General features: G+C 39.4%; 2 protein-coding genes across 2 annotated transcripts; both read right to left on the reverse strand.

Moving 5' to 3' along the window:
- Window positions 1-33,715: 33,715 nt before the first annotated feature.
- Window positions 33,716-41,535, reverse strand: SNTN (sentan, cilia apical structure protein). Its single transcript, XM_007434798.2, has 4 exons — window positions 41,438-41,535; window positions 39,075-39,109; window positions 37,405-37,544; window positions 33,716-34,558 (listed from the first exon to the last, which is right to left on the reverse strand). Exons 1-4 carry the CDS (start codon window positions 41,533-41,535, stop codon window positions 34,400-34,402), a joined length of 432 nt encoding a protein of 143 aa, XP_007434860.1. The 3' UTR covers window positions 33,716-34,399.
- A 9,821-nt stretch (window positions 41,536-51,356) lies between these two features.
- On the reverse strand, window positions 51,357-115,466 carry SYNPR (synaptoporin). Its single transcript, XM_088134796.1, has 5 exons — window positions 115,056-115,466; window positions 80,003-80,127; window positions 59,896-60,091; window positions 54,254-54,445; window positions 51,357-53,478 (listed from the first exon to the last, which is right to left on the reverse strand). Exons 1-5 carry the CDS (start codon window positions 115,077-115,079, stop codon window positions 53,188-53,190), a joined length of 828 nt encoding a protein of 275 aa, XP_087990922.1. The 5' UTR covers window positions 115,080-115,466; the 3' UTR covers window positions 51,357-53,187.
- Between the last annotated feature and the right edge of the window lie 28,713 nt (window positions 115,467-144,179).

Below are 144,179 nucleotides of genomic sequence, written 5' to 3' on the forward strand. Positions count from 1 at the left end.
GCTTGAGCTTCATTATCGATCCTTCCAATGAGCAATCAGGGTTGATTTCCTTTAAGATTGACTGGTTTGACCTCCTAGCAGTCCAGGGGACTCTCAAGAGTCTTCTCCAGCACCACAGTTCAGAGGCATCAATTCTTCGGCGCTCGGCCTTTTTTATGGTCCAGCTCTCACAGCCATACATTACTACTGGAAAAACCATAGCTTTGACTATGCGAATCTTTGTCGGCAAGGTGACGTCTCTGCTTTTTAATATGCTATCTAGGCTTGCCATAGCTTTCCTCCCAAGGAGCAAGCGTCTTTTAATTTCATGGCTGCAGTCTCCGTCTGCGGTGATCTTGGAGCCCAAATAAATGAAGTCTGTTACTGCTTCCATTTCTACCCCTTCTATTTGCCAGGAATTGATGGGTCCAGATGCCATGATCTTAGTTTTTTTAATGTTGAGTTTCAAGCCAGCTTTTGCACTCTCCTCTTTCACCCTCATCAAGAGGCTCTTTAGTTCTTCTTCACTTTCTGCCATTAGGGTGATATCGTCCGCATATCTGAGGTTGTTGATGATTCTCCCTGCAATCTTAATTCCGGCTTGTGATTCTTCCAGCCTGGCATTTCTCATGATGTACTCTGCATATAGGTTAAATAAGCAGGGTGACAGTATACAGCCTTGTCGTACACCTTTCCCTATTTTGAACCAATCGGTTGTTCCATGACCGGTTCTAACTGTTGCTTCTTGTCCCGCATACAGATTTCTCAGGAGACAGGTAAGATGGTCTGGTATTCCCATCTCTTTAAGAATTTGCCACAGTTTGTTGTGATCCACACAATCAAAGGCTTTTGCATAGTCAATGAAGCAGAAGTAGATATTTTTCTGGAACTCTCGTGCTTTCTCCATGATCCAGCGAATGTTGGCGATTTGATCTCTAGTTCCTCTGCCTCTTCGAAACCCAGCTTGTACATCCGGTAGTTCTCGGTTCATGTATTGCTGAAGCCTAGCTTGTAGGATTTTGAGCATAACCTTGCTAGCATGTGAAATGAGTGCAATTGTGCGATAGTTTGAGCATTCTTTGGCGTTGCCCTTCTTTGGAATTGGAACGTAAACTGACCTTTTCCAATCCCGTGGCCACTGTTGCGTTTTCCAAACTTGCTGGCATATTGAGTGCAGCACTTTAACACCATCAACTTTTAGTATTTTAAATAACTCAGCTGGAATCCTGTCATCTCCACTAGCTTTGTTGTTAGCAATGCTTCCTAAGGCCCACTTGACTTCACTCTCTAGGATGTCTGGCTCAAGGTCAGTGATCACACCAGCGTGGACATCAGGGACATTAAGATCTTTCTTGTATAGTCCTTCTGTGTATTCTTGCCACCTCTTCTTAATCTCTTCTGCTTCTGTTAGGTCCCTGCCTTTTTTGTCCTTTATCATGCCCATCTTTGCACTAAACGTTCCTTTCATATCTCCAATTTTCTTGTAGAGATCTCTAGTCTTCCCCATTCTATTGTTTTCCTCAATTTCTTTGCATTGTTCATTTAAGAAGGCCTTCTTATCTCTCCTGGCTATTCTCTGGAAATCTGCATTCAGTTGCTTATATCTTTCCCTTTCACCCTTGCTTTTCGCATTCCTTCTTTCCACAGCTATTTGTAAAGCCTCATCAGACAGCCATTTTGCTTTCTTGCATTTCTTTTTCTTTGGGATGGTTTTAGTTGCTGCCTCCTGTACAATGTTACGGACCTCCGTCCATAGTTCTTCAGGCACTCTGTCTACCAAATCTAATCCTCTAAATCTATTCATCACCTTCACTGTGTACTCACAAGGAATATGATCTAAGTCATACCTGAGTGGTCTAGTGGTTTTCCCTACATTCTTCAATTTAAGCCTAAATTTTGCAGTAAGAAGCTCATGATCTGAGCCACAGTCAGCTCCTGGTCTTGTTTTTGCTGTCTGTATAGAGCTTCTCCATCTTTGGCTGCAAAGTATATAATCAATCTGGTTTCGGTATTGACCATCTGGTGATGTCCATGTGTAGAGTCGTCTCTTGTGTTGTTGGAAAAGAGTGTTTGCTATGACTAGCTTGTTCTCTTGACAGAACTCTATTAGCCTTTGCCCTGCTTCATTTTGTACTCCAAGGCCAAATTTGCCTGTTATTCCGATTACTCCTTGACTTCCTACTTTAGCATTCCAATCCCCTATGATGAAAAGGACATCTTTTTGGTGCTAGTTCTAGAAGGTGTTGTAGGTCTTCATAGAAGCGGTCAACTTCAGCTTCTTCAGCATCAGTGGTTGGGGCATAGACTTGGATGACTGTGATATTGAATGGTTTGCCTTGGATACGCACTGAGATCATTCTGTCGTTTTTGAGGTTGTACCCCATTACTGCCTTTCCCACTCTCTTATTCACTATGAGTGCAACTCCATTTCTTCTAAGGGTTTCTTGCCCACAGTAGTAGATATAATGGTCACCCGAATTAAATTCACCCATTCCCGTCCATTTCAGTTCACTGATTCCCAAGATGTCGACGTTCAATCTTGTCATCTCATGTCTGACCACATCCAGCTTGCCTTGGTTCATAGATCTTACATTCCAGGTACCTATACAATATTGTTCTTTACAGCATCGGACCTTCTTTTCGCTTCCAGATACATCCACAGCTGAACGTCCTTTCGGCTTTGGCCCAGCCGCTTCACTCTTTCTGGAGCTACTTGGAAATGCCCTCCGCTCTTCCCCAGTAGCATATTGGACACCTTCTGACCTGAGGGGCTCATCTTCCGGCATCATATCTTTTAGCCTTTTAACATTGTCCATGGGGTTTTCTTGGCAAGGATACTGGAGTGGGTTGCCATTTCCTTCTCCGGTGGACCACATTTTGTCAGAACTCTCTGTCATGACCTGTCCGTCTTGGGTGGCCCTGCACGGTATAGCTCATGGCTTCACTGAGTTACGCAAGCCCCTTCGCCACGACAAGGCAGTGATCCATGAAGGGGCATAGCTCAACTAGGTGTGGAAAATGAGGGGATTTATCAATACACCGCATTCATGCAATAAAAATGTTCAGCTGTTCAGTGATAGTATATATTGATGGAATCAATAGTAACTAGGGAATGATGGATCTGAAGTGGAAGCAAAGAATTTCACCATAAAATGGAAGATCAAGGCTAGCTGAATTTGCTCAACCTATCACTGATTTTATTGCTTTGATTTATTATTATGCTTATTGAACTAATACTAATTAAAATATACATATGCAGAGACAATCACAGCTTAAAATACAATTTCCATGTTAGTGGACAGAACTCCACTGGCACAAACACAATTTGGGAATTATTGTAATGGTGAAGACACAATTATGGAGTCATGTAGTAGGTGAGGCTGAGGCCCTAACTCTACTGGCCTTTTGGAAGGCTCCAAAGACGTGGCTTTGCCACCTTTCTTGGGGATCCAGATGTGGTATACAGCCTGCTCAATGGTTGTACTGAATGTTATGAATGGTTTACATTCAGCCACTGATTAGGTTTGTGTATTTTAATACGGTTTTTAATCATGGTTCTTAGTATAGTTTTTATTTCGTTGTTTTTTATCTGCATTTTGTTTATTGTTCTTGATGTTTTAAAACTTCTCATGAGCTGCCCAGAGTCACATATGTGAGATGGGTGGCTATATAAATTGAATGGATAAATAAATAAATAAATAAATTTGTTAGGAGACTTGTTTCTTGTTCTCAAGTTGAGGCTATCCTGACTTCTGATTTGAATTAACTTTCCTTCTATGGTATTTTCCTATTTGTAATTAGCTACTTGAATTCTCATGATAATGGTGGGAAAATATGAGAGCCAGTTTGGTCTAGGGGTTAAGGCACCAGGTTAGAATCCAGGAGATTGTGAGTTCTAGTCCTGACTTAGGCATGAAAGCTGGCTGGGTGACTTTGGCCAGTCACTCTCTCTCAGCCCAACTCACCTCCCAGGGTTGTTGTGGGGAAAATAGGAAGAGGAAGGAGTATTAGGTATGTTCACCGCCTTGTTTTTTAAAAATAATAATAATAAAGGCAGGATGAAAAATCTAAAAAAAAATTGATGAAGGTCCCTTTTTTAATTCTTGGATTTATCAATCACTACAGCAATTACTGTAGGAGTCATACTTATTAATCAAGGTAGTCCCATATATGATAAAATAACTTATTCATTTTCTGTTTCAGAAATTGCTGGAGAGAGGAGGTCAAAAAAGCTGTGAGAAACGTACAGTAATCATTGGTAAAAAACCAACCTCAAAAGTAGACACATAACAAAGAGAGAGAAAAAAAACCCCTCTTGTTCTGATCATCAAAACCACTTTAGGAAACTTGAACTGGAAGCTAAAAATTAAATGTGTGGGAAAATTAAGTCTTACCATGACAAAGACAATTGTACAAGGGTGGTATCTGACAAGCCTCCTTAGAAATAGCTGTTCCATAATTATTCATTTCAGTAAGAGAGAAAGACAGAGAAAAGTGGCTCTTCTCCCAGTCAGCTCCGGTCTTCACTGATTTTTCCTGTAACAGACTTTCAGAGAACAAGTTCCCTCTCATTATGCTGTAAACGCATTAATCAAATTACCTGTTAAATACCAAGAACATATTCAAATATGCATTTGTATTGCCTAAAATTGCCTTGTATAAAGTTCTTGAGAAGCTGAAGATCACAATAACAGGGAAGTGTGCCTTTTCTGCTGTGGTGCCTACCCTGTGGAAAGCCCCCCCCCCCCACGAAATATGGATAGCCCCTCCCCTATTGGCCTTTGCAATGGAAATCATGGGGGTGGGGGGTGGGAGCATATTTGTCAAGGGCTAATCGGGCAGCCTATTGAAAAATTTTGTAATGGCTCAGTGGCAGAGACCTTTGTAGACAGAGAGGTGGGGAGCTGATGAGTGAGTAAGAGAAAGCAAACACTGGACTCTCCAAAGATGTAGAAACCCTCCTGACGTTTCTTCTCCTCAGCCCCTTAAGCATGCAGGTCAGGGGTTGACAACAAAAACAGACTCTTTGGAGCCTCAGCAGTCCAAACCAAGAACTAAGATAACTATGGCTGGTGTGGGTCTTCCGGGCTGTGTGGCCGTGTTCTGGAAGTTTTGTTTCCTAACGTTTCGCCAGCACCTGTGACCGGCATCTTCAGAGGGCAGGAGCACAGCCATGAGCAATTCTCTCTGTGCCCCTGCTCCTGTCTGTGCTCCTGCCCTCTGAAGATGCCGGTCACAGATGCTGGTGAAACGTTAGGAAACAAAACTTCCAGAACACGGCCACACAGCCCAGAAGACCCACACCAGTCGTCATATTCCGGCTGTGAAAGCCTTCGACAATACAGCTAAGATAACTCTCAAAATAAAATATATAACCAAGGAAGTTAATGGGTCTGGTGGCAGCAGTTTGGGGCTTGTTGTCCTGCTCTTGCACCAACAGTCTCAATAAGCCTTCCAGCCTTGACTGTGAGTGTATAGGCAGCTCCTTCCTTGGGTAGCCTCTGGCCCCTTCCTTTCCTTTGAGGAAGGCTTTCCAACATGAGGGACCAGCTCTGCCTGGGCAACAGAAGTCTGGGGGAGTCTGTTTCTATAGGCCTGATAAGGATAATTTAGCAGGTGTTTCCTCTGCAGGCTTCTCTTTGTTGTCCTCCAGCATCTGCCGCCTCCCTCAACCTTCTTCTCCACTCCCGCTGCCTGCCCTTTCTTCACAACTGCCTTTATGCTTAGCAAGCAGAGAGTCTCCAGGCACTCCTTGTCTGGTGCTGTGGCTTATTCACAAGGAGGCTGACGTTTTCCCTTCACCACAGGCTCATTTTAAAATTGAGCTTTGTAAAGTGCTAAAGTTGACTTTCGGTGGTGTAGTAAAAGTTTAATATCTTATCCATAGAAACATCTGTTTTCATTATATTTAGTGGCATGTTAAACGAGCAACAGAAGACCAACCTTTAGTGTGCAAGCTTCCATATCATTGCTGCCTTTTTACCCTGTGGTTAAAACTTGAACTTTGATTACAGACTCAGTGGTCAGTCATGAGGCCAAAAGGATACCGTTCCCATGATGGCAGAGTTGGCAGCCAGGCAAGTTTCACAGACACAAAAAGCAGAAAAGCCACCCAAGAACAAATCTATCTATTATCTGAGTTTATTGCATCTCAGTGGGATACTGTAAAGATATTCTTTGCATCTTATAAAAACAACAAAGCAATATCTCAAACAATTCCAATTTGAAAGGTATGGAATTTCTTCTTACTTGCCTACTTTTTGTGGGCTCGGATTGTTTGAATTGTTCTTACATTTCAGAACTCTCAGATGGATTCAGATCAGATTCATGTGTGGCTCAGATGTGAACCTTTCATAGAAACCTTGGATATGAACTCTTCCTTTTGCAGTTTGTCTGAGTGCCTTTCAATCTTACTGAGTTCACACTGCTCTGCATTTTGAATATAGTGTTGGGAGGAGAGAAAAAAAACACTGGCCATATTGACTTGGTAAGATTGAAGGATTCTTGAAAATTCAGTAAAAGGGAAGCAGGAACCTTAGGCCAGGCTTCCTCGACCTGCATTCCTCCAGATTGGGCAACAATTCTCTATGGCTTCTCCTAAGACTAAGGACTGAAGCTACCCTTTAAAAGTTCCTGAAGTCCCACTTGGTTCAAAATGTGATAGCTAGATTTCTGATCTGTATGATACCACACAATGTCCATATTGAAAGACCTGTGGCTTTCTGGGCACAGTTTTGGCTGTTGGTATTAAATCTTTAAATCCCTGGATTACTTGAGGCTTGAGACCTAACCATCTAAAGGATTGTTTCTTTTATTATGAATCTGCCCGAACAGATATGCCAGAGAGGCCCTTTGGAAGATATCCGTGTTAGTAATTGCCTGTTTATTGAGTGTACAGGAGGGAAACTTCTCTGGCATCACTTCCACTCTTCAGCAGGGGCACCACTCTTACTTCCTTAAGAAGTCCAGTTAAAGCACATCTCTTTCACCAGGCCTGAAACGATAGTGGTTTTATTATTATTTCATTTGTTTTATTTTTGTGTTTTATAATGTAAGCCAGCTCTGTAGAAATTGAACAAATCAATCAATCAGTCAGTCAGTCAGTCAGTCAGTCAAAGAATATGCTGGTTGAGAATTCCAGGAACTGTAATTCCAAAATATCTGAAGGGGAAACTCTCATAGATTGTGGGATTAAGATTAGCCTTAGCTAGAAACAGTAGCCAGGAACATTACTAAAGCTTTTAATATCCACTGCACTGAATACGAAGTCCCAGGTGTATAATCTGAAACCCTTACCTATTCGAGACAGGAAGCACAAGATCCTGTTTTAGGGTCATGATAGAGCTGGTTTCAAGGTATATGTAAGCAGTGTATTCCCCATTCTGATTCAGTGATACATGAATGCGTCCTCTCATCCCAAGTTTGCTCATTTAGCTGAAAATATAATGTCAGATGGATAAATGCACATAACTAGTTCAGAGGAGGAAGATGCACCTCAAGAGTACTTTATAGATAAAGAGATCAAATTGGAGAAGAATTTAATGGTCAATTAAGCCACAGTCTCAGTCTAACAGCAATAAATGCAATTCATGCCTTGCAGTCATCATGAGGCAATTAGAGTGCTGCTGTTTGTGAGATGCTGCTCTGTTATATGGCAAAATAGAAGAGGTTGGTAATCAGCCTTTCAAAGCCAACAGGTAATAATTAATAGGCTTATTTTTGAGTTCTCAGTTTTCACTGTTGAAAAAAGGAGAGGACAGCTACTTTAATTCCAAATCAAATCTCTGCAAAATAGCTTTCTTATAGCACTGTTCTCTTCTTACAAGCTGGAAAGGCAAAGACCACTATCAAACTGTGTGACCCACAGAATAATTAATGGAGACATTTATCCTACTGAGAAATTTACAGTAGGTTGTATCCAGTCTCTGGAATGATTGAACTACTAATACAGGCAAACTGTGAATCTATCCAACAATATACATCATTCACTGCTGTTGACTGGGGTGTTTGAATCCCAGAAATGCCATCGTTCTTGTAAACCAGACTCCCCTTTAGTAAGAAACTAATCAATCATACAGAAGTATACAATCCATTAGACTGGGAAGATGTGTTATGCCATCACAGCCTGGATGTTCCAAAGGTACGCTTTGACTTAATTTTTGTAGTGGATCAAATATCAGGATCAAATATCAAACTGATCTACGAGCAAAGTGTTCAGAACAAAGATTCCCCCATAGCCAGATTCATGAATGGATGAGATTTCTGTTTGAGAAAATAAATGTAAGGATGAGTGAAAATAAAAATAGACAGTAAATGAAGGGCCGTGTACTTTCAAGTAACATAAACTAGGAAAAGATGTAACAAAGGAGCAGATAAACAAGTCAGTTATGATAGAAAGCAGAGGCATCTGGAGGGAGTATCAAAAAAGGCAAGATAGGAGGCCCAATCATGTGACTGATGCCCCACCTTCTTCCTACATGTATAAAATGTGTGAAATGCACATTAAAAAGGAGTGAGGCTTTGAGTGAGTGGTTATAAAACCACGATCTTGACTTTTTTGACCCCATGTGCAGATGTCCTTGGTAGAAAATAAAATAAAAAATGGCATTTTTGTTGTGTTCTCAAGTGAATACAAAGTCATTTCTTAAAATAATGTATCAACATAGATTAACTAGCTGTCATCAAGTTCTGAGCCAAAACTGTACTGTGACTGAAGGAAATCAATATTATCATGTGGTGTTAGCACATGAAAATGTATTTACTTGATCTGAAACTCTTCAGTTGACTTAGAACATGAGAGGGTGACATCTTTTACCTGCCCCCTGACTTTATTGGCTATTGCTTGTGGATATGGGGAAATATATCCTTTGATAATAGATTAGGAGAAACCTCAGCATGAAGGAAGCTATTTTTGGAGAATAGTTTTTACCCTGAAAAAGTGAAGAATGAGGGGTGAATGAAGAACAATAAATGCTAAAGATTGACAGTGTATGTGATGGTTGAAGTGGGAGCCAGTAGTTCTCAGACCAAAGATGGTAGTTATGAAAACATATATCAACTACCTGGCTTCAAGACCACTAAGCACCACACCAAGACTCCATTTGTTCATTGGAAAGGCAGAAGGAAAAACAATGGATTTACTACCCAGTTCCTATAATTCATTGGTACACTATCATTGGCAATGGCGGTGAACTGGCTTATATGGACTCATTCTTGTCTGTAATAAAAGTCTGTTCTAGCTGAGCCATGTTTGTGAGACACCTCTCAAGTGCGGTTGAAAAGTCAAGTGAACCCTTGAAGTATCAGGAGGATCATGGTTCACATACAATATGCATGCCTGGTGGATCCAGATAACTCTCTAAATGTGCTTGGGGTATCTCCCATCTTGTCTGTTGACAAGACTGTTGAAGCCCTGGCTGATCTGTTGAATAGGCTGTTGACACTATAATTCTCAAGCTCTTTCCTCTTACACAGTTTAATCAGGATCTTGCTTTGCTGAGGAGCTAAGAGCAATGAAGGGCAATGAACCAAGAGCTGTATATTACTGTATAGAAAGTAATAAGGAGGTTAACATTAAACACAAAAATAGCAGAGATACCTAAGAATTCTAATCATCATTGTTTAGAGCAACTTTACAGCCCAACCTTTTCATCTCTCTAGTAGATCAAAGCCATGATAAGTAGATTTAGAAGTCCAAATCACACTCAGGGCCAGCAGATGCATCTGGCTACTGCACTGAATGCACCATAACCAGATGTATGAAAAAAACTCCTGATATTTTTGAGTTCTGCGTATGTGTTGCGTAGATAGAACTGTTTTGTCCCAGCTGCCTGGAACATTATAATTAAGACTTGCAGGCACAGAGTTACCACAAGGCAGAAATCGTCTTTATTGATCATAAGTTACAACCCTGAAGTGCTTTCTTTTCCAACTATAAAAATGATAATCCCATTGAATTGAAAAAAATTAAAACAACAAAAGAGAGCTGATGTGGAAAACATACAGGGAAATCATACCAGAGCTGGAAAGAATTGTATTCTGTATTATTACTGTGTTGTTATTAATATCTATTTTTATTATTATTATTATTATTATTATTATTATTATTATTATTATTATTATTACTCTCCATCTATGGAAATAAATGAGACAGGGTCAAGTAATGAATAGAAAACTAACTATAAACATTTATGAAATACCTGCATTTAAATTTGATGGCCTGCTATTGGTGACTCAGTTTAAGCACATAGAATTCAATGAAAATCAGATGCCTCTCAGTTTAACCGAAGAACTAAACAGGTTGAACGTTTTTAAAATACATATGAGGGTGCTTGAGAATTCAAACCTTGAAATTCTGAAAGGAGGCACTAGTTAAGCTGTTGGACTGGGGAGACCCAGGCTGATGTCCATCCTCAGCCATGGAAGCTCATGGGCCAGGGACTCTCTCTCTCAGCCCCACCTTTCTCACAGAGTCGCTGATGCCGGGGAGAAATTGTGGTGAAAAGTTGTATGCTCCCTTGAGCTCCTGGAGGAAAGTTGGGATATAACTCTAACAGACAGATAAATAGATAAGATATGTGATATTTAAACACACATCTCACTGTCAATGTTGGCTACATATCAGGGCAGCATTTTTGGGATTCCAAAAGTAAAACTCGGAACTAACCTTTCCTGCTATAGTTGGGATGGCTAAGGGTTTCTATAATTATCACTGAATATAAGGGGAACATGAAGAAGATCTGAGCTGGTTGTCCTTTGGTTTCGTTTGAACAATCCTGCCATTGCAGGGATGGCAACCATGGCAACATGTTTTACTTCAGCAGAGGTCTCTCAGACGCTTGGACCAAGAATTTGCTTTAGAAGCCAGGATCAGACTGCCTTATCACAGCACTTCATGCTCCCCAGGCTTGGTTCTGAATGTATGGGAAGTGTCCATGAAAACACCTGTTCAGCTGAGGACCCCCCATCTCCACTGAGCTCAGACAGACTTGATGCATAGCAGAAATGCATCCAGTCAAGGTAATGAGTGCCATGCTGGGTTACCCTTCCAGTCCAGACATTCATCAGGACCGTTGTATTCTGGGCATGCAGCTTGCTGGGAAGTGCTCAGCAGGCAATAAAAGAGGATTGGCTCAGTCTCCAAGTCACAGGGATCATTACATTAATAAAAAAAAGGGGGGGGGATTACATTCTTTCTCCCCAGAAGGCTGTAAGCATAGGAGTTCATTCATGAATGTTTCAAGTGAGAAGCCATTCATTGTCTTTGAAGCAAGTAACCTTTATGTTTAGTTTGGCATTTTGAGCTTGTTTGACATTTTGATCTTTTCTTGCAAATTAATGTTGCAAGCTTTTCTTCTGGATTTAGAACTCCTTGGAACCTCAGCAGCTGTGGTTTCCCCATGAGACATAAGGTGTGGACCTCCAGATGTTGTCCCCAGCCAGCATAGTCAATAAGGAGGGAAGCTGGGCGTTGGTGGAGCAATAACGTTTGGAAAGCTACACATTGTACATCCAGGAATAAAGCAACCCAGATCATTCCTCCTTGTCAGCATGGTTTCCATTTTCCTACAGCTATTCTGTAACATTGGGCTAGTGAGATAACCTAGAAATCCTCCTTGTGTACTCTCCAGCTTACTGCATGGCACTATACTGTTCTGAATTCCTGGTGCTCATTTTGGGGAAGAGGGGTAGAATATCCTTGGCTTCAGATGCTGGGAAGCGTTTACCTCCAAGCCATGCAGCAGGTTCTGGGGGAGTCTGGGAGTTCATGGCCACCATAAAATAATGCACTTGTCCCAGTATATCTCAAATCCAGTGCATGCAGGCAACCATACTTTATGTCAAGTCTTTATCTCTGAAAACTTATCTGATGATCTGAGATTGGAGGACATGAGATACATCAGTGTCTCGAGGCTATTTCTTCCTATCTAAACCCCAATAATCTGATACTAAATCCCTGCAAATTACAGGTGCTGTTTGCTCAGAAACCACCGGGCAACCATCTTGCTATTTCACGATAATTCTGGATTGGGAGGAGCAGACCTGTGACATGGGGGTCCTCCCAAGGACATTGCTATTGCTAGATAGGCAAGTGAGGCCATAGGAGGGTAGCCTTTGCCCTGCTCTGAAAGGTGCATCAGTTGTGGCCCTTCCTGGAACATGTTGCTCTGGGAACACTTACCCTTGTGCTCATCCCCTCCTGGCTTAAATAGGCAATGTGCTTTACATAAGGCTGTCTCTGAAGACTGCCCAGAAGATGTAGCTGGTACTGGTGGCACCTGCATTCTGGCAGGTGATAGCCGCCACTTTCACCCAGTGCTAGCATTAGCTGTTAATAGGCTTCCAAGAATAATTCCAAGTGTTGGTGTCAATCTAAAAAGCTAGAACCAACATTGACGGATACATCTGTGGCTAAAACAAAGACCCCTCTTCCAACTACCACTCATTTTGAAGTGCAGTGATCAGATCAATGAAGGGTTACTCTTTAGAATAAGAATGAATTGAATGTGATCCTTTGGCATTATGTCTTTCATAGCGTGTTTCTGTACATTATTGATATGTTAAGTGTCTGTAAAAAGAAACGGTGTATTTCTACATTTCCTGTTCCAATTTTCAAGGGAATAAAATGCCAGAAATGGAGACCACTGAAGTTCCTTCCCACTAAATATCTATTGGCAGGCATTCATTATGTTTCACATTTCATGACTAAACTCATACGTTAAGTTCTTCTTAAGAGTAACTTGGGGCATAGCCATTTCTCACGAAGGGGATCATAAGAGGACTGTAACTGTAGTTTGACATCTGTCTGAATTGTGGAAACGATGTGTAAATCATGCCAGCTACATTGTCTGCCAAATAAAGCAAACTAAGGGTGAGCTTTGAATCTGTTTTTGAAATGACCTTCTTGGCCAAATACTATTCCTCCCTGTTCTGAAAAAGAGCAAACTTTAGAAAGTGCCAAGTGGCAAACTGCCCCTTGAATTATCCCAATCCAACTCTTGAAAAAGCCCTGCAACTAAGTCAAAGACAGGGATATTTAGCTGATGACCATTATGGCATTATACAGTCAGCATCTTCTTCTGCATGCAGCCTCCTCATGGCTTCTTTCTTGAGACCAAGCTATTTCCAGCCTAATGTATAAAGTTGGTTTTCAAGCTATCAAGGCACACTTTTTCTGCTTGCTGCTTGTTGAAATAATCCCCACTGGCAGGTGCAGTTGTTGTGCTCCATTCAAAGTGACTCTTCTCTCTTACTGAGCTGAAAAGTCAGGAAGGGTGTTCAGAATCACTCAATATCCTGGCTGTTAGCCATACTCAGGGCTTTGTTCTTCAGATCCAAAGAAGTGCCAGCAGCAAAATAACTTGAATATAATGTGAAGGGAAGGGAATACATTCTCAATAGTGGCAGTGGCAGTTGGCCAGCCAGATCTCATTAAAGGACAGCCTTGAATACCTCTGTTTATTTGCTTGTTAACTTGAGCATAAAATTGGACAAACATATTGCTTAATTGGGCAAAAATAGAATGTTCCAATTTTGGGGAGGGATTATCTGTAAAAGTGCATAATTGGATTTAACTTTTTGAGGCTTCAGCCGTTTGCACAGTTACAAAAACATTCTCTGAGCTGCACTAAAAGGCACGCTGTAGATATTAAAAACTTCCTTAGGCAAGAGGATTAAGATGCATTTAGCCATATAGTCCCCCAGAACCCCTCATTCTGTGGAATCATGATATTCTTGATTTATAGACTGGAGGATGAGAGCAAAATTAACTATTATAAAGGGTTCTAATACATATTTTATTATCAGAAACTATGTATGTCTAAGTGGCCTCTTCCCAGATTATGCTGAGCTGTGGTTCAGCACAGTGTGCGTGAGCTGGAATTAGCTCAGGTAAGATTGGAGCCTCTGTATTCCTTCCTGCAGCTGGGAACTAGAGTTCAAAAGCCTGAGCGTCCCATTCCTCTTGCACTCAACTTCTTGTTGCATCAGAATATGGGCTCCTGAATTATTGGTTAGCTATGGAGCAAACCAGTTTAAGCCTAATCCTTGATTTGAAATTAGTTTGCCTTAAAATTGATCATAATGAGAGGGAAGAAAATCTAGATTTAGACTCAGTAACAATCTGAATTTCAAGAAATCTGACAGCAATAAATTTGGAAAGTCCTCCTAGCTATGCAAGAGAGAGGGAGAGGGAGAGGGAGAGAGAGAGAGAGAGAGAGAGAGAGAGAGAGAGAGAGAATGGGAATGATAGAGGGATCATCAGCCATGCAGCAGGGGGATAAAGCCAGTCAAAGTCTATTTGGTCTAATTCCAGATGAAATAGATTGAGTAAAACTCTGGTTTTTCATGATCTGTAAACATGACCACTACCTGTAGGTATCTTGTCACACTTTCTTAAATGCTTAATATCATTCTTGGCATGACCATTTATGTAAAAGTCCTGATTTATTATATATCTTGTTTCATTCTCTCTGTCTCTCTCTGTCTCTGTCTCTCTCTCTCTCACACACACACACACACACACGCACACACACACACCCACACACAGACACTGGCAATTATGTTGATTGGATTGGTAGTTTGCTGGAAATATCTGATTTGAAGATATGCCAATTGGAAGGAATTCTGTCTGAAAGAGCTGGCCCAAACCTCAAGGGAAACAGAAGGTTAAGTGTGTATTAATAAACCTCATTTCAGCATATTAAGAAGAATTTGAAGAAAGAAATTGGTAGCAATTTGTTCAAGGCACAGGACCAAACATCATTCATCTGCAACACTTCTCATTGCTGTTGAAGGCTCAGTGGTGGGTGGGTGAATGCAGGGGAGTCCTTGGGGGGTCAAAAAAATCAAGATGGCAGTTGCAACCATGTGATTGAAGCCCCACTTCTTTTTGCATGCATTGTGCATCATACATGTAAAAACAGTGCAGGGCTTCAATTGTGGGGCCACCGTTTTGACTTTTCTAACCCCCCTCCCCTGCAGCTGCCTCTGTGTGGGTGCAGGAGATACTTCAGAAGTCATCTAATCCAATCCCCTCATCAGTACAAGATCCACTAGAGCATCTTGAAGATGACCATCCAGCCTCTCTTTGAAAACTCACCGCTTCTTGCTCTGCTAGCTGACAGCTTGTATAGTCAGAAAATTCTCTTGTCCAGTCTGAACTTACTTCCCCGGGCAAAAGAGAATAATGCGGCGGCGCGGACAGTTCTTAATGCCCCTAGGAGGGCACGTATAACACCGCTGTTGCGTGAGCTGCATTGGTTACCAGTTTGCTTCCGGGTCCAGTTCAAGGTGTTGGTCATCACCTTTAAAGCCCTTCATGGCACGGGACCAGGTTATCTGAGGAACCGCCTTGCCCCGGTCATTTCAGCCCGCCCCACTCAGTCCAGCAGAAGGGGCAGGTTGCAGACCCCACCAGTCAAGGAATTTCGATTGGTGGGGTCTAGGCAAAGAGCCTTTTCTGGTGCAGCTCCCGCCCTATGGAACATCCTGCCTCCTGAGACCCGGTGTGCCCCCTCCCTCATGGCCTTCAGGAAAGGAATCAAATCCTGGCTCTGCCAGAAGGCCTGGGGGCCAGAGGGGGGCCTGCACCTGTGGAGATGGCTGGTGGGGTGATGGGTTGTCCCCCCCCCCCCCGCATTTTACAGGTTTTTTAAGGCTAAAATCATAGGAGGTTTTTAGGGCATTTTTAATATATGTTTTTAATTATTTATAGATTTTATCCATGTTTGGAGAGACCTGTGTTTTTTATTCTTTCTTATTATTGTGAACCGCCCAGAGTCACCCGTTGGGGGAGATGGGCGGCATACAAGTCTGAAAATAAAAATAAATAAATAAATAAATCCACCCCCTTTCCTGTGGGGCAACCTTTCAGTTATTTGTTTTTTCTGAAGGCTAAACGTATCCAGATCCTTCAACTGTCACATTCCGGACCCTTTACTATCTTAGTAGCCCTTCTCTGAACTTGTCACTGTCCCTTTTGAACTCTGGTGGTGCCTAGAACTGGGCACAGTAGTTCAAAAGGGGTCTGGTTATGGCACACTGGAGTGGAACAATTACTTCTTGTGTTCTGCAGTTTGCATTGCTCTTAATGCATCTTTAGATAACTCCCATTTTTCCTTCTAGTTAGACTGGCTAACTATCTCTTTCCTGACCCAGCTGAAGGTGTTGGCATTAATAGCTTGAAACTCGGAATGATTTTAGGAGATCCTTAAAGTCTTTTCTCTTAATGGTCTGCACTTGGACAATTTAATGAAACTGCATGTTTTGAATTTTTGTGTGTGGTCTATTAACATTAACACTTTTACTATTTATATTTTTCACAACTTGCATTGTTATTGTTGCATGGATAATATGCCACTTTCCAAGATAGAGATCCTGAAAGCACATAATTCAATAAAACAAGTACAATAAGAATCCTGAGCAATGATGCTCAGGTGAAAACAGAGTCACCAATTTTTCTCCATATCTGCTTGTGTGTAGGCTACTCTTTGGGGGGTAAGGTATGTTAACCAGGCACTTGTTATTTACACAGAACAATGTTTGAGTCCCTTTTCATCTAATCATTAAATGGTAAATTCTCCCAGTTTATTTTAACAGGTTCCTGGTTAGCCCTCAGGCCTGTCGTAGAAAAATTAGCACATGAAACTAATGAGTAAGTACACCACTGCCATTTGAAGCCATAGCCTGTGGATATTAAATGCACTGCAAAAGAGGGACCTAAATACTCTTCTTCAGGAAATCTGTAGTAAAAATCAGCACAGTGACCCGACTCAGGCAATAAACTTGCACACACACTCACACTTTCTTTGGAATGGTAGGGAAATGTATATTGCAAATGTAAAATTAATGTTTTGGGGGGGAAACGTTGGCAACAGTTGGTGCCGCCTTGCACCAATATGCAGTGAGTTCATTGGTTTCCTTCAGTGCAGAACTCTGAACTCTTTCTTTGAAGTTTGCAGAAACAACCCACACTTTGTTTTGGAGGCACAGGCAATAACTCTCAGCAGGATATCGGGTTTTTTCCCCCCTCATCACAGGGAATCTTTATGAACATAACACAAAGTCAGGAACAATAAAGTGGAAAGCCTATCGAGATGCAATGGAAAGAAATATGGAACTTGCAACTATATATTCAGCAATGTGAAATCTTTCTCCTGAAAACAGCATGCCAGTTCAATTCCCTAAAGAATCATAGTTTCTCCAATCATTAAATCCAAAGGCATCCAGAAGCATCATAGCTGTGTTTTTCCCCCCAAGAGTCTTTAGACAGAAAATGAAATCAGATAGTTTTGAGATGAACATTTGAGAATAGATGAAGTTTTTGAAATTAAGGCTTTTAAGAAGTCAGTCCTCTTCCATGGTAACAGATGATGTGATATAATTATATTGTCTTGCTTTCTTAAGCAGCATTCTATAAAGTACAGCAGGAGCAGAAAACTCACACAACGTCATATCATATGTTTGTATTATTAGAATATTGTTAGAATGTTAAAAATAGAGGTCATTGTGGTGAAGGACAATGTAATTGGTATGTTGGTGTTAGGTGGCCTTAGCTGTTAGGACATTTCTCCTAATGTTCTGATTAGTTCCAGTGGTGCCTTCTGAAGCAGTACCAAAACATAAACAAAAACCAAATTAGATAGTGGTATTTGATCTCCTTCTCTTGGGTGCATGGTACATAGAACTTTATATTTCTATGTAATGGTTGAATATGTAATACAGAGTTAAGCAAGCATTTATTTTGATTGCTAAAGGGTTATACTTGGGTATGTTTTGTTTTGCCCCGTCCTTGGTGAGACACCTGTATAGAATGGGATGATCTTTCTCATCATCAATCTAAAAACCTTGGGAACCAGAGGGTCCTTTGAAATGATCTGATGGCCACCTGGCATCAATAAAAACTTTCCTCCTCCCTTCTTTATTATGGCATTTCCAACGTTTGTTGTTGTATGATTTGTCCATCTTGACAATCATGGACAGAGTCATATACCATTTTTACAATATTTTGAACCAATTTTCCCTCAGATTGTGGCTTGCTGTAAATTTTATTTATTTTTCCCACTTTTATTACTTCTTTGAAGTTCTGCATCCATTTTATAATGCAGTTTTTGATTTTGATTTCTCCATGTCATGTTTTAGTAGATTCATCCTAATAAATTATCTTGGTTTCAAATTCTGTCATTTTTCTCAAGATCTCTCCTTCTTCTCTGAGATTGCTTTTTATTTTTCCAGTTATTTGCAAATAGATTAACTATGGTAGTTTCCTATCTTTATTAACCAATTCTTGACATGTCTTTAATCTATTTCTTAAGTCCACATGTATCATGCTGGCATATGAGATCAGATCTTTGTAACTATAATTGTTCTTGAAGTAAAAAACACTTGAGGTGATGCTAGTAGAGAAATTGTTGGATTTATCCTTCCTTTCGAGGGATTCCAAATTTTTAATAAACCTTTTCTTATAATATATACCTTCAGATTCTTTTCTGTTTCTTTATACCATAGATATCTATGAAATCCACTGACTAAGTCTGCTTCTTTCATAGTTGATATTCTGCTGCTAGGAAATGTTATCCATTCTGTTTGATAGACACTTTGCTCTTTAATAGTCTCTAAGATTAGGAAAAGCTAATCCACTTCTCTCTTTTGAGTCCTGCAAAATTTTGAATTGTTTTTTTTCCCACTCCATATAAGTGATTAGAAAAGGAAGTATGTGAACCCAGTGTCCTTAAAGGCACCAACTGTGGTTTGAGCAAGATGGCTATTCCCTCATCTCCCAGAGCTCTCAACCCACTGGAGATCACTGTCTGCTTGTGAGGAGCAGCTGTCTGGAGCACTTGTGGGCAATCTCAAGTCCTCTCCTTGTTTGGAGAGCAATTACAAAGAGCTGGTCTATTCACGGGCTCTTCATTCTGTCATGTCATCAGCTCCACTTTTAGCGGAGCCATCTTCAGTTCACTATTTCTTCCCCAGAAGTCCTATTGTTATGTTATATTCTTCAGCATTCTTGGATTTTTCTTTACTGCCCTCTTATGCTACTATGTTATTTTCTCATAATGCCTTGGAATAAAACCTGAAGTACTCATACTATGTGGTCATTGCTTCCAAAACCAAAAGAACTTGTGACTCAACTCTTCTGGGCTGAAGACAGAGCTATAGACCAACCCTCCTCCATCTTCTGTGTCAGAACTTTTCATAACGGAATGTCATCTGACAGGACCCAGAAGAGCCTTTTCTGCCATGGCACCCACCCTTTGGAACATTATTCACTCAGAGGTCAAACTGGCCTTCCGGAAGGGCCTGAAGACATGGCTGTGCCATCTGGCCCAGGGATCTGGTAGTGGTGGTGTAGAGCCTATAAAGTGGCTGTATTGTTAGCGAAATTGAGTGTGTTCTCCCACTGATTTTTTATGGTTTTAGTAGTTTTCATTTTTTACAATGTTTTTAATGTTTTTAATACTTTGTTGTTGTTGCTATTTTTGTTGTTATGTCTTTGGTTATTTGTTGTATTGTTATGTTTTTAACTTTGTAAGCTGCATATGTGACATTGGTGGCTATATATATTGAACAAATAAATAAATATACTTGGACACTGCTATCATCTCTCTCCTTAATCTTATTTTTTCTATAATAGTTCTTTTTATTGTTCCATATAGGACTTGTTTTCCAGAACTCTCATTAGCCTTGTTTTCCTGCTCTAAACAAAATAAAGAAAAGGAAGAAAAAGGAGAAGGCTGTAAGGTTTGCCCCGTTCGACAGAGAAACTCTCGTGACACGTGTGGTTCACAAAGAAGGTTTACTCATGCGTAACGTAGTAGTCACAAGCAAAGCCAGGACTGGCTTGGTACAATTGCATCACTTGTTATATTCCCCCCTTCCCGCGCTTTTTTCCCGCCCCGCGATCACGTTGCTGCTGCGGATTATCGGCCCCCCAATAATCCCCCTTGATTGTCCATGATGGCAGGTTCGGTCAGGGTCCATTGTCCTTGATGGGCAGTCCCCCCCGGCTTGGGTTGGTCCCTCCCCGTTACGTGCAAGCCCGCGGGTTCTGTGCTGCGTGGCGATCTTGTTTCGCTGCCTGCGGCCCCGTTCATTGCTGGCTCGCGCCGTTATCAGTCTATAGTTAAAGCTTCCGCTGCGGTTTTCCTGTTTGGCTGGGCGCAGGTGGCCCGTTAATTAGCGGCGCTTTCGGTTCCTCTTTTCCTCGCTAGCTACCGCCGGTGGAGTTCGCTGGCTACGAGCTTCCCCGAAGCCCCGTGCTGACCGAACCTGACAAAGGCAATGTGGGACTATACAGTTTGGCAACAGTGATATTATAGCTGTATCTGTCTGAGTGAGATTAAGGAGATTTCCCAAAATCTCAGCAAGAGATTTTTTTGCTTAGCCCTACTGAAATATGCCTTTGCTAGAGGTGACAATGGATGAGCATGCAAGCATATCAAATGAATACTATATGAATGCACAACATGACTTGAGAAAAATAATTGAACTTCAGCCATTTCATAATTTACAGCAACTTCAATGTGTTACATAGCTCAGGATCCATTACACTTCACATTGGGCATACTCCTTACTGGGATTTTCCTGGTGTTTGCTATAAACAATTACACTTAATTATTTTTTAAAAATAAGAATGACATATGAGTAGTTTATACAGAGTTTTTTTTTTTTTTCCTAAGAAGTGTAAAATTAGCAACCAGCACTATAACATTCCTTTCTGAAGAATAATGGTTAACCAGCTCTTGATCTAGAAGTTCCCTGCAGGGAAACTATTAAAGATGTGAAACAAACATTCTCCTAATACAGCAGGGATAGTAAGAATATAAGTCCATATGGTTCTATCTAGGCATCCATCAATAACCAGGTAGCAGTGAAGATGATCAGGAACCTGAAACTAAGTCTTGTGAGGAAAGATTGGGGGAGAGGTATGTTTGACCTTCAGAAAAGATTAGTCGGGGGGGGGGATTGGATTGCATTTGGTTAGTTCCCAGGGGGCTATCGCTCCAAAGAAGTTCAGTATCTGGTTGCTGTCATCCCAGAGAGCAGGCTATGCAGTAATGGTCTTAAATTACAGGAAGGCAGATTCCAGTTGAACGTTAAGAAAAACATCCTTCCTTTAAGAGCGGTAGCTTGGGAACCAGTGACCAAGGGAGGTAGTGGGCTGTTCTGTATTAGATGTGGAATCTAGATGGCTATCTATCAAGGTTTGGATTCCAGCAGTAAGGAGAGCTACGAGTCTATGGTTAAAATGAATGTGAATAAACATCTTTTTCCAGTTTTCGTTCTTGTTTTTGCTTTGTTCCAGATGTGGGTGCACTGCAAAGACAGGAGAAGTGATTAGGATGCTAGCAACTGAACTGAAATAGACATTCTGTTTTGAGTGTTAGAGAAATTGTTCACATCAACTCTGGCATCTTGATGAGCCTTAAATACAGCTCCAAATTTGAACAAAACAACCTTGCTGAATTATCTTGTTCCTTGAGAAAAAATAATAAAGCAGAATGTTTAAAAACTACCAGCTATCAGCGCTTTCATTATCCTCTACCTTCTCCTTCTGCTTCAGAGGAGATCTAGAAATTTGCAATGCCTTTGTGTTTTCAGTACAAATCAAAAATTACAAGTGATTATTTTCTATGTAATTACTAAATGTTTTGTTTGGGGAGGCTATTAACTGAAATGCCAATATTTTCAAAGATCCATTATCAGCCTTACTTTGGAATTACCTCTGTAATTAAAAGCTGGCATGAATACCTGTTCTTAATGAAAGAACTGCTACCAAAGTGAAAGCACATGAACCATGACATCACAATGCACTTGCTTTTGCACATGTGCTGCAACCCTGGATGCAAGTATTGTGATCCCTTCCCCCCAGATTTAAATCTGGACCAAAAAAGTTTCTCATTTCATTTCTTTCCCTTGCTACAGCTAGATTTCTAGCCTCCCTTCTTCTCCTTTCATTATTTGCTTCTATTATTTGAATTTGATTCCTGAACAAAGGAGATAAATTGAAAAGAAGGAATTGGGTGCCCAATTTTATATATAGGATATTGTATTCTCATTTCCTAATAGTGACTTCTCTAATCTTGCGTGCTGATTCCATGAAATACTGGTTCACTTCGCACCTGAGAACTTAGCAATTGTTGCTTTTCACTGAAAGAAACAATATGTATAGAAGGTAGGAAAAATATGAAATTCATGTATGCTTTTACAAAATTGTAGCGTGGTGTTCAATATTCTTAAGAATTATAAACCTAGCAATAGTGCCCTTTTTTCCAAGCCCTCCTTGAAACAAAATGGTCTTTGGATCAGTGACTTTCGATATCTATTCTTTGCTAAGATATTTGTGAAAAACCTCCATCATTTCAAGGGGGGCCCAATTACACTATGCAGATATAGATGCATATAATTACAAAAATCTACTTATTGAGTAATTATTTTCAATACTGATTTATCAAGTGAGTTGAGTGAGGTTAATATGACCGTGAAAAAGGATTCAAATTGCCACATAATATATGGGCAATGTTTATAGGCAAGCAATGAAACAAACGGTCGACAGATTAATGGGTTTTCCATTCTAGCTCCCTGGTTTCTGGGGATAATATTGTTCAATGCCTGTAGAAGACCCCAGATTAGGAACAGCTCAATCATCCTTGTTCAGTTTACTACACATTCAAATTTGTTACTAACTAGAATTCTAGGATAGGTCAGGTCAAACCCAATTGAATGACAGTCCTTATAACCTGAACTTCATTGACCTCCTTTTGCATTCATACAAGGTCCTGGAGACATACAGTACTGTAGTTCAAATAAGTCTGTAGCTAATTAGGCCTGTTCTCTGTGGATGACCAAGTACAGTAAGTTGAAAAGAATTATAGTTCTTACTAGAATCTGGTCACAGAGAGCCAGTTTGGTTTAGTGTAATGTTTCTCAACCTTGGCAACTTTAAGATGGGTGGACTTCAGCTCCCAGAATTTTGGCTGGGGAATTCTGGGAGTTGACGTTCACCCATCTTATAGTTGCCAAGGTTGAGAAACACTGGTTTAATGGTTAAGGCTCCAGGCTAGAAACCAGGAGACGGTGAGTTCTGGTCCCACCTTAGGCATGAAAGCTGGCTGGGTGACTTTGGGCCGGTCACTCTCTCTCAGCCCACAACATCAGACTTGGGCGACAAGCTAGTCAGTCAATTTCTGTTGCAACCAATGGATCGACATTTGGTTGATCTGAAAAAAAAAAGCAGACCCTACGCCTGTGAGAAAAATGCTAGGAAGAAAGAAAGAAACCTAGAATCTTGCCACAAGGTGGAGCATCCTTCATACCTAGATCTGCTACTGCTGCACATTCACTGCTTATATATCTGAAAAGGACAATCTAAATCATTGCCCTCCTGTCAATGGCTGTGAACATCTTGGATGCACATAGTTAGCTATTTTGACATAGAAAATACTGGAGAAAATAAGTATTTGGACCTTCTGATGTTCTTATGGAGAGAATGTAGAATAAATGCGTGTAAGTGTTCTGGCCAGTTGAGAATTGAAATTTAGATGACAAAATTGATTAAAATAAGAACCACTATAGGCAATGTGTGAAATGCTCTGCCATAATTCGAATTCCTGTTTTGAATTGCTATGTGCTCAGTGTTGTGGAAGATGGAGGGGTGGATGTCATAACAGTCAACCTGAAGTAGCATTACAACTTAGCATTTTCTCTTAGACTGATGTAAGACTCCTTTATTCCACCACAGTGCAATTTCTTTCTTTTTAGAAGTAACTCAGTAACATTAATTAGGTTCAGAGTCTCCTTGAGTTTGGAACATGAATATATTTGATTGTCTCTAGGAGCTTTCCTACTGCAATTGTTGGAATGATGAATGAAAAGAGTCCATGAATAATTAGTGTTCTCAGAAACATTCTCTATGATGCAGAATGACTTCCATTCTGTTGAAGTATTTGTGCTAACTATCTATGCCTCAGAGACAGGACCGGTTTTCAACCTTAGAAGAATTGCCAACCTTATGATATTCCATGCTGAAGCTCAACCGCAGCCTCTTCACTCTCATTTGTCACCCACACTGAGAAACCACAGGGCAGAAATGGTGACAGATGAAATATGGTATTGATGGACTGGATAATGCATGCGTAGAAGAAGGGGAGAGAGGAAATGATCTATTGGATGCTGAGAATGGCTGACACAATGGAGTGGATGGTACCCTGTTGTGTGATAAAGCTGTCTACTCCATAATGCTATACAGCCCTAACAAATGCTGGTGCATAATAGCTTTAAAAGGACTCTTGTTGCATCAGAGAATGACATGCTGGATTTGTGCACGATAACACAGAGTTTGGCAGTTTTTGCTTTTTAAATGCCTTCCCTTGTAGGATGGCTCCTTTCCAATCCCACGCATTTAATTTAAATATTACACTTCCAAAGAGACACTTGCCAGTTCCCACAATTACGCTGTCATGTCTGCAGTGCATCATTCCTCCAATGTGACTGCTTCCTCCTAGCATGTCACTAGAAGCCATCAGACTTTTTATATCTTTTTAAAAAATTTAAAGCTCCCTTCCCCTCCAGCTATAGTTCATATTAACCTAATTATTATCATGAGGAGTCCAGGCATTTTGTGTAATTAGTCAGCAGATCCAATTTTTCAGAATTTTCTTTTTGTATTCTGCCTTATTTTCTTATATCCTACATAGCATATCTGCAACATGCATATGCTTGAACACAGAACTGCCTACAGGTATTCATAAATGCCATAGACCAAGAAATAATTAGGGATGGTCCAATGAAACATGTGTTAGGGATACTGTTCATCTGTACTGGGATGCTTATTTTTTTCTAGACTCAAATCGATGCCATTGGCGTCTTATGTTTCTATGTTCCATACTCCCCTCCTGTCCCATTTACAGTACTTGGATCAGGCTCAGGGCTCTTGCTTTACTTCTCTGCACTGTTTAAAACATGAAGGGGGATTATAAAAAAAAACAAGGGTTTATCCATCATTGTCCCATAGTCCAATATTCTCTTTTGTGAGGTCCACCAGGTTACATCACTGTCCTCTGGTGTATGATAAAGACAGAGATTGGTAGAAGAATCTTGGAGGATCAGATCAATATTGTCACATCATCTGTGTGTGAACTCCTGGCCACCTCTCTGGTGGCAAGGAACTGGTGATTTTTCTGACTATGTCCATGATTTTCCTATTGCCAGATTAGATACATCTTTGGTATGAGCTAGCAGGAAATTCATGTAAATATGAAAGAGCAAGACAGAGGATGAGAGTGAGAGAATGAAAAAGGAAAAAAAGAAAGTAGCCTCAGGGAATCATACAACTGGAAGAATATGAGAGCAAATAATAAAACTCTCTTACCCACACAAGGACCATTAAGGCACAAATCACATATTTCATGAGGCAGCCTCATGCTCCAATTTCACAAATCTGTTTTTGTTAAGAGCGAGAGTTTTTGGTGTGCACAGTTTTCGGTACATGTTTCATCGGAGTTCATGCACATGTGTTTGATTCCTCACCACTAAATTAAATCAGAAAGGCTACTAGGGCCAGGGGGCAAGTGTCTGTCTTCCTTGCATGTTCCAAATAGTACTTCTAACCCGCCTGCTTATATACCTGGAAGGCTTAGCAGGGTGGCCCGATCTAGCTAAAAGCTTGCAATTTTAATAAATTTGGTTTTTTAATCATGAAAAGCCAAGGCATTGTAACATTTCTTAGCCTTTTGACTTTGAACTGACCTAAGGGCACTTTCACTTAGCTGGTGGTTTGACCTCCCAGACCCTCAGAAATATTTTCACATCATCTGTGTGTGAACTCCTTGCCACCTCTCTCCCCCCACACACTAATGGTCAATATTCTATGAACCAAGCAGTTGCCCCTCCACAGAAATAGGCATCCAAACAACATGTGTGTGTGCACACACACACACACACAGAGTCATCATTGCCTTCCTGTGCTTGTTTTCCCAACCAGGGCAGAAGGACCCAGTTGCTCAGTTTGAAAAGCATGATAAAATAGAGTGGCACCACGGCAGCTTCACTTCCCTGGGAAGGAAAAGAGAGATGAGAAGCTGGGAAGTGGGACAAATGAACAGTTCTCATCAATGAGAAGCTGCCTTTCAGCTCCAGGATCAGTGCTTCTGAGTTATCTCTGGAGAGTTTCCTCCTGGGCAAGCTGAGCCAAAAGTTAATTCACCCAGTTGCAGAAGAGCTATTGAAAAGTTCTGAGATGGTGAGAACTACAAGGATGGTGCCTATCTTGGATCAATGCGAATGCCACATGTGGTGTCATAAGTCAACTCTAGTTCTTATGTTTTTAAATAAGGCTCCATTACTTGGATACTTGCTCCAAAGTTGTATTCCAAAACATCAAGTTAGGCAGCAGCCCAAACTCTGATCTATTACAAAAGTTTCATCTTCTTTAGGGCTACATTGTGTCACTGTCTCCTACCGCAAGCTTGGAGATGTTGGCGATACCCAGAATGATAGAATTCTTGAACCCAGAGTAATACTCTACTGTGGGAGGACATTCTTGGCAGAGGTCTGCTTCCACTGGCTGAAATCAGGGAAGGCTTGCTTTAAAAAAAAAAAAAATGTTTGGGTACATTCCTTCTTGTATTCCCCAAATCTACTTCTGTGGGGATTTTCTGGATTTTTTGTGCAGAAGAGTGTAGAAGGAAAGGAAAAGAAGTGAAAGTCTCCTTCTGCCCTTCAAGGTGGCCTTTCCATTCAAGGAAGATAACTCAGGATTCAACACAATGTGATACTTGTTTTGTAATGGCTGGCAGAACAATTAAGATATGCCACCAAGTTAACAGGAAGCTGTAGATTCAGATACCTGAAGGATAATGTTTAGTTCATTTTCTAAAATTTTTGCTTTATTCTCCTTTTGTTTTTGAAATTGAAAAAGAAGGGACAGGAGAGATGGCTGGTGAAGATGGCTTTTCAAATTACCCAGGCTTTTTTATCATTTGAATTTGGATTTAACTTCTATGGGCACCTGCTCTGTTTTGTTGCTTTATTTGTTCCATCTGTTTCAATAGTTTTTTTTTAAAAAAAACACCTATGTTTGTTGTTTGGAAAATACTATAATTTAAGGGTGCCTTGCATGAGAACGATTCAAGATCAGGGATTAGCAAACTGATGTCCTCCATATTTTGTGAATTACGGCTTCCACAGATCCTTGCCATTTGCCATGATGGTTTGGTTTGATAGGAGCTTTTGTTCAAAAAATCTGAAGGCAATCAGGAAGTTGCCAGTACCTATTCCAGATCCCTGGCACTTCCAAGAATGGTTGGGAAAACTCTAATCTGATATTTTTGAGTGATTGCCAATTAGTAAACTTTTTCCAATTTTGATCCCTTGGATGTTGTATAAAAATTGTGTTTTATTTTGCACTTTATATACAGTGGTACCTCGGGATACGAACTTAATCCGTTCCGTGACTCTGGTTGCAACTCGAGTTGGTCTCAAGTCGAGGTAAAGTTTCCCATAGGGTTCAATGTAAATCTGGTTAATCCGTTCCGCCCTCCGAATTTGGTCGCAACCCGAGGCGAATTTCCCCATAGGGTTCAATGTAAATCCGGTTAATCCGTTCCGCCCTCCACCCGAATTTGGTCGCAACCCGAGGCAATTTCCTCTTCAGAGCCTGACTCCCGCCAAGCCTGCTCTGCATTTTCTTTGGAGCCATGCTAACACGCACACCAAAAACCTTCACAAAACACCGCAAAACACACCACGAGCCTCACCGAACATCTCCTTGCTACTGCGACCTCGCCCACAGGAAGCCGCGACTGCGTGACAGCAGGGAAAATGGCCGCGGATCCGGTTCGTAAGTAGAGGCAAGTTCATAACCCGAGGTAAAATTTTCCTGCCGAAGCTGGTCGTAACCCGAAATGTTCGTTAGTAGAGGCGTTCGTATCCCGAGGTACCACTGTATTACTTTGTTATGTATAGTTATTTTGCTGTCTTTACTATTTGCACTACAATCTGTTAATTCTATAAGAAAGATCAGTTTTCCACGTACAGTGAATAGAAAAATTCTTTACTTTTATATCTAGAGCATTCATCATTGTTGCACATTGGATGTTGATTGTCATATTTCTATTATAAATATTTTTTTCACATGTACAGGGTGTTTCTTTCTTGTCCTATGGTGCTAGTTGTGATTTGGGATGACTGTGTTCATGATCTTACTTCAGCTTTCCTTTGCTTTACAGACCTGCGAAGGTCATAAATGTGAGGATTGGTCGCAAAGTTACTGTTTCATCACCGTCGTAACTGTGAAAGCTTGCTGTACAAGGCAGCCACTAAAAAAGGCCTACTGCGTGTAAGAAAATATGGTTGCCTACTGTAACAACTTTTTGACTAGAAAGACCTTTGGGATGAACTTCTAACCATGGCATCACTATCCAGCCTTTCACCAATCTTTCTGACACATTTATTTTTAAAATTCTGTTGGGAGCTACTTCAACCCACCTGCTCTGGAAACTTCACATCATCTCATTGATATGCATGAAGATAATTAGCCTTAGGGGAAAATCTGCATACTCTGTAGATGGCTCTTTGTAGACTTATTATGTCTTCTCGTTTGTTTCCCTTGCTCTGCACAATTATAGATGCAAATTCAATCTTGCATTGTGCTTCTATCCACGGAGCTCAGTAAAATTCCAAATGCTGCTAAGTCAGAGTCTGCACAGTTGGGAAAATGGGCATTATCTCCATGATGAATCAAGCTCCCCTCTCTGGATTCACTAGAGACTTTTATATCTGAATATTCTTGAGCTGCCAAGAAGTGTGTGAATAGCTATGAAACCTCCATTAACGTCCAGATATCTGAGATTGCTGGAAAATATAGACATCAACAACCTTTCAAATGATATGCTAATTTTGCATACTTTAATCTGGTTTGATTAACTGTGGAGCTTCTGAGATTTTATTGAAGTTTGCCATGTAACTGAACCCTTCTGCACTGCCATGATGCTTCCATATGAAGGAAGCTGCAGGCAGCCCAACTCTATTCTGATCTGCAGCATATTAGCAGACTTTCCTCTTACACACCTGGTGACTCTTTTAACTGGGGGTAGCGGGGCCAAATGCTGTGAACTTCCGCATGCAAAGCACTGTTATTGAGTTATTTTTGCTTACTGCAGGATATAAATCCAACTGTGGTTAATAATCCCAAGAACAAACTCAGGTGTCATGAGTAGACACAAAGCTCCAGCAGATACATAAACTGTACGCAGGGACTTCACATTTTTTGGCCATTGGTGCAGCAAGATTATTCTCGCCAGTCCTGACATTCTAAAAGTAGCAAAATGTTCTTCTAAAAGTGAAAGGATCCATTCACAAGTCTCTGTTCTTGCCTGAATGCATTTCTAGGTGCTAATCTGTAATCATCCTTGCTTCTTTGCTTTCTTGTTTTAAGGAATAAAAGCTTAATTAAATGGCACGGATAAATGACTCTAGACAGTTGCTGCTCACTCTTGGACTGACTATTACCTCTTGCCCAACTCCTTGTTTTGTGCAAGCTCTGTGACATTCTTTGCTAATTGTCTGGAGAAGCTGTACTGCAAACACATACCATTAAAGGCAAGGTTTTGCAATGCAGATTGTTTACTTCGACACTTGTTCATGATGGATTGAGACTAAGGATGGCAGGTGGCCAGCTTCTCCTCCTTCATGTCACCTGCTTCTGAGAGATCATTCAGGTTCTATGAAAAACAAGCAAAAAGAAACACTTAAGTACATGCCTGAACTTGCACTTCTTCATGGCAGAAATCTCCACCATCCACACATGGAACAAAGAAAGCCAACTTATTCTGACCCCCGACAATACAGCCATGAGATAGCTGGTAGACATGCTCTTCTCACGAAGAACCAACATTATTTGAGACTACGCATTTTAATGAACTGTCTTATCTTCAGATGCCACCCATAATCCAAGAGGAGGCAACCTACTGGCAGCACATCTGGACTTTTCAGAGCATGTGGTGGTTGACCTCCCAATATGGCTAGTACCCATCACCAGAAGGGGAGCCACTGGGACCTTTTGCAGAGCTCAGGAAAAAAAAATCCTGCAACTATATATAATACCAGATTATGCTAGTTTTTGGTTTAATGTGCATTATTAAACAAAACTTTACTTTGTATTATTAGATGAATGAAGTCGGCAGCAAACCCTATAGGCCCCTAGGGAGGAGTCTGGGGGCCCTTTGCTGCCTCCAGGTACCACAATGCCTGCCTCTTTCTGGATCATCAGGAAGCCTTGCTCTTCTAACTTCAGAATAGCTGAGTGAAAAGTTGTACATGGGGAGAGATATTAATAATTACTTCTCAATTTGTACGGAAATGCACATGGTCATTGGGTTCAGTTTCTGATGGTAAGTAAGGCAGGTGGCTGAGGTTAAATGCTGACATTGCAGCAGCACCATCAATGCAATAGTCTCTACTACAAGTAGGTAAAATGTTGAAATGTTCTAACCCCAGAAAGTTCCATTCTGGTTGGAACAGATGTTTTGGAGTTGGAATGTTTGGTACACTTTTAGAATGCATTTTGTCCCCTTGAGTGGCCCTGAATAAAGCAAGGTAGGTCTTACACCCAGTCTGTGTTCTCAGACTGATTATAATTCCCTCTTCTCTTTTTCCCAGTTTTTCCTGATCTCTCAGGGGACTTGGGTAACCTGATGGTTGTAAGCCAGCAGTTTTCAACTGACAGGCTGAGATAAGAATAGCTAGATGCAAAGGGGTGTGTGTGTGTGTGTGTGTGGGTCCATTATCTAGGAATTTTTGGAGACAGAGTTGGGTAAATGTGAAAGGCAATGCCTTGGATCAACACAGTATTCATTCCAGGAAGAGCTGGCTATTAGGCTTCTGATGTGAAGCATAAATGAGAACTACAGGTTGCTGCAGCACAATGATTCTCTTGTCAATGAACTAAATCATTCCTTTAAACTTATATATTTTACTCCTTCATTAGCACCAAAGGTCACCAGTGAATAGGCTAATTTCCTTCCATTTGTCTTTCTTCCTCCCTGAAGAAAATAAGTGTGTGCCAAGGCTAAAGGACCACCCATCCGCCTCCTCTTCTCAAGCAAGAGAGAGAAAATGAAGGGGTTGGAAGCACTGATACCTTCACAAATGTTAGGAGCATTTTTGCAATTAATTATTAGAAGTATTTGTCTCTTAAAATATGGTAATTGCAAAGCATTTTTAGCTTTATACCTGCTCTTTAAGATCTACATGAAAGATCTACCTGCTATGCTCAATCAGTTCAGAGTATCATCAATATGTTGATGATGCTGAGTTATACATCTCCACCATGAGGTTGGTGGGAAATATGATGAAAGTCTTGCCCCAAGTTTGATGGCTTGAGGACAAGATGGAATGAAGCCAAAATAGAACCCTTGCAAGGGAGCAAAATATCTGGCTGTCAGACAGCTTCTGTTCTGAATATGGACTGGATGGCACTTCAGTCCCCTCCTTGAAAGAACAGATCCATGACTTGGAGTTTCTTCTGGACTCACAGCTATTGCTTGATTTGGAAGGGGACCATGGCCAGGAGAGTCTTTGCCCAGCTTCATCTGGTGTTCCAGTTGCAGCCCTATCTGAATTGGGAGGCATTTGTAGCAGTAACTCAAGACTTTATCACATTGCATCTAGACTACTCAGTGTGCTTTATATGGGGCTCCACTTGAAGACTACTTAGACAGTACAATTGATATAAAATGTAGCAGCTTGGTTGCTGGCAGAAAAAAGCTTTCACAGTCATTTTGCTATTACCTCCCAAACATCAGTTTTCCCAGTGCTGCACTGGTTTCCAATCAATTTCTGAGCGCAATTCAAGGTGCTGCCTTTGCCCTATAAAGCCTTTTATAGCTTAACTTGCAGGTATCTCTAGGACTGTCTCTTTTAAGTAGAACCATCCCATCCGGTATGGTCCTCTTGGAAAGGAATGCTGGAGGCTAAGAGTTGGAAGAGGCTGGAGACCACGTTTCTCCACTGCAGTCCATTTGGAATGGCCTTCCTCCAAGGTCTGCTTGGTGCCCACTTTGATGTCCTTCAGGAAGGCCATAAGAAATGCCATTGTCCTGTAGAGCATTTGATATGTGATTATCACCATCAGGATTTAACTTTTATTTAACTGTTTAACTTTTTTTTTACCTATTTGTTGGTTGTCTTGTTTTTATGTGTGAACTGCAAGGAGTCATATTTGAAATAGGGTGGTAGAGACAGTTGTAAATAAATAAACAAACAAATCTCACTGCTCTGCTGCTCATGAGAGTCCATTGCACCCCTTCTTCCTGGTGTTCTCCCTAGAGGGGACTGACCCTGCTACACGGTATGTCGTTTGTAAGAAGCCCCAAAGCAGCAGAAAAGACATCAGAAAGCAGTGCCACCATATTGTATGGCAAGCTCACGCCTTTGGAGTGGCACACAATGTAGCAACCTGTGCAAAAAGGGGTGGGTTTGCATAATAACATGTCATGCTGTGGACTCCACTGACTACTTTGATTCACATTCTGCTGTGATGGGGTGATTCAACTCAAACTTTGATAAACTGAGTCTCCCATCTGAAGATTCTACATGGTCCTAAGAATCAGGGTTCCAAGAGGAGCACATAAGTGAGTTTAAGTTCTACTGTTTACCATTCTAGGTGACTTTAATTATTCTGAGAACCCCAAGGACTCCACAGTTCAGCTCTGAGCTACACATATTCACCTCTATTGGTAGTTCATCTTTTGCACCTGGCTCAGCTTAGGGGCTCTTAAGGTTCTAAAATAAAATAAATAAAATAAAGACTATCTATCTTAAAGTCTGTCCTCCTTGGTATACCAGCTTGTAGCCTAAGTATCTGAATGTCAGAAGAATTTTTTGAAAAAAATTTTTCCGGTAATTTAGGTATTTTCCCCTTACACTTTATTTCTTCATCTTTGCTAGATACTTGTAGCAATCCCAGATGTTTAAGATTAGCTTTTTCATTGTCAGCCCAAAAGAAGCAATAAGGGCAGAAAAAGTCTAATCATGCCAATCCATTATACAGAAGGACATCAAGTGGGATTTCAATTGCAAACCTAAATTCATTCCATTGACTCAATGCTGCCCATCATTTGGATAGAATAGAACTGGCTCCTAAGTGAACGTGCACTTTTTCGTTCCTAGAAAGTATGCATAGGATGACAGCTGCACACTGTAAGTCTGCTTAATTATATTCAGTGGTTTTATTGTGACTGCTAGAGTTTACTTCATAGTAAATGTACTTTGGAGTAGAGTGGCTAAAAGCAGAGCAACTGGAAGCTTCTTTTGGAGCTGAAGATTTGACTTCTGATTAAAATTTTACAGGACTGAAAGATCTATCTATCGTCTGTGATCTCTTGCTCAATAAGGAATTAATCAGGAAGAGTCAAGTCCATGATGATAGAATTTTCCAGTTTTTTTAAAGAAATAATTTTATTAATTCTGGACAATGTTTTAATTACACTAGCTTAACAGAGCCTGGAATAATCAAATCAAAGCTACTAGGAATAACTGATATAACTTTCCTTTAAATTCAGCCATATAAACCAACATTGAATGTCAGCCTCCCAATCCTGAAAGTTTCCTAAAGTTAGTTTTCAAAGTCTGTAGGTAAAATTCCTTAATAAGCCAATTTGAAGCTTGTTCAGAACAGATACCAAGGGTATTGAGCAACCATACTTCAGTATTATGAATTTAGGACTTTCTCAGGTTGAAGTTTCTGACTTAAATTCTTGTCTATACAGCAGCCGAGGGGGGTCAACTATCTCATAATTTATGTGTAAACAAGTTGATTGATATTTAAGGCATAATGCAAGCCAAGCATCCACAGAAAAGAAAATGCAGCTGAACTGAGAGTAAAATAATCATGTGCATCTTCAAATATCTTCCCCATAGCCCTTCCTTGTGTGGGTAGAGAGACATGTTTCCATCAGTCACTGGGTATGGATAAGATTTATTATAATGAGATATCTGGAGCCAAGACAGAGAACTGTCTCTCCCATAGTTTTTATTGTACACTGCTATAGTATTGGCTATGTCTAGACCACAATCTGAATTTTGCAGACAGATTTGTTCATTGCCACTTCATTTAATAATCATATTTCACCTAGCACATCAGTCCACAGAATGTAGTGGCATTTCTTTTCAAAGTTCGTTCTTCCTTGTGTAAAATCACAGACTTGGACTACTAATCTAATTTTGTACATTTGTTGCCCAAAGAGATCCTTGTTCCAGCTTGATTTATTTCTAGCTATTAATAATATCCTAATCAATTATTCTATCTAGAATAATAATGTTCTAACTTCAGTTCTAAAGCACTTAGTTTAAAAATCCAATTTTCCCCTTGGGTCCCCCTTCCCCAACCCAGTTTATTTATTCTCTTCAACATTCTTAATCACTTAGTTTTCCGCACATTTTGAATCTCTTGCCGGAGGTCAGACATCAAGGTAAGGCTAAGCAGATGGACCATGAAATCCTCAAAATCAATTTGGTCATTCTTGTTCTCATCAAGAGCAGAAATTATTTCCTGGTACTTTGGTTTGGTTTCTTGACCCTGTGAAGGAAAATGAATAGTTTTATAGCAAAATATGGACATGGCTTTCATTATTCTTGCTAATGAGAGGAATCTACCCACAAAATATTTTTTTTAGGAAGACTACAGAATCAAGAGGGGAGTGGCCATATTTTCTCATAGCTCACTAATTCAAGATAAGAGTAAACTTATGTATCCTCAGAAAATCCCTTTGCGTGTCCATAATTAAACCCAAAAGCCTCTAATTACACATTATTTCATCAAAGCTCCCAACCTTGGGAGTATCCCAAAGAATATTAATATTGTCAGGGAAAAAACCACGTTAAACACGGGAGGCAGAGACACCATAAAACCAGTCACTTCAAAGTTCTAAAAGCTTTATTAAATGTTAGCTCAATAAGCAAGTAAAATTCAACCAATAGCATACGAGGTACTCACTTAGAATCACATTGCAATGCCCACCATCACGAGCAAGCGGTCAGGTAAGACAGCTTAGCCGTGTGGCCCCAACCCCCTCAGATGCAATCCCTTTTATCCTCAAAAACCACAAACCACAGACGTGACTCCTAGGTTTAGCAACTGATTCGTAACATCCTTGGTGCTAATTTTACCATACTTTCCTGTTCTATTCGTCCCTGTCACGTCTTTTCCCATCAGCAAGTCTGCTTAGTCTTGCAAGTTTACTTATTTCCTGGTATTGCCCTACAGGTCACATTTTAGCTAACTTGGCTTTATTAAATGCAATCAAAACTAACATTAAAACATATAGAAGGCTACTAATAATTTTCCTCTCACAATATCCAGCAAGAATATTAAATCAATCATACTCTGGTTTAAGGTCATTGTCAGTTTCCAAACTGAAAATTAGCCATTGCTTCCTGATATGGAGAAAAGAGGGCAGTCTCATTATTTTTAGATTTCCTGATTTGTTTGTAGATGATGTGAGCAAAAAGCTGCTTGGATGGATGGAAGGTTGTTCATATTTTGAATGCAACTAGTGAGTAACTACTACAAAAAACAATCAAATGGCCGATGTATACAAGTCACAGGTAGAAATAATTTTTATTATTTAAAAAAAGAGAATGGCTGCCATATATCAATAATAGTGCCTTAATAAACAAAACTATAAACAGATTTGACAAAAGAAATGCATTACTTCCATTGAAAATCTAATCTATACTTATTTACATCCAATTTCAATATGAAGCTTTTAGCTCTCAGGCCATGAAACAGCATATAATCACATTAAAATAAAAACAATGAACCAGAGAGCAAAAGTAACAAAAGCAATATAAAACACAAAACAGCAGCTAACACCAAACTGTTCAATGCTGACTCAGCAGTTCTTGAAAAAGCCAAGCCAGGGAGGACTTCGATGGTGCGTTTGTGGGAAGCCATCAGGAAATTCTGGGGCAGGAAGGTAGGCTGAGACATCAAAAAATCATCCCCCATGCCTTCTGAATGAGCCAGGGCTTTACAGCTCCTCAGAAGTCCAACAATGTGGGTGAGAACAGGATATCCAGGGATGAGTTATCCCATAAAAGGGGGCCTTTATTGAGAAGACTTGCCCTCAGAGTACTTGTAGATGGCATATTCCCTCAAAGAAGGGACCTCCAGCAAGTCCCCTCTTCCTAATCTTACTGCGCAGTCAGATTTAATCTGGAGAATGTAGCAATTTAGGTAGCCAGATCCTATGTCAGAAAGGGCTTGAAAGGTGGTAACCAATACTTGAACTGCATCCAGAATATAACTGGCAGCCAATGCACCAAAGTAGTGGTGTTACATAGACAAAGTTCAGTGTGTCTATAATTACATGGGAAGCTCTATGTTAGAGCAGCTAAAATTTAGGAATGATTTTCAAGGATCGCTCCACATGGAGCAAATTGCAATAGTCCAGCCATGAGATGATAAGAGAATTGTATGGTCTTGCCAAGAAAGCAACATGGACATCTCCATGTAATCACCAGGAGTCAAGATCAACTCAAGGGGACATGACCTGGGGGGAACATTAAATGAAGCCATGCCTAAACATTGTTTCAACCTTACTATAAAAGAGGCTACAAAGTGGAGCCTCGCAGTCTGAACACTGAACAGATTTTATCCTGCATACGTATATTCTTCACAAAGCATGGAAGATAAGAAGCAGTATATCTCTCCAGTTCTTTCAGCAAGGATTGGAGATATGAAGTTCTTGGTGCTCTCTGAGCTTGGTTGTTTGCTTGCACATGCTTCACTACCCAACTAGATAACATTATCAGTGCAACGGTGGTAGTTGGGTAATGAAATGTCTGTTAGCAAATAACCAAGGTCAGAGAGCACCAAGAACTTCACAGTTCAATCCTGACCTACAGATATTCTCTTCTATTGGAAATATATTCAGGGGTAAGCTTTGAAGCAATAGTTCAAATGTCTTCTTCCATCACCTAGTTGTCTAGTGGGGCTTTAAGCACTGTATAAGATTGTGTTTTATACAGCATTGCATTAAATGGTCTGGGTAGGGATGAAATTGCCAACACCTCTCACCATTGTTTGTGCCACCTGGGCTGTTAGGTTTTGTAGCTCAGCACCTTCTAGAAGGTCTCCTCTTTTTGAGGAATGAGAAAAAAGGGGACTTGCTGACTTATGATTAAGCAACACAGATAATACTGTCCTTAGCTGCACTCAGTTCACTTTTTCTGTCCTGAATATTATTCTCACGTCCTCACTGGACATGTAGGTATGTATGGAATCTCTCTTCCTCTGTGATGCTTAAAAGGATGTTTTATACAGGAACTTTATTGGTCCAAAGGTTCAATGAAACTTCAGAGAGTGATCCCTTCCAGACATAATTGTTTGATGTTTGAATGAAACAAGAGGTCTATTCTTACCTGTATAAAATGCATAAATTGACTTTGGAACAGCTTTTTAGCTTCAGATTTGCTGAGTTTGCCCTCGGCATCTGCTGCATTATCATAAACCAAGGCTGCTGTAGCCACAGCTTTTTCTAGATCAGAGCTTTTTCCTAGTGCTGACAAGGCAGGGGGGGAGGGGGGAAACAAAAATATATGGAGGATGACAAATCAGTATAAGGCTACAGGAGCTTTCCTCAGGATCAGGGCTGATTCGGTGAATAGCAGGGGGGAGAAAACTAAGAGAAGGCAGGTTTCAGGATCAGAAGTCAGGTCTGAGAGACCATCAACATTGACTTGCCTGGTATCTTGCAATTTCCTGATACAATAATAGTTTTGTTTAATGCTAGAACAGTTCTGAACCCTAAGAGGGGACACTGACGCCTATGTATACATGAAACCAGATTTTAGACTTCAACCCCTTGAATTGCCTCATTATTGCTGAATATGACTCACCAACATCTACAGATTATAGCGGTAAATGTTACACATACCTTTCCTTCTACTCCATATGTAGGTAGGGTATTCTCAGAGTAGAAACTCCTTGTTCTAGGCTCCCTTTGAATCTGTGTATCTATGGATGTGTGTGTGCACGTGCACGTATGGAAGTGGAGAGTTCTTGTGGCTGTGAGTTCTGCCACCTGTGTTCTGGACCCATGCCCTTCCTGGCTGGCCAATGCCTCCTGGGAGGTGGCATGTGGTGGGGTCCAAGTGGTAGTTAATGCCTCTTTGTGGGAAGGGGTGGTTCCACCTGCCTTGAAGGAAGTGGTGGTTTGCCCCTTCTCAAGACGCCATCCTTACACCCAACTGTATTGGATAACTTTTGTCTACTCTCCAACCTTCCTTTTTAGGGAAGGTTATTGAGAGGGTGGTAGCTCAGTTCCAATAGGCCATGGAGGAAGTGGATAATATGGCTCCCTTTCATTCAGGGTTCAAGCCAATTTATAGTACAGAGACAGCATTGGTTGCACTTGTGGATGACCTTTGGAAGGCTCAGGGTGGAGTGGTATGTCCATCCTAACTATGCTGGATCTCTTGGTGGCTATCAACCATGGTTTCCTTCTGGACTGGCTTAGAGGGTTGTTCTGTGGTGGTTCTCCTTCCTCCATGTCTGATTCTAGTGGGTGTTGAGGGGGGGAAATCTAGTTCTTGGCATTTTCCCTCAGGTGTTGGCCAGGATTGGAGATGAGCCCAGCACTAGTGTTTTTGAGATGATAGTGTTATGGCATTTGGTGGTATGTAAGAGTTTTTAAGCCTTGTATATTTTATTATTTGCATATTTGATTGCTAGCTATCCAGGGTTATTTACTCAATATGGGTGGCCATATACTTTTTTCATACACATACACACGCACATACACTAATAATAGAGACATACTGCTTTGTGATGTCTTTGTTGTAATAAGCTAATTGCACTTCTGCCATGGACTTCAGGAGAAGCTGTTCCCATTACTGACTGCACAGCCTGGCATTACACTGGAAAAAGTTTGGAGGAAGAAATCCAATCCCCAGAAGAATTGGCAGAACCTTTCATTTTGGAAGAAGAATGATGTGTGCTTTGTGTAGTGGTGACCAATGTAATTACTAGGTTTAATAGCGTCCCCTAACTAGGGGTGGAGAGAGGAGAAAAATAGCATAGACCACCTTACCCTTTATAGAAGCCAACTGCTTGGAAATTGGAATGCTGGAAATTAAACAGAGAGATGTTGATTCACATATCTCACAGTTATTTTTTCTTAGAAATAGTTTTTTAAATTACTCTCTTTCATGGGGCATGAACACAGTATTAATTACAGTAGGAGGTTTTTAATATTTCTTATACGTATTACTTTAAAAAAGAACGGCCTTCGGTGTTTGGTGGGCAGAAATTATAATAAATAAATACAAAAGACTAATTCAGGCAATCTGATTCCATCACATTGAAAAATGCAAGTTTTCCACTTACTTTATAATGTAAGCATATGTTTTTGTAAGTATGCGTTTATGTAGCATTCCAGCTTCAATTAAGGTCTAAATGACTTACTTGGGGAAGTTCTTTTTTCAGATCCAAATCTATTTCTGACAACAATTCCATGGAATCACTGTACAGGTGGAGAAAATCTCTGTGTAGTGCTTTGCTGAGTATTGTGGGATTTAACAACAAGCAGCACTTCATGGAAATGGGCCTGCTGTCCTCCAGGACAGCGGGGAGAATTTTGGAAAGCTTTGCCTCTACTTGAGATGCTTAGGGTGATATCCAGCTCCAGAAAAACTGTTATTAGGGCCAATCCTACAATTAGGCAGAACCAAGCGCTAAACTGAGAGCAACTCACCTTTCTCCTGAGCCATAGGTTGGCGTGGCCTGCCAATTCAGTGTCTCTTTCTAAGACCACATCAAAGGTATTCTGGCTGCCTGATCCTTTTGCTGCAAAGCAAATTGGTCTTTGGAGCAGCTGATTTCTCTGATGCCTTCAGGGTTGGCTATCATTGCAGTAAAACAGGGATGGGGCTCTTGAGAGCATGTATCAGATCCAGTGCCTTGTTCTGAAGATTCCACAGATTCACAGGGTCGGCCATATTTGCCAAGGTGGGAGATAGTAGCTGGTGTCAAGTATGACACCAATTAAATATAAGAAGGGGCAGATAACCAAGCAACACAAAAACCTGGGAGGCAAGCAAATATATCTTCTTCTGGTTGAATGAAACAAATGTCTCATAGGGTATGAAAGTTGGCTTGTTTAACCATAGTTAGGCTTAACCATTGTTTTGGATTCAGGTTTAAAGCTAAATTGAGATCCACCAGAATCAAATTAGAAGCTTCTAGGTCTTCGTAAGCATGCCAGAGAAGAAAGACCAAGTGAAGGCTAGGTTCAATCTTGTAATGGTGCATCACTATTTATTGTTACCTTTCCACTCTCTGATTTATTATATTTATATCTGGTCCTTATTGTGAAAAAAGTAAGGAAATTTTATTCTTTGATTTCCTTACCACATATTGTCTGTAACTGCAATATGGTTTGAGGGCAGGAATGAGCACCTGAAGTCCCATTTTCACAGCCACTGGAGTGTCCCAAAATCATACGCCAAAATTCATCAGCCAATCATTAATTTTTCATTTACGCTTGGTTTAAGGCAAAAAAAAAAAAGTAAAATGGGTGCCTTAAACCTCTGTTACGTTTAATGTCCCAGTTTTGCATTCAAAACTCTTCCCACTACTAAAAGCACTAAAAAGAGGCTGGAAAATTTCAACCCAATCCCTCTACTGGTGTCACTGGGTCACCATCAAGTGGTGGTTTATCCCTTGGAGACATAAAAATATTAGTTGCATAGGTGAGGGTAGTGGTATGTATCTTGGACAAAACCCAGTCTGAGAGGATGCAGTTAATAAAATGACTGCTCTTCCATGTCCCCTTGTGATCTTTTTCAGCTTCTCTTCTTTAACACTGAATAAATGATCTGGTTTGTTGGAAAAGGTGGCCCAGTGGTCGTGTGAGGTCTGCACTTACATGCAGTCCAGCAGGACCACCCGTGTCAGGACAGCTCACATTTCAAAAGCAAGCATGGGATACAAACATGAAAGAAAAAAAGTAGTAATTGTTGCTTTTTAAAAAAAAATTAAAAAGCTGAAGAGTTCTTCTTCTTTAAAAATTAATATAAACTATAATTAGTTGGGGAACATTCTTAACAATAAGAGCAGATTAACAGTGGGACCGAGTATTTAGGGTTGGTGAGCTCTACTGCACTGGGTGTTAAACAGAAGTTGTGATCTATCTGTTGGGTGTGCTTTAATCTGGATTTCTTTACTGAACAGGGAGTGGAACTGGATGGTTTAAGGGGGCCCTTCCATCTTTTATGATAGCAAATCTTTTTTGACTAAAGTGCTAGAAACCCATAAAATCAGTCTACAAACTCTGAAACCTTGGTCCTTTTCTCTTTTCTCTCGTGCACAAAAACACACAGTGAAAGGATAAATCAAATGGAGAATGAATGTGAGGCTCCCAGGGAGGAAATATTCCTCTTGATTCTCACTTACCGTTTGGATGTTTTCTTTGAAACTTTGGTTGAAGAAACATCCTTTGGATGATTTAGAGAATATGATGTAGTCCCCGTACTAGACGCACAGCCACACATCTTTTCCTACAGCTTGGCCACTAGTGTTTATGATCTCTAAGCAACTGAAGGACTTGCAAACTGGCAAACAGAACCCTTTGTGCTGTGAAGACAGCACAGTCATGGAAATGTTCCTGGTCACTGGGTTGCGGTAAAAAAAATCAGTCTGAAGGGAAATACCAGAAATCCAGAGGAGTTGTGACTTAAGATGTTTGTACATGATGCAGAAAGTGCTTTTAAATCCTTTTTGCATGGTTTATATACATTTCTGAATGCTAATTCAAGATTTCAAAAACAGGAGGAAATGAAATCTAGTGCATTACACTCAATACAGCTACAACATTTGGATTTCATATCTGGACATTCATTACATCCTAAACACATTTGCCTGGGAGGAAGTCCATTAAACTTAAGGAAGGTTGTTTGTTGTGCTTTTAGTCAGTTTTGACTCCTGGTAACTACATGTACAAATCTATGTAGTTTTCCTAGCAGCATTTTTCAGAAGTGGGTTGCCATTGCTTCCTTCCTAGGGCTGGGGGGTGGGGTTGGCCCAAGGTCACCCAGCTGGCTTCATGCCTAAAGCAGGGCTTGAACTCCCAGGCTCCTGGTTTCTAGCCTGGTGCCTTAACCACCACACCAAACTGGCTGTCTCAAAGGAATATATAAAAATTTAAAATGAGCCCTGTGGGATCAGGTTAATGGCCCGTCTAATTCAACATCCTGTACCACTTAACAGCCAACCAGTTGTTTCCAGGAAATCCACAAACATGGACAGGAGAGTGATACCTTTATTTCCACTCTTGTGGCTAGCTGGTTTCCAAAGCTGTGATTCCAGAGGCAGCCAACAGCCATCAAGACTAGTAGCCCAGTTCTCCACGAAGTCATACAATCCTTTTTTTCATACTGCCTTCATTGATGGCCTTCACTGCATTGGATGGCAGCAGAACCCACAATTAGACTATGCACTGTATAAGGAAATCATTCTGAATCTCCTTGCATTGAGTTTTACTGGACCACCTTGAATTTGAACATTGCAAAAACAAAGAACAAAAACAAACAAAAATGAAAATGGTATCTAGCTTCATTTTCCACACCTTACTTACTTTCTTAGTTACTTATTTAAGATTTGTACGGCTGCCCATCTCAAACACATGACTCTGGCCTGCTAACATTATTAAAATATTAAAATAAGAATACACACACACACACACACACACACACACATATACATATATAAAAATAAAAAGGTAGCACCTGGAAACAAATCACAAAACAGTCATTAACAGATATACAATACTTGCCTATATATTATATTCTTCTCCCCTTTCTTGCTGCTGCTGAATTCTCTTAATAACATTGGTGGGGGACCTTGTCTTGGGTTTTTTAAAAATGAATGAGTTGCCACTGTCTATATGTTTGTTGGTAGCTTCAAAGGGTCAGTGAGACAAAACTGATCTTTGTAACAGCCACGTTGATCCTTTTACCATGACAATCATTCTTCTATATGCTTCATTATTTTTCCTTTATAACAGTTTTTGCCATTTTACCAAAAATGGTAAGATAAATAGATGATAATTTCCTTTATTGTCCTCAGATGCCAATCTTAAATTATGTAAATCATTGCATAATTTTGACAGATCAACCACTTTACTTGGTTCTTTAGGAAGCTTGGGGTTAATACTATCTAGACCTGGGCATCTATTAGGTTTAATCTGCCAGTTTAGTTTGCAACTTCATGTCCTAAAAAAAAAAAAAAAGTATTAATCTGCTGCAGCAATTTAGCTTTAACTGAGTCATTGAAGCCTCAGAGTCAAAGTGATCTCCAGATCTTGGACATAGCCTCCAGAGCTCTGCAAAACAACTCACTGAATTATCATATTTCATGTAACAGAAGAAGTTATTAAACATGCGGGAAGTCATTTGGATTTAATTAAGTTTAATATTTGTCCTGGCCCAGCTCACGTCTTCATCCTGGATCTGGTTACTATAAGGTTATAGCAACAGAATCCTATGAGTCTGAATGGGCTTCCCCCCTTTATCTTCGTGAGAACTAGGGAGGGACTTGTCTGAGACGTTTTCTCAGGTTACAGATCTGCCCCGGACTTAGGTTTTTCCTTTTAATCTGACCATTGACTTGGTAGCAGCTCTTTCTCCTGTCCCTCAAGATTTCTTCTTTCCATCACATTGGTCTACTTGCTAATGGTGTGTCCTGCCACTCACATGTTCAGGGACTGTGAGAATGGACTCTGTGTGCATGTGTTGGCTCTGGGGGACCATGGGGTTGTGTTTGGTGGGAAAATGTATGTTTGTGAAAAGGGTTAGACTGCCTGGCTATTGATTTTATATCATCTATATCTGTCTGTCTGTCTGTCTGTCTGTCTGTCTGTCTGTCTGTCTATCTATCTATCTATCTATCTATCTATCTATCTATCTATCTATCTATCTATCATCTATCATCTATTTATCTATCACCTATCTATCTATTTATTATCGACCAACCGACTGACCGACCGACCAACCGACTGACCTACCTACCTACCTACCTACCTACCTACCCAGAGTTGCTGGGAGTCAGATGGCATATAAATTTAATTTGTTGTTGTTGTTGTTATTATTATTATTATTATTTCTATCAATCTATCATTTCTATCTCACATTGCTGAAAATTGGGTCACAGTCAAGGGTGGGTCTGCAAGTTGTAAGCTATCTGTTCTTGAGTGGAAGTCAGAGCAGACACAGATGTTGACAACCTTCATTTTTTCCACTTTTCTGGACTAGTTATTTTTGCAGAATCTAGGAAAAGATGGTCCTTTTCCCCACCCATTTTTAGTGCTGATCTTTCAACACATGTCTCCTCCCATGCTGTAATTGTTCTTAGATTTCTGGTGCCTTCTTTAGGGAAAGCCTATGAAAAGATAGCTTATAATTGCAGTGTCATTGTCAACACGCTTATAATCCATGTTCATTATCCCTTCAATTAATACCCAGAAATTACATCGAAATGGAGCTGCTCTCAGCTTGAAAACAAGAGAAGGTTTTGACATTAAGTGTGAGATGTGGGGTTTTTTCCCCCCATTTGAATCCTGTAACAAAGCATGTGAAGCTTTATATCTGAGTCTGAGTTAGATGGCAAGCTACTGAGAAGGTTGAGTCACTGTCCTAGTTCCAAGTTACTGCTCCCAGCTGACAAATGATCTCTCAGTGATGCATGGCAATTCACTCAGGAAACTTAGGAGGCTAAGAGCTGTGGTTTGTGATGTAACATTGTCAGGGCAGATATTGAACAACTGGTTAAGTACATAGAAAAGGTGTAGCAAGGCTATGTGAACCAGACCAGATATCAGCCCTTCTAGGTAGGCCAGTCTAGGAAATCAAAGTCAGCAGGCCAATATTACTTTCATTATAAGGTTATAGCAACAGAATCCTATGAGTCTGAATGGGCTTCCCCCCTTTATCTTCGTGAGAACTAGGGAGGGACTTGTCTGAGACGTTTTCTCAGGTTACAGATCTGCCCTGGGCTTAGGTTTTTCCTTTTAATCTGACCATTGACTTGGTAGCAGCTCTTTCTCTTGTCCCTCAAGGTCATTCCTTCTTCCCATTACATGGGTCTACTTGCTAATGGTGTGTCCCGCCACTCACATGTTCAGGGACTGTGAGAATGGACTCTGTGTGCATATGTTGGCTCTGGGGGACCATGGGGTTGTGTTTGGTGGGAAAATTTATATTTGTGAAAAGGGTTAGACTGCCTGGCCATTGCTTTTAATGTGCCAAAAAAAAAAAAAAAATCATTTAAAGCCTTCCATCGTATCTATGTCTTCTGTCCCCTACCTTTTTGAGAGAAGTCATGATGTAAGTAGGCTTACATAGGAAAGAAAAAGAAATGCTCAAAACATGACTTTAAAATGGTGGCCAGAGTGGTAACCTGAAGCAGCTCTCTGAATCCTAATTACAGCTTCTCTAATGAATCATTAAAGCATTTCAATTATGAGTTTTGGAAGGTACGTTTGGAACTTTTTCACAAAATATTAAAATACAGCTTGATTCTTTGTGTAATTAAACTCTTTGGTTTCTTTAGCTACGGTAGAGCTTTCCTAATAACTAAAGAAATTATTAATTAGATATATATTTGTACAGTGGAATGGCTGAGTGCCTTGGATGGATGTCTGAAGGTCTTGAACCACCTCTCCCCAAAGCCCTGTGAGTCCTCGTACCCTGGCCCCACTTCCTGACCTGGCAGAAGTGACTTTGGCATTACCTATGCTACCACATATAAGACAGCTCACCCACGTCTTCCCCCTAATATTGATATGTGAGAAACGAAGGTCTTTAACAACTTGCTCTGCCTTTCTAGAGATAGAAAAGGAAAAAAAGCCAAAAGCTAAATAATGCCTAAGTTATATACAGTGTCTGGCTATATAGTGTCAAGACATGCAGTTAGAGGAATCAGTCCTTCCCCTACCCCAAAGATAGATCAATCTTACAAGAGATAAATAAAATCAAACTTTGAGAAAGTGGAAAAGATAAAACACATTTTCGAAAAAGAGGACTACAGAGCTGCTTCGTTTATGGGACAATAGCAGCTTGTGACTTTGGTAGCATGCAAGATATATTTTAAAAATGGTGTTGTACGGTTGTGGCAGCCATATTGATTTTTTTGACCCACCCCTGCAGACACCCTGCTGTTCAGGAGTGGAAGTACAATCTAGAGAAGTTGAATAAAAGAACCATTTTCTGCTAACAACACATGGAAACATTATTTATAAGATTACTTTCTTATAGAATGTTTCAACAACACTTTTTATTCTTTCTGATAAATAGCATCACAATTCTTCTGTGACATTTTAAATGGCTTCTAAAGAAACTGCTTGTTTTTGAAAGGGGAAAGAAATCTGCTTCCTCCTATAGCAGATTAGTGAGCTATTTTATTTTCTTTAGCAAGGGACTGGATTTAAGCATGCAGCTTTATTAAATTATTTTTTGCCTAGAGGCATTTTGATAGGAAAATCAATGAACATATTAAGTATTCAGAATAAATATCCAATAAAGAAATAGTGAAACATCAGCCTATAAAAAGGAAGGGGGAAGTTTTCAACTATATAAAAGTATATCACAAACAAGGGAGAATATTTACTTAAAATGCCAAAGAATAGCAATATCGATGTAGAAAGCTGGGACTATCACCTCCCAACTTTAAAATTGTGAAAGTAGCATGGGGTGAATAAGAAAAGGGATACGAAGTTCTTTGCTAAAAGGGACTGGCTGGGAATTATGGGAGCTATGTAAGGATCATCTGGAAAATAATAAGTTAGGGCAAACTAAATTAGTGTAGAAATTTCTCTAAGATATTGAGAGAGCATTGTATGGAAATTATGAAACGATACATTCAATTGCTTTTCAGCAACATTTACTTATTTTATTTATTTTCAATTTTGCTACTGAAAAGCCATGCTTTAAATCATTTTTCAAAAACTGATCTTGCAGGGGCTAACTAGATCTAGGCCTGGGGGGTAGGGAAGATATATTCCAGAAGGTCAGGGCATCAGTAGAGAACATGGTCATCCATTTCATGGAGTTAAACTCATCTAACAGACGACATAAACAGATATGATTGGAATGTCCTGGGAATTCAGTTAAAAAAGGAGTAATCAACTGGTGACAAGTGTCCCTATAAAAGTGACCATAAAGAAGAACATAGGCTGTGGTTTCTATCACACTCATGCCAGAGGGACTACATCATGCTTCAAAAGGAATTCTTTTATATTTTGCTTCCAAAAGGCAAAAGGCATTAAAACAGGCTAGAGCTCTCCTGAATTAAGGGGTCAGTATTTGGTATAGGTATGAAGATGGTTTGGGAGCTAAAATTTACTTATTTATAAATATATTGCATGGGAGGTGTCAGCCCTTCGAAGTAGTCCAGACAAGAAAACAATACCATGAGTGCTGACACTACCTTTATTCTAAAGTTACAGTAAGAGAATCTTGCAAGTCTGAAAGTACCTCTCTCCTCCCTCACTTTACAGCCCAAAAAACTAGGGAGGGTCCCTTCTGAGATGCTTTCCATGTCTCCACTCCTTTTGTGGGCTGAGATGCCTCTTATCTGACAGTTGCCCTGGCTGCGGCTCTTCCTCCTCACTGAATATACCTGCAGATCATTACAGGAGGGCAGCAGTTTCTGTTTGACCTTCTATGTCTAAAATTCTTTGTCTTAAGGCTAATTTAGCTTGATCCAGCCCGAAAAGATTCACACCTTCTGTTCGGCTCTTCCCCAACTCATCACGTGTCTGTTATGCGTCTTGTCTGTTCTTGCCAAATTCCGTTATTACACTGTCTTCTTCTCTCTTAGCACTTGCCAAATAGAGCTTTTACTGCTTCCCATAGCTTAGAGCCTTGCCATGTCTAAATATGGTTGTGCATAGCACCTTTAGTTAATTGTACTGTTGGAGTTCAAAATATAATAGAATAGTTATATCTGCAATTACAATTATATTGATTCAAAAATTGACACTATGGGGTAAAGCTAGACCTTAAAATCACTTTAAAAAACTGTTCTATGGAAGACTAACTGGATGATAAAGATGAGTTTTTATAATTTTCTATCTTAAAGGTTTAAATATAGTTTCTCTGTTGCCATCCACTGGCTGTATTTACAATTACAACATCTATTGATATCTTGATTTGGAACAGCAGTATTTTCAGCTTCAGGAACACCTAATTATTATAAGTGGTCACTAAATCTTATGAGACTAAAAAGTCTGCCTTTAGTCTTTATAAATATTTGTTATAAATAAATCAGTTTGATATGTAACTTTTAAAGAATGAATGGAACAAAGAATTAAGAGCTCCTCTTTTCCCTAAACAATGGAAAACTGTCTCAACATCTGTATCAAAAATTTCAATAGATCTTATATATAAAAAAATTCCCCTCTCACCCCTATGGGTGGCATGTATCTTCCTCAGTCTCAGGTCCTCTACCAGAGGCCTGGGAGTTTGAGGGCTCTGCGCAGTATCTGAGCTGTTCCTAGCACTGCACTCTTCTGGACATAGAGCTCTGATGTTGTTCCTGAGATCTGTTGGAGCCACTCTCTCAGCTTAGGAGTCACAGCCCCAAGTGCTCCTACCACCACTGGGACCACTTTGGCCTTTACTTTCCACATCCTCTCTAGTTCCTTCTTCAGGCCCTGGTACTTCTCTAGCTTCTCATGCTCCTTCTTCCTGATGTTGCTGTCACTTGGTACTGCTACATCTATCACTACCGCTGTCTTCTGGTCTTTGTCTACTACCACAATGTCTGATTGATTGGCCAGTACCTGCCCGTCTGTCTGGATCTGGAAGTCCCACAAGATCTTAGCCCTGTTATTCTCCACGACTTTCTGTGGAATCTCCCATCTGGACTTGGGGGGGTCTAGCCCATACACTGTGCAGATGTTCCTGAACACAGTGTCAGCTGTTTGGTTGTGCCGTTCAGTATATGCTGTTCCTGCCCGCATCTTACACCCTGCCACTATGTGTTGGACTGTCTCTGAGGCCTCTTTGCACAATCTGCACCTTGGGCCCTGCCCAGTGTGGTAGACCCCTGCTTCTATGGATCTGGTGCTCAGTGCCTGTTCTTGTGCTGCTATGATCAGTGCCTCAGTGTTGTCTTTTAGTCCAGCCCTTTCCAGCCACTGATAGGACTTCCCAGTGTCAGCCACCTCAGCTATCTGTCAATGGTACATCCCATGCAGGGGCTTGTCTTGCCATGGTACTTCCTCCACTTGAACTTGCTCTCATGTCTGCTGCTGCCTCAGGCATTCTCTCAGCAGCTCATCTTTAGGTGCCAATAAATTTTAGACTTATTGGACCTCCATTTTGTTTGTATAGAAAAAGAATAAGTAAACCATTGTGTTATTGGAGATGCAGTGAGAAATTCATTAAAACATATTTTACATTATCTTAAAATTGTTGTATTCTAGGAAGAAATTAATTTGACCTGGAACAGGGTTTAATATTTTTTGAAATTCATATTATTATTAACAATGTACCTATTAAGAGACTGTTCTTCAATGCCAGAAGGACAAATGTACAGAGCCAGTTAGTCAATGGGTCAAAGGCCTGATGTCACATGCCATTTATGAATGAGGGGATTGCAGATGTAGCTTATGTATCGATGATTATATGAAATATGCTAATCCATTATTGACATTGTTTTGTAAAACTCTGTATACATATGGACATTATGAGAAGCCTATATATTTTTGCTTTCTTTTTTCTAAATAAATAAGTAGATAGATAGCTACTGGAAACCTAACAGTTCAGACTGAAAATAGGTAAGATGCAGGTATTATATGTCATTCATCTACTGCAGTGTTTCTCAACCTTGGCCACTTGAAGATGTGTGGACTTCAACTCCCAGAATTCCCCAGCCAGCCACCCTGTATATAGTATATGAGATATTTCAGTTTAGCAAAGGCACCTTTACAATGGCTATTCCACTTATTTTCATTCCTTCATCCAACCACTCTGCCAGACTACAGATATAGGAGGGCAATGAGTCTATCATTCTTCTTTGGGAAATTAATTCTCAGGTGTAAGCTTGCTTGATCCATACCCCATTTTTTCTCCAGTAGCTGAAGGCAGCTTACATAGGGGTTGTCTTTCATTTTTATCCCCACAGAACAAACCTGTGAAACAGGTTGGGCTGAGAGATAATTTAGGACTTATTGCATAATAAAATTCCATACATGAGATTATATATCCTTTGAACATGTTTCAAGATAAATATGAGCAAGAATATATTAATGGCTGTTCAGGAATAAGAATTTTGTATCCCTTTTATACAACTTTTGTGCCCTGCTTGTGAGCCTTGGACATGTTTAGCTTTATTTATTGATTGGATAGTCATCCATGCTGCCTTTCTTCCAGAAGTTCAAAGCAGTTCTCTTCATTTGTTCCCCACAAAAACAACCCTGTGGCTGTACTGACAGTGTCTGGTTCAAGGTCACTCAGTGAGGTCCTGAGGACTGATCTGAACCTGAAACTCTTCAAACCTAGGCTAATACCTGGATCACTTCTCCAGGCTGCTTCTCCAAGTGCCAGTGTGATTCTATGTGTAGTAGGAAAGTGATCATACTGGCTCCATCGGTCTGACTCTGAAGGGCTTTCTCATGTCCTTCTAATGCCCAGAATGAAAAGTTTGCAATTCCCGCCCCCCCCCCAACACACACTCCAATAACACTCTATGCTTTACATCAGGAAAAGGCAACCTGTGACATCCAGATGTTTTGGACCACAATCCCATATACCCCAACCAGCAGCAGAGATTATGCCAACTGTTATCCATCTGGAAAACATCAAATTATAAAGTCCTGATAGAAGTAAACATTTTTGAAGCAACTGTAATGATACCCTACCTATAAATGTCAAATACTTTATATAAAGCAATGCCATTTGCCATCTAGTTTTTCAGTATGCCCATTATCAACAGTAAAATATATGTTCAGTCATTTATAAACTGATTTGTCTTCTTCTTTTCCTGAAATGTCACTGTGCTTCAGTTTGTCTGAATCTCCCATGTTGTTTAACTGGATCCAACAGAAGATATTGATTTACCTCTAATTTTCAGGAAGACCTACTACTTTAAAAATGTGCTTGCCAGTTGAAGCCCTATTTTTCCTGCTAACTGAAACAGAATGCATTCACTGTCGTTCTCTGAGTACGGGTTTCAATGTTGCTTTAGTTTAGTCCTGTGCAACAGCACCATAATTCTTCAAACAGGTTTTGTATGCAATACACTTTATTTATTGAGATCAAATAATTATACCACAATATTAATTTATTCACGGAGCAGCCGTACATTGGTTACAACAATCATATAACTGACTATGCTGCTTTATGCTAAAAGATGCTTTGAACATTTACAGCTCATACAATAATATTATAGACAGAAACACATTTGTTTAGAAATGCAGATGTTCAGTTTTTATGGTGTATTCTTCTGTAGGCTGCAAATAGAATAAGAAAACAGGAGCCTTGTTTGTGTACAGACTCCAGTGTGTATTCAAAGTTGGCAGTTATCAACTGTTTCTCACTCCAGGCATGAGCCATTCAGCCTGATAAATATATGGCAAGGTAGAGATCCAGTTCTTATTCTCCGCTTATTCCTTACAAGAGGTGCACAAGATCACTCAACAGAGATACACATTTGGACTGGTTAGCTAATAAATGCTCAATTTGTGAGACAGCTTCCTTCAAAAAGCAGTCAAGGACCCATCTCACAACAATGAAAGCAAAGTTCAGTCTGCCTTGTGGCAGATATGTTTTTAGCCATGGGAGCTCCCTGTTACGTACCTGGGATCTATCTGTTGCTGGAGTAAAGAGAAGATAAAGCTCCTTATCTAGCAAAAGTTTGATTCTGTTCTCTTGCCATGGTACAAATGGATTTGTTTCATTCAGTCATTGAAAGGAAATAATGTTTCCCCTTGAAATTATTACCTGTAATTTGAGATCAGCTGGATCTCTAAGTTAATCATGCTTCCTGCTAAGAAACAGCTGTGTCTTTTTCATTGTTGAAATCTTATTTTTGACACTTTTTTTCTATTTAGAAATAGCACCAAATCCAACAGTCAGCACAATGTCTGATCTGAACAGAAGCTGAGAAAGAAACATTCCTCAACATCAATGACAAGATAGGAAAAACTTTTCTATAATGTTTTGCAATAGCTGTATAGTTCGTGTTGCACTATCGATATCTGCATCTCTGTTATCCTAATAAAATAAACACCTTTGTAAAGATGTAAACACAGTTACTTGGTCCTTATATTATATCCATTGAGTCACAAAACTTCAACAGAAATATGGGTCTATGGACAAATACTGAACTAAATAAACAGAAAACAATTGAACAGTTATATATTTCAAAATTTCCTTTCAAGGAAAAATATTTTAGTTAGATACAGAATTCAGATTTTGGGTAATTGATCCAACTCTCCAAATAAATAAATTAGTCATATATACATTATCTAAAATGTTATATTAGCAAAACAATTAAATACTGATGGAGAAAAATTCCATGTTCACAGTCATCATATTCTGTTTTGTGAAAAGTATCTGGTTTCATGCACTTAGACACACTGCTAATACTATTCTAATCAAGAAGAATATCAAATAAATGTTTTAATTAGTAAAAATATTGAATTGCATAAACCAGCAGTCAGACAGCAATGGTGAAAACTTAGGAGACAAAATGCATGCTTTGTGCTATATAGAGCAATGTTTAGAAATCATATGAAACTTATTTTGCCTCATCAAAATGCAGAAGAAAAGCTAATGTTAATTTAATTATATTATGCATATGCTGATCTACAGACTGGAGTCTACAAAACATTCTTACTATACATGTACAAAACTACTGTAAGGGTATCTATACCATACGTACAACAATTAATTACTCCATTTCACCACTGTGATGAATGTATCGTCATCGTCATCATCATTATCATTCACGGGGGAGGAACTGCATCATTTACAAACAAGAGCCACAACCCAACTCTTGCAGTTCATATTCACAGACCTTTGAATTAGTTGAAACTCTTCATCACATTAATCTACAAACACTCAGAAATGTGCTGTCTATCACCATGTTTGAACTTTCTACATATAATGATCCATGTAAGGGCTCTCAGAATTCTGCCGTTGCTACATTTGATTAGTAAATGAAGTTGGGCCACTCTGACTGAAGGTCTGTGGTTGCTGGCCAAATTCATCAATTTGGCCATAATTAGTTTGCTGCCCAAAACTGCCTTCCTGCTGGTTATACCCACCACTCGACCCATAGCTATCTTGATTGTAGCCACCTTGGTTATAGCTGCTGGACTGTTTCTCGAGAGTGTCTTGAGGGTACCTTGTACCTGAAGAATGCCAACCAGTCTCCTTAAAAACAAACCAGATATTTCCTGCCCAGAGAATAAAGTTCAAGAATCCAAAGACCTAAACAAGAAGCATAGCATGACATTAATTTTCATTTGTTTTTTTCTCTTTTTTGATTATTCACATGATTGAAATTCCTCTTAAAAAACCCAACAGACAACTTATTAATTAAATATTTTTTTGTCCAGAGAATTTGTGGTTAAAACAAATATGAATCTAACTGACACTCCTGTTTAAGGTAGAGATAGAAAATATAAATGAACAATAATCAACTGAAAACTGTTCATAGCTTTCTTTTAGTAGGTGAGCTACAAAAGCCTAATTGAAAGAAGAGTTTGATTCTTTGATGTTGCATCTGTGGCTTCTCAGTGTTGTTACCAAAGGCAATGAATAATTTTTTTTCTAAAGTAATGTTTTTGCTGTGCAATAAGAAGAAGATATGGTATTAGCTATCAACAGGCTCAGATGATTAAAAGGTCCTTTTTTCCCCCTCCAGATTCTCTATAATAAACAGAATCTGGAGAAATTTATTTCATATTCATGCCACTAGGATAAATGGATTTGGATTGTTAAATATAGCCAGAATGCTCAATTATTATGCTTTAAAATGGCTCTAGTGGCTTACACTATGTGTGTTTAAAGAGTCAACTGCTTAGACTGTTATATCTTATTATCCTTGCAAGAACCTATGAATTAGGTTAAATATGAAATTCATGGTGGATTCCAGTTGAAGGTAGAGAAAAAGAAATGCTGAGTGATCCCACAGGTGGGGACTAGTCGTTTTATTTCAGAACCCCCCCCCCCGCCTTTTCTACGAAATAAAAGGAATACTCACAACTGAAGTATTAAGACTTGACATAACAGGGCTGTACACAGGCAAGCACTTGTTGGCCTGTTGTTTGCAAGCCGACATCAGTAAGAGTACTTCATCTGGGTCAGTGGCAACCTTCACATCAGATAGTCCTTTAGCCCAAGCAGAAGAACCCACAAGCCACATGAATGAAAATACCACTGTCACAATGAAGTCCTACAAAAACCAAATTGAACATTGCAGGTTCATGTTTGATGGGCAGTGAAAAGAATGGAATGACCATTTACATTGGTGCAACATAAACTAATACAAAGGGCCAGAAGAACAGTTCCACTTGGTAGTGTACTCTCAGAATACATGAACCACATGTTTAAAAGTCCACACAACATTGTATCTTCCTACATATGAAAACTTTACATGGGCAATAGCTCCTGGTATGGAAGCTCAATACATGCAAGGCCAGCCCAAACACCAAAATACCTGGTGGGATGACCCAGAGCTTGGACCTAGTTAAATTCTCAGCCAAACAATCTTCAGAGAAAAATGTGTGTTAGCTGTCAGATGGTTACAAACAAACAGTCTCATAACAGATCAGTCAAGACAAGAGACAGGTGGAAACAACCCCTTCCACTCAAAAGAGATTGGCTTCTAGCCTGTACATAACATGGGTGGGGGAAAGAGATAAAATAATTTGAACTTCAGTATGACTATAAATAGGCCTTGCCTACAATACCCAGCAGTCACTGGATTCGTTTTCCATAATGGTTTCTTTAGCTTTTCTGCCATGAAGCTACTTATTAGAAGTTTTCTGCTCTTGAGTTCATTGGTATCCAGTCTAGCTTGCTAGAAGAAGCCCGACTCCTCCTTAATTTTAGTCAGTGGTGTCCTTTAGCATAGTATGTGGAGCAGCTTCTCCAATCTGGTGCTAGATCTGCTAAGTGTACAACTCTCAGCATTCCCAAGATACTATGGCCAAGATCTCTAGAGCAGTGTTTTCCAACCTTGATAACTTTAAGATTAATGGACTTCAACTCCCAGAATTCCCCAGCCAGCATGCTGGCTGGGGAATTCTGGGAGTTGAAGTCCATACATCTTAAAGTTGCCAAGGTTGAGAAATGCTGCTCTAGAGAGTCATAAGTTGATGAACGTGGCTAGAGCAAACATCTTGGATGTGAACCTCCACTAGCTTTCACCAAGAGAAAGGAACATCGAAGCCTGAGTTTTGGTACCATTTACATAACACTGGATACACTGACTGGTAAGTTGCTCTCCAGGATGTCACTGAAGTATTTCTCTCCCAGTCCTATCTGGAGATGTGTAATGGTATGTGAGAAAGACCTTGGGAGACCGGGTGAAGAGATGCTGCCAAGAGAATGGTCAGATAAGAGACAGCACAGCCTGCAGCTGGATAGTGGGTGGGGAAGAGGCTCAGAAGAGACCCTCTCTAGTTTCTTGGGCTGTAAAGGAGACAGAGCTGGGGGAGAATTGTGCTTTCAGGCTTGCAAGACTGATGTCAGCCTTACTAGGCAGACCAGAGAGGAATCACAACCAAACGAGCTAATTCTACTTTATTGTAAACCTACATTGACAAAATCTTGCAAGTCTGAAAGCACAGTTCTCCCCCCTTCTCCTTTACATCCCAAGAAATTAAGGAAGGTCTCTTCTGAGCCTTTTGCCCTGCCCACTATCCAGCTATGGGCTGTGCTGTCTCTTATCTGACCGTTTCCTTGGCAGTGTCTTTTCGCCCTGTCTCCAAGGTCTTTCCCACATACCATTGCAAGATGCCAAGGATTAAACATTAAGGGCCCAGGTTTGGGACAGTTAGATAGCAGCTATAAGATTCACCCCAATGGAGTTAGCTATGGGGACAAAGATGCCAGTGTGGTCCTATTGTCTACTTTAGTGTGTGCAAAGTACATTATATTTTACCGTTTTTTGTATAGTTTCATTTTCCTAAACTAGGTAGGGAATCATGCAGAGCATAACTTCTGGAATCCTTTCTAACCGCTTTACCAGCAATAGCCACAGGAGGCATCTGTATTTCCTTCTGTGTAAAAAACACAAAAAAGTGTTGTGCCTGTGTGCATTTGTATGTGTGTACAGGGAATGGGCACAAACTGTTGTTTTCTGCAGCCCCCCACTGGATCCAGCCCATTTTCAAACTTTACCTCTCTTTGCCATCTTGTCCCCCCACACCAAATTTGGTATAACTCTGCTGTATTTTTGGAGAATTATCCAGTTTCCTTTCCCCACCCCATTAGGTTGGAAACAAGAACAAGTTAAGGGAAGGATGCAAGCCTGCTTTCTGGAAAACTTTCCTCATAATAGCGGATCTGTCCTGGGTCACATGACCAGGAAGGATAGGACTGAAGGATGGGGCAGCTGGTAGTATTCTCAGCCACTACTCAATTGCCACTCATGTAAGATACATTGGGGGAAATTTTAATGGATTTTTTTCTCTGCATGGTCCAGCCAGATCCAGACCATTTTCAAAATTTACCTGTCTTTTGCCCACTTCTCCTGTCACACTAAATTTGATTCCATTCCTGTTCCATTACATTTTCAGCCAGACAGAGTCCTGAGCCTCTTGACATAATTTCATTCCAAGACTCCATTAAGGGGCAATCTCTCTCTCTCTCTCTCTCTCTCTCTCTCTCATCTATCTATCTATCTATCTATCTATCTATCTATCTATCTATCTATCTATCTATCTATCTATCTATCTTTTCTTTGAAAATGACCATGGATAATTAGTTTGCATCCAAAATACTCCCAGTCAAACCCTATATCCAGATTAGAGCAAGGGCACACACCACTCAGTTCAGTTAGTAAAAATATAGCTTGATCGGTAGTTTATTTATTAAAATCAAATCAATTAACTGGTTAATAAAGGATAAAAGGTGGACAAAAGAAAAGGACAGAGAACAATACTGTGGGTAATTAACATAGACACACCCAAAGGGAGTGGCCTTTGGTTATTTCTCCTTTAACCGTTTTATGTACACAATGGCAGAAGCATAGGGATGGAAAGCAGGACACCAGGTGATCCCTCCTCTGTTCTGCATCATGAACGAAGCAATTTGTTGGACTGGGACGAAGTATTCAACAAGTATCCTGGGTGCTATTACCCAGGAGATCAACTTACTTATTCACCAACCCCTCAAAGATCAGAGTATGTAATCCAGACTATGCAAAATATAAAACATTTATATTTCATTGGACTGAATTTTTAAAATTTTATCCTAAATTTAATCTACTCAAGGCTCCCATGTTTAGCATAAGGCAGAAAAGGGCTTTTCCTCTCATCTAGCAGGTTACATTCTTTTCTTTTCTAAATGATAAAAAAAAAAAAAATCCCCAAGGACTGCAGGAGGTATAATGCTAACATTCGTGGAGGATATGGAATCAAAACTGTGGTGGGGTTTTTGCATTCTGAAGTGGAGCATTAAGGCAAATTAAGTGCATTTGCATTTAGTCTTTATTTCATCCAAGAAAGCATACAGCTGAAAATCACCTTATTGCAATCAGTAGTATTATCTTTCTCTCTGTGTAGGAAAAAGGGGAGGGTAAATGCTGCTTCTGCTTTCTTCTGGACACCAAAAAGATGGCAGGGTAGTTGCAAAGATTTTGGGGGTGAAGGGCAGCCTCAGATGAGGCCCGAGGACCAGATTGGAGGTGGGGGGGGGTGTAGTACATTTTCCCATTGATGATATGAGTTATTCTGAGTTCCTTAGAGTTGGGTGAGCTACATAAATAATCTCCCATTTATAGTGCTGATTATCAGTGCAGGCTTCCCCTGAGACTGTACAGAAACAAAAAGCTGATTTTCACAAGGCAGGATAACTCATCTAATTATTTTTTATGGATTGCAGGCAATGAAAATGTCACCATTACAGCTTTTCTACAGTTTACTGCTAGTGTTTATTTTCTACTTGTGGATTAGAAATGCATGATGGCAAAGAGATAAAAATGCAGCAGTGTTAAAAATCTGTCACAACAGAATTATTTTTCCTTGAAAAGAATGGAATCTCAGCAATGGCAAAGAGCAGAAAATAGGGGACTATTGGCTTTCGGTTAGTTGCCATGCATGACATAGAAATGTCTTTCACATATTAAATAGAAGAATATATTTACATGGGTAGCGAATGCTGCCTGTTGAAGGCTCAAATAAAATTGCACCAACATAGATCTGTAAAGTTAAAGACCTTGAAGTTGGTAGCTACAAAACTTGTTTGAATGGAGTTTATATACACTCATCCCCCCCTTTTCAGAAGTAATTAGGATACATCTGCACACCCATAATATTAGCCAAACAGACAAAACTTCAGATTCATTTTAAGGTATTTAAGCCCTCTTGTCCATAAGTGTCCATATGTGTTTACAATGCTGTAAGTCATGGCTATATAAATTATTCTTAGTTGTCTAAACCAAAAATGTCAGGGGACATTTTCTATACACCTGTAGATGTATCTGAATGTGTTTGAGATAAAGCAATTCTATAATAATAAATACAATCATGCCCGTTTTGGTATTATTCACTGCAGCCAGTATTCTCAACTTTGAAAGTAGGGAAATAAATTTGATCAATATTCTTTTAGCTGTTGCCTTTCAGATTTCTGTAATGAGGATGGTCATTAAGACTTGCTTTTAAGCAATACTTTTCCAGAAAACTCCAAAGCTTTCATACTTGTTTATACCATTATGGCTGATCCTAACAAAATTGTTACCTGGTTATGGATTTTGATGTGTGTGTGTGTGTTTTTAATGGAACAACCTAAAAGTTTTTACTTGCTTTTTAAAGGCCAAGAATATTCAAGTCATATGTTTTTCTCTTCCTACCATTTTTCCCGAATGTGCAGGGTGTGTGTTTTTTTTTCTTCAGATCAACCAAATGTTGATCCATTGGTTGCGACAGGAATTAACCAACTGGCTTGTCGCCCGAGCCTGACATCAGGGGGCTGAGAGAGAGAGACTGGCCCAAAGTCGCCCAGCCAGCTTTCATGCCTGAGGTGGGACTAGAACTCACAGTCATCTGGTTTTTACAAGAACTAATTCTTAGATTATTTTCCTGAGTGGGACACAGCAGATTGTAGTTTAAGATCTATGCAAGGAAATCAGTAGCACACTCAGTAAATCTTTGAAAAAAGCTGCATTCCTATTGGTAGAAAGAATTCTGTCTCCTCAGGATCTGTGAAGACATGGGTGCAGCTTCAAAGAAGACAGGATGTTATATCACCCCCTGAAAGTCTCCCATAGTATTGTAATATTTGTATAAAGGGATAAAATAGGAATATTCACTCTTCTTAAATGTTCATAACAAAGGTTTATAAAATCAGTGTATCCGTATGAACTGCTGTCTGTGTAGACACAATTATCACTAATGAAACTTCTCAGATCTTTTTTTATACAAGATCACTGGGCAAACTTTGTTTGCCATCACACTACTTCTGTATGATTCTCAATAGCAGTCTCTCAATAACACTAATTAACACTGAATAACAGTCTCAATAACACTATTAAGGGAGTGTAAAATCTATGTAGGAAGTAGAAAAAAAAATTATGTAAGATGACAATAGAATTCAAACTAACCCAATGGGAGAAATAACTTAGACAGATGCATCAATTAAAAGGACAAAGGTGTTAGTATTGGTTGAACTCACACTTACAATCAAAGGACCCCTGTTGTTTTCACGGTATTTGTTCTGGAAGAAAATGTAAACTACTGTGGCTGCCAAGGAGTAGAGGAAGGCAAAGACGGCAACAGTGACAAAGAATTCCGCAGAAGAAGAAAAGTCGCCTATTAGTGAAAGTTTTTCTCGTTTGCCTTCACAGGTGGGAGCATCAAAATTCACCTGGTACAACCTAACATTAAGAACAAGAAGAGAGTGAGTTGGAATCAGAAAACAGTTTAGTTCTCTGCAAATGACAATGTACTTTCTACAGCTTTGAGGTGCATTCTATGTGCACCTCAAATGACCTTGATATAATGGTGCCCTACCAAATTTTATTAAAGAATTCTGTGGATCGGTATCTAATACTTGCGTACACACAGGAGAGTCAGCTGTTTAACCAACTACATTTCCACAGTACAACATTTTAAAGGCTACTTCAAAGGCCGCACCTCTTTCTAACATTGAATGCAGCCAACCAACTGGGTAGGGTCAGTTTACTAAAGACAATAAATACGCTTCAAGAAAGTTTCAAAACACAAACACTGCCAAATATCTTGCACACCTCCACACGTGGTAATTTGGCTACATATGGCTAGTTGGATCATGGATCGGATAAGTTGGAATACACAATCACACCCAGGCTTATATACAGATAGGGCCCCATTCTAGCAATTAAAGGAGAAGGACAAAGATAGACTAAAATAGAATGATGAAGCTGGGAGAGGCATTTAGGCAATTGTGTTCAAGACAACTTACTGCAGGAATCCTAATTAAAACACCCTCACTTTAACTATTTTGGAATATGCGTGTTTCTTGGTAGTTAAAATTGCTTGTATCTGCTCTGAGTTGACCATCAGAGGAACAGATAGCGTCTTGCATCACAATTTATGAGTTTGAACTTGTGGAGCCCAAGGAAGTGAATGAAGTCCTCTGTAGTCTGGATTCTGCCATTCAATCCATGCTCCTCTTGGCTTCTTTGAATGGCAAGAGCTTGTTCTGTGAGATTATCAGCACCTCTCTGGGGATAGCATAATGCCTCCTGCTTTAAAAAGAGGTGGTGGCATGCCTTCTTCTGAATAGACCTTCCTTGGACATGGGTGTTTTTGACAGCTTTTGCCCAGTTTCCAATCTTTCTTTCCTTGCAAAGATGATGGAGAATGTCGTGGAGATTCTAGACTAAAATTTGAATCCTCTGCAGCCAGGATTAAGGCCTGGTTATGGGCAGAAACAGAACTGGTCACTCTGGTCAAAGATCATCAGGACCTAGATGGGTGAATATGCCCCTTTTGGTTGTATTAGATCTATTAGTAATGTTGGATAGCATTCACCATGGTATTCTTCTGGTCAGCCTGAAGGGTTTGGGAGTTGGGGCACAGTTCTATAGTGGTTCCACTCCATGCTCAGTGGGTGGTTTCAGTCAGTGTTCATGGAGGATGTGCACTCAAACATTTGGGAACTCCAGTATGGGGTGGCTCAAGGCTCAAGGTTTTCCCCCATTAATATGTTAGGGCACGCCAATTTGGCAGCTTAGGGTGAAATGTCATCAATATACTGATGATACCCACTTAGATATCACCACCCTGGGCCAAACCAGATAACGTGTAGAAGACCTGAACTGGTGCCTAGAAGTTATAAGGATCTGGATAGGGTATAACAATCTCACATTAAATCTTATCAAAGCAAAGTTACTAGTCATCCATAGACATCTAGGTGATTTAATATCAGTAGTTCTGGTAGTTTGTTCTTGGGGGGGTTGTGCTTCCCACAAAAGGAGTTGGCTTGAGACGTGGAGATTCTCCTTGATTCTCATCTCTTGCTTAAACGTTAAATGAAAGACATGGTCAAGGAAGCCATGAGGGCAGTGGTATTGCCTCTGAAGGCCATCGACTGGGAGACTAGTGGGCTTCCTTGTGCAGTTGGTTGGCCACTGTGAGGACAGATTGCTGGACTAGACGGGGCAGGGGTCTGATCCAGCAGTGCATTGCTTATGTTCTTATAATATTACATTACATTATTTATATTGAGTTTAATTTTTGTTTTGACTTTATTGTATCCCACCCAAAACTGGCCACAACTGGGCTGAGTTATAAATATTGTAAAGCAAACACAAACAAATAGGTGCCTAGTTTTGGCTTAAACACATCCAATGCCATATTGTCCCTGGGTAATTGATTCCCCTGTCGAATACTCTGACTGCTTTTCCAAACATTCCATTAGAAAATGCTTTTCTGCAACTTAAATCCATTATTTTTTAATTAATTAATTAATTAATTAAATCCTGCACTCTGAAATAATAGCGTAATATCTATTATTTGTGTGGTTGTCTTGAAGACTTCTGAGGCAAATGGATTTGTTTCCATGTTGCATTTGTGCTCCGTTTTATATGCACTTCACTAGATACAAACGCAGTGGCTTAGGTACTTGCATTAGACATTATGAGGAAGTATACAATTTGTGCATGTTGTTACTTCAGCATAATTGCTGTTTGTTATGGATGTTACTGAGCAGACGCTGCAGCCTTTTGGATTTCTTGAGGGAATTTAGGGTTGTTTACACTTCCAAAGCACCATCCCGCTGTTTTCTACAGGAAGTGTAAGCAAGCAAAAAAGTTCTGCAGAAAACACTTCAGTAAGGCTTAGACTCAAAGACACCATATTGTTCTCTAAACCATCATAGCTGAATTAAGCAAAACTCTTTATGACTTAGTATGATGTATGAACCTAGCCAGAAGAGTTCACTAATTTACCACTGGTTCTCCAGAAAAGCAAGAAACAGGAGAGTTCAGCAGGACAAGACTCACCAAATCAGCTACAGATACAGTTCATTAAAGGTACTTATTCTGTCTGTCAGCCTCATATTTTAGGTAACGTATGTTTGGTTCTCAGGACCCTCTGTATCTCTAGATACAGTTGTGTGTGTGTGTGTGCGCGCACATGTTTGTGTGTGTGTGTGTGTAACTTTTTTTTTCTCTTTAATGTTACTATATCCAAGGAGTCAAAACTCCATGAACCTCTTTTGCCATATCAAATGGTACCTTTGCTATTTATTGTCTAATGTTTTTTTAAAAAGATTATTTGTACAGATGGCTTTTTGATTGATTTAAGGAACTGTTCTATCTGGTACACCATTCATGGCTTTCCACTGCTGTGCTTTGTTGCCAATCATCTTGAGAGTGCCACAGAAATGGAAGAAATGAAGTGCAGAGATGATGGATGGATGGATAGATGGATGGATGAATTGATTATGTGCCATGAAGTTAGGGTTGTCTGTTTGCGACCACATAGATCAGTCTTGTCCAAACTTGGCCACTTTAAGATGAGTGGACTTCAACTCCCAGAATTCCCCAGCCAGCCATGCTGGCTGGGGAATTCTGGGAGTTGAAGTCCACTCATCTTAAAGTGGCCAGGTTTGGACAACACTGACACAGATAATACAGAGCTGCAATTAAGAAGTACCACCATTGGTATTACTTCGACGGCTGCCGTTAGTATTGTCTCCCCTGCCTTCTTCCTTCCCTAAGCAAAGTGTAAGTCCATGAAGATTCTTGGCTTTTTAAAATCACCGAAGTCTTAGAAATCAAAGAGCAAATGAAGGATACAGGAGAGAGTCACCCAGCACTTTGGTGACAAAAAGGAGCTGAAGCATAGTAACCCTGAATCATCTGGGAAACATTTTTAGCATCAAGAGTAAGTACTGGGTCGTTCTAAAGGTCACAGGAAATTGCTGCTCTGAATATATAATTTTCTGCTGACATAAAGGCCTATTAAATAAGACTGCTTCCTCCATATGCAGCCCTGTGTAGCTTTCTTTGCTATTACCTCGCTATTAGGTCCATGTGAAATTTCAAACAGCTGTCACTCTAACAACAACCTTATGAATCTGGGTTGATTATTAGGACTGCTATTCTGAGTTGATCCAATTCACTGTTCTGTTCTCTTCAAAAGCTACTGAGTTCAGGGTTGTGAATGTGTAAAATTGACACATAGTTTTATTCAGAAAGCTGAATAAAGTTTGAGAGAAGTGACTGAATTTATTTTACTATAATTTATATGCCACTCAATCTAACAACAAAAAAAAACAAACAGTGCCTAATTAAAAAGAAACCATTATACCCCAAAAAACAGAGCAACAGCTACAACATCCAATCCACAGCAGGATGAACCCCCTCACCACCAATCTGCTCCAAGATTCTCTGGAAAAGCCAGGTTTTAGTGGCTTTCCAAAAAATAGGATAGGATCTAATCTCAGAAGGAATCGTGTTCCAAAGAAGGAGGGCTTATTTCTGTAGTCCCTGAAGATGAAGCTCTTTAGGAGAAGGGACCTAGATAAAGTCCAACTTTCCTAATCTTATTGTGTGGACAGAAGCCAAAATGAGAAGGTTGTCCCATATATATCCAGGTCCTAAGCCATGTAGAACTTTAAAGGTGGCAATCAGCACCTTGAATTACACCCAGAAGGAAACTGGCACACTAAATGAAGATGTGCAAAGGCCTTCCTAGCCATAGCTGCCATTTGCTTTTATCAAGCAGGAATTGAATCCAAGAGAACGCCCAAGTTATGAACAAGTAACACCCAAGTTACGAACAAGTTCTGCATGGGATAGGGCAACCCCTATCCCATGCAGAACTTGGGCATTGTCCAGAGCCACATGTAGAATATCCCTGTTATTGGAAGGCAACCAAGCCTATAACTAATTTCGCTTGCTGAGCTTGTTCACCCCCACCCAGGCTATAATGGCCTCCAGACAGTAAGTTAAAACTTCCACATCTCTGGTTCAGGATTAAGTTTGAGATATACAGCAACATACTGATGACCTCACCCAGCAGTTTTATACAGATATTAAATAGGAAAGAAATGTCAAACCCTGTAGCATTCCATAACAGAGAAGCCTAGGGCATGACCTCTCCCCTCCTACTACCATTGATTGGAACTTCCTTTTCAGGAAAGAGAAGAACCCTGTAAATCAGTGCCTTCCACTCCTAAACCTACAAAGTTGACCCAGTAAGGTACCGGATACAGTAATCTAAATATAAAGTGATCAAATGCCACTGAGAGGTCCAGCAAGATCAGGGCAGTTGCATTTCCACTGTCCCAGTCTTACCATAGGTCATCCACAAGAGCAATCAATGTGGTCATAGTCAATCAGTTCCATAACTATACCTGAAACCTGACTCGAAGGGATCCTGATGGTTGTTTGCAATTATTAACTACTATCTTTTCCCTAAAAAGGAGTGGTTGGAGAATGGACGATAGCTATGCAATATTGCTGGGCCAAATGACAACTTCTTGAGGAGAAGGTACCTCATTGCCTCCTTAAAGGCAGTGGCATCACCCCGTCTCTCTAGAATGAATAAAAAAATGAGGAGCTGAGATGTTCTCAGATCCTGAGAGCTGAGCATTTAATTTATTTAATTTTGTGTGTAGTGAACAGGGGGAAAAAATCTAAATATTTATAAAATTAAACATCAATTTTCCTTAATTGCATTTTAATTAAAGGTACACATGTGTACACATATATACTCATATACAGACCAGGGGTACACATATACAGTATATACATATACAGATCTGGTATAGACAATTCAGTGCTTGAATACACCAGTTTCCTCCTAGACACCTTCCTCAGTCCTAACTGATTATCGTAAAATAATATTTTAATTAAGGAAAACAGGAAGCTGTCATGTGGCAAAGCAAATTACCAGCCATTAGCATTTCTTTAGTGAAATGCTTCTGCCCCACAAAGGTCCTTCTGGGATGGTAAAAAGCATGCTGGGACTGTGTTCATCCCCCAGTAATTGAGTGTTTTGAGAGTGGTCATGTCCTCTCTTTCATAAATAGCCAAATCCCCCGTGGCAACCATTTTGTGATGGTGTCTGCCATAAGATCTCAACATTTCAAATGTGCATGAAAGAAATCAGACTACAGCAGCCCTCCAAATGTCTCAGAATTTTTTTTCTTTTTTGGCCTGGGTGCTTAATGTTGAATGCCTGGATAATTCAATGGAATGTGTTAGATTAAATGAACTATTTGCTTTGAAATGAATAGTAAGTAAGTTATCTAATTGCAGCGGATGGCAGACAACATCCATACAGAGCTATTTTGAGTTAGAATTCCATTCTTCTGGTTATTGCTGTGGGTAGGTCGATTTATCTTACTTTTGCCTTTGTTATAACAAGTTTTGGAACAGTATGGTTTCAAAGCCTGTAATATCAATTTGGGAAGAACTTGTGATGAGGCAAAAGAAAAAAATACTGTTAAACTTGCATCGCACTGGTGTTTCAAGCAACTCAAAGTAATTCAAAGTGGCTTTCATTGTTCCATTGGCACATTTCTTTCTTCACAATAACCTCTGAGGGGCAGAGGGAGAAATGGTGGGATCCTGGGGGCAGGCAATTCTCAGAGATGGCAGGGTCATTGTTTGAGTGGAATTGCAACGTCTAGCCCACAAGATCTTCCCACAGGGCTAGGTTACTGGATCCTCAGAGCTCCAGCTGCTGCTGTTGAATGTCAGGTCTGTCTGTCTAAATCTGTCTATATCCATGATTTGATAGTGGATGATGTGGCAGACCTGGCTTATATTAATGAGACCTGGATAAGACATGTGCCCACCTGGGTTTTGGGTATGGCATCAGCCAAGACTCTGAGGGAGGGAAGATGGGGTGGTAGGATTCTATTACTAGGCTGGTGGTTGAGACCCCAAGGCTACCGATACCTGAGCTTACCACCTGGTGATGTTGAGTCTGGGGTGAAACAGGAGTTCATGGCCACCATAGCAACTACAGACCTGTTCCAAGTCATTGTAGCTATTTAAGATATTTAAGGTGGCCCAGTTCCTGCTGGGGAGGGATGGGCCACAAGACCTTCTGCAAGGTTGCTATGAGGAATATTCTTGTCATCTGGCAGATTACATTACTCAGATTCACTGCATTCCTACTTGGGATGTCTGAGGTAAGATCTTGAAGGTCCATCTGAAAAAAGTTTGTGTCAGCCCCACTAGGTAGAGCAGACTAGAAAATCAACTTCATAGGAACACTAGAATTATACTTTATTGAGATAGGCTCTAATAACAGAATCTTGCAAGTCTGATTGTGTTAGACCTCCTCCTCCTTCTTATAGTTCAGAGAATTAGCGAGGGATCTGCCTGAGTGCTTCCAAATGTTACTTTGCTGTTCTGTTCTTAAAAAAGGCTTCAGCCCCTTTTGCCTAGGCCATGGCTCTTGCATAGTGTAATTCCATCAAGGTTATCTTCTTTACTCTCTACACCCAGTGAATTGGAGAGGAGCCTATCCGAGTCACTTCAGAATACTACTTTGCTTCTCAGGACTTAAAGAATGTTTCAGCCCTCATTGCTTATCTAATGGTTCTTGCGTATTTCTATCAGGGTCATCTCCCTTACTCTCTACAGTTTGTTTCTGTGACTCCTGAGGAAGTGAATAGAGTTCTCCAGTCTCTAAGCTCAGCCCCCTGTTTGTTAGATACAGGTTCCTCCTGGATGGTTTAGGCAACCTGGGAGGTGAGTTATGGTTGGGTCCATGCAGTCCATGCACTTCCTTAAGTGAGGAGGCGGTCCCCTTGGCATTGAAGGAAGCTGTGGTGTACTGTCTTCTCAAGAAGCCATTACTAGACTCAAAGATCCTGGACAATTATCATCCAACCATCCCTTTTTAGGGAAGGTTTTGGAGAGGGTTTTGGGCTTCAGCTTCACAGGACCCTGGAGGAAACATATTATTTGGATCCATTTCAGTCAGGTTTTCAGGCTGGGTTCAGCATAGAGATAACATGGAGGTGGTGTGCCCATCCTGGTGCTCCTTGATCTCCCAGTAGCTTTTGGTCCTGTTGACCACAGTATCCTTTTGGACCAGCCTCAAGGGTTAGGGGTGGGAGGTACTCCTCCTTTCTTTGTGGCTGATTTCAATTGGTGTTGACAGGAAGTGAGAGTCAATGCCTGTAGCTCCTGACTTAGGTGCCATAGATTTTGACAGCCCCCTCCCCTCCTATTTAACATCTGCATGAAACTGTTGTCTGTTTGGGGTTAGGTATCATCAATATGCTAATGATGCCAGGTCATCTCAATCCTGGGCCAGCCAAGCAGTGCCTGGTCCAGTGTTTGGAGGCTGGTCTGAATGGGGAGGAACAGACTCAGGCTCAGTACTAACAAGTTATTTGTGCCCCTCCAATTCCAGGGATATTCCATTGCTAAGAATCAGTGGGGTCACACCTTCCCATTCGAGACTTGTGCGGAATCTGGGAGTCCTCTTGGACTCTCAGCTCTTGCTTGAAGAGCAGGCAGCAGCTGTGGCCCAGAGGTCCTTTGCACAGGTACATCTAGTGTGCCAATTGGACCCTTTCCTTGACCATGAGGACCTTCAAACAATCATTCCTTCCCTGGTCACAATTATATTACTATAATATGCTCTACATGGGGAAACCCTTGAAAACCATCCAAAAGCTACAGCTGGTGCAGAATGTGGCAGTGTGGGCAGTGATCATGGACTTATTATTATGCTCAAGGCACCCCACTGTTTTGCAAGCTGCACTGATTACCAGTTGGCTTCCAGAAACAATTCAAGGTGCTGTTATTGTCTTTAAAGTACTTCATGGCGTGGGGCCTGGTTATCTGAGGTCCTACCTATCTCCAACTGTTTCTGCTCCTCTACTATGATCAAGTAAAGTGGGTGTGTTTAGGTTCCATCCATTAAACAGTGTAGTCTTACGGGACCCAGGATGTGTGCCTTATCTGTTAAGGTCCTTGCCCTCTGGAATGACATCCTCCCAGAGACCCTTAAGGCTCCCACCCTTATGACTTTCAGGAAATCACTAAAAACCTGGCTGTTCTCCAAGGCCCGGGATAGGATGGCTGTGAAGTCACCTTTTGTTAAGTTTGGTTTTACAGTTGGTTGTATTGTTCTTCCGGTCAGCTATGATTTCTTTTCATATGTATTAGTTTTTCTGTTTTATTTGTAAGCTGCCAACGGTCGTTAAAGAATTGGGCAGCCTCAAAATTGGAAAATAAATAAATGTGAGATGAACTTTAGATTCAGTGAAAGGAAACAAGGCATATTGTATAATCTGAAATTTTTAAATGGGACATATAGAGAGAGACAAGAACTTTGAAAGAATTCCGTAAGTATTTTGGTTGCTGTTTTGGATGCTCTTGCTCTGGGGAGTGGATTTGGCTGGTCTTTGGAAGGTTATATTGGGCTTCCACCATCGTATCTGTAAATAAACTCAAGTGTTGCAGCCCAATCCTTTTTTTCCATTTTAGTTTTAGCAAAATAGCTATAAGACACATAGACTCATAGGATTGGAAGGAACCTTGGAGGTCTTCTAGCTCCTCTGCCCAAGGCAGGAATGTGTGTGTGTGTGTCTGTGCACGCATGCACATGTGTGTGCCTTTGAGTCACTCGTTACTCTTGGTGAGTAGGCAAGTCCCTGAAGTTTTCTTGGCAACATTTTTGGAAGTGGCTTGCCCCTGCCTTCTTCCTAGGGTTGAAAGAGAGTGATTGGGCCAAAGTTAACCAGCTGAGTTTGTGCCTAAAGCAGGACTAGAACTCACATCTCCCAGATTCTAGCATGGTGCCTTTAACCACTATATCAAACTAGCTTTCTAAGCTGTTTTATGTCTTAGTTTAAAAAAGAAAAAAAAATGAAAATTGCGAAAAGGGGACTGAGGAGGACGTATGAACCTCACAGGCATTATGTTGCCTATCTTTGATGTAGATGTAAATCAGGCTCTTCTCTGCTCCTATTCCAAATAATTTAAATAATATAATTAATATGCTTGGCTTGGTTCTAAGAAAAATAAAGACAATCCTTATCCATAGTGTGGCTACGGTCACACAGCAGCACTCTCTCTGCCCCCCCTCCCCACTCCCACTTCCCTAAAGTCTGTTAGATATTGTTCTGAACAGAATCAGAGGTTTTTTTACTGGTCTTTAAGGTTTTACATCTCAGTTATGCAAATGCTCTTCATTATGGTCTATTGTCTTCTTATTGAAGAGGGAATCGCTAGCATCTGCCTTTGCAATTTACAAAGCATGGAGACAAAAGTCTGCTTCTTAAGTTGATCATGGTTACTGTGCATATTTGAAAAAGAAGATGGACCAGAGCAGAAAAGAAAAAAAAATATACCTGGCAAATAGCAACTTATAAAGTTACCTTTTTGTAATGTCAGTACAGAAGGTGGATAGACAGTAGAAATAGACTGACCTAAATAACATGGATTTGAATAGAATACTTATCTCTTAATGCACATAGCATAAAGTTCCAGGTTCAGATATATCTTTATGTCAAGCATTGATTGTCACAACTTTGCATCATTTCCTTTCCAACCAAGGTTTCAAAAAATAACATTAAAAATATAGTTAAAAATAAAACGGCCCTCTTCTTTATTTATATATTAAATTTATACAGCTGTCCATCTCACTGCTGTGACTCTGGGCAGCTTACAAAGTTAAAAATAAAAATAAAAATACAAAAACAAAAACAGCCAAAAAATAACCACAAAAATAATTAAAAACATTAAAAATAATAAAACTATTTAAACCATTAAAAAAACATAATCTGCGAGAAAGCACCATTCATTTTGCTAAAAATATAACCGTTTAGCAGGCTCTCCACCAGTGTCATTGGATCCCTAGGCCAGATGGCAAAGCCATGTCTTCAGGATCTTCTGGGAGGCCAGCAAGGTCAGGGCCAATCTCATCTTGGGTGCTGCGATTTGCTTTGTTCTATGTCCCAAAAGAAGGGCAGGGTAGAAAAGATGAATTCACTAATTTGTTTGTCCAACCAGTCAGGGAGATTCAGAAATGGAAACAGCCATCTATCTTCCTATCATCTGATGATCTCCCCGAACCTGCCTAGGGTAATTATGGGAATTACAGTTCCAAACATCTAGGGAACACCAGAGAAGAGAAAATTCGTCTGCTAGATCTGAGAATACAATCTTTGTATTCTATTCTTATTGTATTATAGTATTCCCAGTTTGTATATGGGCTGTCCTTGAAGCTGGTCTAGAAGCTTCAGAGAACATGAAACATTGCAGTTTAGATGCTAAAAAGGTCAGTCTACCAGGAATGTATTATCCAGTTCTGAAGAGCATGATTTTGGTTGCTAATTGGTAGTGGTTGCTGATTTTCTACTGCACTACATCAAAGCTGTTTGTTCTGGCATTATATAAAGCATTATATAAACCTGGATATCTGAGAGAACACCTGTTCCCCTATATGCCTGTCTAAGTAATTGGGGGATACTCTTTTAAGGGTGCTGAATTTACCATGGATTCACTAGACGGTTATCTAGTGTTCTCTACACAATGTTTTAGGGGGACGTGGTGGCGGAGTGGCTTAATGACGCTGAAAGTTGCCGGCCAGAAATGGTTGACACTTCAGTGGTTCGAGCACAGCCTTGGCGTAGCAGAGTGAGCTCCTGCTTCCTCCCCCAGTTCCTGTCAACCCAACAGTTCGAAAACTCACGTGAGTAGAGAAATGGGGACTCTCACTCCGGCGGGAGGAAAAATGCTGGCGGCACCTTGCAAAAGGAGTCGGGAGCAGTTGCAGGTAGCGCGGAAGCCGTGCTTGCCCGAAAAGGGCACCAGGCAACAGAAACCCCGCCTCCTATGCTCGCCAGCTGGGCTCTGCTCTAGGAAGGAGGCACTGGCAAACCATTTCCGAAACACCTTGCCTTGAAAACTGCAAAAAGGACTTGTCCAAAAAGCAGTCACTGCAAAGTCGGTAACGACTGAGTGCAGATTAAAAAAAAACAAAAACAAAACAACATTTTATTGTAATCTTTATACCCTCTGTGGTTCAATCATAGCTGGCACTAAGTTTTGAATATTTTCTACCTAATATGTCTTCTGTTTATTACTGATGTTTGGGTGATTATGTCTTGAGTTTAGGATTCTTAGCTGTTTTTATTACACATACAGTATGTAACTTAATGGAGTTATTTAACAATGAAGAAAGTACTCTGTGCCTGTTATAACAGCAGGGATGGGGAAGCAGCAGCCCCAGACTGATGTAACCCCCAAACTTCTGTTTTGAAAAGGAGCCTGGGGAATCCCTTTCAACCACAACTGTTAAAGAATTTAACAATTTCATTTTGAGGCAGGAAATGCATGAAAACATGTACATCTTAAAACAGATTCAAACCTTTAAAAAGAAATCGACAAACAAAAAATTAAAAATGCTCTCAGAATCCACCCAAATGCAGGAGAAAGCTGACCTCCATGCACTGATGACATGGCTGACCTACTCTGCTTCATTGTCTCATAGACCTTGGTCCTCCCCTCAAATGCTAAAGGTAGCCCCTGGTCACCCAAAGGTTGTCCATCTTTGGTTTGAAGCCCATATTTTCCTTACTAATTCGGTCAAATCTTTCATTGACCCCTGCTTAATCCTATTGTTCATAATTTATAGCAAGTCTTGACTCAAATGAGGTCTGAGTGATCTTTGAAGTAGTAGAAAGCTTTACATGAAGATTATATAAGGCAGTGTTTCTCAGCCTTGGCAACCTGAAGGCGTGTGGACTTCAACTTCCAGAGTTCCCCATTCTGGAATTCTGGGAAGTCCACATGTTTTCAAGTTGCCAAGGTTGAGAAACACTGGTATAAGGAATAATGCAAGCAGCTGTTGATGCCTTATCATTGCCTTCTTCAATATGATGCCCTTTCTCTCCAGATGTAATTGGACAATTTCCATAATCCCCAGCCAACATGGCAAATGCCACATTATCTGAGAATTATGGGGTGGGGGAAGCCCAACTCATCTGGAAAGAGTACATTTGAGACAAGCTATTTGGTCACATCTATTTGATCTGATAATATTGCCAGACCATCTGGCAATCAATGAATTCCAACTCATCCTCTCCTTTCCCCCCAGAGCTATTATGGAGCTGCTCCTTAAGTTTGCTATTTATAGTTCTGCTGCATTTTTTTCTCTTGTTTTTAGTGGAACTTAAAAATAACGCATTTGGTGTATTATGCCTCTTAGGCTACAATTTTAAAAATAATTATTGGAAGAATACATCTCATTGAACAAAGTGAGATTTACTTCAAATATTCATAGAATTACATTGCACTTCACTACATCTTCTGGTATTCTTCAGTGGCAACCTTCCTGTTTTAAATTGCAGGGTGATATGTAGCTTAATGCCCCCTCTGCGCTATTCTTCCCACAGAATGACAAGAGACAGCCTGCAATTTGGCAGCATTCATAACAGCGATGAACTATTCTTTGAAATTCCTCATTCATTATCCTTCTGGATGTATCACAGAATTAGGTATGCCCTGTTTTCTTCAGAAGATTTTTTCCTACCGACAGTCACATTGTGTTAGCAGACAGAGTCTTCCTGATTGATAGCTATCAAAATTATCTATGTTTTCATCATTAAAAACCTTTCATTTTGGCACTGGAAATGTTTCAGTTGGAAACCACTCTTAGACTTTTTGCTTGATACTCAAAAAAATTCAATTTTGATTTTGGGATTTGTTGACTGATGTTAAAAGAAATATTTTGTACAAATCATATGTATTATTCAAACAGATTAATTTTTAGGAATCTTTCTGAATATTAGATTAAAATTTATTTTTATTACATAATTTTTTAGATATTAGAGGAAGAGGCGAAGTATTTTTTATCTACCCCTGTACCAAGGAAAGTCAGAAGCTACTCTTAGTTCCCTATGCCCCTTTTTCTCTCCTCCTCTTTCCCCCCCTTTTTTCCCTTCCTTTTTTCTTGAGTTTTCTGTATTTTAATTTTTTTGGAAAACATAATAAAATTTATATTTAAAAAATTTATAGCAGAAAACAAGAATTGACTAAAGTCAGTAAATGCATCTATCAAGGTTGCATTTTGTATAAGCACAAGTAATCCCTTGTTTCTACTTCTAATGTACAGTATCTTGTCATGATCAACTACTGTGGAAGGTGGAAGGGGGTATCCCAGGAGCATTTTCAGGATCCAAAGCCCATTCATTCCCTCAACTGAGTTGCAACTAGGGAGAAAATATGTTAATACCAAACCATTTCACCAGATGGAAGAATGATGTATCCAGTTCTCATGCAGAAGCTAACTGACCTTGGCTGACCTTGAAAAAGCTAAACAGAGTCAGAGGAAATACCAGGACTGTAAGCTAAATTTCAAGGTAAAAATACATCCTGAAAGAAGGCAATGACAAATCACTTCTATGCAGTTGCCAAGAAAACAACCTGGTTGTGAACATGTAGACACCAGGAGTCAAACTCAACACTAAAACTTTACCTAAACCTCTACTTCAGTCATATGTGCTGTTTATCAATATTTGTGGATGGAAGTTCATCCAATTACATCTGGATGGCCAAATATTCCTCACCCTTGCAAGGAAGATATGAACTAGCCCTTAATGCCTAGCCATGTCCTCCTCCTACATTTCAAAACAATACAATTGGTGCTTTCTTCTAGATAATGTCTCTATTTATTTATTACTGTCACATTAGCCTTCTTCAAGCATTCCCTTCAAAGCATAAAAACGTGGAAATAGGTGGAGAAGGTGTGCATATTAGCCCTGTCCCCTATTCACTCTGATCAAAACATCAAAAAGACATTTCATATCTTTTTCTTTTACTTTATCTCACTTTTTCTTTTCCTTTTCTTTATAATTTGTATTTTCAATTTTCTTTTTCATTTCTAACTTTTAACTTTGTAACTTTAAAATTTCAATAAAATATTATTAAAAACAAAACAAAACATCAAGGGTGCCACTTCATGCAGAGAGCTGTACTGGCCTTCAACCATGGAGTGGACCTCCCACTTGAATGTTTGGAAGTCAAAGAGAGCAGGGAACAGCTCACATTTACCTGTTTTCAAGGTATCATGTTCAGATAAATCCCGAAAGAGAGAGATTTAAAACTGCTTTCAAAAATGTTCTGCTATGCCTGGTAGGATGCACTGTTTTATCAATGTCAAAACAAAATTTCCCTGGAGATCAGCTTTGTTGCCAAATTATTGATGTTGCTAACCCTTCATTTTTCAAAGAACAAAAAATGGAGTTGGGCCAAGCAATGCTGATATTGCTAGGTCCCATGAGTCAGTCAATTAATTGCTGAAGTTGTATATCAAGGAAAGGTTAGAAAATAATCTTATACGTTTGGCTGCTTTGCTATCCACCCACAAACAATATTATTAACAGTGATCTATAATGTTTGATTTTTTAAAAAGTTCTATACTAATGAAGAATTAAATAGAAGCTCCCAGTTCCCTAATGGGCCAGTGATGTCAAGGGAAGACAAAGAAGAAAAAGTGTATCACTCTTCCCCCATTCCAGTTTAGGAACTGTATTTAAGAGAAACAGAGAAGATAATCCTTTAATTATGTGGAAGGCTTTTCAAAGTATATCTTCCTTGTTACAAAAGCCCTGGAGGGATATGAGGAATTTAAGTGGGACATCCTTATACTTTGTAATAAAAATATTCCATAGATGTCAATGATAAAAAAATATGTTTTGCTTGACTAAAATCCAGAGAAGATTCACTGGATCATACTAATTTGTTGTTCTGCTTAAGAATTGTAGATAGGAATTCATTTTTTTTTCTTATCATGTGTATCTTTTCATATAGTCCTCAGTTTTCTGTTTAGCTCAATAGCCATGCACCTGTATTTAATAATGCATCAGTAGACTTGGAGATCTAAAGCACTGCTGACTAATTATAAAAAAAATCCCACCAGGATGGCCAGCAAGGAATAGGTCAATGCTTTCATGATTGCCTTCCACAATTCCATGTCCCTTCACAGGCCCAACAATGCCATTTTTTAAAATTTAATTTGGGTGCTTTTGTGAATAGGTTTGCTTAAGCAATTCTGGCTTTTTTAAGTTTCTCAAGCTGAGGTTGGAAATGAAATGAGAGAAGAGATGAATGTTGCATCCTGCTGTGCAGAATCTGTAAGAGGGATCCTTCTGAATCTACAATACTCTTCCTTTGGCATTTTCAACAGCTCAGTTGCCCTTTCCTTTTCAATATGACCTAATAATAGAAAACAAATCCAAAGCTACAAGCATCCTTGTTAGGTAGCAAAACAGCTGCCATTTGTGAAAATTGTCTTAATTTAATACTGATCCTTGTCAGTAAGATTTTATAAGGCTGACCTCTCCTGCCAAATGTCAACCAAGCAACCAAGCAACCAATCAAAAATGCAAATAAAAACCTTAAGTTTATAGCCTCAGTTTAGAAGGCAAAGCTGTACCAAGATAAGAATATTTCATTGTTGTTTCAGAGGAGAGGGAGTACTATTCCTTGTAAATATGGCAATGTTTCCCTATCTTCCTACCTTAGGCTGCTGTGCTAGAAGTAGTTGTCTGGGGAATCAGGTGACTCTTTTTGCCTTTCTTCTGTAGGCTGAGAAGCTTAATAGATTTGTGGGGGTGGTTGGAGAACTCTCATTTCACCCCTAAGTAGCTACTTTGCCACAATTCAGTTCAACATAGGGGTCTCCAGTGTGTGCGTGAAACAACAAAAGCAGCATCCCTGTCCTTGTGCTGCAAGTTTTATCCCTGTGATATGGGCGTTATGACATCACAAAAGGGTTGGTGTTTTCAGTGCAAAAGCGATGCTGATGTCATTCGTTAGATGAAAGTGTCGGATCCTCTGCAGTTCAGCCTTTTGTATGAAGATGTTCTCAGAAGAAAACATGTCTTCACTCCAAGTTTATGACAGCTGTGATTTCAGTGGGATGGAAGAATGGCGTATACGCGCATCCCATATAATCTTACCTGTTGTATGGTAACCCTTCCACTCAAATCCCAGTTCAAATGTGTCAGTGTGATAGTCCAAACCATGGATAGTGAGAAGGGAAGGGAGAGAACCATATTGCTTCCCCACTTAAAAATGTAAATGATGACCTCATAATTCTTTAAAATAATTAAATCTGAATTGACTCAAATAACAAGATAATAATGTAAAAATACCAGAAAATATTGGTGTTTTTATTTATTTTTAGGGGATGCACAGTTATTCATGCCCTGGGATAGTATGGCAGAAGCTCTACTGTTATCAAGGCTTACGGCTTAGCAAGTTGTGTGTATCCCACTAATTCTGATTTATTCAGTAAACTTCAGGCAAGCAACTGCATCTTAATATGATCTGTGAGTTCAGCCGAGCTTATTCCAGAGTAAAACAATTAAAGCAAGCATTTATAAATGATACCGAGTGACTTATGCTGTTTGTGATTGTGCGCATTTTAACCATTTAATTGATTTAGGACACTTGAAATATTTAATAGTTATCCTAATTCTAATTGTGTTTCCAAGTATTTTTTCATGAAGCTCACTGAGTGAGCAAACAAGAGTTTGGCAGGGGAGGACTAGCTCACGACCGGACTAAGCAAACAGGGAAGGTTTGCACAAAAGTTTAGCTAAAGGGGTTGGCATGGAAGGTCACAGGCAGTACAGAACGTGGCATCATTCTGACCTGCAGAATGTGTGCAACATTTATCTTCTGGTTTGAAGAAGACCCAAAGAAGTGCAAGGCTATTTCTCTACTGGAGGAGAAAGTGAAGGGAGTTAAGAAAAGAGCCGTTACCCTGAAATGCATCAGGGAAAGCGAGTTCCTCAGGCAGGAGAGCTATTTCCATGTTTGAAATACATAACTAGCTATTTCAAGAAAAGTTTCTCTCTTTGTTTCATTCGGTGATGCAATATGGGTTTGTAGAAATACTGGAAATATTGGAATGGCTTTTATCTTTCCTAATAAATGTACCCCTGTTAAGAAAGACCTGCCTTTTGCTGGGAGCATTAATATTCATTACTGAAATTGGAACGCTAGGGCTACAATTATTTATTGTATCTCACAACAAGCAGCATGTTTTCAAGTGAATTTATATTGGATTTTTTTTCAGAACCACACGCTGCATTGAACAATAGATGGTCATGATTTCTTGAAAATGATACGTATTTTTCAGTATGTTTCTTTTAATATTCACATTTTATATGCAATTTTACTCAGTGTGCATAATCTCTGTATATTCCTTTTACTCATAGATGCAATGTGTGTGCATTTTCCGCAATAGCCATCTTTTTAAAAGTTACCTTTGCTTCTCCCTTGTAGTTAACTGCTGAGTTAATTAACCATAGCATGTGGGCAGCAGGAAATGATTGTTCCCAGAATAAAAAAGCACACACACACAAACATAAAACCCCGAAACATTTCATAGTGTCCTGAAGCTAGTTTAAGGAGCATACTAGCTTGACTGACCCATGAATCCTGGTTTGGACATAAGGAAACTCAGGGCAATCTTCAGTTGCAGTATGGAAAGGAAAGAAGCATCAGTATTAAGGCTGCGCAACGCTTCATGTTCAAAAGAAAAAAATGCTTTGCAATGTGTGGGGACTCTCACATGTCTTGGCTTACTAAGCTGAGCTACGTACAGGTGGTCCTTACTTAATGACCACAACTGAGACTGGAAAGTTGGTTGTTAAGCAAGTCATCATGTAACTGGACCCGATTTTAAGACCATCTTTATGATAGTCATTAAGTGAATCAGCTTCCCCAATGGACTTTTTTGCCAGAATTCATCTAACAACCACGTGATTTGCTTAATGACTACATGATTCACTAATGACCATGGTGATTCGCTTAACAACTGTTGTAAAAAAGGTTGCAAATCATGATCATGAGATTGCAGGGGGTGGTGCGACAGTTTGTGACCATCATAGGTGCAAATATAGGTTGTAAAGCACTTTTTCTGAGGCTGTCATAACTTTGAACTGTCGTTAAACAAACAGTTGTTAAGTGAGGATTACCCGTACATCTGAATCAGAAAATACATGGTTAACTTTCAAGCTTTTTTTAAAAAACTCCTCTGAAATAAATATTTTTAAAAAATAGTATAAGAGCTTTCATCCCCCAAAGATTTCTTTTGTAAAACATGTTCATGAAAATGACCTGTTTGGAAGGGCATTGGATTATAAATTTGCATAACTCAATTTTCTGAGCCTTTTTCATGAATATCAAAAAAGTGAGATATGAAAGGCTGCAGAGAATAGCAAAGCCAGCAGGAAAAAAAATCTGTAATAAAGGCCACTACAAATTTGCAGAGCACAAGCCTGCCATAAATGTCCCTAACAATAATTCACGAGTTTGCTAGCTGCGCAGATACAGTGAACATCATTATTACCAATAAAAACATAAATGGAATTCAAAAGCAAAACAGCAAATGATGACTTATAGAAACAGGTGTTTTATAGAGAATTGGCAGTACTTTTTTTTTAAACAAGCAATTCTTTGAATGGAATTTATATGGAAATAAACAAATACCTATTAATTTTATTTCAAAGTATTGAGTCTCCTGCAGGTATTCCATGATAGTTTAGAAACATGGAGGAATGCTCATGACTTCTTTAGAACTGTCTATCCTGCCCCATTTTATGTTGAAACTGCCAGTAAAAGTACTATGTAAAAGTACTATGTAAAGTACTACAGTACCAGTAGGTTTTAAATATTTTATTGCTGTCTTGGGCACAATTCTCACTTGGCCTTATCCTTTGAACTAGGCCTACAAAATATATCAGCAGCAACATGAGATTAAATAATACATTCTAGGAGTCAGTTTATTTCAGATTTTATAAAGCTGAGCCTCTCAATCTTCTTTTAAAATTACTGCTTTCAAAAGGATTGAGCAGGAAAGTGGATTTAACAGCTTTTGCATGTAATGCTAAACCAGTGGTAGATAATTTTCTTGGCCAGCAAGCATAGACTGAATTTTGAGAACATACTGTGGATTTTCTACAAATGGCTGCCATGGCCTTGACAAAACATCAAATTATCTAAATATAACTATACCTATTTCTGAGACATCAGGAAATAGTCACCACAGGTTTACCATATCTGTGCAGCAAAACTCTAGATAACCACTAAGTGGCACCAAAGTGGACATTTTGTTATCTCTTGGCTGCCATCTAGTGGCTGCCCTCTAGTAACATTTTTCAGGCTAGATACAGGAATCCTATAACGTGAATAGCCATCAGTGCTAACTAGAGTAGACTACAGCAGCCTTTTCTGCTGTTGTGAAAATTGTTCAAGCTGTCTCCTACATCTTAAACCCGGTGACAAAGAAGAACAATACCTTACCTGAAGGGATAGGCAAAGGCTATGTCAATGCTGCGGTCGCTCTGTGTCCTGTTGGCACAGTCCACGCTGAGCCGCAGTCCTCCAGAATAGCCACCACATGTTGCAAATGCAAAGACTGCAAAAAGCTGAGAAAAGACAATGATTCATCAAAGGGAGTTCAGCAGGTGTGCATCGTTACGACGGCAGTAGCAATGGTGAACCTCACAGAGGTAGGAGGAAGCAGACAGGTTCTTACTGTAGTTTAGCCTTACTTTTCTTGATGTGATGGAAGGCATGAGTGGGGAGGATTCTGGAAGGGAGCTTCAAGGTTACAGGGAGGGGGAGTGATATTCCAAGCACCTCCTCAGCCCCCAGCTGGCCTGTGTGAAAGTAAGGAGGAAGAAATTGGCCCCTCCCTAAGGGATTCAGGGTTATAGTTGCTCTCGTTGGGGAATTAGAGTTAGTCTGGCGAGATTCTGTCTATTAGGTGCAAGCTAATAAAGAAGCTGAGCTGATTTCCGGACTCTCTCGTGTGATTCTTGGGCTGAACCTGACACTTGCTGTTTTTTGGCCTATGCCAGTTTTGGATCAGAAGACAATTATTTGGTTTTGTAGATCAGCCTGAGATCTGCAATTTGCAGTCTGAATGTATCTGGAGGTGCCAGATTGGATTAATGTCAATTAACGTCTCAGATTACCAGTAATTGTGAACAGGAGCTTGCAGGTAATAATAATGCTAAAGCAGATTTATTGGCAGAAAGATACTTACTTCTGTATTTCTTTAGTTGTACAGTCTTTCCTGAAGGTTTATGCTAATTAACAACAACAACAACAACAAAAAAGCCCAGGAAGTTAAGCTGATTTTGTCAAATTATTTTCTTTGCTAGCTTCACCCTTAGTTATTATACCTGCTTGCCCACATGGGCTAAATCTCATTAAACTCCCTTCTTAAGTATGCTGACTCCGGTCATTTTGCATATTGTTTTTTTTTAATATCGTTTGCCATATTTGGGACATCAGACATCACTGATCTTTGTTTCCAATCAGGAGTCAGGAGACATGCTTGGACAAGCGACCTCAGAGTCAGTCATTTAGTATTGCAGTAAACAACTAAGAAACGTAATTTTGTTACACACCATCAGTATCATTACTTTAAAAAAAAACCAGTACAGAGTGTTATTTCAGACCAAGTAAAATTGTCTGTTCACACAAACCACTTTTTAAAAAAAATTCTAATGATGACTGAATTTTATCAGAATTTTTTTTTTCTGCACATCATACAAGCCTTACCCATGATCATCTTTTTAAAAACTATGTTAAAGTTGATATGCCACTTACGCACATTCTATATGTAATTGTTTGGAACGTCTGTTTTGTGTCTAAAAGTGGAGTGCAACCATTAACCAGCAGAAAGAGAATCATAATTAGATTTATTTATTATTAACATGTGGGTATGTTGTTCTGTATTACAAGGAACGCTAATGTAGTTCCCTCTCTTGAAACTTTCCCTTTATTACAGATTCGTTCTGTCAGTAGCAGAAACTCAGTTTTTCATTTATGAAATGAAAGTCATTGAGCCGTCCTCAGCTGGGCCCTTCTACATGTGTTAGACATCAATTTTCAGATTTCCCAGTCACTGTATCTAAAGGCCAAATGGTTATCAAGTATGGGAATAAAATCCAACACGTCTGGAGGACACCGCCTTGGAAAGGTAGGCCTACCTTCTTGAAATGTCCTGAAATAATGACAGACTATAGATTCTTTTTTGTATGTCTGAATGGAAAAACACAACAGTCTTTCAACATTTGGTCACTATGGAAATGAGTACTTTAAATTAATACCCTCACCCTAAAAGGAATGACATGGGGTGACACATTCCTTAATTATATGTTTTTGTCCATATACATGGACACCATAACACTTTCATATGTTCAGTGAGCTGCCTCTCCATTTGTTTTATTCAATGCATGCAAACCTATAGTATTCACATACAGTTGCCACACTGACCTTTATTCATTCATTCTTTCATTCATTCACAGACATGCATACACAGAGCAGCTATCTTCAGTACCATTGTTTCTACATTTTACCTTGACTATAGTAAAAATGGGGCAGGGATGGTTATGCCTGGCAAGCAATTAACATCCTTTGTTTCTCTACAAATAGGATATATTGCTACTGTTTTCTTCCCATGGACTAAAGGAAGAATCTTAGTGATTTGCAAAATAGATTGAGATATTCAAAGAATTTCTGGCATAGAATGTCAATGCTATTTGAGTGATTTTTGCTCATGTGTGTATGTCAATGTGCCAGTGGTACAATAGGTAAGGAAAGGTATGCAAAATTCATGTTACTTATGTAAGAGAAATGCACAAATTGTTACTTGGTATATTAAAAAGGAATATTGGCATAAAAAGAGGAAATGCAAGTCATGGGGACCAGGGAATATAAGAGAACCATTCTTCACTCAAAACTTCTCTCATACAAGAAATAGAACATAAGGAATTTTGTGACAAAGTTAAAATGATTTTTTATTATTAAAACTGGCAATATGCCCAAGTTGACAAGTTTATTCTTCCTGAAAATTATATGTTCCAATATTGTCTTGGAAAAGTCAAGATACATGCGTTTAAATTACCTGTATAGTAACTGCATAGCATGCATGTGGTCATTTCAACTGTGCAATCCATTACTGGTAGTATGACCTAACACAGAAACCATGGTAAATATCCCTGTGAGTGCAAAAGCACAACTACACATTCAGATTTACTTGTAGACCTCTTCTCAACAGCATCTCACCTCCTCAACAGAGCGCATGTATAGATAGCTAACTGGGGGATGGGAAGTCTCCTGGATAGACTATTAAAACAAAGTTGGGCTCTGTGACATAAACTGAATATCCATGCACCAGCCTGGGGCTTTATTTGTGCACCAAGAGAAGAGCTTTATATAGAAGTGTTGTCTGAGCAGGGAACCAAGCTGTCTGGATTGCTGTGTGGATTTCTCTTTCATATTGGGAAGGAGTGTATTCTAAGCATTTGATGACTACCAAATTTACCACTGATAATACGGCTAATGATTTGCAAAATTGGCAAGCAATAGCTTTACAGTATTGTGCCACTCAAATCCTGCTATGTTGGTTTATTGTGGTGGGGAGGGATGAGTGAAGAATGTCGGGCATGTACTGCAAGAGTATATACTCCCAGTGGGATCAGCAAACTGCCTCTTATTATGCAGCAATGATATAGGAAGATGTTGGAAATGGATGATCACTTTAGTGACAATGGCAAAGGCATCCATTAATGCTGCGTGGGAGAAGGCAATGATAAGACACGCCTGTATTTTACCAAGAAAACCACATAGATAGTCAATGTAAAGTTACTGACATTTATGGGTTCCTCAAATTGGATGGCACTGAACATGCTACTGAAGGGAGAGCAGAGGCTTTGTGGAGTACTAATGTTGTTTATGATATAACTAGATTAAAGCCATCAGGACATCTAGCTGCTAATGTTACCATGCAAGAAAACAAAATCTGAAGCCATGATGAGTTGAGAACATGGAAAGCTCAGCCTTCATCCAGTCTCCAGCCAGGGGGCCCTGGATGAAGCTGATTATCTGAACCCTTTTCAGTTAAGGTTCGGGCCAGGTTATAGCAATGCGATGGCATTGGTTGCACTTGTATATGACCTCTGAAAGGTTCAGGATAAGGATGGCACATCCCTCCTGGCCCTCCAGGAACTCTCAGTGGCTTCCAATACCACTGACCATGGTATCCTTCTAGAGGGCTTCAGGGACTAGGGTGAAGGACACTGTTTTGCAGTGGTTCTCCTCTATGGCCAGTTTCAGTCAATGTTGTGGTGTCAGGCCCAGCCCAAGAACAATGATGAAACAGTCCAGTCATGTACAGATCCTTTACTTGCTTACACCTTATAGACAGACTCTCACCAAACTAAATCTACACTACAGCAACTAGTGGATATACCCTGGGAGATTCTAGGGAGTGGCTTTCCTGAATCTCTTTCTCTTCTCATGCTCCCCTTGTGGACTGTGTTGCCTCTTGCCTCCTCCTCCCTCCTGGAATGCACCCCCCCCCTTCCTGATAGCCTTGATCTCCCACATCACTCTCTTCCTCATAGATACATTCCCTCACATGTGGGGAGCCCTAGGCCCTCTTATGTGGGGTCCCTTAAGGGGGTCACTCACCATCCCTATTTAACATCTATAGGTGAGGTTATTCAGTGGCATGGGATGCAATATCATCAATATGCTGTATGCTTCAGGCTGGAAAATGAGGCTATTCAGGTGTTTACCCAGTGTCTGGCAGCTGTGAGAATCTGGAGGGGGAAGAATTGGCTACAATTCAAGCCTAGCAGAACAGAGTGGCTCTCAATTTTGGGGTCCCCTGTATCTGGACAGCTACCATCTTTAACTCTTGACAGTGTAGCACTCCCCCAAATTTAGCTTGTGTACAAGTTGAGGGTGCTCCTGAACTTGCAGTTCCTACTTGAAGAACAGGTGGCAGCTGTGGCTAGGGGGGCCTTTGGATGGATTTAACTTGTGCACCAATGGCACCCATTCATGGACAGGGAGGTCTTGCTCATGGTCATTCATCCCCTGGTCACTTCTTAGCAACATGCAACATGCTTTCAGTTACTGCAACATGCAACATGACCAGCCAGGAACAACATCTGGTCCAGAATGCGGACCAGCTCATACACAGTTTTGTGTACTTCACAGTTTGCCCATGTTACACTGCTGCTGTGCAAGTACAAGTCAAGATGTTGGTTATCACCTTTATAGCCCTGAATGGCACAGGGCCAGTTAGTTGCAGGACTGCCTCTCCCTGAGGTATCTGCCCATCCCACCAGGTCTGATAGGGTGGGTATGCTCCAATTTTCTTCTCTTAAATGTTGTCATCCACTGTGACCAAGAGGTATGCCTTCTCTATAGCACCCCTTGCCTTATGGAACAGGCTCCTCCCTGAGATCCAGAAGGCTACAACCCCTTTAGCCTTCTGGAAAACCATGAAGATCTGGCCCTTCCCCCAAGCATTAGACTAGGTTGGGAGTTGAGCCCAGCAATCATGGAGTTAATGCAGTGATCTCAACATGCCATGGAAGGAAGTTTTATGTTCTTGAACAGTGTGGGATTGCTATTTTATTTTTTCCGTTTTTATTGGCTCTTCTTGTGAACCACCCAGGGTTACTGTGTATAAGATGGGCAGCTATATAAGCCCTTTAAATAAATAAACATAGTGAAAGATGAAATTAACTTCATAGTGACTTCATAAATGTCAGCAAATTGAAATGGATGGAACTGGACACTTTCATACCATTTACTACGCAAGTCACAAAAAACAAAAAAGGAATGGCTTTGCTTTCATTGTCAAGAAGGATATAGCAAAGACAGTACTTTGATACAATTCAGTCAATGACTGAATAATATCAATTAGACTTTGTGTTGTTGTTGTTCAGTCGTTAAGTCGTGTCCGACTCTTCGTGACCCCATGAACCATATCACGCCAGGCCTTCCTGTCCTTCACTGCCTCCCTGAGTTTGCTCAGTTTCATGCTCATTGCTTCAGTGATGCTATCTAACCATCTCATCCTCTGCCGCCCTCTTCTCCTTTTGCCTTCAATCTTTCCCAGCATCAGGGTCTTTTCCAAAGAGATCTCTCTTCGCATTAAGTGGCCAAAGTATCTGAGCTTGAGCTTCATTAATGGCAACCCACTCCAGTATCCTTGCCAAGAAAACCCCATGGACAATGTTAAAAGGCTAAAAGACTTTGTGAGCAACCCTTTAATATGACAGTTACCCAAGTTTTGATTGATAGAAAATGCAAACAAGATGGTTTGGAGACTAGAATGCCAAAGTTAGAAATATGTAAAAGGAGAACATTGTTGGATTATATAACCTAGGAAAAGAAGCAGAAGAATGACTTATCAGTTTGCCAGTCCAGTAATTTCTTCATTGCTAACACAGTTTTCAAACAACCAAAATGGTGTCCTGATACCTGGTTATCACCAGATGGAATATTCAGAAATCAAATTGACTATATTATTGATACAAGGAGGTGGAAGAACTCACTTATAACAGCGAAGATGGGACCAGGGACTGACTGTAGATCAGATCATGCTCATGTGCAAATTCCAAGTCAAGCTAAAGTGGAAGAAGAAAGCCAACCAGCTTCCATGCTACGGTCTTGAGCACTGTTAAGGACAACATTAGGAATCATTTTGAAATCCTGAACCACATGGATAGTGATCCAGAGGAACCATGGGATGAAATCAAAGAAGATGTTAAAGATGAATGTAGAAAGAGACCACCAAAGACCAAAAATAGGAAAAACTAAACTGGATATAAAAGCAAATGGTAGAAATTGCCAAGAAGAAAAGAGAAGCCAAAGCCAAGAAAGATAAATATCTCAGGAAGGAACATAACAAAGAATTTCAGAGAGCTCTTACAGAAGCCAAGAAGCAGTATGACAAGATGGAAACAGACACAGAAAAACAAGGAAAGTCTTCCAAAATAAAAAATCTCCAAATTCAGAAGGAGGTTCCAGCTTCAAATCAGTATATGTAAGGATGCCAATGGACAGATAGTAGTAACTGGTTCAAACTAAGATGGAAAGAATATATTGAAATTCTGTGCAATAGAGATGTCATAATACACGTTTGGAGACAGATGCAACAAAGTGTCTTCTTTGGCATGTGGAATTTCAGGGATCACTGGACTCTCCACCAGAAGAATGCAAATAAGCACCAAAGTTAGCAAAGTTATGGGTTATATAACCCCAGAAATGTTACATAGGAATGACGAAGAAAGCAGCGTAAACCATAGTATGACTTTTGCAGCCAGAACATTCTGGCTGCAAAAGTCATACTATGATAATAATATGTGTTGACCTTAATATGTGTTGACCTTACTATGGCTATCCCAGCACCTCTACATTCTTTTCTATTAATGGGACTCTAACCCACCCTAATTAGATATACTAACCCGACATACCATAAACAATGATATTTCTTGTACCCATAAGCTGCCTTCCTTCACACAAATGAAAGACAACAGTCTGGTTTCTGTTATCTGTCTCCTCTCTCTTCAGGGTCATCAGGTGGCTTTGGTTTCCTTGGTGACCCTGGTATTTCATTGCCTTTCCTCGTGTTTATGCCATGTAGAAGGCATCATACATGACAACCCTTACAACACTCTGGTTGTTACCAGTTGGAAGGTCACAGGAACTGAGAGACTACCTATGGAAACATGGTAAGGAACAGAAGAATCAGTAAAATTTCTAACCAAACTATGCAGCAAATCTGGAGAACACTACAGATTGGAAGAGGTCAGTCTTCATACCAATACCAATGAAAGGAAATTTAACAAAGCATGCAAATTATCATACAATATCCTTAATTTCACATACTAGCAAAATAATGTTTTTTATCATTCAGTGCAGATTAGAGCCCTATATGGAAAGAGATGCCAGATGTTCAAGCTGGCTTTAGAAGTGGCTGAGGAGCAAGAAACATTATTGCTAATGTATGCTGGATAATTAAGAAAGTGAAGGAGTATAGAAAAAATCAATACGTACTTCATTTGATTGTGTTGATATGTCAAGTTGGGAATATCCTTAGGAAAATGGGAATCACAGAACTTCTCATTGTCCTTATGTGAAACCTGTACATATTACAAGAAGTCACCATCTAAACAGAATATGTTGAAATTGACTGGCTGTAGGTTGGCAAAGATGTCAGAAAAGGCAATGAATTCTCCCCTTATATTCAATTTATATGTTGAATATATATTGAGGGAAACTGGATTGGAAGAACATTAATGTGGTTTTAAAATTGGAGGAACAAATATCAGTAAACTGTGCTATGCTGATGACTCTGATAGCTGAAAATGCAAATGATTTGGAAACTCAATGAAAGTCAAGGAGCAAAGTGAGAAAAATGGGATTAAGATACAAAAGACCAAATTAATGACAACAGGTACAGCAACCCAGTCTTAGAAGATATTGAAGTGGTGAATAACTTCTGTCTCAACTATCAACAGTAAAGAAACAAGCAGTCAAGAAATACGCTGCAGACAAGCACTTGGTAGAGTAGCAAGATATTCAGATCCTATAATGTATCTATGCCTACAAAGATCAAAATCATGCAGACACTGTCTTTTCCTGTGGAAGCAAACGTTGGACTTTGAAGGAGTAGAATAGAAAGAGTATTGACACTTTTGAACTTTGGTGTTGGAGAAGACTCCTGAGAATAACATGGACAGCCAAGTAAGCAAACAAATCAATCATATATAACAAATCAATCCAGAGTTCTTACTCAAGGCACAAATGACCAGGCTCAAGTTATCATAATTTGGACATATTATGCAAAGACCCAACTCTCTTGAGAAGACTATAATAGTGGGAAAGGTGGAAGAAAAAAGAAGATGATGACTAGTAGCAAGGTAGATGGGCTCAACTGCAGCAGTTATGGGTGCACTATTGGAAGTCTTGAAGGGCAGGTTGGGGTCAGATCATCCTGGAGAAAGTCTGTGTGGTCACTAAGAGTCAACACCAACTTGACGGTCCTCCATTAAAGCACTATTGCAAAAAATAAAAACTAGTGCCAACATATCAGCTTTACTTATTATTCTCTATACAAACGCCAGGCAGATTTGAATGACAGACAATTAGATTGGTTTAATTCATAAAAAACCTTCTGACACTGTGAAAACTAACAATTTTATTATGACATCTTTCTTTTGCTGCAGTGAAATCAAGAATACTGCTGATTCCTTTTAAGTCAGGCATTTTATTGGATTGACTATGTGCCATCAAGTCTGTGTTGATTCTTAGCAACCACATAGATTTTCTCCATGACAATCTGCTCCTAACCTGGTCCTTCAGGTCTTCCAATGGTGTACCCATTGCCACTTTAACTGAGTCCATCCATTTTGCTGTTGGTTGTTCTCTTTTTCTCTTTCTTCCACTTCCACAAACTCAGAGAAAACAGTAAAAAACAAATTGGTATCACAGCATATCTTTACATTTCCTTTGCATTTATAATAACATTCCTCTGTTGCAATTCTTATTTCATTTTATCTTTTATGCATTTGTGCTGTTCTTGACACACTTAACAGTGTCTATTACATTCTGTCCCTCAGGATTCTACTGAATTCTAATTTTCAATTCTATTCAGCTCTGTATTCAAGGAGGCACTGTCAATTACAGTTGTAAAAAGCTAAAAGACCCGAGATTAGATGTAAAAAAATTGTGACACAGATTCCAGATCAAACTGTCAATAACCTTGCATTTTATCCAAAGATCCAATATTAGAATCTACATTTTTACAGGAACCTAGGACGTTATTAGCTTTCTTTTTTCAAGTATGTCTGTCTTGCATAGAAAGAGGTCTTTCCTATCATTCACTTTCAGTTGTAGTGTTTGGATTTTTGTTTCATGAACTGTTCTTCAAGTCCAAACTCTGCTGAGAGTGCAGCTTGGAAAATGGCAGAGGAAGGATTGGTCTTTACCTCTGCCATAAATCTAGCAAAATACATAATTGAACAGAGGCTGAACAGCTTTGAATGTATACTGTATGTTCCCTTCTTCCTGTCATAAAAACTAGTCAATTGATAGTTAGCTTGGGTGTACCTAGGCTGCATTTGATTATCTGTGTAAAGTTTTGTGTTAATTGCATTATCTTCTGCTTTTAGAATCTTCTGCTGGGTGAACTTCTCTTTGGCTGATTTGAAGGTGATTTTTCACTGTTTAGATAGAATACTTTTTTTTTCTTAATGCCAACATAGTTTGTATTGCTAAGCATTTGAAACTTATACTTCACCTATGACCTCTGTTATATTTTTATTTGTTTTAATTAAATATATTGTTTTATAGGATCTTGTGATTTTAAATTGTTGCATGATGATCGGATTGCTTTTGATAGGCTCTAGAACAAGGTAGGCAACCTGTTCTAAACAACTTATCTCACAATTCTTTGCCATTGTCTATGGTGACTCATAAAGTTTTTAATTGTAAGCCACCCAGAGTCACCCTCTGGGGGAGATGGATGGCATATATATTTAATAATAAAATAAATAAAATAAAAATAAGGTCAAAGTCCAAAATATTTGGAGAATACCACATAGCTTTAGGCAGAATTTTGGAGATACTTAAGATAGATAAAACAATGAATTTTAGCAATGACAAAAGACCGGTTTTCTACAGGTTTATAGGAAATATCAGTAATCTTACATACTATTCTAAGAGAGAGCTGTGATTTTGGTAGTGTTATCAACTAGATATTTGATTCTTATGTATTGAGAACAATAACCAGACAGAAATTCTTATTATTTTGTTAATGAAAAAAATTGTTCAGGGCTAGATAGGTCTAACTGGCAGGCTAAAAAGCCTGTAAAAATGGAAGTGAGTCTCAGCGTGTATTTTGTTGTTATATTATTATTATTATTATTATTATTATTATTATTATTATTATTATTATTTATTTGACTTGTCCCCGCCCATCTCCCCACAACGGGGTACTCTGGGCGGCTTACAACAAACTAAAATCGGCAATACATAATTAAAAGATTATAAAACCAAAGTACAAAGAGAAAGATAAAAAGGCTAAAAAATCCAAGAGGTCGATAGAGGCCACACCAGGCTGCTAAGGGGCCAGCCAACCCCTATATATTAAATTGGAGCTGTAATTTTTGCTACCGTGTTATGACAAAGGACCTCTGACAAATACACGAAACACAGCTATTTCCTCTAATAAAAAGAAATTCTTCCTTTGGAATGAATTCAGTTGATGCAGAGAGCAGCAGTGTCAATTGGTAGTAATAATTCACTCAAATTGTTAGGCAAAGTAAAAACCAATGCATTTTTGGAGATGGGAAATGCAAGTTCACATACACATTTTGTTTGCTGAATAAAATTCCCATAGATTTAAATAAAACATGAATGCACAAAACGATATAGTCCATATTCACTGAAAGGATGGTCTTTCCCACACATTCCTAAATGAACCTAAAGATCATGTCTGAAAGTCCTACTCCAACTGTCCTGACATTCAGAAGCATGGTGAGTAGCTTCCCAGGGTTGGGTCTTTTCAATGATGCCTTCCCACAAAAGGACAGATTTAATTCCAAATTTGCTCTTTCTGGGGTTTGTCAAAAGCATTTTTATTCCCCTAGTCATTTTAATAAGTTAATATTAACCTAATAAACCTGGAAGCTGTAGGGGTTTAAATGGGGAGGGATTGGCTTCAACTCAACCCTAGCAAGATGGAGTGGTTCTGGAGTTTGGTCCTCCTGGTTCTAGTGAGGTATAACCTGTGACTCTTGCTAGGACAGAACTTGTGTTCCCTTGGACAGAACTGGTATGCTCTTTGGGGGTCCTCCTGGACTCGTAGCTCCTGCTCGAGCAGAGGGTGGCAACTGTGGCTAGGGGGAGCCTTTGCATGGATTAATCTTATGTGCCAATTGTGCCCATTCCTGGATAGGGAGGCCTTGCTCATGGTCGCTCATGCCCTGGTCAATTCTTGGTTGGATTACTGCAACATGCTGTACATGGGGCTGCCCTTGAAGACCATCCAGAAATTATCACTGGTCCAGAATGTGGCAGCACACACAGTTTTGGGCACCCATGGTTCACCTATGTTACACTGCTGCTGTGTGAGCTCCACTGGCTTCCAGTTTCTTTCTGGGTGCAAGGGGTAGGTTGTCACCTTTAAAGACCTGAATGACACAGGACCAGGTTATTTGCAGGACTGCCTCTCCCTGAGGGTATCTGCCTGTTCCACCAGGTTGGATAGGGTAGGCATACTCCAGATTCCTTCTCTTAAGCGTTGCCATCTACCAGGACCTAGGCAGCACGTCTTCTCAGGAGCAGCTCCTGCCGTTTAGTACGCCTTGCCCCTAAGACTTGGCAGGCCTTCTGAAAAGCTTGAAGATCTGGCTTTTCCCACAAGCATTGGGGTAGTTTGAGTCTGGAGCCCAGTAAAGTTCTTTGGAGATGTGTCAGCCTTGCAAGGTAGTCCAGACAAGAAGTATACCCAGAAATACTTTATTGTAAGGTTACATTAACAGAACCTTGCAAGTCTGAAAGTACATCTCTCCTCCCTCACCTTTACAGCCCAGGAAACTAGGGAGGATCCCTTCTGAAATGTTTGCCATGCCCCCATTCCTTCTGCAGACTCAGCTGCCTCTTATCTGACCGTTGTCTAGTCTGTGGCTGTTCCATCTGTCTCCAAAGGTCATTCCCACATACCATTACAGGATGTGTGGGGATGTGTTGTGGTTGGGGGCTCCTGGAGTTTCTGGGTTGCTTATTTATTTATTTTTATTTATTCATATTTCAAATTTAGTTACTGCCCATCTCACTCAAAGGGCGATTCTGGGTGGTTTACAATAAAAACAAGAATAAATACTAATTAAAATACAATAAAACAGCATTCCTAAATAAATAATGTATTCCAAGGAATAGATAGTAAATGAAACATTATTAGTCTACGGGAGCCTCTTCAGGGTGCTAACCACCCCCAGGTTGCTTACTCCTCCTCACGTCCCTCACAAGTTGGCAGAGCCAGGTCTTCAGCCCTTTCCGGAAAGCTGGGAGCGTGGAGGCCCACCTCACCTCTGGGGGGAGAGTGTTCCATAGGGCAGGGGCAATGGCAGAGAAGGCTTTTTTCCTGAGCCCCACCAGTTGATATTCTTTTGTGGACAGAGTCCACAACATACTTTCTCTGCATGACCAGGTGGGATGGGTCGATATAATGGGGATGAGACGGTCCCTCAGGTAACCTGGTCCCATGCCATGTAGGGCTTTAAAGGTAATGACCAACGCCTGGAAGCAAACTGGCACCCAATGCAGCTCCTGTATGGCACATGTAAGGTGTTACATGTGCCATCCTTGGGGCACCCAAAATTGCCTGCGTGGCCACATTCTGAACCAGCTGTAGCTTCTGGATACTCTTCAAGGGTAGTCCCATGTAGAGCATATTACAATAGTCTATAGTCTATTTTAGTCTATAAAAATAGTCTATTTTTATCTTTTTTACTGTTTATATTGTTGTTGTAAGCTACCCAGTCTTATGATGCACAAGCTGGGCAGTTATATAAATCTAAAAATAAATATCTCAACATTAATTCTTACGTTACAATGGAATTTTTATATAAACCACTGGAAACACAAGAGGGTCCAAATTTTGGATGGGTTTTGAAGAAAATAAATTACTTTCATATTGGAGTGGGGGCAAAAGCAGCTTGTATTGGCTGTGCATTTCTCTAAGATTCAGCCATCAGTACTTTAATGTTATTTGTTGACTATTTTAACTGGAATTTTCATTTTGACAGCCCCCCCCCCCATTTAAATAGTTCTAAACTGTCTTGACAATTTCTGCTGAAGGGTAAACTATAAATAGTTTGAGAACATCAGAAATAGAACGTTGATTTCATCTCAGCTCAAAAGTTGTTCCCAGAGACCGTTCTGGACAAAGTGGACTTTGCGAAAGTAAATGCCTGAATGATCACTTTCTATTTATCATTATGCCGTGAATATCTAAACTGTTTTCTGTGCATTATACTGGGGTGTTATAGTATAGCTGCCTAATGTTCTGGATCTGAAGAACTGATTTTTATTAGTTCACTGCTGAATGTATTGACAGTCAGTTTAGAATCTTCAGTATAGCAAAAGACCAATAGTGGGGGGGGGGGGGGGGGAAGAAAGGAAAATGCATAAAAAGTGCCACTTTAGCTACTTGATCTGGAACACGTATCTTTATAAGCAATTAAATCTTTGGAATGTGCTGTAACCAGGTTGCATGGTTCTCCCAGTTTTCATGAAGGCAATACATTTTTGTATTGAAAACCCTATGAAGATAAATGTTCAGAACCTTCTCTTTAATCATCCATGACAGAGGGTGTTTTTTCTTGAAATGCATTTTTGCTGAAAACCGTAACAGTGCTAACAGTTATTAATACTGCCTTATTTGTTCAATGTCAGCTAGAAGAAATATATGTTTCCTGAAAAGCAGGGAAAGCAACATCAATAAATCTTTCTGCCATCAATGTCCTCAAGATTTCTTTCATTCAGAATCTCATGGAAATAATTCCTTGCAATTTCATAAAGGTGCATAGCTTTTACACACATCTACAACAACCTACCTTTCAGTGATCATAGTTTATCTCCTAAACTTGTCTTCTAAGTTTATCCTACTTTAGACTTTGCTTCAATAACAAGTTTATGGTATGCTTTATTGTGTAGTTATTGTAGGTAGCCAAGATCATACTTAGTAATAATCCCCCAAGCGAAATGAACTTCTTGCATGCACATTTCCCTATCATAAAATCACAACATGGCAAACAACCTGTATATATTAATAAGACCAGAAATACCCTTATGATGGAGTCTGGTTTACGATATGCATCTTTATTTCAATTCTTCCATTAGGCAAGGATTTTTTTCAAGCTCTTCCTCTTCTCTTCCTAACCTATGTAAGTGGGGTGATGAATCAGAACTAAAACAAATTCAAAATGGCTTTCTACATTCAGCATGGTATATATAAAAAGAAGAGTTATTCTTCCATGATAGACATTTCCCAATACCTTGAATGGATAGTAGAGGAAAGGAGTCACGAAGACAAATTAATTCACTAACAGCAGCAGCAGATATGCTACCAGCACATTTAAGGAGAGTTCAGATTTTAGGAAAAACTGCAGCACGGAGAAAGAGAAGCATCAATAAATGAGATTTAGCTTTGATTTTGTGCAAGATTGGGACACACTATTTTTCTGATCTGCAAAACACAGGTTCCATTTTTACTGCTTCTTTTTGTTTATTTTAAAGTCCTTCTGCTCTTGGTTAAATAATTTCAATTGTCACAAAGATTAGGAAATGCAAATTTCCATCTATAAAATCAGCAATTGCTCAGGTTACACAAACATTTTAAGACAATATTTATTAAAATGCAAAAAGGCGGGCAGCGGAGCCATACAGCTGCAAAGACATAATAAGAAACACAATAAGGACTTTTATTTTATCTTCGTGACCTTTTCCCAGCATCTCTAGTGCTCCGCCATCTACTGGGTACCTAAGTATCATAAAAAAGAGAGCCACAGACACGAATGCTAATTGCAACTCCTGCTGTTGTGGCAACTCACAACTTCCATTGTTGCATCTGCCCTCAAGGTATCATGTTAGTGTCTTTAATTAGGGTATTTCACTCTGCTTTTCCTAAAAATAAAAATGACCCCACAATATCCAGTGAAAAAGAGATTTTCTATCGGCCTGTGTTAATACTGAAGGCATCCTTTTAGTGACAAAAGACTGCATTTAACATTTTTGGAGGAATAAGTCTGCACCATACTGTCAATTTTATGCCATTATTTTGTCTAGACAGCTGAACCAATTCTTCCTTTCTAAATACTAATTGTGTTTTTCTTTGCCCAAGGCCATACTTAATCAGTGGCATAGAACCTAAGCTAGACTAGGACTACAATTGGCACATCACAACAGAGATCAGCCATTTCCCAGAAGCATGGATCTACCATATTATATTCAATACAGCATTATATTCAATATATATTGAACTCACACACATCACCATGTTTTAGCCGTCTCAGACAGTCTCAACAAACACAGTGGGTTTCTAACACATCACAGTGGTTAATTGATAAGGAACTTTTAATCTATCTCACATGCAGCCCGTATCTGCTTAACCAACCTGTTTTCCCCTCCTTCCCCACCCCCCACCTCATCCCAATATAAATCTTGCATCTGTCTAGCCACAGGAGGTGGATGATCACTTTAATGACAGTGGCAAAGGCATCATTTCATTCCATGGGGTAGGAGACAATGTAAGCCATCCCTGTATTTTACCAAGAAAACCATGGGTAGAAAATACATAGCAACTAACAATATAGTGCCGGATGATGGGCCCCTCAGGTTGGGTGGTGCTCATCATGCTACTAAGGAAGAGCTGAGGATCTTTCAGAGCACTAATGTCATTCATGCCATGGCTAGAGTAAAGCCTTTGGGACATCTACTTGCTGATTTTGCCATGCAGAACATTAAATCTGAAGCTGCAAAGATAGAAGTACAGTGGGAACATGGAATGTAAGCAGCATGAAGGTGGGAAAGCTTAACACAGTGAAAGATGAAAATAATTAAGTACAGATTGACATCTTAGGCATCAGAGAATTGAAGTGGACTGGAACTGGACACTTTCAGGCTGAAGATCATACTGTTTACTACTCAGGACATGAAAAACAAAAAAAGAACAGGGTTGCTTTCATAGCCAGGAAGGATATAGCAAGAACAGTACTTGGCTACAATGCGATCAGTGAACAAATAATATCAATCAGACTTCACAGACAGCTCTTTAATATGAAAATTACCCAAGTTTATGCTCTAACCACTAATGAAGAAGAACAGTGATTAATTTTGTGGTCAAGTTCAATCTGAAATCAACAGAACATGCAAGCAAAATGTACTACCTGTGGTTGGAGTCTGGAATGCCAAAGATGGAAATATTAAGGAGGAAAATGTAGTTGAACTGTATGGCCTAGGAAGCTGAAATGAAGCTAGAGGACGATTTATCAGTTTCTGCCAATCCAATGATCTTTTCATTGCTAACACAGTCTTCAGACAACCAAAACAGTGCCTGATGGGTATAACCAGATGGAATAAAGAGAAATTAAATTGACTATATTATTGGTACAATGAAGTGGAAGAGCTCAATAATAACAGCCAAGATGTGGCAGGGGCTGACTATGGAACAAATCATGAACTGCTAATGTGTTGGAGAAGACTCCTGAGAATACACTGGATAGCCAACAAAACAACCAATGGATCATTGAACAAATTAACACAGAGTTCTCATTCAAAACATAAATGACCAAGGTCAAATTATTATACTTTGAATATATTATGGGATAACCTAGTTCTTTGGAGAAGTCTAGGGAAAGGCGGAAGGAAAGAGATGACAAGGACAGCCAGCAACAAAGTGGATGGACTCAATATAGCGGTGTTGAGTGCACCACTGAAAGACTTGAAGGACCAGGGTGAGACAGTTTGTCCTGGAGAAAATCTGTCTGTATGATTTCTAAGTGACAACATGGCTGGATGGCACATAATCAATCAACCAAGAGGGATGTAGCATGCAGTATCAATGAAATATTGGTGTTTTATTTATCACACTGCTCATGTGGATTCTATTTATTTACCAGAGGAAGGTATTCCTTATTGTTCTTTCTGCAGATTCCAAGAACAGTATACTGAATTAAAAAACATACTTCACAAAGTAGAATCATATTGGAAGCCAGACAACAACAACCATCCCCAATCTAGTGCTGTCCAGATGTCTTATGTGGAATGGCGGGCTGAAAATTATGGAAATTGCAATCAATCCATCTGTAAAGCAACAGATAAAAAAAGGATAAAAAGGAAAGTGCCTGACATACTAAAAAGTTTTGGAGAACAGGTTAGTTCCTGCAGAACATCACACTTGGTCTGAAGTGAGTTAAGCTCTAGATGTGAAGAGTTTTATTGAAGTGTAAGAGTCAGGTAGGAATTGCAGTCCTATGTGCAAACACATTCCAAATACATATACATGGTTCACCCAAAACTCTCCTGTGTTTGACTTTGGTGTAGTATGTTGTAAAAATCCAGCAATTATGGCTTTTAATCTATGGCAAAGCATGCTGTGTGAACCCAGCCACTCTAAATGAGTCAATGAAACCCAATGAGCAAATCATGACATAACACAATATCTGAACTCTTTGCTTCCAATCCTAATGGTCTATTTTCATATAGCTTGGGAAAAAAAGAATAGGAAGAGAACAAGTCATTGTTTATATTCCCACAGCAGATGAAAAAGGAACTTTAAAATCCAGTACAGGAATTTATTTCAAAATACCATATTTGGGCAAAAGATTATCAGAGCATATGTTCTGTATCCCAACACAACTGCAATATGGAAAACTCCTTAAAACTGAATATATCTTTGTACTCTTATGGCAACAATGGTTGATTACTTGGGGCCTGAGCAATCTGGAATAAATTCAATATATTTTCATATTCTTTATACCTATATGGTGGCCATGCAGTAAAAGATGGTACTGGGTAGCTTTAAAAAAGCACTCAAAAGTGGTCCATTTCATTTCATTTCTTTACAAGAATTTTAAATTACGATAAGTAATATTGTGTAAGAGACCCAGTTTGGTCTAGTGGTTAATGCTCCAGGCTAGAAACCAGGAGATGGTGAGTTCTAGTCCCGCCTTAGGCATGAAAGCTGGCTGGGTGACTTTGGGCCAGTCCCTTTCTTGCAGCCCATGATGTCAGGCTGGGGTGACAAGCTGGTCAGTCAATTCCTGTCACAACCAATGGATGAACATTTGGTTGATCCAAAAAAAGGGGACCCTACACATGCGGGAAAAATGCTAGATAGGGGGAAAAAAGTAATATTGTGTAACAGTAGCCCTTATATGATGATTTCTTGAAATTTAAATACATAAAAGAGAAGTCACAAAATGGATATTCTACCTATCACCAGCTGACTTCAAAAAAGCTTCAGAAGACTAAGTCGACGGACTATTATGTATCATGATAAAATTATTGGAAGTCCATCCTCTGACTTCCAGTGTTTGCCCTAGCAAACAGGTCAGTGTTCAATCTGATTCATGCCATGTAGCATTTTGATGGTATTACACTTTTTATTTTTGTAAAAATAAGTAGAAAAAGCAAAATAAATCAGCTTCTATCAAGTCACTAATGGGATGCCAGAACCGCACTGGCGTACATGTATAATAGGCCAGAAATTAAGCACATAAGTGATTTCTGAGGACTTGCTATGGTTCAACTGTTATAGATTTAGTTGCTTGTTAAAATCAAACAATTTTACTAAGAGAATATCCACAAAATCTAATATTTTGGCTTCTTGAGATTGCATGTGAAAATGTGTAAATGGGAGATTACCCTATATTTTTTCCGCAATTTTATTAATGAAATGATCTGATAAAGTAAGTTTAGTCCTTTGCAGGAAAGTGTTTCAGTGTTTTAGTAGAGCACATGACATGCAGTTTGAAGTTACTTGCCAGCAAGTTCTTATAAAGTGAGTAATCTTTGTCTGAGATCCCATAAAGTACTTGCCTATCAGTGTAAATAACACTGAACTAAAAGGACCAACATATAACCCAATATGGTTATTTCATAAAGTCTATATTTAAGTTTTGAATAAGCAGGTTCACAGACGAAATATATTTATTTTTTTGTTTGTTTCCCCCCCTGCAAGAATGGTTTATCTTAATAAGAACATTTAAACATTCAGGAAGTGTTGTTTTGTTTTGTTTTAAAAAAACAATTATATGCTGTAGTCGATTTAGGTAATTATTTTGATGTAATCTTTATTGCTTTGCTTTAGGTCAATTGAGAGGTATGGCTGCACCCTGTCTAGGACTATACACATACATACATACTGTACATACATACATATCCCAGGAACAACATCTGAGCTCTCTGTCCAGAAGAGTGCAGGGCTAGGAACAGCTCAGATACCGCGCAGAACCCTGAAACTCCCAGGCTGTGGCAGAGTACCCAAGTTTGAGGAAGACATGTACCACCCATAGGGCTGAGAGGGGAATTTTTTTATATACACGCATACATACATCCACATATACATATACATATATACATACATACACATACACACACATACACACACATATTCTAGACAGGGTGGACCAAGGTAAGTAATGTTCCCCATATCACTCCTTAAAGTTGCAGGAATAAAACTGTGCTGGTAGTGGACTCAAAGAGGTGCCACATCATCAGTTAGTTAGCAGAGTTTGCCAACAGGCACCAAAAGAAGTAATTAGATTAGATGCTTTGAAAGAAGGCTATTTTAGAGTTAAATCCCAGAATTGCCATTTAAAATATTTCAATTATCCAAGCATTGCAGGTATCAAGAAAACTTTTGTAGCACCTTTCTCAGAGAAGATGCTCAACATTCCAAGCTGGGGCTCCTTAACTGCTAATGGCGTGCAGTGAACTTAGTCATACTACATGCAATGCATCTATATAATTGAATTGAGGGCTTTTGCTAATAAGCATCATTCCGACTACAGAAAAAGGAATAAAAGGGGAGGCTGAAGAGAAGAATATAAATGGATCACTATTTGTTTGCTATATAATTGATGTTGTTCCTTTAATTATGTTTATTTTAAACAAGAGGTCCCAAACTCAAATCATCGCAAGGGCAGCATGAGGACCAGTTCATTAGCCTGCTGGCTGCAACTGTGAAGTTTTTTTGTACCTTCTAGAGACATACGTCTACAGTGAGTCAAAAAAGGAGGAAAACCAATAACATCATGGTATCCTATAAAACATGAATTTATTAAATAAATACCATGAAACAGCTAGTCCATAGTAATGTCTGCACAGCTACGGTTGGAACTATACGTGTGATGGGTGGCCCTTGAACAGGAGCAGCAAGCAGCACTGAAGCCATTTGGCTGTGCAAAAGAGACTCCGGGAGACCTGTTGTAATGAAGGAGTCCTGAAATACCAGGCAGAGTATTTGCACCAGAGCTGGGTCTGCCTGAGGTGCCCCAAGAGGATGAAGGAACAAGGCCATCACAGCCTTGGCATTGTTATGGTGGGGGCCATTTCAGCCCACCCACCCTGGTGAGTTTGATGCAGCTGGGGAGCAGATCCCCGCCCAGCTATTTTAGCTGCACTTGGCTTCGCCTCCCCTTGATGAATAATGAAGATCACTGTGGCTAATAGCAGCGGGAAACAGCTATCTTTGTCAAGATCAGCGAGAGGGAGGGCTTGTATGGGCATACGCACCTCACCTCTTGGAACAAAACCCAACAATATTGCTGAACTAATTTGCTAATGAGTAGTGGAAACATTCTCAATTGTAAATTTTTTGGGATTAGGGTCTACCTCCTTGAATGCCAGCACCACGCACACAGATCATGCTAAAGAAACAAATAAGTATTTCAGGAGATTATCAGCTTCGGTGATAGGAATTGAGTTGTTTATGCTTTGGTTACAGGAAATGAGTTCTTTCATGTTAGCTCAGTAAAATGAGAACTGCATAAGCTCCTCCCTCACCTCTCCAATGGCACTCTAAAAACACTGTACATTATAGAAGTCCATCATACGCCCTGTTTCCGGTTAGTGACGCTGTCCACTGTCACTGTGCCTCCTAAAATATATTCTAGGAGCTGCAGTAAGAGTGATACGGCAATGAAAGGTATTCTAGATCCTTCTGTGTCATCTGTAGCTTCTGATATTTTACAGGAAGATGACACCACAACTATTTTCACTGCAGGTAATAGTAAGAAGAGTTCTTAAAATTTCCCAACCTGGTACCCTTTATATGTATTGGATTTAATTTCTTATGTACAATGATCATGGTGAAGAGGAATTATGGAAATTGGTCCAATACATCTGGAGGGCATCAGATTGGAAAAAGCTGGTCTAGAGCAGCGTTTTTCAAACTTGGCAACTTTAAGATGTGTGACTGAGGAATCCTGGGAATTGGAGTCCACACATCTTAAAGTTGCCAAGTTTGAAAAACACTGGATTAAGGAATAGCCAATTATTAATGTGTGATTTATTATTTATTATTTGTTTAAATTTATTCTGCCCAACTCCAATGGACTCTTGGCAGTGCACAAAACTAAAAAAGAAATAAAACAAAGATATTAAATCAACAGGCAGCCCAAACTAAAATGCCCTAATTACAAAATCCACAAAACAAAACAGGGGCCATTAAACAAATAACAAACATCAACCCCAGATTAACAGTCTGTAGGCCTTTAAATTGAAGGTAGGAGAAAAATTTCAATAGTATAGGGCATACTTTGCATTCAGAAAGTCTCAGGTTCAATCCCAGGGATGATGATGATGATGATGATGATGATGATGATGATGATGATGATGATGGTGATGGTGATGATACTTTTATCCTGCCTTTTTAAATATATTACTCAAGGTGGTGAACATCCCTCAGTAAGTAAGCCTCGTGAGTTTCCTGCCTGAAACCCTGGAGGACTACTGCCAAGCCATGTAGTAATAAAATAGACTTAAACAATGACACTTTTCTATTCAGGTCCAGGTACAAATGATTCCTTCCATTAAAAGTTTTAAGAATAATAGTTCTGACTTTTCCTTCTTCCTAACAGAGTTATTTTCTGTAGAATTGAATGCTCAGTAGGAACATTCAGTTATGCAGTACGCCACGCTACAGTCCAAGAACGTTGTTATGTATAATTATCTGTTTATTTTGGAAGCTCAAGATTCCTTGAACTTGTACCAGAAAGGTAATCTAAAGCCACTTAGTCTGTGTGAAGGTTAAGCTGTAGAAAGGCAATTTGTAGGTTACTTAAAGCAAGCAAGCAAACAACAATAACAAAAAAAACCTGGCAACTCATAAGTGTATTTTTTTAAAGAATTCCTCCAAATCTCCTTTAACAGCAGAGGCTTTAATTTAGTACTTCGTGTTGTAAGATGAAACCACTTAATATCAAATTTAAATTGATGGATAATGGCACTAGCATTGTAAGTATTTTTAACAGAGTAACCATCATGTTCTAATAATTTTACTTGCATAATCATTTAATTCCGGAGAGACAATTTTCCATCTTTTCTTTTGAAGAACATCGTTACCTACCCCGACACCCATTGATTAGTTTAAAAGAACTATCCCCAGCTCTCCAATACCATTTAGTTTAACCACATAATGGAATACTGGCCCTTCTCCCTCATTATATTTTAATAGAAATAGAACAGAACCCAATTGTATTCTAATCTAAGGGACCGCACTACTTGCCGATTTTTTCATATGAGCAGTGGATAAAATTTCTTTGTGCTGTTTAAGGCTTGGATAGCTGAGACCTTTTCCCGCAAACTCAAAAAATAGATTTTCTTTTGGGCCAAACTCAGATTGTGATTAGGCCGATGGCCAGATCCTACAACTTCTGTAATGCCTCCATAATCCACTCTTTTTATTCACCTACCCACCTCCCTGCTTAAAAACTACGTCCACCCCCTTTTTCCTAGCTTGCTGTTCTGCAGGGGGTAGAGGAATGAAATCAGGCTGTAGTATCTGGCACAGTCCTCTGCCTGTAAATCAGGTGTCCGAGTTTAGGGAATTATAGCTTTCCCAGCACTAGTAACAGATAAAAGAAGGGGACATTCCTTTTTCTTCTCTGTTCTGGATACTAATTTAACCTGGGGATAAAGCTCTTGAACTAGGCCCACCCAGGGACACCCATGTTCAAATCCCCTGTGAGTGACAAACGATGGAATTTCATCACTCATGCCTTAGACTCCTGCCCCACATAGCTGGTGAAAGTGACCGGGGAAAAATTGGATTTAGGCTCTAAACCCAACACTTCTTTTAAAAAATCACCACCTCCTAAAATGGTTTTAGCCATCTCAATCATAATTAAGCCTATGCCTTCACTTCTTTGCATTTATTCATCAACTCCGCAAAATTCGATAACTTTCATTCAGATCTATTGCATCTATCACCTTTCTCTTGATTTCACAGACATGTAGCATAACTACTTTCTTTAATTTCATTTGTTAATTTGTGGTCTTTCCCATATAATCCTCTTACATTCCAAATCACGATCTTCCATATACCATGGTCATCACCAGGGCGATAGATATTGATCTCCATTGGCCATTATCATTTTGAACAATTTAAGCTTTACATAGTGCTTTTTAGTAAAACAGAGAAAGTGTACATTAAGTTACCAAGCTCAGTTGTACCTGTGTCACATGTAGCATTCCCTGCTAATGATAAAGACAATACCAATCAGTTTTGGTACATTTCGGCCACTATGCCACAAGCAGAATCAAAGCTCAGTTTTATCTCAAGCATGCCTATGCTGTTCTATGCAAGGTAGAATCTCTAATGTCAAGATTACCATGCAAGTCTTAACATACTGTTGCCTGCACCCCACCGTCTAAGAACTATATGCAGTGTACTGATACTCAAAATGACTGAATGTTGAGATCATTCATCAAGTTGTGCATCATCGTGGGTAACACTACAATTTTCAATGGTGTAGACATTTCTGAGTGATAACTTAACAAAATAATTTCATTTGTGTCACTGCCAATACAATGCTTCGATAATCCATATGACCTAAGGAACATGCTGAATATTTACAATGCAATATGTGAAAAACAAGTGCTTTCACATGAGTATTATATCAACCTTGGATTCTTATGAAAATACTTCAGGGATCTAAATAGTTAGATACATGACCTTGGAATAATGGCACAAGGAGTTCAAGTCTGTGGGGACATTCTAATATCAAATATGCTACTAATCAAGATTTAATTAATGGACAGTAGAGAATCAAAGACAAAAGACCTGATGGTACTTAGCTGTCATAGACAGCTATAAGATGATTGATCTGCTCCACACCATATTAATTTCCATATCTCCCAGAGAAGGAAATAATACTGTAGTCTTCAACATTAATTTTATTCAAGACCAACCAGTTCTAATGATGTATATAATAATAAACAACAAGCTTTCCCAAAAGAGACTGTAGAAGATTAACTTCTTGCAAGTAAAACCATAGAAGAGTTCCTTTGATCACCACAACCAAGACTGGTCTTCTGGTCCCTGCAACTTCTGTGATTAACTAACTCCTGGGAGACTGGTATGCCTGTTGTCTCACTCTGTCAATAGGTCCAGCAAGCTTCCTTTCCTTCAGACTTTGCTCCTTTTTGTTCCTTTCCAGTCAAGTCTACAATCTTGGAATTCTCTGGCAGTTTCCTGGCCAAATACTTAACAGCCCTGATCCTGCTTAGCTTCCAAGCAGGGGCTCTGCAGGATATGATTAAAAAAAAAAAAAAAAGAGGAGCCAAGATGGCAGTCGCAATGGTACAATCAAAGCTCTGCCTGTTCTTTGTGTGTGTCATGTGTGTGGTGCACAAAAACAGCAGTTGGAACTTTCATCATACCATGACTGCCTCCATCTTGATCTTTTTTTTTAACCACACCTTGCAGACATCCCTGCTCCCAAGCAAATAAAAGATAAGGCAGATGCTGCCACTTGCTACACATAAAAACAAAACAAAACAGAGAACAAAAATTATTGGAAAAAAATAGAATTTTAGCAAGAAAATGTGATAGCTCCATTATCTGTGGCAGAGACTGTAAATGGGGCACAGAAACAAACAAAAAGAAGAAAAATATTTCATAATTGCAGCTGATAATGTAACCTACTTATTATTGCAGTGTTTCCATCACACTATTACATATTATCTAAACTGCTCACTAACAACCTTCAATTATACTTAATCCAAGTTGATTTTGTATTAACAAACTTCATTATCACCACCATCATCTAGACACAGTGCCAGTGAACATTAAAGCCTATTTTAATAACTTTCCATTAGTGTTATGAAGGAACTGCCTTTGAGAGTTTGATACAATGTTCAGTATGCTTCATCTTATTTTTCACTGGAGTGGAAGAAAAATCATGCACAAAATTTATCCATCTGTGCAATGAATTTGATATCATCTTTCTGGTTCACCATCTTTTTTTCTATTTTCTTTCTTTCTTTTTTGGGGGGTGTGTGTTATATTTTTCTATATACCTAGTAAGAAATGAGGGGTTAGCATAGCTTTTATTTTCTGACCTGTAAAAGTCCCATGAAAGGTGATTCCTCATAATGTCTTGAGATTTAACTGAGGTGTCGAAAACCAAGTAGACTTCACCATGATGATGAGAAAATTGGACAAGACATTTCAGACATCCCTCAGACATCTTATGATCAAAGTAAATGTAAGAATGGTGCATCTCTTCCATGAGCATTTAGCCATTTTTTTTCCTTCCCCCGAAGCACATTTTGGAAGCAATTTGTTTTCCATCAAACTGAAAGAAACTGCAGAAGAAATTTAAACCATGGCATTAATTAACTCAGCAAAAGCCTTCTTCATGTGATCACGCACCAATCAGAGTGCTATATTAAATGCTGGGAAAGGAGGGGAGGTCAGCAACTGGCATTCTGTTTTTCTTCTAGCAAAATGTTTTCAGAATTCCTGCTCTAAGAGCTGTTCTGTTACTGAAAAAGGAACCCATGCAAATTCGTCTTGAATGGGATAAAGCAGCAGACTCTTAGAATCTGATATGCTTCTAATATATTCTTCAAGACCTTTCCTGAAGAATCTACGTTAATCTGTCTTTATACTTACCACCTGAAAAGCACTTCTGCAGAGCAAAATGTTACCACAGTCTAGTGGTGTTGCTCAGCAGGAGAGAGGGGAGCTCTGAGACCGGCTCAGTGATGACAGGGCTCAGCAATCAATCCTGAGATATGGCTACTCAGGACGTAGTACATGATTCACTCCTCTGCTTTTGCAAACTAACATAAATATGACAGCATTCCCAGCCTTGCATAGAACCAGGATGCTACCATGGAGTTTAGCATTAATACTGATAGAAAATGGATAACCATTACAAATCCATCCAACCAAATCCATCCTTTATATTCTCTTGAATTCACACAATCAACTTCCCCAACCTCTTATTGGGAATTTTGGGAATTATATTTCTAGTACATTTAGATGGTGGCAGATTGACAGTTGTCCCTCCCTCTGTCTGAAATCTTCCCACAAATAGCTCCTTTAATGGCTGCCAGACTTCGCTCCGTTTCTCTCTTTCTCTTTCTCTTTCTCTTTCTCTTTCTCTCTCCCTCTCCCTCTCCCTCTCCCTCTCCCTCTCTCTACACACACACACACACACACACACACACACACACCTCCTAAAGAATATTTACTTCCAGGAATACCCCTGGACCCCAATACATCCTGTAAAGTCTTTTAGAAACCACAAATGATAGATTTCTGCAACCCAATTCTTTCAGTTCACCTGTCCAGGAAAAGAACAAAGATAAACAGTGGCTGTAGAGAGCTTTTTACTGGAAGAGAAGCTAAGAGGGGGTGGCAAGTTGTATTCCAGCCACTGGTTATAAGATACATGGCATCCACTTTGTGAATGGACCATATTCCCCCAGCAACCATTTTATGAGATTACCCACAACATTTGGATCCCTGACATAGATGGAAGATGAAGTCACAAGAAAGCCAACTGTCTAGGCCTAGGATCTTTCTTCCAGAGCTTCTAGCCATTCATCAACATTGGCTGTTTGAGAAGAACAGAAATATTAAGAAGTTGGTGGAACTTAAATGCCACGACCAAGAACTAAATGCATCCCCAAAGTCTGGAAGGCAAGATCATCTCCAAAATACGATTCCCAGGAGGTGCAGCATTTTCTTTTTTTAATGTAGAAAAATAGAGGAGTCAATAAACTTCGGAAAGGAATCATAGCTGAGTGTAGAACACGGATTTTGCATGCCAATAGTCCCAAATATATTCCTTAGTGGCTTCCCATTACAGGATCAGATAGCAGGTAAATGCCTCTTTTCCTGAAGATTCTGTTGAGAGTTTCCAAGCAGAGTAGGTAATGTAGGATTTAGATGGACAAACATTCTAATCAGATATAAATGGATAACTTTATATGGAATACAGTTTGTCTTTTCCTAATTCCTCTATAATATTAATATATATATAATATCAAATAAGCTGACTACACAATGCACATTTGATCTAGAATGGCTCAAAAGAGAATGTATATCTTTGCAATATACATCTTATTTATGTATACATTCATTCATACATTCAAACAAAGAAACATTCTAATTTGCTCACAATTACTCCAGACTCTAGGAGTAATAATCCTTATAGGATTATTATAGGATAAAATGGGGAAATGTGTCTGCCACTCTGAGCTACTTGAAAGAAATGACAATATAATATAGTATATGCATATATCATGGAGAATACTATATAGTGTAGGGCTTTCAAAATATAGGAGCCATTGCACTTCTGCTTCTTTTTACCCTGCAGGTCACTGTTTCTCAACCTTGGCAGCTTTAAGATATGTAGACTTCAAGTCCCAGAATTCCCCAGCCAACCAGTCATGCTGGCTGGGGAATCCTGGGAGCTGAAGTCCACATATCTTCAAGTTGCCAAGGTTGAGAAATACTGCTACAGATGATATCAGAAACTCTAGAAAGCTTTTCCTTCCATCAGCATTAATCCAGATTCTGGAGGTTTGGTGCTGCTATGAGAAAGACCTGAGCTCCAAGGTTTCCCACCCTGGTTTGGTAGGAAGGAGACATGTGACAGTCATTCCTATACTGCTGGTACAATGTAAAGAATGAGTTTGGGAGAAAAACAGTACTGCTCCACCTTCATGACGCGGTTTGCAGATTGCAATTCTGAACCTAGGAGCTTGATATTTTGGTGAGACAGATGTTAATAATTTGGAACACCCTCACTGCTATAATCTATCATAATCTAGATCAGTGCAAAATGCCACAAGCATTTAAGAAGAGTTAGAAATACATGCAGAGGCAGTAATTCGAGCATGTAATGCTTGAAGATATAGTTGTGTTCCCAGGCTTGGGGGTTGGGTTGTCATTTAGAGCCCATGAAATAGTTATGTTAACTGTGGTTTGACTGGTTTTCACTTTGGCTGCTGGTTATGCATTTTATTTTTGCTGCTGGATGTATTTTTAACTGCTGTGAGCTGCCCAGAGTCATCCTGCCACAGAATACAAAAATTACAACACATGAAATGCATATACGGTGACCTAATTTGAGTAAAATATTAAATTCTGGGACCCCAGGAGAATAATTTGAGAGGCTGAGATCATTCTGAAATCAGGGTGGACCATCCATGAAATAAGGACCACGTGTGGCTCTTGAAACACCTTTTTGCAACCCTAAGAGTTCTCCTTAACTATGCCATTGAAATAAGTAGCAAAATCTGATTAAGGTTGTATTATGCTGTAGATTACTTTTATGGGCATCGGGGTGTGTATATGTGGGGGGAACCACAGCAGTTGTTGACATGTACATCACTACATCGTGACACAAATGATGCAACTTACATACTTGCATCACATGGTGAGGTCATTACAAAACCACACTGTTTGTAATGTGATGTTGTAATGTATGTCATCATTTTGGCATACCTGTGGCTTGCTACAGACATGTATGGTTGCTCAGCTATAGTTCATTAATAGTTGAATTAATACATTGCACTCAGAGTCATACTTTGTAAATTACAACAGTTGTATTATTATTGCTGTTGTTGTTATTAATTAAATTTATTATGGCCACCCACGCCAAAAGACTGAGTGGTTTGCAATATCCAAATAGACAATTAAAACAGTTAAAAGCATAAAGCAAAACATGTCAGCCCGGATTAAAAACAACTATAACAATAAAAACATGACAGGGAATCCACTGTGATGGAATGGAATTATGAAGGCCAAGCTCAGGGAGATAAACATTTTCTTAGCTCGCCAGAACCGCGTGAGAGGAGCAAGAGGATGAGACTGGCACCCCCCTGAGGAATTCACATTGTTGTGGCTGGAGGACTTTGGGAACTGGGGTTTTAGTCTGGGAAGATTCTTGCTAGAGGTTGTAGCTAATAAACATAGCCGGACTGAATTGGCATTGTCTCTTGGAGTTCCTTGGGCTAGGCCTGACATCCACAGACACACTAACTCCAGGCCAAGGATGATAAAACTGTAAACCCAAACCAAACTGTGCTGGCTTATATGGACCCAACTGCTGATAACCTGAGGTACAGTTTCCACACTTTAGGATTTACTTTAATGTTTTCATTTGGGAAACTGCAATCCTGTCTACCTGGGGGTGAACAGAATCCAGGTACTTGCCTGGCACATCCACATCCATTGTGACTCTCTGCACTCCCTAAAAACACACACTATCCCCCACTGTGACCCCAGCTGTAGAATAAGTAAGCAGACCAGCCTCACGTTGACTCTTGCCTTTGACTCAAAGCAATATTTATTTATTTTTCTATCTATATATCGCATTTGTCCCCACCCATCTCGTTAAAAAATGACTCTGGGCAGTTTACAAAGCAGTTAAAATCAATTAAAAATACAATATAGAATGATCCTGAATAAATAGAAAATAAATATAATCCAAGAATAGACGTTAAATTGGCAGTAGTTTGGGGAACATCATCAAGGCACCAGCCACCCCCCATATGGGTGAGAATTCCCATTTCACCACTTTATGAAACTCATGTCTCCAGCTTTCAAGCTTCCTGATTACTGAGTAATATAAAGGGAAAGGGAAGAAACACTCCCATTCCTCCCCCCTCCCCCATTCCTTTACTGTCTTGCTTGGAAACATGAGATGATGTCAAGCAATAGTCAAAATTCCGTTACATTTTCATGCATAAAAGTCTACCACAAATCAACATGCAATCTTAGGTTTGTTGGGAAGCAGGAAATGTTCCTTCAGCTACTAGAAGTGACTGCTATGATCTATGCCTCTGAAACATATTAAATGTAGTTTTCATTGTGAAATGTACGGTAAGTCTGACTCATAATCTTATATATGGTAGCAAGCTAAAGGTATTCTCATGATAGCTTAGTTTCCTCCAGCCCTACAATATTTTTGTTACTTCTTTTGAAAGTTTTTTTCAGAGGGGAAAGAAGCTTAGTTAAATTCAAGAAAAGAAAAACAAAACGAAATGCAGCTTCCCAGATGAACAAAAATTAGAATTATAAATTTGGCAGTGTTACATGGGAAGGGGTGGGGGGGGGGGTGAAAGTGGGTGCAATCCAAAAGCCAGCAATAAACCATGCCTGCAAAATATGTTGTAGTGCTCTAAAACAAACCATAGTTTAGCAGCTAGTTCCATCCATTCATTGAACCTAAAAACTAATACATCACATTATAGTCTAGCATGACATGTTAACCAAGCAAAATGGTGACATTAGCTTTTAGCACATATGAGGATTCTCTGTACTTGATGTTAAGGCATCACAAAAGGAGTGTGATCACACTATGAGTTTTATCTGCTGAATGCAGCATGGGAAGTTCATATTCTCTGGAAGACAGAAAGTAGCAGGAGCTTCAATGAAAATGTTCTCCACCTCAAGATTTGATAGAAATTATTGTATAATAATGCCATTATGAGCTATAATTGTATAACTATTTTACAAATAATATAAATAATTGTTTAAATAAAACCCTATTGCAGGCAGTTCCATTTAATTTTCTTAGATTACCTTCCTACACTGCAAGTAATGCTCTTTCCCAATCAGAAATGTAAATGAGTATCACTTTTTAAGTCTCATCTCCCAGTTCTTTGGAGCGAATGAGTTGTCTCTGCTGAAGATATCAAGCTCCTTTTGTGTTTGTTTAAAGGACAAAAGCAACAATGCTTATATAAAAATAGCATTGCCCATAAGCAGTTCTTCCAGCTTGAAAACAGAGAAGAAAGTCCCATTTCATACAAAATCTAGAATCAACTGCATTCGAATATGGGGATAGCTCAACTGGCCAACCTCACTCCAAAAAAACTAGAATTGGGTGATGGCACCACCATCATTTTCACTTAGTGTGCCTGATATTTCATGCCATTTGCAGAGTTCTGCCCAGCACATTATCCAGATACCCAGTCCAATATTTCAAACCTTACACTGAGTTAGTAGGTTCAGATGCTTCCTTTCAAGCTCTCTCTACCATCCACAAATGTTGGCTGCATTCACATGGTACACTAGATGTTCCAATAGAAGAGAATACCTGTAGCTCAGGGTTGAACTGTGGAGTCCTTGGTGCTCTCTGAGCTTAGTTATTTGCTTGCAGATGTCTCATTACCCCACTAGGTAACATCATCAGTGCTAGTGAGTGGGGGGTTTGCTCCCTGTTTATATACAGTAGCTTGCTCTGCCAGTGTTGATGGGGGTGTGGCTTTCTCCTTGGTAGTTTGGTTTTCTCCCCAATAAAGGAATTACCAAGGAGAAAACCACGTCCCCACTAACACTGGTAGGGCAAAGTACTGTATATAAACGGGAAGCAAACCCTACACTCAAGAGCACTGATGATGTTACCTAGTCGGGTAATGAAATATCTGCAAGCAAACAACCAAGCTCAGAGAGCACCAAGGACTCCACACCAGATACTACTTTTTATGTACAAAGAACCTGGCTTGGTTCCAGCAATTACTAGGCAACATGTATTACACAGCTATTAATTATATTTGAATCATGACTGACACCTACTATTAGTATCTTTAAAATGTAAAAGCAAAGTGATGCTTGGTTTGCACCTTTTTGGGTGTTATGTCCTAGTTTTTTGAGTTTTTTCCTCACATACCAAGACACAAGCACCAAATTCATACAAGTGCAAGAGCAAACAGGAAGCTCTGTTGCTCCACAAACCATGAATCTCTGTCTTCCTACTTTTTCTTGGTTCTTTCTTAGTTCCAACAAAATATAATACTTTTAAAAATTGAGAGTTGGCACTTCTCAATAGAGTCAAAATCACAGGTGCTTTGATTCAGAGAACATGAGAAGTCTACTATCTCCCTAACTTCTCCATCTCCAGCAATCCACTGCATGTATAATGGCCACTTGAAATACTGTCCTCACCATCTCTGTTTACAATATTGTCCCTACAATATTCTTCATCAGCTATAGTGGAATTAGCAAGAGCTTTAGACAAGCTTTCGAATGTTGCCATCAAGAATGAAGAGACAGAAGATCTCTTTTAAGAAATCACCGAGTTGTGTTCAGTGACAGTAAATCAGACCTACTACCCAGGTTTGATATCTGACTTTTCTGGTTTTATATAAATCCAAGCTCCCTTGAACTGTGCTCAACTCTAGGTGACTATATGGATACATCTCTGTGTTGTTTTTTCTTCTTCTTGGCAACAATACAGAAATGGTTTACTATTACCATCTTCTGGATTTTTAAAATTCCCATTCAGTTTACAGCTTTGAGGTTTCCCTGTGGTCCCTCATCCAAGTAATAATGAAGACCAACCTTGCTCAGCTTTTTTGGAATCAGCTAAGATTGGTTAGGTGGTACCATCTGCTGTGCCTGCTGATTTGTTAATGTGGTTGACATAAATTTTGACCAATCAGGCAGGTACAGGCTAGTAACTTGCTACCTTTGAAACAACTGTTATAAGGTCAGAGAAACTCTGCACTAGTGGTATAAGCTTTGATTGTACCATGTATGGTAAGAGTATAATTAATTAGTAACTCAATGCTTTTGGATACTCCAAATACATTTTTTTTTCATTTTTATGAGAACTGAAAGTTGTACTAATTGAAAGAGATGGAGGTACAATCCAGTCTCTCTCAAAAAATCTGTAGCAAAACCTTTTCCCTGGATTTATTTTCTTGAATAGACCCAGCTCAGATTTAATATTCTTCCAAGCTTACCAATACAAAAAAAAATAAAAAATAAAAAATGGAAGGGGGAATCTAATAGATTTCCAAAATAGCATACAGATTTCGGGGGGGGGGGGGGGGTTCTTCTTTTTTTCCCATGAAAAAGAATGCTTACTATATTTGATGGGTGCATCCATTTCTCCTACCTAGGCCCAATTCGTAGGTCATATTAGGATACCAAAGATCTCCAACTAGTGTTTAAATATCTTGGTCTTCCTATCTTCTACATACAACAGTTTTTCTGTCTTATTTCTAGTGGATTTGTTTCTGTACCTTCCATGACTGACAGGCAAGCCATATTCACATGAACTGGAGTCAGCATTTTGAGTTGGGCCAATCCATAGCACATTCCTTTCTATGTCCTTGCATTCTGTTTGGGATTCTGACATGAATCCCTCTATAACAAAATACTTCAGGCTAATGCTTTAAAAATACAAAGTTGTTTACGCTTTGATTTCTGATCAAAGCTTGCACATGCATTGCCTAAAATATGCAGCATATTTATACTTTGGATTATTAAATAATTACTAAAATGCTAATAATTATGCTTATCATTACACAATTAAATAGCCATGTTTAGGTTTTCTTATTAATGTATACTTTCCTATAAATTACTTTTATGTGTGTATATTTTGACCAGCAAAACATATTGGAATTTATTTAGATTTAAGTGGGAGAGAAATAATTTTTAAAAAAATGAAAAATGCAACTGAACAGGTTTAATTAGCATGCCTACTTCGAAACCGTTTCCTCAGGAAATTAGAATATCAGCTTTGCCTATTATTTTTCTAATTGTCCAGTCATATTGAACAAGACAAGGAATTATTTGACAGATAATGGTTAACCACTGAACATTCAAACTTAATGCATTTCTGAGGGATAAAAGCCGATAATTGCTATAGACTGCTAATGGACCTTCCATAATTTTCAAAATTTGCCACTTCCAAGCAGAGTAAAAAGCAAGTATACATTTCTTAATTGAATAAGACAAGCTCAGAAATTCTAGTAGGTAACTTTGCTCCTGCCACAATACTTACTCTTGTCAAATATAGAGTTACTGTATTATTTCATAACTGCATACAATACTCTTTTCCTATTTTAAAATAAAATGGACATCGGATGCTATTTTGTATAATTTATTTTAGCGATTTTATATAGATTTGTTTTGAAACATTACATAAAAAAAAGTCTACCTTTAACAGGACAAGGTTAATGTTCTTAAAAGTTAAGAAGAAAATAAATCTATGCTTTACAGAATAAAGCCTGCAGTTACATACATGCTGTATGTTAACCTAACAATTATGTTAAAAGGAGAAAGGATATGTCAAATAAAGCAAATAAGAAACAGCCTCTATATTGCCCATTTTTCTTGTTCTATCTTTCAAAGAATTGCATTTTAAAAACCACCACCCCCGCAAAAAAACCCAAAAGATTTGGGGGAGCTGGAGAGTGAAATGGGTAAGTCTATGGGTCAGTGCTTTATTAGGTCAATTTTATATTATTTCTTTCTTATGCCCACATTTCTGCAGTTTCCTAACTGCAGGATAAGTTCACTCAAATACTTCTCTACACACACACACACACAAAAGTAGTAGATATTGTTATAAGCTAAACAACTAAACAAAGGCACTTAACACAAACCCACGCATGCAACAGAAGTACAGTAGTTTACAATTTTCAAAGAGTACCTCAGAAAATACATTTCTTCATAGCCACAGTTGCTGGAGGAACAAGGTTAACTTACCGGAGCAAATATCACCATACACATTTACAAACGGTTTTACAATCCAACTTCCTTCATCTGAAAGAAGAAAAAGGTTGGCTCATGCTAAAAATAAAGGCACCCCAAGAGCTCCTCAACAGACAGCGTAGCTCCTTGTCACTGTTTTTATGAAGCAAATAAAAGGAGGGCAAGAAAAATCAATGCTCTGGGAAAGTGAGGTGATATACCAATCAGGGAACAGCCACAGTCTTATTTGCTGGGGGAGGTGATGATGGGGGGGTGGGGAGAGGAATGGTCTCACATTATTAGAGAATAACTACATGTAGTCTGTGGACAGGAATTTAATACTTTCCTCCTTCAAGAGAAGATCTTGACTGCTTTTCTCCTATGTGCTTGGCTGCTGCCAGTAAAGTACCAGAAAAGAGAGGCAGGGCTGATTATTCAGATCGGTGAATGCACGAACTTTGATTTGGGGGACACACTAAGCTTCCTGCGCTTCTGTTCAGTCTGAGCAGCATTCAGAACCCCTGGGGAGACAGTGGAGGGCAGGCAGGGGAAGACTTACATTGTCTTCGTGTGAAACTCCTGCACTTGTGAAACTCCTGCACTCAAAAAGCCATGCCAGGATGCACAACTGGCGCTCGGTCTTTCATTCTGTGGCCGGAGCTAAAGATATGCCACATAAAATACTAGCACTGCATAGAATCCATAACGTACGTTTTGTTCTTTCTTTCCTAAAATGGTTTTCTTTTCTTTTCTTTTCTTTTCTTTTCTTTTCTTTTCTTTTCTTTTCTTTTTCCCTGGTTCCTCTCATTAGAAAAAGGATACAATAGAACTGGAAAAAGTGCAGAAGAGGGCAAGCAAAATGATCAGGAGGTTCGTACCCATTGCATAATGAGAAAAAGTTAAACAATTAGCTTGGGGGGGGGGAAGGTGACTGTGTAGGCTCTTGACATGGATAAAGGTTTTCTTCTTTTTGACAAAAGAACTAGAGCTTGGTCTTTCCCTATTGGAAAAGTAGGAGTCATCCAGTCAGCTGCTTGGAAGAAGATTTAGAACAAAAGAAAGCACTTCTTCACACAATACATAATTAAGCTGTGGAATTTGTTACCGGCAAATATGGTGATTGCCACTAACTGGGAGGGCTTTAAAAGAGGAATGGGATGAATTTGGAGGTGAGGGCAGGTGTTGGAAGGGCTATTTGTCTTAAAGAGGCTGTGTTTACCTCTGTTTGGGGTCCCTCTCCTTCCAGTATCAGATGCAAGGGAACCCTAGCGAGAAAGTCTACAACGCCTGGTTCTAAAGTGCCACAGACACATTTGGTTGGCCACTATGCAAAACAAAATGCTGGATTATAATCCTTAGTCTGATCCAACAGGGCTATTCTTATGTTCCTCCTTTTCCCTTCTCTGTATAGAATCAGGAATTTAGAATTTAGGCTGTGTTCAGATAAACAATTTAATGGGCAATGCAGATGATTAACAGTGATGCTTTTACAAAGCTTTCAGGCAATGCCTCTTTCTATCATGAATACGCCATGCTTTACTTCCCTATTGTCCACCCTTTATCTGAATGGGGATAATCTAGCTAAAGATTTCTGGATGCCCTACAGTGCTGAATTTCATTGGGTTTTGGTGCGGATGGTTTCTACATTAGCAGTTATATTCTTGCCTCTTTATTCAGCTCCTCCTGCAATGAAACTGGCATGGCTGTTTTGGCACTTAGTTTCCTACTGTGTACAATTCTAACTGGGCACATGCTCATAAATGTACACTTTGAAGAGAAGGAAACAAGGAACAGACAAAAGATTGAGGTGGGCAGGAACCAAATTAGGAAGATAACCCCTGGTAAGAACTATTTAAATTCTGATCTGAGAAACTGGACTTTTCAGTCACAAAATATGGAATGGCAACTGCATTGTAGTCCTGACTGCAAGGAAGAAGGAACTTTTTCTGAATAATTGTTTATGCCAGAGCATAGCATCAGATGCCAGCATCAGGAAATATACTTAATTATGTTTTGCTTGTGTGGCCCTGACTATTTACACCGTTCCTATGATTTTCTAGTCTGCAGCATGGACTAAGGGAGAATGGTAGTGTGAATTTTAGGTAGTGTATTAAGTAGTCATTTCAGTACCTTTCAAGGTTTCAGTACCTTGAAAAGCAATGTTTACATGCTGACCATGGTTTCATGCCAATCCAGAAAAATATATTTCCTGAAGGTGGCCTGTTTTCCTCTGAACCTGGGAAGTTTCTGTGCACAATTTAAACTGCTGGTTTTAACCTATAAAGCCCTGTATGGCTTGATGCCATGATACCTTCAAGACCATCTCCTTCAACCATTCCTCTAATACAAGCTAAATGAGAAAAATGGTTGATGGTCCTCCATTATAACAAAATTGGGGGAGGGCAAGGCTAGAAGGCGATACTTCTTTGTGATGGCCTCCTTTTTATGGAATAGACTTTCACAAGAGGTTTGGCTTGTCCCACCCTTGCTGGCTTTCTGGAATTTGGTGAAAATGGAGCTGTTCTAGAAGGCTTTTAATAAATTAATATAAATCCATTGGAATTGCTCATTGTTACTGGGATACTGTTTTAATTTTAATGAATTTTTAAATGGTTTTACTACTTTAAATTATATTGTTTTATTGTAGATATTTCCCTAAATCACCAAGTGTCTTAAGATTGTGGCATCTAAACATCTAATAAATATTTTGAAAATCTGTACAATTTTACTGAATCAAAAAGAGTTCAGTGCACTCTTTCCCCTCTTCATCCCACTGAGTAAATCTACTCAAGAAAACCACAGGATATGATTGCGGAGAAACAGATTATTTTTATTTTTAATGAAAGCAGATATTTTTACAGCTTTATTTTATATCAAAGCCAAAGGAATCCAAGTGCAATCTCAAAATAAACTTAATGCATGCCATGCTTTTAAAAAAATGAATCAGATGGTTCAAGCCCCAGGGAGGCTGTATCTAATACTGTTGAACAAGCACACCAAGAACAATAGTTGGCTTCCCACATCTAGGCTTCAGCAAGAGGCATCACAGAAATTAGAAGTAAAATTCTGAAGTAGAGGGAGGGCAACCCCCAAATCATGTTCAGTTTGATCAAAACTTGGTGACCAAAATGAATGACATCCAATTTCTGGAAAGAGAAAGATTCATATTGCTCCTGCTGCTACACTGCACTGTCAGTGACCTTTCTATTGTCTGATGAGTTGCACTGGGGAAAAAGAAGTAAGCTGTATTTGGTATTTACAAAACAAGTCTTAACTCATCAAACAAAGAGTGGGGATGAGTCCCTGCCCGATGGAAGACATGACAGCGAACAAGATTGGGTACAAATGTTGGATCCTTCTTTCACCTAGGTCTAATGTTGTCACTGGAAGAGGGACCAACATTTTGAAACTATTTGGGGTACCTGAAAACACAGTTTTTCACAATCTCAACGTACAGCATAGTTCAGCTTCAAGAAGAAACAGGAGAGCCATGATTAAGCATGTTTGCGAAGAGTCCAGCTGGGGAACTTGTAAGCAGTGATCTTGGTTGCCATGCATTTCCCCTATAGGTAATTCTGGGGCCTCAAAGAATTGTTTCCTCATCTCTAGCACACTGTCAGGGGAATTAAATAGGAACTGGTGCTAAAAAGCATCAACCCATTTGGCCTGTATTTGTATCAGCTCTCTTAGAGTTTCTTAATCTAATTTCCATATATACACTGAAATGATTTGCAGGTGCATCCTACATTTGATTAATAAGATCGTGGCTGCAATAAGAACATTTATATTCAGAGGATTATTTAAGTTTCCTGAGATAGACGGCCCAAGGAATATCTTTCCCTAATCTTTTATTCCTGGGGGGAATTTCTATTTCTATTTTTTTTGGTCTCTCATTAACTCTGAAAATAGAAAGCAATAACAGATTATATGGATTGTACTAGAAAGAAAGAAAAGCCAATATTCATTCTAAGATATTAAAACAGTTTCTCTATCCAAGTGAAATATAGAAACACAGATGGAAGTTCAGTCAACATTCCAAGTGGAAGTCATGAAGACTTTGCTCCCATGCAAGGGTTTGTGTGTGTGTGTGTGTGTGTGTGTGTACCTTTAAGTCAGTTTTTCACTCCTGGTGACTGCCTGGAGAAGTCCCTGCAGCTTTCTTGGCATGATTTTCAAAAGTGGTTTGCCATTGCCTCCTTCCAAGGGCTGAGAGCGCGTGACCATTACAAAAAAAATCCCATTGTATGAGGAATGATCTGTGTTCTTTTTCCACTCCAGTTCTATCCTTTCATAAATTTGGCTTCAAAGTCCCTAAAAGATTTCCCTCTGACCTCTAGCACAATCTGGGCTGCACAGAAGAGGCATGTGTAGGCAGAGGAAGAGGTTGAAATGTCTTATTCATGCAATAATATTTTTGGTTCAAAGCACACTGAAAAGAAGGCTTTATGGTCAGGTAACTGGACCACCTTCCAACAAACTAATTTTGTTTTCTCCAACTTTTCTTGAGCTTAAGAGTTCAAATCTACCACCACTTACAGAACTGATAGTAAAGCAATAACATAAATCCCAAAATGTATTTTCTTAATTTCAAATGCAGTTCATTAGGCTTTAACAAGTGCAGCGAATAAGCAGAAACTCTTTTCCACAATCCTACATCTTCTGTAGTATTTCATATTACAAAACCCCAAACGTTACCCAAAGCATTGCGACTCAATAGTTCAAACCAAGGAAATAAGAGGGTCAAGCATGGTTGCAAATATTCCTAGAAAGTGTGGTTACTTTCTTGAAATGTTACACGCATTCATTCAAATCATAGTATGTTTGGAAGAAAAGCAGATATAGTTTTATTTGTTCAATCCAGGTTATTCTACAGATTATTCTACTAGAATTTAAAAACAGAAATCAGACAGCTCTAGCTACAGTTTTAGGTCACTTTCAATAACTGCTGTGATCATACAGTGTAATACCAATGTAAAACTCAATTATTTAACTGATATCTACCTGCATAAAAGTATGCATGCGCATGAAAAGAAAAGATCTCCAATTACTACCTGGTTGAAGCTGCTATGAACCCACATAATAGGTCTCTCTGAACATAATGGGACTTGCTCCCAAACAACCATTAATAAAATAGCACCATGAACCTTTGATTTATTCATCAAATTTGTAAAAGTAAAGCAGTGATCTTGTCCCTGTTACAATTATCCCCCCCCCCTGCCCGCCCCCCATTAGAATGGCTGCACTGTAATTGGGCTGTCTTTGAATACCATACAGAAACTTCAGTTCAGAAGAGAGCTGGAGGACTGCTACATAGGATATTGGTACAACAGGTAGGTGCAGAAGCATCATAAAAGTCTGGGGGGTTTCCTGAGGTTGACAGCCACATCTCAGCAGTAGAAAACAAAGCATCTCATGTTCAGGATTCAATCCCTGATATTTCTAAGTTGGACTTGGAAAGAAATAGTTTAGCCATCAATGAGATAGACAATAGTCTGAATTGGAAAAAGGCAATTTCCTTTGCTTGAGAGGAAAAGTTGCCTCCTCCTTGTACATTAGCTCTGGATGTTGTGTAAGACTATGAACAAAATAACCTGTTGGATAACATCAGACAGTCCTGAATCCTACCTCCTACAGCGATTAACCAGATGACCATGGACAGCGCAACATGAGTTGTTTTTCTCAGAAACTGTCAGGGTACCAGCTGGACCACGTGGTCTTCCTCTGAAGAGAGCAGAGCCAAGTGGAGGAACTGGCAACTCAGAAATTATAGAACCAAGTTCCTGTACAAGTGGGAAAAGACTGATTGCAGGCCCTTCCTCTCCTAATTCTGATAGAGAAGTCTCAGACCAAGAAGAAATTCACTAGCTCTCATCAACATTGGCAGCAATGGAGAAAAGCCAGAAATTAGCTAGCTAAAGGAGTGGCTGCTGGCAGGGGAAAGCTTTTCAACAGCTGAAGCTTTTCAGAATTGGCCATAGCAAGTCAAAGTTGCTTAGCTGGAAAAACTTTCACAACTTTCTTCCTTGGAAGCTGCATATCGTACACCTGGCTCTGTGAATGCTAGCTTGGACCCCTTGAACCTTGATGCAGGTTAGGGAGTACAGCTTGGATCAAAGACTAAGGCCTGATTTATAGCTTTGTGGCCAAATATGTTAATAAATGATTTGATTTCTTATTTCTCTGCTTATTCCCTGCCAAAGCTTTGTTAGACTGTGCAAGAAACTGGTATGCAGAGGTATACTGCTCCTGGTGCTGGAGAGAGCATCTTACTATCATAACTAAAATCTAACTAATAATCTATCATAACTAATAATCACTGATAGCTTCATCCACTGTGAAACTGTCAAATCCTTTCTTAATACCATCTAAGTTGTATGCATTGCCCAATCATTTAAAAACAAGTTCTACTGTTTAAATGTTGTGTGAAGCACTTCATTTAACTGTCTTAAATCTCCCACTATTCTGTTAGTTTTTCCTGCACTGAAGGGAGAGAGAAAATCTCTTTCTACCCACACTGTGCATAATTTGTATCTCTAACATGCCACCCACTCATCTTGCCTTCAGAAAAAGAAAAAGAAAACAAAAATCCACACTCACGAAACAAGCTTCAACTGTGGTTAACTATCATAATATGGAAGTTGCTTAAAGTTGGTTTATTTACTTTAAATGCTAACTTCTCTCCCTTCTGAAACAGTTTCAATTGTGTCATTTTCTCATGTTTATACTGTATTTCTGGATCTTCCAAGTCCTGAGCAATTCAAGAATTCTAAAGCTGCCTTTTCCTTTGTAAAACTTCTGGGGAAGTCTAATCTTTGGCTCAATCCATAATCTATAGCAGGGTTTCTCAACCTTGGCCACTTTAAAATGTATGAACTTCAACTCCCAGAATTCCCCAGCCAGTTGCTAGCTGGGGAATTCTGGGAGTTGAAGTCCACACATCTTAAAGTTGCCAAGGTTGAGAAACACTGACCTATAGTTAAATTGTATAGATCAGAAACACTGATCTATAGTTAAACTGAAATATAACCAAAGTGGTGACATTGGCTTTACACATATACAGTCCTTTAGGTTTATTAGCTTTGTTGGAATGCTTTAGTTTAGAGTCTACCCTATTTAATTCCCAGATACTATTGGAACTTTCCTGCTTTATATTCAAACTTATAAAGGTAAAGAAACATTTGCAATATGCTTAATTTCAGCCACTAAAATCACAAAATGCCAGGATGTGTTTGCTTAAATACTCCTTATGGCAAAAACTGATAAATATTTCCCATTTCATTTCTTTTTCTTTTAATTTTTTCAGAGCTTCAAAATTAATTAAATCTGAAACGCATCTGGAAGCATTTTCCTCTTCTTTCGAAAATAGCATGTTACTTAATGAACAGTTACCCATTCATGTCTAAGTGAAGGTACCATGGAATTGTGCATCAAACCATGGTTACCTGCTGTGGTTTGCAATGTTGTCAGGACTCACATATTTTTGACACCCCCTCCTGGCATCCAATTTAAAAATTCATTTCTCCATGGGCAAGATTTTGCATGTTCTCTTAGGTTTCAGCAAAATTATTTCTGATTTACCAAAGTATCAGCTGAAGTGGGGAAAAAAGGAGATAACACAGAGCATATAGTTCCAATGCTCTATTCCTCTTTGAAGCTTTTGTACTCATGATCACATTGTCACCTCCCGCCTGCCTGATTAATTTTATATATACAGTGGTGCCTCGGGTCACGAACGCTTCTGTTCACGAACAATTCAGTTCATGAACAGCTCCGGTTGCAAAATTTTGCCTCCGTTCGTGAACGCCGGATCGGGTGACGAACAGGATCCGCGACCATTTTCCCTCCCGTGACACGGTCCGCGGCCATTTTCCCGCTTGTTACACATGGTCTGCGGCCATTTTTCCGCCCATTACACATGGTCTGCGGGCATTTTTCCGCCCGTTACACGTGGTCCGTGGCCATTTTCCACCCATGACACGTGGTCCGTGGCCATTTTCCACCCATGACACGTGGTCCGCGGCCATTTTTCTGCCCGTGACACGTGGTCCGTGGCCATTTTTCCGCCCGTGACACGTGGTCATAGGGAGGGGGACTCTCCCTCCAAGCAATAACCGCCTCCCTGTCCTCCACGCCAGAACGGATTAACCATAATTACATTGAACCTTATGGGAAAATTTGCTTCGGGTCGCGACCAATTCGGGTCGCGACCAGAGTCGCGGAACAAATTAAGTTTGTGAACCGAGGTACCACTGTAGTTGTACAAAGTTTGGGAAGATGAATATATAGTCTGGCCATCAAAAGACAGCAGCATAAGTTCCCTGCAAAAAAAGATGGAATTCATATAATTACATGCAGGCCTAGATGAATACAGCATGTTTCTAAATGCGAAATTCAAAATATTTAGGAATAAGATTTCCATGTTTGAGTAAATATTGTTGGTTTCTACATGTCCATGTGCCTAGGCAACTAGATTTTTATCTGTTATTTCAATGTTCTTCACAGAATTAAAACATAACAGAGTAAAGAAAAGCCAACATCTTATCTGCCATCAACCAGGAGGATTTTTCCCACTAGTTCTGGTGCCCACTCTAGGAAACACCTTCTTCATGAAGATAAATCATCTGCCGAATTTATTTCAATTAAAGTGTATGAAACATTGTCCTTATTCACCTTGGCATTGGACACTGCATGGTCCTACGGTTCACTCACTATTAAAAGCCACGTATTTTATGTTTTATTGCTTCATGTTTCACTGCAGTATAAATTGTACATTTTGTATTATATACCACCTGGAGATGCATAGCATGCCACGTGGCATAGAAATAATTTAAGTAAATAATTAAAAGACAAATACTCTACATCACTTTAATGTGTATGCTTTCTTCCAAGCCCACTCCTAGGCTATCATAATATGAACAGAATAACATTTGGGTAGTTCACAAACACCTACATTCCTTCTCATAAGCCCAAAACCAAATTTTCACAAAGTATGTATATTATTATGTGTTCATGGTTTTTATATTATTTGTATATATTCTTTGTAAATCCATCTCTGCTCCCTAAAACTATTTTCCAACACAGTGGGTAAAAAGCCATTGAAAAGCATAGGTATTAGAGAGAGGGAAATATACTGTTTTGGGAATCGGAAACCTTTTGCTGATAGATATCACCCAAAGCTACTTTCCCTATGAACACTGAAGGACAATTCAACTGCTTGCTCCGGTTTTAGGGAATATTAGGATCTTTGTGACACTGATCATTACAAATAATCCCCTTCTTCATCTCAGTCAGATCTTTATGTGTAACAATTCATATATTAGGGGAAATTGAATAGTTCACTCTTAGGAGCGCATGTTCTATCCTAAAAGATTCCTGATTCAATCCTTGGCAATCAGGCACTGCCTACCATCAGAATGTCCAAAGGCCAGGATGGCTATGGCACATATGGAGGGTATCAGATTCTCCTAGATAACACAAAGCTATAGTGCAGTCTGGATATCAGTGGAGAGTGACTCAAAATGCATTTCTTTACCATGTCGCAGTAGAATTTGAACCATTCAATTAAAATTATTAATATTAACTTCAGGACAAACAGAAGATACAATGCATAAATAATGTATGGAATTTGCAGTCATCGACTTTGATTAATCGCTACTAGTTTAAATGGCTTTGAAAGGGCTTTACAAGAATTAATACTGAAGGCCTATCGCTGAATTAGAAATGATGACTCTACATTATCAGAAAATGTAGATGAGGGCATCTTCATAATCAGATATGGTATGTAAAGTATTCAGCTACTGGAGATCTAGAGTGGGAAGGGTTATCAGATCATATTAATTTGGCTAGGCATATTATAACTCAGTAATTCCCAACTTTTTCCTTTATGCACCTCATTACATCATAATGATCTAAAACTTCAGAGAACCACCATGAAAGATAGGTTTTGCAATTCTGTACCAATGGGATCACACATGACCTCAAGTGGCATTGTGGGACATCAAATGAATAGATGAATAGAATCTTAGGAAATAGCAAAATACCATGAGATGTTAGTGTTCCTGCTTCCTTCCTCAAATGTCAAATTTTTTAATAAACACACATTCACCCCCCTGACTACTTGCATTAACCTCACTCACACCATGGACCATAAGTTGGGAACCATAGCTATACTCTCTTTCACCAGTACAAAGCAAACACAACGAAATAAAAGTCCCTTTGTCTATAACGAACCAAGGGGATAGTATGATCAAGAGAGGTAAATCAGTGTGATGCATGCAGGGAAAAGATTTTGTCTTCAGATTCAAGAAAACTGAAAGAAAACTGGCACCCTTGCAATCTCATCTAAGCTCTAATTTGGACAGTTTGTGAAGTCATCTCAGTGCTAGCAGGATGAAGTAATAGATGGTCTGACATTTTCCACACATGGTTATATATCATTGGTGTCCAGAACAAACCATGATGACATTATGGCATACATAATGTCCCTTGCCACGGTATACACCCATGATGTATGTAATTGTAAAACTGATCAGGAAGCAAAAATTGTGGTTGTCATTGATTCAAAATCTTCTCCTGTTTGTGGGAGATATTGCACTGAACTTTAAAGTATTCACAGAATCAAATGTTTTCAAAATATAGGCAATATAAAGGGGGGGAAAACACCCAACAATCTTCACCAGGTGGCTGGTGTGGGTCTTCCGGGCTGTGTGGCCGTGGTCTTGAAGTCTTGTTTCCTAACGTTTCGCCAGCATCTGTGACTGGCATCTTCAGAGTGCAGGAGCACAGACAGGAGCAGTTCTCTCTCTGCCCAGGGTGAAGTGACCCTTCTGTGGGTATTTATAGAGATCAGCGAGGGTGCCTGAAGGGGGTGGTGGTGGTGGGGTTAACAAGTGGCTGCTTGTTTTGGTGTCAAAATATGTGTGTATCTTCCTGGGGATTAGGCAGGGTTTTTTCTTCTTCTTCACCAGATTTCAGTCTTGGTAGAAGAGCGTGGGGTTGTCAAACTGACTTTCAGAAACACACATGCAGCATTTTGTGTTTTGAGAGGATAGCATTTGTTAAGGATTATTGCCACTTGCGATATAATTTGTATTGGGGCACTCACTCCTTAGATTAAAGATCTAATTGTATCTGGCGGTTGAACAACTACATCTGTTGTAAATATTTTTCAAAAGACACGCATGCAGTCTTCATACATGATAACAGTTACTTGTCTACAGAAACTGCTGGGGGAGAACAGTGATAGTCTACAGTAGCCATAAATCTGAAGGAGTGTGGAAGTACCTTTTCAGACTGAAGGCTTTCTGGAAAATGGATGCCAATTAGGGGGAGTAACTTTTTCCATGAATTATGTCACAGGTAAGGAAGGATGGAAAAGATGATGGTAAATTTAACAGATCAGGGTTGGAAAAATCCAGATAATCACTAGAAATATGGAAAACTCTATTTACTGCCATCCAGTGCTTTGCGGCCCCAATCTGGTAATCCTAGCTTCTATGTCATCTCATCCTAGTTTGCAACCTTTCAGTGAAATAGGTAAAACATAACTATTTAATGGAAAAACAAAATATAGAAATATTATGGGCATTACTATGAACAGAACTCCTTCATGTGGAGTTCTTGGTGCTCTCTGAGCTAGGTTGTTTGCCTGTAGACATTTCATTACCCCGCTAGGTAATATCGTCAATGCCGGAAAGCATGCAAATGGGAGAAATTTGCCCTTAGGTAAACTTCCACCAAGGAACAACTATTCTTTCTGCATGAATGCCTGCGACAGCATGCCGTGCCCACCAGCGTCAGATACAGACCTCCAGTAAACTGTACGGCTGGATGGAAAATAGCTCAACAAACCAGCTGAAGAATGGCATGTCTAATTATTTTGGGTGCTCACCTTAGACTAAATAAATACCAGCACACCTCCTCAGTTCAACCCTGAGCTACAGATATTCTCTTCTATTGAGAACTCCTTCAGTTCCTAAAAGGAATTGAGATTCTGCAGAAGCTCCTACTGGAAAGGCCCAACTTTATTAGTCCCTACTTTCCCTGGCAGCCTCTCCCACTCCTTTGGACAGTCTACCAGTGCTTTGGAAAAGTTTTCAGGGAGAACAGGATGCTGTAAGAGGGAGGAGGAATCAGTAAAGTTCAAATTCAGTAGCTAAATAAAGATGTGTATAGAAAATGCCTGTATCCTTAACTTGTTCTGAACAACTGCTTACATAAGTAGGACAAAATTGGCTGCTCTACTGTATAATCAATGATGAGTTGCATTTTGCTACAATTTTCCATCAGATCATTGGGTAGTTATAAAACAAAATGCAAGCAAGCAAACAAACAAACAAAAAATAACCCACTATGACAACTTGTATTTAAAACTCTTTTTTAAATCACCAGAGCTGGCTTAGAAAAGACAATAACCCTGAAGCGCTGCTGCCCCCTGGTGGCCACATAAGGAAGCTACACGTCTTGAATAAAGAGATCAGAAAAATCATTATGGCCTCAAGAAGTGTAACACAGAAACCTAGATCCAGAGATTATTGACTAGGTCAGTCTTCTTCAGCTTTCAGAAAGCTTACTCGAAATGTACTCTAATCAGAAATTCCATATAAAAGTTTTAAAGAAATGAAATGGGATTGTTGCTGTTGTTCAGTCGTTGTGTCCGACTCTTCGTGACCCCATGAACCATATTGCGCCAGGCCTTCCTGTCCTTCACTGCTTCCCTGAGTTTGCTCAGTTTCATGCTCATTGCTTCAGTGATGCTATCTAACAATCTCATCCTCTACTGTCCCTTTCTCCTTTTGACTTCAATCTTTCCCAGCATCAGGGTCTTTTCCAAGGAGTCCTCTCTTCGCATTAGGTGACCAAAGTATCTGAGCTTGAGCTTCATTATCAGTCCTTCCAATGAACAATCAGGGTTGATTTCCTTTAAGATTGACTGGTTTGGCCTCCTAGCAGTCCAGGGGACTCTATACGTCAATCTTTTTCTTCTATTAATCAATTTTTGATAAAGCTGAAAATATTGTTAGAGGCACAAGATGCAAATCAGTTTCTTGCAATCATTTGGTTTTCCCCCATTTAAATTCATGACACATTATTCAACAGAGGACTCCATATGGCCAGAAAGACATCAAGTCCAGACACCATGTTTTCATTTCAACAATAATTTGCAATTCCAACACCCTGTATTTTAGATGTGCTGGGTATGTATACTTGAAATTATGTTCTATATTACCAAAAAAACAAATGCATCTTTGCAAGGACTCTATATCAATATATGATGAGGTAGTCATAGTATGACAACAGGACAAGAGTAGTGGATAAGTGCATAAATACAGCAATAGCTTTTTGAATGGATGCTCATCTTGTTTCAGGATGGAGGAACGACTAATCTAATGATGAATTTATAATTGCCCTTAGTGGAAATTAGTGGCTATCACCACTAATCATGTCTTGTGGTAAAGAATGATTCTTGCATGACACCAAGCCAGAATTATGCTGAGAGTTTTTTTGATTGCAGTGGGCATAAATGAAATAAATCAAATAAGCCAACAGCAAGCAAACCATTTATGGCTTGGCTTTATGTGTCATTCAGGCCTATTTGTCCTGCTCTTCCTGCTACCATGAGAAGATATTGGAGTTATCACAAGAATATCATCTTAGGATCTTGAGAATATCATGGTGATAGTGCACTTGCAAGGTATGCGAAGATCTCATTTAAGGAAGGATCAGATAGTAGACATTTAATGAAACATGATCATTATCAGTGAATAGGAGAAAGAAATTATATACCAAGAAAGGACCACAGAAGTAACAGAAGTTGGATCAAAGACTGTAAACAAGAGGGCTGTGTAAATAGTGCCTTCTGTGCATTACCACACATATACAAATGACCTTGAAGCAGCTACGCTGAGGTCACAAAGCACCCTTCTGCTTTTGACATAGTCATACTAGACAATGTCTGTATTTTTATTTGTTCTGAATAAATCAAGTTATTGCTACTTAATTTAATTACTTAGATCATCTGCAAAAAGAACTAAGATCAGATAATGAGAAAAACTCCGCTTTAGATTCTGGAGGGTGTTGCCAGCTAGAAGAGATAATATAGCTGCATAGGCCATTGTTTAATGGAGATAAGGTCAGGTTCTTATAACCTGATAGGAGAAAATGCAAAGGATCTGTAAGCTCTAGTAATAAAAGTTAACGAGCGAAGGAAAAAATGGGATTACAATTAAAAATAAAGAAGACCAAACTAATGACAACAGATAGACAACCAGCCTTAAAATTAACAATGAAGATATCAAAGTGGTGGATAGCTTCTCTCTTGTAGGATCAAGCATCAACAGTAAAGGAACAAGCAATCAAGAAATATGTAGCAGACTAGCAGTTGGTAGAGCAGCCATGAAGGCCTTGGAAAAGATATTCAAATGTTGTGATGTGTGTACACCTACAAAAATCAGAATCATGCAAACAATGGTATTTCCTGTGGCACTCTATGGAAGAGAAAGTTGGACTTTGAAGAAGCAGAAGAGGAAGAGTATTGACGCTTTTGAACTTTGGTGTTAAAGAAGACTCCTGAAAATACCGTGGATGGCCAAGAAAACAAACAAATGGATCATTGAACAAATCAACTCAGAGTTCTCACTCAAGACACAAATAACCAGAGTCAAATTATTCTAATCCAGATATATTATGTGAAGACCTAGCTCTTTGAAGAAGGCTCTAATGCTGGGAAGAGTGAAAGGAAAGAGAAGAAGAGGATGACCGGCAGTAAGGTGGATGGACTCAGTTACAGTGGTGATGAGTGCACTGTTGGAAGACCTGAAAGACCAGATTAGGGACAGATCATCATGGGGAAAATCTGTGTGGTCACTAAAAGTCACTTGATGGCACTCAACCAGCCAGCCAATCAATCAATCAATCAATCAATCAATCAATCAGATTCTTATGCTAGCATTATCATTATCTGAGCTTTATGATGCCACTTACCTCATCTATTGATAGCTGGGTACTTCCAAGTATCTTATCATAGCTCTCCACAGTTCTTCTTTCCATTTTAAATGCAGAATCTCCTTAACCCTTCTAGAGTAGGGAGGTCTACAAATTTAAATGAGAGCTGGATGACTAACTATCCAGACCAATTACAGAGATGAAAATGACCATTACTTTTTTTAAGCCAGAAAAATAGTTTAATTACATCAGAATTAATTTCAGCACATGACTGTTTTTTCCTTATCCCCTCCCCCATTAGCAAATGTTTTAACCTCATTCAAAGAAGGTTGTTCAGATTCTTGTTGAACTAGAAAGCACTAGTGCATTTTCTTCATGAATTATTTTTCAGCAATCAGCTGCTGACTGCCGCTTCTTGCACCCTTTGATGTTGACCGTCCACTATGTGTGATCAGAGCATTGCTCTCTGATGATCCAACTGAGGCAGCATCAGGGGTTGTATAAGGAAGCCAGTTTCCAGGGAGAGGAAGCAGGAGTTTGGCAAGAAGGAAAGGGGGACACAATCATTGCTCCTCTCTTTCTCCAATTCACCTATGGAGCATTGAGATCTTGTAAGCTGTAGGGGATGTGCCTACAAGCAAGTTGCTCATGCTTCAAGTATAGACTGATTGCTGTCCTGGAAAAGAAGGTAATGGAACTAGAGGAACTGTTTACTCCAAGCTATCACAAATTGCATCATTCTTGAGTTGGACAGAGTAAATACTTGTGGAAAGATGAAAGTACCAAGAAGCTTCTCAGAAGATAGAAGAAAGCCAAGCAGAGGGACATGACACAAAGGCCCAAGCCTGTCAAGATGAATTCTTATTCTCTGGGGCTTCAGAACATATTTTTCCCTGTTTCCTTTTTATTTCTTTATTTAGTTTATGCATACACAATTAGCAAGACAATCTTAAATAAACATAAAAATATAAACTAAGAAAGAAAAAATTAACTTATATTTTATATTTATCAATAGTCATTGCTTTGCTAATGAATTCACTATTATAATATAACAATACAAAATATTATTGTAAGATAAAATCTCTGCCACAGGAACACATATTGCTGCATCCTTTTATTAGTGGAAAATATTCCCTTTTCCAAAACAGACCCCCTAACACTTCACCGGCCTACCTCAGATATGAGAGTGACATGAACTAGGAGTATCATGCTGACTCAGACGTCACCTGGATTAACAAGGTCCACACCAAAAGTTGGGGAACCAGGACAATCTGACAATAAGTGGGCTACTGGAACAAACCATACATGGATGAGACAAGAGAACCTGAATTGATGGAATGCTAGTACAGCAGTAGACCTAATGAGAGGGGATATATGAAACATATGAGAGAACTATGGATGGGCAAAAGACCGACATCCACACTAACTGAGAAACAGCTAGTTACCCAATGCTTCAACATAGTGAAGAGGAAGCTGCTTTCACAACTTAAGATAGACGAACTACACATTACATCCTGGACTCAAGAAGACCCAGAAGAACTGGATGTGTAGCCAACACCTGAAGCTGGAACATCAGTGTTACCCCCTCCATTACAGAACCAGCAGCTGATATAAGATCATGGTTAAACTAGCTATAGTCAACCCTTGAGACTAAGCTTGATTACTAAGGCTCAGTGGATAAGTACCATCAAATAGTATGCTAGAACATGCCAATAGAGCCCTGATGATAATCCCTACTACCACCATAACTCAAACCAATGAACTGGCACACGGTACAGCCACTGTAATCCTGGAGATGCTTGGCTACAAGATTCAGAAGAACAGTAGTACATAACCCCTCTGGAAAATGAGGTTGGAGGTTAAGATCAAGGCAACTCGTAGAGGTTAGTCAGCTGGTGGAACTACAGAAGGGTGTGGAGATTAAAACTGAAAAAATACAAGGGCCTGATTCCATCTGAAGCCCTAGAGACTGCTAAACAAAGGCTCACAGCACTGGCTACCAGGCTAAGAAGGTACATTAGAGAAGCAGAGGCCAAGAAGATAAATGCCCTGTTCTCCAAAGAACCATCCAAGGTGTACTCCCAGCTGCAGTGCAACAACACAGTAACAGCAGAGCCACCAAGAGAAGAAACTGAACAGTACTCGAAGAACATATGGGAGAAAGAGAAGACACATAACACCAGTGCAAAGTGGCTGCAGGACCTGAAAGCAGATCACTGCATTCTCCCAGAACAGGAACCAGTCACCTTCACAGTAGCAGACATCATGTTCACAGTAGCAGACATCCAACACTGTGTTGAAGAACATGAAGAGCTGGATAGCACCTGGCCCAGACATGATCCACAGCTACTGGCTAAAGAAACTAACAGAAGTGCATGAACACCTAGCAGCACAGATGAGCCAGCTGCTAGCAGCAGGCTCCCACCCAGACTGGCTAATACAAGGAAGGACAGAGCTGATCATGAAATACCCCCACAAGGGAACAGCACTGTTCAAGTATCAGCCAATAACCTGCCTCCCCATAACATGGAAAGTCCAATCAGGCATCATAGCCGCCAAGCTACAGGACCATATGGCCAGTACATGAGCATGGCTCAGAAGGGCATTGGGAACAACACCAGAGGCTCAAAACACCATAGACAGAGCAGTTACCCAAGACTTAAGGTCTAGACAGACCAATCTGAGTACAGCCTGGATTGACTACAGGAAAGCCTATGAGTCAATGCTACCCACATGGATATGTAAATTCCTGGCACTATACAAAGTCAACAGGACCTTCCTCAAGAACTCAATGGGACTGTGGAAGACAACACTGGAAGTCAACTCAAGACAGCTCGCAAAGTGGCCATTAAGTGCAATATATACCAAGGTGGTACACTGTCCTGACTGGTGTTCTGCATAGACTTAAACCCCCTCAGCCAGATAATCACAAGGACTGGATATGGATACAAGTTCAAGAGTGAAACTACCATCAGCCATCTCCTCTACATGGATGACATCAAGCTGCATGCTAAGAGTGCACAAGATATCGACTCACTGATCCACCTGACATGGATCTATAGTGAGGACATTGGGATGTCATTTGGACTAGAGAAGTGTGGCCAGATGGTAGTAAAGAGAAGGAAGGTAGTTAAGACTGATGGGGTGGAACTATCAGCAGGCCATATAGCGGACATAGAGGCCAGCTACAAGTACCTTGATATCCCACAGTCACATACTGTATATTAGGTTATTTGATTGCACCTTGATAAACTGTCCCAATAAGTACATTGCTTTAGCATTTTGTATAAATCCACTACTTGTGGATTTACCACAAGTAAATGTAAGTACCATGGTTAAGTACACTACATATACTCAGTTCTGTGAATCCACTCTATTGTGGGACTTGACAAACTTTTCCATAGAAATTCAAATATTGACTTAATGTACACTGTCATAAGGACCATGAATGACTCCATCCTCCCATATGGTTCTAATCAAATCTGGTGGTCAGAAGAGGCCTTGCTTGATGTCCCTCTGTCATCTGGGCCACATCAGTGGAATGGGGGGGGGGGAGAATATGCAACTTTTTGATGATATCGAGTGAAACCCTTTGACCTGACTTGGTTAATACATGATAGTCCTCATCTGGACTGGACCAATGCTTTCTTGCAGTTTGTCATCTAGTTTGCACCTGTGTATGCCTTCTGCACCTGATCCAGCAGAGAAATCTCAGGATTCTAGTAAAACATTAAATGGATCCCTGCAAACCTGAAATTTAACAGAGATATTAGTGTTATTGCTTAATGGCACAAAGATGGGGACCTTCAAAAGAAGAACCGATATTTACCAGATACCTGCACTACCTTGAATATCTTCTCCTGATACTGAAATACATTCTGTTTGTCCTTCCCAGCATCCATTTATTTTTGCTGTCACTTAAGCATTATGCTGGTTCTTTGTTGCTCTTTTGAGGCTTTGTTTCACAGTAATTTTCCTTCGCTTCTCCTCAAACACAATTAATATGTCATTCACATTGTACTTTGGACCAGAATAAAAAAGACTTGCAATAGCTACTCCAAAAAGAAAAGAAAAGAACATGCCCCCCCAAACCACACTATAATCACCATAATTATTGCTCGCGTCGAGGGAACACTCAACTTCTTTGCTATGGCAACTGAAGCTAGCAAGCTGTTTAATTCAGGGAATGTGTAAATGTACCCAATTACTTTAAAAAACATTTGACTGCCTACCAATGTCCACTGGAAGTGGCATCAAGCAGGTGAGGACAGAATGGGATGGCTCACTGAATTAAACAAGCCAACAGTAGTGAGAAGGTTAAAGAGGTTTACATTATACAAATGTTAAATTTGATTTTTAATAATTATGGTTCTGTAATGGTGCCTATGTTGATATGGTCAAATTTTTACAGACACAAAAAATCATTATTTGCAGGCTTTCATATTCTGTTCTTCAATTATATTTTTAATAAACGTAATACCAAGTAGGTGGATCAAAAGGTAAAGTTAGCTTGGTACCTGCAAGTGGACAATGCAGTAGGGCTGTGTCAGCCTTTCAGAGGAGTGAGTGTTCGTCATCTCCCAAAGATTTGGTGTTATCACTTTAAGGGTTTTCTAAAATAATCTGTGTGTATGCATGCGTGCACAGGAGCCACTTTGCCAGGAATGCCAATCTTTATGGGACAACCTTGGAGAGGGGCAATGCCATGAGTAACCACTCCAAGCTGTCCACAGCAAGGGATGTGTGTCAAAATTTGCTCAAGGATATGTGGGGAGTCATGATCCAACCCTTGTCCCTTTGTACATGTGTGTGATGTCAGTGCACATAGAAAAAGTGTGAGACTTGGGTCACAATGTCATGCCTGACATGGCATTATGACACTTTCTGGATGCTGCTGGAACTACCTCTCTGAATGGTGTGTATAATTCAGATGTTGGTTTAAAACTCACTGTTGCAGTGAATGACTGATTCACACATTGCAAAAAGTTATAAAGTGCTTTATTTGGTTTTGACTCATGATTATACCAAAGGTATATAATCTGAGGCCATAATATACACATATAGTTTCTGAATGTCTCAGTTGTGGCTCTTAGAGAATCTCTAAAAGCTGCTACTACACTGAAATGTTTAATGTGATTGCATTTAGCCAACTGAACTGAATTTTAATTGATTTTAATTGTACATATTATTATTATTATTATTATTATTATTATTATTATTATTATTATTATTTTGTCTTGGACCTACCCACATGCAAGAGTGTGGCCTTGGACATGCCACTCAAAGACCAAATATATCCTCAAATTGAAAAAAAATACACACTGTTTCAACATGCAGTATGAGCCTTACCACTTGTTTATGCAACACACCATGATTAAGCACATCACACATATTGGATATGTGGACTGAGTCACTTGTGGGGCTCGACAAGCTTTTCCATACAGCCACTTGGAACAGTTTTGAAAAGCTTTCCCTACATTTCTGTTCTATACATTTAAGGCTGGTATGAGGATTTGGATCTTTTAGAATTAAAGAAAAGATCTGAGAAGATATAGGATGACCTTGCTGGGTAATGAAGGCCATCTATCAGAAATCCCAGTGTGAGTTACTTCATGCACTTTGTCAGTCAAACTGGCCCTGAAAAGGAGACCCTTATGTGCTTATCTTGATCTTTCTGGAGTGCTTTATAGGTAGTCCTAACTTATAACCACAATAAGGACCGAAAAATTTGTTGTTAAGCAGTGCGATCATAAAACAAGACATCACGTGACTGCACCTGATTTTACGAGATTTTCCATGGCAGTCATTAAGTGAATCATGTGGTTGTTAAGTGAATCACACAGTCGTTAAAGTGAATCATGTGGTTCCTCTTGGATTTTGTTTGTCGGAAGCAGGCTGGGAAGATCGCAAATGGTGATCACATGTCCCCAGGACGCTGCAATCATCATAAATACATGCTGGTTGCCAAACAACCAAATTTTGATCATGTGACTGCAGGGATGCTGCAACAGTTGTATGTGCAAGGACCAGTCATAAGTCATTTTTTTCAGTGCTGTCGTAACTTTGAACAGTTGCTAAACAAATGGTCATAAGTTGAGGACTACCTATATTATGAAACCCACTTATTGGAGAGGTCTGAACCCTCAGATTCTGGAAATTGATTCTATTTCTATCATAAATAAATAAATAAATAAATAAAAGTGCAGTCTCAAAACTATTGCACACAATGGCTAGTTTACACATCACGCCAAGCCATTTTTTGTTTTAACCATGTTTGTTGGAGAATCCATAATTAGGGATACCCATCTGGACTGCAAAATCTAATCTTCAAGGAGATGGCAGCAAACACATAGACTTTTTCTGTACCTCTTTGCTGTCATCTAGCAATTGTTAGCATTTTTGCAGCTCAGAAATTATAGCCTTCCTACAGTGGCCTGGTTCACACAATTCGGGGTCATAGGCAGGAGGATGAAACTTCTGGGCAGAGCCATTTTTTAGTATTAGTTTTAGGGGATTGGGAAGAATTAAGGGACAATATTGTCCCCTCAACTCTTATATAACTTTAAGAGAGCTATTTCATTCTATAACTTTCCTCCAGGCCCTACAATTGGGCCAATTTTCCTCATGGGAGTTAAGGGACAAAAAGGGCTTCAGGCACCAATTTCATTACTAAAGAAAAAAGAGTACAAAATGTGTTCTCACTCACTCTGATATCTCTGTCCACAAACTTTTTGATTCTCAGAGATATATTAAAAAAAACCAAACCCTGAAAAACTACATTATGGCCACAAAGATTTATACACTCCTGCCACAGACTTTGGGCAGATGCTCTTTTCAGGATATTTATGGATCATGTATGATTCTGACACTTTTGAACATAAATTTTATTACAAGCAGACTATATCCAGTTTTTGTAAAGGCATCAAACTCTGAAAAAAATCTAATTCTACTACGCATTTGAAGACTATGCACATATCTATGAATATAATTTTCCTATTTTAAAAAAGTCATTATCTAATATATAAATTTTAGGGGCAATGAGGAGAACAACATGAGGCTGTAGAGATGTTTGTTCCTGCTTATATACCTTCCTTAAAGGATTAACAGATGGATCAACTTTTCTCATTGGGCTGCTGTGAAAATAAAGTTGGTGAACTCTATGTTGTCTTTTGCTTCATTTAAATAATCTTCTTTTTCTTCCTCTTCTTTCTCCTTCTCTTCCTCCTCTTCCTTCTTCTGTATTGACTCCAAGTAACCACCTGGACAAGTCTCTATAGTTGTCTTGGCAAGATTTCAGAAGTGGTTTGGCCTTGCCTTCTTCCTAGGACTGAGGACTGAGAGAGAGAGAGATTGGCCCAGACTCACCCAGCTGGCTTCATGTCTAAGGTGGGACTAGAACTCACAGTCTGTAGTTTCTGTAATTTAGACTAATTATATGAAGAGTAGAAATGTATGATTCCATACATCTTGTAGTAAATTATTTAACATGAATTTACAACACAGTTGAAGAGAACTGATTACACTGTGGTATCAGAAAATAAATGTCTGGTGCTTCTGTTTTCAAGAGCAATGTGGAATAATTACCCTTGGAGAGCAAGGTGGGCTATCTCCAAGCGTTGGCTATGAGAAGGGCTCTAGGCCTTTGCCAAAGTGAATCCACCATCATGTGAGTGGGGGAACTGGGCTCCTTAAATTGAACAGATTACTTAAGATTAAGGAAAGCTAGGAAGCTAGAATGTATGTATGTATATGCATGTATATATGTATGTATATGCATATTTATGTATATGTATATTTACCTTTCACCTGCCTAGCAATTCTATTTGAAGCCTGCAGACCATTCATACTCTTCAAGCTCTAAATAAATGATCATTAGTTCTATGAACAGAGTGTTTTTTTGTTTGTTTCTGGCCACTCAATTAACTGATTAACACATGCATTGCTCAGTACATTATTTTACAATGTTACAAAGCTAATACACTACTCAGGTTAAAGAACTGTTTTGTCAGTCTTGTAAATTAATCAACCTCTCAGGAGCTCTTGCTACATTGCACACAAAGAGTAAATAAATTTCCATAGAGGTGAAAGTACAAGTACCTTCTTACAATGAGTTTTTAACATGGAGAAAACTATAAATACTTCAACCACATCTGGTACTACTATTTTTATCAGCATAGCTTTTAAACATACTGATAGCTACCTTAAAGGTCAGATCCATATAGCTAGCTGGAAATTATACAGCTGAGGGATTAAGGCCCACTGTGGATTCTGCTTCTGTGCAAGCTGTATCACAAACCAGCTTCTGGATGAACTTCAAACAAGATACATCAACTGTATAACTGCCACCCAAAATAGCATTCATTAAATTCATTCTTTTTCTCCTGTTACAACAATGATTGGTCAAATAAAATGCATGGGTTTTCTGAATCCTCCTTTTTCCCTTGCATTTTGCTGTTTGTGGTTCTTTCAACATCCTTTTTGGGGCGGGGGAGGGGACGATACTTCTACATTGCTTATTTTATTGAAATGAAAAAGCTTAGCATTTGTTTCTTTTAGTTTCAGTTTATTATTTTCACTCTACTTCCAGAACCCATCAAGATTCTTTGAACTGTTTCCATCTTCCAGAGTTTTAGCTTTCCTGCTCAGTTTGAGAAGCGTTCCTTCAAACTTTTCTTCCAAGTCATTAATAAAAATTGGTCTCAGGATCAATACAATGGCACTCAACTTGATGCTTCAGTCCAATTTATTAAGGAATCATGCATGAAAGTTTTTGAGAATAGTTCTTAATCCTGCTGTGGATCCACCTAATAGACATACTATCCAGCGCATATGTAACCAACTTACTAATCAAAATTGTCATAGGAGTATTTGTCAAAAGCCTGGGGCCTCCAGCATCAATGCCTATATTGTTCTGGTAACTTTCTCCACACTCCAGAACAGATTTTTCAAAGGCAATTGGAATAATACATTTTAGAGTTTCTTACAGTCTTAAATGCACAGTAGGGGGCATTGCTATATGTAGTTCCTAGAAATTATATGGAACCAAGAAAATGCACTTTCTTGGTTTTCCTCCCAAATTTATATGGTTATGGTTCTCAGCCTAATTTGAGGATAGTTTATAAACTGGTTCTTTGGCTTTGAATCCACTGAACTTGTACTAGTTCTGCAGGATTATTTTGGGGCCAAAATTTTAATTAGATTCAATCTGTTTATTAAGACACCCTTCTAACAAACACTTGGGGCGGCAAGGGGAATAGAACTGAGTGAAAATCACCACTTCCTTCTGCCACTAGTATAATCCAGTAAAGGGAGCACTACTCCAAAGAAATGAGGAATCCACCCAAACTGTTATGAATACAATGTTTGTAAGAGCTTTCAGTTCCTTCTGTGCCTCCCCTCTGCAATACCAGTACAAAAACAGTATGTAGGACTGCATTGTTGTTGTTTTGTCCAGCATTTTATTTGGCGCATGTATGTGTTTATATGTATTGATAAAACAGTGTGCTCAAAGAAAAAAAACACTCTTATTTTATAAATGCATGTGTATGTATTATCAGTATTAAAAAAGGGACTTACTTAGGAAGTTTGCTTTGCATTATTGCTCCTACAGCAGGTTAACGCACCATAAAAATAGTGACAAAATCAAACAGCAACAACAAATAGCAAAAGCTGTACATGCCTAAAACTCTAACGACACAACAAGATTCAGTAAAAAATGTAAATGAAAACTGCACAATATGTGTTTGTGGCACAATATGTGATTTATATTCAAAAGGTTGTATGTTAAATTTCCAGATTATCAGTATGGGTTTGAGAAAGATCTCTTATTAAAACACGGTGAGTGACTATTGGGAATATATAAATAAAGTAGCCAGATGGATGGTCTGATGTGGTTTAAAGCAACTTCTTATGCTTGTATGTCAGGAGAAGACATTTTTGAGTCCAGTGTTTAACATAGTACTTGATGGTGACAAGGTGTTCATGCTCTGCACACACACACACTCTGCACATATATACATGTACACATACAGAGTCCTTAAAAATAATGAATGTTAAGTAACAGGCTACAAAGGAAAGTACTAACCACAAGCATTTCCAATCATGCATTTGGGCACTACATAGACCCCAGAGACATTTTATCCAAATAAAACTGTAGCTTCAGTTTAGCTCTTATCTTTTTCTCTGGTAGATGCATGTTTTTGGCTAGCCATAAACACCATGGCAACCATGCTCTAAGAATTCCAAATGTGCCTGCTAGCCAAAAATGTTGTGAATTCTTATTCCAGACAGAGTGATACACAATCTGGAAGCTCTCTTGGACTCCCAGCTCCTGCTCAAAGCCTTTGCACAGCTCCATTGGTGCGCCAGTTGTGCCCCTTCCTGGATTAGGATGCTCTTCAGATAGCCACTAATCATCTCAAGGCTTGACTACTACAAGGCACTTTATAAGTACCTACCCTTGAAAACCACTCAGAAACTTCAGCTGCAGCAGCATGGGCAATGATAGGCATGCCATGGGATGTTCATATCAAACCTCTACTCTATGAGCTGCACTGGTCACCATTATGCTTCCAGGTGCAATTTAAGGTGTTATTACCTATAAAGCCCTACATGGCATAGAGCCAGGATATTTGAGGGACTGACTATGTCCCATATTGTGCGAAGACCTAGCTCTCTGGAGAGACCATTAAAGCTGGGAAAGGTGGAAGAAAAGAAAGAGAATGACCAGCAGTAGTAAGGTGGATGGACTCAATTATAATGGTGATGGGTGTACCATTGGAAGACTTCAAAGACCAGGTTAGGGATAGATGATCATGGAGAAAATCTATCTAAGTGGTCACTAAGTGTCAACAATGACTTGATGGTACATAATCAATTGATCAATCGATCAGTCAATCAATCAATATCCTATGGTTTCTCCCCAGCCGGTACATGCCAGCAGAATTGGTATGCTCTGGGTCCTGTTGATTAAACAGTACCATCACACCATCACACCCAGAAGTGTGCATTCTGTGTTGTGGGACCTGCCCTCTAGAATGAGATCCCCTTGAAATCCATGTGGCCTCCATTCTGTTGATATTCCATAAAGCCTTGAAGACCTGGTTGTTCTCCCAGGATGGGGCTCCTGGTTGAATGCGTTTGTTTGTTTGTTTGTTTGTTTTTGGTCTGTTTTGATTTGTTTTGGAATTTTTGGTTTGGATTTTTTTTGGTGGTAATATATTATGAGCTGCCCAGAGTCACTTGGAGTTAGGCAGGATGTGAACTGAAATGCATGTATGTACAGTATGTATGTATGTATGTATGTATGTATGTATATTAATATAAAAAGCTGGGCAATCCAGGCAGAAGACTTTTCATTCATAGCTTTTTGCTTCTATTACACACATAGCATCTTTCTGAAAACTGTTATGCTGCATGTCCTCAGAACAAAACACTTGTTAGTATCCTGAAGGGAAACAGTGAGGGGGGACAGATAGGGAAATATCTGAGCAAATATCTGAGCAAAACAAATGATTTGGGGTGACACTTAAGGACAAAAGGAGTCACAGATAAACAGTCTATTCATTCCTTTCTCAAGGCTAAGCAAAATAACAACAATGCAGATGAAATCCAGTATATTTTCATTCTTCATATTTGAATCCATACGTACCAAAATTGTAACATCATCCCAAGAAAAGAGGGCAGAAATTTGAGGTTCTTAGAAGTACAATAAATCTGTTTTGAAACAATAAACCCTAAAGATGGAATATGAAAGTTCAGAACAATCCAGTATAGCTTAAGACTCTCAATTTGTATGGAAATGTAATTTTACTCTTCAGATCTTCATTTCTAAAGGAAGGATCAGGAGTTAAATTCTCTTCTGTTTTACCAATTGTATTATAATCATTTTATCTTACTAAGTATCGCCATCATAAGAACTGTGATTGATTGGATTCTTTCAAACTTCCACCAGTCTTTTTACTGTAACCTATTTGAGGTTCTCCTCTTCATTACACTAGTGATGTGGGAAACTTCATTTTCAGTAATCATATTGTTACAAGCTCCTCTATTTATAGCTCACGTTTCCTTTTCCTCTCTCAAATTCCCTGCTGAAACCCATGTGCAGGTCACCTGCCCTGTGATCTAGGTAACCCACCTGGGTTAGACAGGGGCATCTGAGGCTTAGCAGAATAATCTTTGTCAACACAATGGTGGGGGTGGGGGGTGGGAGGAAGGAGGCTAGAATTTATTAGTGGACACACTCACACACTTGCAACAGATTAAAGATTTACAGTAAAATTTATTTTTATTTCATATTATTGTTATATCCATAAAGCTTTCATAGAGCTTATCTGCCAGATCCACTTAAAAAAATGGGTGAGTATAAGTATTTAAATTAATAAGAAATAGTTAAATAATTTCAGACTGATGATATCTTTTCAGACAAAGATTATTTATCTTGATTCTTCTTTTCCTTCTTTTGTCTATTTCCTTTTGCAACTGTTCCCTTCCCATTTTAGTGAATATTCAATCTTGAGGTGAATTCAGTAATCAGCATAGACTTCCTGAGTTTATTTAAAGGAATTTGATATAATTAGTATGATCCAGTATTACAGCTAAAACATACAATCTCCCCCAACAATATAGTTAACTACTAATTTCTTATTTGATTTATTCATTTCTTATTTAATTCTACAGAAATCCAGTGGATGCTCATAATCAGAAGCAATAATACTATTAATACCTTTCTTCAGCTTGCAAAAGTTCCAGGACAGATAAAAGATACATCCTAGAACACCCACATCCACCCCCGATTACTACTACCCATTTTCCTCCATTTTGATTGGAGGGGAAGAAGAATTCATGATGGAATGGAATTTGGATTCCTGGCACAGGAAGGACCGAATGGAATATCTGATTCACTGGAAGGATTACATTAATGCAGAGACATCCTGAGAAGCAGCAGACAACATTTTGTGCCCTACCTTCTGTGACTGTTAGACCTGTAGTATCCACACAATCCCAAATCCTCTGACTGGCCCTGAATTTCAGCTTCTACATCTACCAATTCCTCAGATTCCAAGGTGGAAGGTATCTGGTTTGAGGAAGTAGGGAGTGGGGCTTCTTTTACTTGAAGCTTTGGGAAAAACTGCTGGACAGGAGTAACTAAAGAAGATGAGGCAATGAATGGAAATTACTCCCTTGCCTGTTGTTTATTCTCAGGAGCAGAAGATGGGGTGGGGGTGTGTGACAATCCCAAGATAACTGGAATTAAATTCTCTCCCCCACCAGATGCCTGATCCAAAGAAGAAATAAGAATTTCCCAGACCGATCTCTGTGGGGGAGAATTTTGGAATGGAGTGAATTGCTAAATATGTCTATTCTTCCTGCCTGCTCTCTGGAGGGGGTGGGGAATTATCTTTTTTTCCCTTCCCCCAATTCCCTTGGATGGAAGGACAGGCAGATACTTCACTATCTGCACCTGAAACAGATGTAAACTGATCTTTCCTATTCTTCATCCCCAGGGGAGGGAGAAAATGAATCTCATAGGTGTTTGGGTGTGCTGGTAGCATTGAGATTAAAAAAAAATGGACACTTCCAGTTACCTCAATAGTGAGAGCAGCAATACATAAAATAACATACATCAGATTACCCAGTCTATGCATTTGAAACCCTATTTCAGGCTCTTGGTGGTATCTGCACAGTTCTTGAATTATCCTCTTACAATTTTATGGAAAGATACTGTTTTCAAAAATTTCTCAGAGTTTTATTCAGCAGAGGCTAAGGACAGTGATCATGTGTATGCTGGAGATTTCTTGTTCATGGAAAATTCTGCCAAGTCTATAGACCTTCAAGATTCCACAAAACTTCTCTTATTTTTTTCTGCAATAGACTAATGCAGCGACCTTCTGGAATTTTCTATTTTATGTGAAATTATTTAATCAGTACATTCATTTGCTTTGCTTTTTGAAATATGTTAAAAAAATCAAGGCTGCATTAAATCCACTTAAAATGGATGAATACTTTTCTTTCTTTGTTGAAATTCTTAATTGAGCTAACTAGGAAAAAAAAAGTTATGAGAGTAGATGTTCCCAAAGCCCTAATTTTAATCACTGGCAAAGAATTGTTTCATTTTCATTCTCCTTTAGTTCTGTACGTAACCATACATAGGATAATGCATCTGAGAAGTAAAGCCAATTAAACTCTCTCTGCTTC

This window comes from Python bivittatus, unplaced genomic scaffold (assembly GCF_059951505.1).
Source record: "Python bivittatus isolate LINGU-HERP-01145 unplaced genomic scaffold, Pbiv_v1 ctg000080_np1212, whole genome shotgun sequence".
Taxonomy (NCBI): domain Eukaryota; kingdom Metazoa; phylum Chordata; class Lepidosauria; order Squamata; family Pythonidae; genus Python; species Python bivittatus.

Bases quoted from the DNA above. Each gene is read 5' to 3' on its own strand.
- SNTN (XM_007434798.2), bottom strand. From the start codon at position 41,535: ATGTGTGGCTGTGCGTCTAGTACGGGGACTACATCATATTCTCTAAAT. The intron at 37,545-39,074 runs GTAAGGTGGTCT...CTGCCTTGTCAG, and splicing joins GCAGTTGGCTTCTATAAAGG to CACTAGGAAAAAGCTCTGAT. The intron at 34,559-37,404 runs GTAAGAATAGAC...TTTCCTTCACAG, and splicing joins AATTTATGCATTTTATACAG to GGTCAAGAAACCAAACCAAA.
- SYNPR (XM_088134796.1), bottom strand. From the start codon at position 115,079: ATGTGTATGGTGATATTTGCTCCG. The intron at 80,128-115,055 runs GTAAGTTAACCT...GTCTTTTCTCAG, and splicing joins GTATGGTGATATTTGCTCCG to CTTTTTGCAGTCTTTGCATT. The intron at 53,479-54,253 runs GTGAGTATTCCT...CTTCTTGTTTAG, and splicing joins CAAGTCTTAATACTTCAGTT to GTCTTTGGATTCTTGAACTT.